We start from the raw sequence: 144,179 nt of genomic DNA, 5'->3' as shown, positions 1-144,179 counted from the left end.
GAGCATGGTGTAGCAATGTTAGGGGCAAGGTCTGTGGGTGGCAGAAGGAGGTGCCTGAGGGGGGAGTGCTCCCCCCATAGGCTGCATGTGTGGAGAGTGCAAGGGAAGGTGGTGGTAGGCAGGGGGGTTGGCGGTGTTTCTGCTGCACCAAATAGCCCCAATTATCTGGGAGTTGGTTGGCATGATGGATAATCTGTTGCATCTGCTCTAGTGGCTAGATAGGTTAATGGGGGGCTGCCATACTATCAGTGCACTTAAAGGAAGCTTGAGTTCAAGGGGAATCAAGCCTGTGGCTACAATGAGATTCAAAGCAATGGCTACCCTCAGAATGCAACTGGATTTAACACGCTGGCAATTTACAAAGCGTTCTAGTGGTGGTAAAGTTCAATCACAGCTGAAAGTTGCTGCATAAAGAATATAAACAATATCCTGCTGATTGGATTGAGGATGGCAAGGCGTCAAAAGAAGGATAACTGCAATTTAACATTTTTGTCTGCTCGGATAGACATTAAGGAAAAGACATATGTCTCCAGACTCCAGGTGAGTAGTGTACTATGACTGCATTTGACCTCATTTAGGGGACCAAACATAGAGTACTATAGTGCTTGTCCATAATAGATAATGTGACTCTGGTTTATTTTCTTATTAACTAGATCTCACAAGTTACAATGGGACGAATATTATTATCCTTTCCTATCTAGTCCCCAGTTGAGTACAGAAGTCAGTCAAACTCCCACAAAGTCTAATACGGTAGCAGTTTCACAGTAGAACAGAGTCTAAGGGTACAGTTGGGAAATATTGTTCACTACTTTATAGCTCGGTTACTCAAGAATAGATGTCCGAAATATATTACAAATATATTAGTTGGCTAGCAATTGAAGTAGCAAGTCAACAGAGACCTTGGAAGGAGTGAGACTTCTGCTTAAAGCAGAGCAGCCAGAGGCACGGAAACTGCTCTACTGAACACCCGTGATGACCTGCTCTCAAACCTCGACTCCAACACTCCTTCTGCCCTTATCCTTCTCGATCTGTCCTCTGCCGTTGACACTGTCAACCATTTAATCCTCATAAATCGGATCTGTAATTCCCTATGCATCACGGACCAGCAATGGACTGGCTGATCTCTTTCCTCTCAAATCGGCCATCCCAAGTACAACTGGGCCCTTTTCTCTCCTCTACCTCACTCACAACCTACAGCATCCCTCAGAGCTCTCTCCTCTCACTGTGGCTTTTCAATATCTACCTTCCCCCTCTAGCACACATACTCTCCACCCTCTAACATCATTTCCAGTGTTATGCTGATGAAACACAGCTCTCCTTTAAGCTTTCCTCCTCTGCTTCCTCTCCTTTCACTGTCATTCCCGACTGTCTGACTGCTAATGTTCTCTGCCTTAAGGCTAGTAAGATTGAGATCCTTCTCATTGGGACTCCTACCCCCTCCTTGCCTCCAACAATCTGGCTGCATGCCCTGGGCCCCGTCCCCTCACTTTCTTCTGAGGCTAAAAGACTGGGTGTCATCTTCGACTCCTCTCTCTCCTTCTCTCCTCACATTGCGGACCTTGCCAAGAAGGGCCATTATCAGCTTCACCTCCTTAGAGGGATTCTCAATTTCCTCCAGAAACAAAATGTCTCCAGAGATCTGGTACTTTCAAGGCTGGATTATTTTAACAGCCTCTTCCTTAATCTGCCTCTCTCCTCCCTTCGCCTCCTTCAACTATCCTTGGCTTCAAGCCGAGGGACTGCATGTCTCCACCTCTAAAATTGTAAGAATCAAATTCAAGACCCTTTGCATCCTCCACAAGGCATTCTGGAGCCTGGGACCTCGCTACATCCAATTCTCTCTCCCTAAATACCTCCCGGCTAGAGTCCTTCAGCCCTCTAGCTCCAACTCTCTGCAGGTCAGACGTTTCTCCAAGCAGAGAGTGGGGGTAAATCTCTCTCTTCAGAAGGAGCCTCCCTCTGGAATGGCCTCCCTGCCCCTCTCTGGCTTGAGCCAGATCTCCTTAAATTCTGGAAGCTTCTCAAGATATTCATTTTATCCTCATCCTTCTCTCTCCCCCTCCCCTGCTAATATCCTGCAACTGGTTGCTTGTGCTCCCTTATGAGTCGAACTAGGTAGGGCCAGGCCTCCCCCGACCAGTCTCCCCTCACTCCTTCCTACCAGCACCTGCCCTGGGGCACCCTTCCCTGGCTATCCACCTGAGGCCGGTCCACCCCCCTTTTTTCTCCCCCCCTTGAAACTACCCCCTGGGCACCGTTTAGCACTTGCCCATCACTGGGCCCCCTCCCAACAGCACTTCTCCCTTGAAACCTTCTCCCCACCCCTTCCCCCTGTCCTGATCTCCCCATCCCCCTGCATGTCTTGACACTTCGCTTACACAATCTGAATGTCACAATGCCTCGAAGGACCGTTACCATTGTTTCTTCTCCTCTGCCCCCTCATCCCCCACCTCCGTTGTCTTGTGGCATGAGGAAACACTTGTTGCTGTATAGGTGCCATACAAATGTTCCATACATAAATAAATAACAATTCTCCCTTGTGTCTGCATGTATATACTTGAGTTCCATGGTAGTGCTCTTCATAGCAAAAGCATAAAGTCCCATCCAAGGTGGCAGACAGTCCTAATATAGACTTGGTAAATGGCACCATGCAGAGCAGCAGATGACAAATGGACATTCTGGAAATTCATGGGTAACTACACCTGCACCAGTCCCTGCAGTAAGCTAATGATAAGAATCAGTTGAGTGCAGTTGCGCAGTTTATGGCTCCATACGAGAGGCAAATTCACAATAAAGACTTCTGGAATTCAGAACTGGGTGTGTGTTTCAGGAGGAGGCAGACAGATAGTGCAGATAGCTACTGGCACAGAGAAGAGGAAGGTGGGCACATTTCAGGTCGAGGATATTGAAGAAGCTTGAAAGGAGAGTAAGGATTACATTCAGAATAGTTTGGAAGGCTGTTTGAAGGAGTGCAAGTATCAAGGCTGGAGGAGATTACAAGGAGCTTTGGAGCAGAGTATGTAGGAAGGTGGGAGGAACTGGGCAGGAGGTTGGAAGCACAGTACAGATGATGGCTGGAGTAATCTAAAGGGAGGACAGATGGAGACTAAAGGTGAGGGTTAGAGGAGACCAGAAGAGAGGGAACATGAGGCTGGTTAGCGATTAACAGGTAGTAGGAGGAGGATAAAAGGAAAGAGATAGAGGGAGAAATAGGCTAGCTGGGACAATAAGGAGAGAGGAGAATTACACATAAACAAGCATGACAGAGTTGAAGGAGGAGAAGGATCGTAGAGTGAGAAGGAAGGAGAAAAGAAAAAACATCAGTCTTAGTAATTAAATAGTTGTGGAACATAGAGTAGGATGCAGAGGAAGACATGGAGGAAGAGGAGGCAGAGGCATGGGATGAATGGAAGGGAGCAATGGAAAAGTAATAGGCAGTGCTAACCAACCTTTCAGAATGATAGATTTATGTAATGTTAAGGAGAAGGAAGAAGAAGGAAAGAGGCAGTAGAAGAACAGGAGAAAGGAAGAGGAACAAAAGAGGTAAAGGAAATTGACCCAACATCTCATTGGGAATGAAAAGATTGTGATCCCTTAAGGAGGTAGACAGAGAGGAAGAGCTGAGAGAAACTGCCAGTATTCTATGAGAGCAAAGTTTTGAGAGAGCTCAAACTATTTGAGATCTATGTTAATTTGGTGAGAAGTCTGAATCTCAATATCCTTTCCCAGACCAGGCAAATTGCTGCTGAGGTGAAGCCCAGAACCAGGTGCTGAAATCAATTGCTTGATGTCATGATATGTCAATTTCTGACTCTTAATGGAGAGTGTCCAACAACTTGAGGACGAAAAGCAGACATGAGGAGTTTGATAATGAAGTGTCAAGAAGGATGTGTGGGAATACTTAAAAGCCTAGACTGAAAGTAACACTTTGTGCATTCCGGAAGGAGGGAGGAGTCACAGGGCACTACGGATGGATTTATGACTACATGCCCTTAGAGGAGGAGCTATCCTGAAATTTGAGTTGTGTTTTTCATTTGCTTTATCTTACAAATTTCACCAACCTTGCAAATAGCCCCCCAAAAACGGTTTTACTTTTGCAATGCAATTTAGCTCCAACAGTCTTCCTGGCAGTACATAGTCCCAATTCTTTTGGTGACATTCGCAGGTAACTAATCCGATTGTTTGTACTGTTGCTTAGATTGATATTCCAAAGGGAAACAAATCTGAGAGAGTCCACCATGTAAAGGCACAAATAATAGTTGACTGAAAATAATCCATTGGCAACACAAGGGATACCAAACAAAAGTGCACACAAGGGTTCTAAGCACAACTTGAAAGGTTGTGAAATCTGACCAATAGCCAAGCAAAATGGAACTAAGGGGCAACAAAACGGCCACAATCATGATTAGATTCCAGTTTTGGGACCAACTAGCACTACCTCCATGTGGATCTTGCAAACCTAGTCATTACACATCACTGACCTTGTTTTAAATTACATTTTAGATGTTATTTGTCAGATCGGTGGCCCCAGAGAAAGTATAATCATTGTGCAAACAGGACAACAATTTAGCTCAGCATAGACAATGCTCCCAAAGTACAACAAATAAACCATACACAGTATAATTCAGTTCACTATAATACACTGCATGGCTCCAAATAGCATTGTGCCAGATTGTCTACAGACAACACAATGTTAATGGAAATGGAAAACTAAAAACCACCACATCACTTGTGAAGTAGTGAGAATATCAATGCCGATAGCTCAGGGGCAATGTGTTCACCTCAGCAACAAGACAAAGCCTTGCATCATTGAGTTTTAACAAATGGGAAAATGTATTCTTATACAAATTCTCCACTTCAGTTGAGATTGTATTCTGCTGTTCAGTTTCCAATTCAATGGAGAGAGTTTGTTCTGCTATGGAGTCTCCGATTCGAAGAGGAGATTTTATTCTGCTACAGAGCTTCACCGTCAAGGGGGAGAGAGTATTCTGATATAGAGTCTCTAGCTTCAAGGGAGTGAGTATATTCTGCTAGAGTCTACCCCATTAAGGCGGAGAGTTTATTCTGATACACAGTCTCCCATTCGAAGGGGAGAGTTTATTCTGTTACAGAGCTTTGCCATCAAATGGGATAGCTTATTCTGTTACAAAGTCTCCTCCTCAAGAGGCAGAGTTTATTCTGATACATGTCTCCTCTTCAAGAAGGAGAGCTTATTCTGATACAGTGTCTCCCCCATCAAGGGAGAGGTTTTATTCTGCTACAGAGTTTACCTTTCAAGAGGGAGAGTTTATTCTGATACAGAGTCTCCTCCTTCAAGGGGGAGGGATTATTTTGATACAGCATCTACCCCATCAACAGAGAGGTTTTATTCTGCTACAGAGTTTAACTTTCAAGGGGCAGAGTTTGTTCCAATACAGAGTCACCCCTTTCAACGGGGAGAGTTTATTCTGATACAGTCTCCCCATTCAAAGGGGAGAGTTTATTCTGTTGCAGATTCTCCTCTTCAAGGGCGAGAGCTTATTCTGATAAGTGTCTCATCCATCAATGGAGAGGTTTTATTCTGCTATGGACTTTACCTTTCAAGGGGGAGAGTTTATTCTGATACAGTCTCCCCCTTCAAGGGGAGAGTTTATTCTGTTACAGAATCTCCTCTTCAAGAGGCAGAGTTTATTCTGATACAGTGTCTCCTCTTCAAGGGGGGAAAGCCTATTCTGATACAGTGGGCCTCATCACAAGTTGGGCAGTATCCCAGCAGTAAATCCGCAGGGATACCACCCAACGCAAATTGCATTACCGCAACTCGGTCTGGCGCTATTAATAAACTCTCCCCCGTCCAGGGGGAGAGTTTATTCTGCTGCAGTATCTCCCCTTCAAAGGGGATACTTTATTCTGATATATAGTCTCCCCCATCAAGGGACAAGTTTATTCTTTGACAGAGTATCCCATTCAAGGGGGAGAGTGTATTCTGTTAATGAGTCTCTGCCATCAAGGGGGGGAGTTTATTCTGCTAAAGCCTTCCCTTAAAGGGTAGAGCTGATTCTAGTACAGAGTCTCACCCTTCAAGGGTGATAGTTTATTCTGAGGCAGAGTCCACCCATGAAGGTGGAGAGTTTATTCTCATACTGCGTCTCCCCTTCAAGTGGAGAGCTTATTTTGATACAATATTTACCCTATCAACAGAGGTTTTATTCTGCTACGGAGTTGAACTTTGATGGGAGAGAGTTAATTCTGATACAGCATCTCCCCTTTCAAGGGGGGGGGTTATTCTGATACAGAGTCTCCCCTTTCAAGGGAGAGAGCTTATTCTGATACAGTGCCTCCCCCATCAAGGGAGGGGGTTTATTCTGCTACAAAGTCTCCCCCTCCTGGGGGGGGCTTATTCTGATTCAGTGTTTCCCCCATCAAGGCAGAGGTTTTATTCTGCAACAGAGTTTTTCTATAAAGGGAGAGAGCTAGGGGGAGAGTTTATTCGGCTATAGATTCTCCCCTACAAGGGGGAGCATTTATTCTGATACAATGTCTCCCCCATCAAGGGGAGAGTTTATTCTGATATAGAGTCTCCCCACCAAGGGGGATAGTTTATTCTACTACAGAGCCTCCCCTATCAAGAGGATCAAGAGGGAGAGTTGATTCGGATACAGAGTCTCCCCTTCAAGTAGGAGAGTTTATTCTGATATAGACCCCCCCCTTCAAGAGGGAGAGTTTATTCTGCTACGGAGTCTACCATTCAAGGGGGAGAGTTTATTCTGCTACAGAGTTTCCCCTTCAAGGGGGAGAGTTTATTCTGCTACAGAATCTCCTCTTAAAGGGTTAGAGTTGATTCTGATACAGAGTCTCCCCCTTCAATGGGGAGAGTTTATTCTGATACAGAGTCTCCTCCTTTAAGGGGAGAGTTTTTTCTCATACACCGTCTCCCTGTCAAGTTTGAGAGTTTATTCTGACACATAATGTCCCCCATCAAGGGGGAGAGTTTATTCTTCTACAGTCTCCCCTTAAAGATGTAGAGGTGCACGCATCCATGGAAGTGCACCGGAAAGTGCCAGGAAGGTGCCCCTTTGCTGCCAGGAACACTGCTTGTGATTTTCAATGTGGTATGCTGACCGCTGTATGTGAAAACATTTAGAAGTAACCCTCTACCTATGGACTTGGATAGCATATAACAACCCTTTTTTCCACTTTTATTGCAGATTACCAAATATTTTCACCAATATACTGCTTTAACTGTGAAGCCCTGCCCCCCTGTTCAACTTCCTATAACACCGTCACGCGTGCGCGCATCCGTGGAAGTGCACCGGAAAGTGCCAGGAAGGTGCTGCTTTGCTGCTTCTCTGCTGAGCATTGAGCAAAGAGCTAAACAACTGCAGCACCCTCCTTGACGTAATCCAAAGGTATTTAAAACCCCTTGAGAATTCACGATTTGTGTTAGTAGCCCGTCCCTCACTCTCGTTTACTCCTTTAAAAAAAATGTTCTTATCCTTGACACAACACTTGGATATAATCGTAACATACACACTCTCCTGGGATTACGATGCCACCGGGGATGTATCCCCTAAAAACAGGCATGCCTCAACCAAGAGATTCACCCTCCAGTTCAACTCAGATAAACGAACCCCAAAGAGAAACACCTTGAGCGAAGCCACTGTATAAACACGCTGCTCAAAATCTCAAACTTCCCTGCTAATGAGGAGCACACACATTCAAACCTTTTGTGTCAGCGAGCCTGCTCTCATGGCAGCACAGATACAATTAGCTGATACTCAAGCATCATCCTTACCTTCGTATGTTCCAACAAAATCTCTGTTAACAACGCTGCTTGTAACTGACTAGCAACACGTAACATATTCAGCCATGGAAGCTGTCTTCTAGCAAACGGGTGAGCACATTCCACCTCTCGAGACCGTAATTTTGGCCGTATCTGTGCCCACCTCAGATAATAGAGTGTCGGACACTTTAGACACCAGAGTGCCGGATTCCTTGGTACTTGCCCAGCGGGAACTCCGTCCACTCTCAAGGGTAGCCACGGCTATTATTCATGCAGAGCCCGCTACACCTTTCCATTCAAACATCTCAGTGCAAGATCCTGCTGAAAATGACGAAGTAGTATTTATACACTCTAATTCTGGGGAGACAGTCGATTCAAGAACATATGAAACAGATGTCCCATCTTTACATGATTCAGTAGATCTCAGCGCTCGTAGACAGGTTTTCAACCTCCATCTATATCTAACAAAAACAATCTATCTCAATCTCCCATTATGATTGCACAGTGAACACACTATTCATTTGCCCTATCATTATCCTTTGTCAATTCTATACCCAGAAGACCTAATGTTACTGTCACACAACAACAATCACAACACTCCCCATCACTTCCTATGCCTTTTGTAGATATTACACTCACAGCAGTGAACACAGCCTTAATATCCCTGTAAATCAACAAACTGCTATTATGCTACAACTTACATCTGACAAAGCAGTCTCTTCACAGACCTATACATCTATATCCAAAATTGATGAGTACCCCTCCTACCAAATAAAAACAGTTTTTGTCTAATTCTACGAGCATGCAAACGATGCGGAAAAGCACACACAACCCTCAGGCCTCATGCAGTTTTACGAATCACCAGACAACTTCAATGTACCAATTAGTATCCAGAGGCACACAGGTTGCCATCAGCGAGAGAATCCTAGCTCCCTACCTAGCATAATACATCCTATGCAGGTTTCAAATATAGTTCCAATACAACCATCACTAGATGGATCTGTCGTCGCAAAACCAACATTCACATTTTTTTTGAGCGCATCCAAAAGAGCATTGCCGATATCACTGGCTACGAAAAAATCTAAAAATCTATTAGAGACCTCCACGCAATCACACTCAAGCTCCAAGCGATTTATTTGTGCCCTAACAAACTCCGAATAGACAACTTAACAAGGCAAAATCTGCGGTTGTATTGAAGTAAGCAGCTTTAGCTGCAAGCAAAAAGATTAACACCAGCTCATGTAATTTAGACAAGTTACACTATCAGCCGCTGGATGATTTGGTAGGAATCTCTGCTCTCCCCGACTCACCTGAGTTGATTACTGCTTCTTCTCAAGAAGCCTACACTCATAACGTAACAGTTGCTCTCCAGTTTCTTTCTGCAGGAAGTCCGAGACCCTTCTATGTTCCTTAACTAGGAGCAAAAGCATGACGAAATTCAAAAATCACTCGCCTTACACATGTCCCTTAAGGGAAACAATGCATCGAACTCCAATACATCACCAGTTGCAACATATAACCCCACCTTGCGAGGCCCTCAAAATTGTGCTCTGAATCAGGCTGTGGCAAATACTCAATGGCCAAGCGAACCGAAGTGTAACTCAATTCAGCTTGAAGATGAGAAATTAGCAATGTTGCGTTGTCCTAACAAAATAAAAAACATCCAGACATCCCAGGGACAAAGACCGATGCAATACTAAAGTCTCAATCATCTACTCACATGTTGTCGAGGATCACCATATCCAACAAATTATTTAAACAGAACTAGCATCTTAAATATAATCATGGATGTGCCCAGTCTGGAAGATGTAAGTTCTTCAGACATCAAAACAGTAGAATTTGTTCATGATTCTGACCTCACGAGTCCGAGGCTATGGATCCGCTCTGGAGTAGAAATCAATCACACTATGGAGAGCTAGAGCCTCTATTTATGATCTGGGTTTCCTACTATTGAAAGATAATGTGATCCCTTCTCTAACTGCATGACCCTTGCTCACAGATATACCATCTAAGATCATGTGCATTGATGATTGCAGTGTTGCTAACCATTCTACTAGACCAACATGAAATATTGTCTCCAGAGGACATGTAAATTGGACCTGGGAATAACAATCCATTGAATTTGAATTCTTTGATATGCTCACTAGGAACGCTAGAGGTTTCAGACATATAATCAATTCTCCCACCAGCAATTTACACACGTTTGATATTATCGTACTGCAGGAGACTTGCCTCTCATCCACTCCCATCTGGGATGGCTTTGACCTCGAGATTATTACAGCAAGGATACAGCCAAGAGGTTGCCCAATGGCTGGCCTATTGGTTGCCAAGAGAAAATCAAGAAATGTCATACTCGTATCATGGTATTCTCCTAGTCCGTACATTCAATTAGTCAGAATTAGAAAATATATGTACACAATTGCCCTAATTAACATCTATTGGGGACGAGCAGATACAAGCCACTCTGGATCTCCTTACTCTAGATCCTATGCTAAAGCACACAGTACTCTTAGGGGACCTAAATCTCCAGTTTTTCTGAGACAATAGGTGTGGAGCAAACTATAAAACAAAGATGGATGCAACTCATGGGGGGGAGGCAATTGATAATGTTGAACGGTGCACCCCCAGGTGACGTTCCCACACAAACCACCTGGAGGAGAGATTCTCATCAAGCCATAATCGATTATATATACAGTGATACAACCTCCATGAGCCTGGCAATTTCCTTAGATGTAACACCCAATGAACAAAGTGACAATAAGCAACGTTTTTAACCTGGCTCTTGCCTACTACATCCATTGCTACACTTGCACACCAACACCATTGCACATTGTGACTTAACAATGGAAGAAATCGATTAAAGTGGACGGACAACTCTCTTAAAGAAATTGAAAATGTCATCGCACTTCTTGATCTAACCAATACGCCAGGTGTAGAAGGCAACAATGTGACAGACCTTCAAAAATTCACACAAGAGACATAGGCAGGCAGACTTGTCACAAGCACTTGCATGTCTTTGATATGAACAAAAGTCTCGAAAGACAGCATTAAGACAAGCCATTAGGAGAGCCTCAATCTTACCCAATTCAGTAAGACACTCAGGTTAGACACCTTCATTCTGTCTACAAAGATTGGCTAAGAGCAGGTGTATGGGAGGAAAGGTCTTTAGGATCCCCTCCCCCTACATCTCTCCCCTACTTGGGGCTTATGACTCGCCGGCAGCCATCTATGCACCTGGGCCCGGGATGTGGGATGGCTGCGGGCCGATGCATGAGTCTGCACGGCTCACTCTGAGGCATGATACAGACTCCATTTTGTGGTACACGTAGACTCCATTTTGAGTACAACAATCTAGGCCTCAGTGGCACAAGCGGCCTGCAGGGCTGCAGCTCTCCCCCACCCGACCGCGCACAGCGAGCCAGCACTCCCTTCACCCTCCTCCCTATGGCGGCTCCGCTGAAGGCCTGTTCTCACGAGCAACTAGGCGCGAACAAGTAACAGTACAAACACTGTATCTTTCACCTTCCGCAGTACATCATTGACCTGACGGTGACCGGACCTTAAACTGGGGTCTGAGAAAAACAAAACTGCCTCTATAAAACATGTCCCGTCTCCTCGCAGACCCCTGCATCTATAATATATGTTGTGAATAACCCTCAACTCTGTTCCCCATTTGAAGTATCAGACATGAATGTTAAGCCTGTGTGCCGCCCAGTTTTATCCATGTTGCTATACCCTTTGCAATGAGGATGAAAAAGCCTCAAGTCCATAAGGTTGATTGTTCGTATTAAAATGGGACGACCTCTGGCCATCCCAGAACACCCACATGTAAAGTTCCCAAACATATGTATATTCAAATTCATCATTACTAATCAAGGGTCATTGTTGCTGCGCAATATTTAAAAAGCAATGTGTAAAATCCCTATGCAAAATATGATTTCCCATAAAACACGCAAGTCTACAAGTAGATAATTAAGTGTGCAATATATATGAGCCTTTTAAAGCAACAAGCACCGCCTTTCTATCAATGAAATGTCGTTTGAAGTAATTGTTTAACCCTTGAGCATGTACACAAGTTTGATCATATGTAGAATGTTGTAAACTTTCATTGATACTGATGTATACACCAACCTGGTTCTACCTCATGTTCTATGCTAGCTTTCCTCATGTGTCCCCGCCCAAATGCAAAACTATGAATGATGTGATGTTAACAAAACCTTTCATTGATTCTGCAAAGACAGCACCTATGAAATACAAAAAAGTGTAATACAAATAGTGTTCATAAACTCACATGATCGTTGATATATGCAATTGTACTGGGCTACCTCAGTTTTTCATTTTCTAATGATGTGCATGCAACCCTGTAACATAGACGCGTGAGAAGTTATAAGACCATCTCACCCTTTCCCTGGAAAGGCACGTACTTATCCCCCCTCCACCTCCCTCCAAGGCCCAGCTGGGGATTGAAGGTCTCTGGTTTATTGATGTTAGAATAACGCAGCTACACCTCCTTGCTTTCTTCCATGCTGAACCCACACAAGGTATTTACACCCAACGCCACCATATAATCACTGTGTACCCCCCGTTCTGGTTAGAAGAATTATGATTAACAAGGCCCGACATGCCGCCACCTTTTGATATGCCAGCTATGTGCCCCCTGACCCAATGGTATTTTAGTTCACCCCAACCTCAACTGGCCATGGTGGCAGTTATTCACTCTGGTACTAACACACTATAAAATGTCTCTTACTACATCTAACAAAGTAGAATGATAAAGGTACCCCAGACTCATGCCCTCTGATAAGACACCTTGGCTCATGAACCTGCCCCTCTCTGTTAACAATGATTTTATGATGATGTATTGAGAAGACCCAGAGTTACATGCTATTTCCTTTGTGATGTTAGATTAACAGCTTGTAGGATTCATATGACAGATTGAAGTAGACTTTAGTAATGAATGAGTACGTGTGGCTACAAGGGCAAAATGTTAGTGCAGCTGCGATGTATCAACTCGAACAGCTTGTGATCTGATACTCCACCCCGATGAGCCCAGCTGACCCGAGCACCCCAGCGGTGCCACCACGTGGATCTCCGCCAATCATGGAGCGCCGCACCTATATCATACATAGTAGCTAGTCTTCACCACCCAATCCCCACAACTATGTGCCCCTTATAGCTTACCTCACCAATGACGTGTTTTTGTTCTAAATATGAATGTCTTTCTATTATCTGGCAGAGCGCTCTCAGAGTTTGCAGAGTCCTCTGCATGCCCTATATTGATTTAGATAAAGCCTTTTATGCTTCACCCGCACTTGGTCTTGGTCTCATTCCCTGCTGGGGTGTGTCCATTATTGACTCCCATTGTAGAGTTTAAATGCCTTTTTGGGGGACGCTCACATTCAAGTGGTGGTCCCTTAGACGTGATTTGTCTTTTTGTCCCTTTTGGCACGAGACGTCCCCGGTTCACAGCAGAGACGCACAGCGCTCCCCCTCAAGAGAGCTGCCCGCCTATGGCAACCGGTACACTTAGACATGCGCACGCAGTAGGGCGAGAGGGTACGGGTCCAACTTCACAAAACCCATAGTACCGCTCGCCGGAGGCGGCCATTGAGCGTGGGGTAGCGCCGCCTGGACGGTCCGGGTCCGGAGGGTCTAGAATCAAGACAGGCACGTGAGTATCAAGTGCGAGCGATATTAAAAGGAGTTGGATATAGATAATAGTATATGAGGTCAAGTTAAGTTAAAGGGGCTCTTTCGAGGATAAAATAGTTGGTGCTATCATTCTTCTTCTTTCTTTTGCATATGGCCATTAGGATGAGTTAAGGAGATTACAAGATGAAAAAGGAAAGACAGGAACCTAGCTCTGTAAGGGGGTAGAAGGCGGCGCTGCATAGTGCTATCTTGACTAGTACTGGGAATAAGTGAAACAGAGAAAATATTAGTAAGAGTCTCAGTTGAGGAGAAGACTCAGAGTATAAATTTGAAAACGCTTTTTCTTTTCGTTTCTAAAAATCTATGAGGGGTTATTCTGACAATTTAAGGGTTAAAATAGTGTGAAGGATTAAAATAAACAGGATCCTTCGGATGAAGAATAGTGTAGGGAAGAGAGGGAGGTATATGTTACATGTTGTATGTAAAACGTTTGTCAAATAAATGTAGTGTATAATGAATGTCATGTATTGAATATGTTATGTTTTGTGATTATAATGTTTTGGTGAAATGATAAAATGATTGTGTAAGGTTTTGACGAGAACTGGTCATTGTAAGTGTGACCTTCAGCGATTTGGTACGTAAGATATATAAAAGTGGTACGTCAGTGTTAGAATACTACCATCATTAGAAGGGTGTACATAAAGTGTACCAATTAAAACAGAGTGTTAGAGGAGGGCGACAGGCAGGGGAGCAGGAAGGGGGCAGAAACACCCCTGGCTCATATTTGTCAAAACTTACCAGGTTATGCGGAACGTATAACAAAATATATCGATCAATGGGTCACGGAATTAAAAGGGGAAGGGCTGCCAAAGGTATGGCCCCAAGGAGGATCGTTTGGCAAAACCATGCTGGACATGGTGGCCACATGCTTGTTCGTGAAAAACAAAGGCAAGCAATTGCAGAATAGAAGGGAGATATTAGATTTATGGAGGCTGTTTGAAGAAGTACCTCAATTAAAAGAAAAGAACCAGCACAGGAACAGATTACCTCTCCCCTGGCAACAGAAGCAAGTGAAAAAAAGGGTGAAGGGAAGGAAGGGCCAGTAGAAGTAACACAACTATATCCCCTTTTAAATAAACCAGTGCCCACTGAGGGATACAGTGACCCAGTGTATGTGTCAAAACCCACCACCCGAATTGCACCACAACCCACTGCACCTCCACTATATGAATGCTCAAGAACAAGTGGACAGTGGAGTACTCCGATAATATATATTGAACAATTCACAGAAGATTTAGATTCCAGACTATCAAAGGCCCGAAATGAACTGTCTAGGATAAGACATATATGTGAACAGAGCGGATCAGACCGTCCCAGAATCGAACAAACACAGAGGGTGCAAACACCTGACCGGTCTATAGAAGAAGGGTGGAAAAAGGGAGAGATACTATTCCGAATACAGGATGAGCCGACCAGAATATTAGAGCTAGAGCAACACACACCTGAGGGAAAGTGAGGGGAAGAAGGAATAGCCACAGGAGGGGCGGAGGAGTTGTGGTGTGACATAGAGGAAGATGAGTTAGAAGGAAGAAAAATAGGGTCCGCGGCAGGAGGGGCACCAGTGAGGTTAGATGAAACACCTATGGGGAGGGCAATGGAGGAAGAATGGAATGGAAGACTAAGGAGTAGAGTGGGAAAGATGGCAGTAGTGGGAAGGAAAGGGTCGAAGGTAAGTATTGGGAAAGGAACAAAAAGTGGGTTACAGCTGCCCTTGATACACAGAGGAGGAGGGTGGCCAAATTATAAACCCTGGGCACAGATGGATAAGGCCAACTTGTTGAAATTATTGCCCCCACTGTCAGGAGGCACAAGTAAATAGATATACGCATTTGAGAAACACACAGCAGGGGTTCCATTAGCAGTAGGTGATGTTAAATGTTTGCTAGTATTGGCAGTGGGTGATCAAGCTGACCTAGTTTGGGCGAAGGCTGTATTCCCAGCAATAACATTAGATTGTGACAGGCATGACGGTGCTTCTTTCAACACAGTGAGAGCAAGAATTTGGGATGCATTAAGAGACACCTTCCTAGACATCCCCGATTTACAGTCAGTGATGCAGTGTACGATGAATGATGGGGAAGATGCAATGGCTTTCATTTTATGGGTGCAGGAGATATGGAGAGCGGAAACGGGTATGGCCTCGGACCAGTCAACCTACTTGTTTTACTTTATAATAAAGAGGGGGCTCCCAAAAGAAGTCCAGAAAGCGCTCGACAAAATAGCAGGGATTGATGCAAAAGGCTGGCCCGAGCTACAAAGCATCATAGTACACCACTGCAAAAGGATCAAAGAAAGGGAGAAGGAGATAACGCAGAGAAGGTTGGCAGACGAGGCAAAATTAATACATATGAAACTGGTGAAGGTCACAGCAGCTGTAGCTGCACTCCCCACAGATAGAGAACAAGAGGAGGAGGAGGGGTCAGTAGCAATACAAGGGAAAATGGCAGCTAATTGGGCAGGAAATGGGCAGGAGCAGTGGAACGGACTTGAGCAGTACGGAAGGCCGCAGTGGCAAGTGTGGAGCACCCGGGGAGGAAGAGGTGGATACAGGGGGCAAAGAGGTGATGGTCCAGGCCACGGGGGGACAAGGAAATAGTTGGAATTGTGGGAGGTGGGGACATTTCTCACGGGAGTGCAGAAGTAGACCCATGAATACTTATCAAAATGGACAGCAGTACTGCCACCCACACCCAGGAAGCCCATATGGGCTGCCAATGGGCGGTGGAGGGGGAGGAGGACAGCAAGATCAGAGGTGCCCAGACGAGCATAGGGTACAGCAGCGTAATGTTCAGCAACACCCGCAATGCCGCAAGCACATGACACACACACACAGGGCAACCCTTTCGCCACAATGGCAAATGGTGCACCTACACCCTTTGGTGGGGTGGCTGTGGTATTGGGAAATGTTTTTGACAATGGGGGTACAACAAGGCATCCAGCATAGGTCAGCCCACAGAGAGCACTTGCGTGTCCAGTACTATCAATGACCCTCGATGCAGCAGAGGAACCATTGGTGGGGGCGGAGATAGGGGACAAACAATTAATATTTATGGTAGATTTGGGAGCTGAAAAATCATGCCTACGAGAAGGCAAGTTTACGCTATCTAATTGTAAATTGGAGACGCAGGGGTTCTCTGGGGCGGTGGTTGAAGTTCCTTACACAGAAGACTTGGATGTAACAGTAGGGAGAAAAACAGTGCGGGCTCCCCTGCTGTACTATGAAGAATCTCTGATCAACTTGCTGGGGAGAGACCTCCTCAGCAAGCTCAATATGACCATTTTATTTACAAAGAGGGGGATAGTTTGCTCGATCCCGCGGATCTGCCCATTGCGAGTCATGTTGGTAGTACACACATGAGCAACAGCACCAGAAATACGCGGCATACCGGTGGACCCAGACATGTTCATTCAGGGGTTGAAAACACTAGCACGAGTGGTTCCAGAGTTAAAACGCCAAGAATGGAGGGTGCCCGCAAAGTTTGCTTTTCGTCCTGTAGCACGCCCAGAAATAGGGCCAGGAAGTGATGTCCTTAGACTTACATGCAGTACAGGTATAATCACAAGGAATAGCAGTTATTGGAATGGACATACATGGCTGCCAGTGGCGCACAGTATTGTGCATTAATGCTAATATCCCACTGCGAGATTTGTCAGACGAAGACCTCTTCACAGATTCAGACAGCGATGGGGAAATAATAATGGAAATAGCGATCCCCTGTGATATCATGATAAAGACAAGACAGGTACCAGTGCAGCTAATGGCAGTAGTAGGAGCGCCACCTTCCTTTTACGACAACGACATGCAACTAGTGCCAAGTGACCTATGGACCACAGGCCAACGTGATGTAGGGCTATTGCATGAGGTGACACCAGTTAAGATAAAACTCAAACCTGAAGCATTACTGCCCAGAGTAAAACAGTACCCCCTGTCCCGGGAAGCAGAAGAAGGGATAAAAGAAACGATTAACGCACTGTTAGCACAGGGAATAAATGTGCCCTCAAATTTGCCATGCAATACTTGCATTTACCCCATCAATAAAGCAAAGGGCGGAGCATGGAGGATGATCCAGGACCTACGCCCCTTAATGACGTCATACATAAAGAATTCCCATTACTTCCTAACCCTGCATCAATTCTGTGCAGCATACCAAAAGAAGCATCTTGTTTCACAGTAGTGGATTTGAAGAACGTATTCTTCTCAGTACCACTAGACCCAGAATCACGATACTTGACAGCATTCACATTGGGAGGAAAGAGATACGAACATTGCAGGCTACCCCAAGGATACTGTGAAAACCCAAGTATATTCAACAGAATCTTACATGAAGATCTAGGAAATGTTGTCACAGAAAGCACAATTATTCAATACGTGGATGATCTACTGATTTGTGGAAAAGATGAGGATGAGTGTAGAAAGGATTCTATTACACTTTGACATTGTTGGCTCACAAAGGTTACAAAGTAGACAAAGAGAAATTACAATATTGTCAGAAAGAAGTATTGTACCTGGGACAACTGATAACAAAAGATGGTAAAAGAATCATACCAGACAGGGCAGCTGCCTTCAGGGAGTAAGTGAACCAAAAACAGTGAAAGAAATGCAGAAATTCCTCGGCATGTGTAACTACTGCTGAACCTGGATATCAAAGTATGCAGGGTATACTAAACCATTACTGCAGGGACTCGAAGCGCAAAAAGAAGGCGTAGAGATACAATGGACAGCAGAAATGCATGAAGCATTCACCACACTTAAAAGTTTAATTTCAACAGCACCAGTACTCGAAAACCCAGATTACAAACTTGAGTTTTATTTATTTTCACATTGCAATGGGACACTTGTGACAGCAGTTTTGACACAAAAAACATCTCTGGGGCACAAACCCTTGGCCTATTACAGTGGGACACTAGATGCAGTGATGCAAGGACACTTCGCTTGTGAGCAGTCTCTCACAGCCGCAGTGTTCGCAATAGAGAAGAGTGCAACAATTGTAATGGGATGTTCTGTAACACTGTTTGTGGAACATTCACTATTCGCAATATTAGAAAGATCAAAGAGCACATTGACAACACAACGAGCCACAGTTTATGAAGTAATTTTATCAAGTGCCAACATACGCATAGTGAGGTGCAAAACAGTTAACCCTGCAACATTCATCACAGAAGCCTGCACAGTGGAGGATATGCAAATATACGATTGTGCAACATACAGAGGAGAAGATGCGGACACACCCACAGTTTGTGAAAATGCACTGTCAGAAGGAGAAATATACTTCATAGATGGGTCAGCATCAATACATTCAGAAACAGGAGAAAACCATTTGGGGACAGCTGTTGTGAGACTAGGGGAAAGTGAATATGAAGTACTCATCCAACAGAGACTACCAGCCCATTACTCAGCACAAGCAGCAGAGTTAGTAGCACTCATTGAAGCTCTACACGCAGCCAAGGGGTGCGCAGTAACAATCTATATGGACTCAGCATACATGACTACAACAGTACACAGGGGTTGGCTAGATGGGGGAGAAGAGGATTCCACAGAGCAGATGGATCCCCTGTGCAACACGCGGAGTTACTTAAAGAATTGATAGAGGCGCTAAAAGAATCTACAATTGTGGCCATAGTGAAATGCCAGGCCCATGCAAACAACAATGACGTCATCTCTTTGGGAAAGAAGCGTCATACTTAACAAAAGGGAGAACAGGTGAGTACTTGTTGCAGAAACATGTGGAAGAGGATCGCCCAGATGGGTATAATTCAATGCCCATATCACAAATATTAGAGCTGCAAGAAGGGGTGTCAGATGAGGAAAAGGAGTTATGGGAGAAACGAGGGTGGAGCCAGTCATCCACGGATCTCCTTTGGCATCAGAACAATACAGGTGAAGTAGTGATGCACCGCAACCTATTAGATATAGCGTTCCAACAGCTTCACTTCCCAGCTCACGATGCAAAACATCACATTGCCGCAGAGATACAAGAAAATTGGTTTGTCCCAGTGCTACAGGAGCAGCTTTCAAAACTAACAATGGAGTGTACAATGTGTCAGATATATAAAACAGGAATGACATTAAGATCATTGGGAGGGACATTGCCCAAACTAACAGGCCCCTTTAGAGAGCTGCATATTGATTATGCAGATATGGGAGAAAGGTGCAATGGATCACTCTACATGATAGTAGTGGTCTGTCCTTTTTCAAGATGGGTAGAAGCAGGACCGTGCGCCCACCCGGATGCGAAGTGCGCTGCAAAGTTCTTAGTGCGGGAAGTGTTTACGCACTGGGAAATTTGTGACATAATCGGCTCTGACATTTCGTAAATGATTTATTCAAAAAAGTAACAGCACTATTAGGAATTACACAAACTATGCACAATTTATCACCCGCAATCAAACGGCGTGGTTGAGAAAATCAACGGCCTACTGAAAGGAAGGTTGTCAAAATTGTGCTTCACACTCAAGGAAAATTGGGTGTAATGTCTACCCATGGCCTTGTTTGAACTGAGAAATCAACCCAGCAAGGACCACCACCCGTCCCCACATGAAATTGTAACAGGAAGACACATGCATACTGTACATTCCCCGCTCCGCAGACATTCAGATGCTCACAGAAGTGCTACACCACCAGGAGAAAAATTCAATGAATATTTGACAAAGCTCACAAGAGCAGCTCTTATGATAGCAAGGCACCTAGCACCCCCATTTACCCATGAAGAATCCAGTGACACAATAACACCTGCAGTAGACAGTCCAAAAGGTCAGCTAATATCAGGGGAGATGGTGTACGTGAGGAGTTTCGTACGTCAGTGGAATGATCCAAGATTTCATGGCCCGTACGAGGTGGTGTATTTCACCCCAACTGAGGTCAAAGTGAAGGGCCTGAGGTATTGGATACATTTAATAGACGTACGAAAGGCTTATGAAAGTGTAACACAGGAAAGAGAAGGGGGTATGAATGAAGGAGAAACACAGACTTAATAATGAAAAGTGTGGACATTTAATGGTATCCATGTGACAAATGAGAAGAAAAACAAAAATGAATATATATCCTGATGTACATAATAATAGTAATTAAATGAACAAATGTTGTTTTATTCTCTCTCTCTCTCCCTCTGTCACTCTTTTTTCTCTCTTTCTCTTCTCCTTCCCTCTCTCAGTTTAAAAAATGAACATGCTAATAATGACATAATTATGAGTGGTAAAAAAAATGGATGTTATGGATGCTTAATGCACTTTTATGTCTCACTATATAGGAGAAACCTTGGCAACTGAGGGGGCCCCCGCCGCAAACAGCGTTAGAATAGATAGAAATGGAAATACTAATTTTGACTTGCGTAGATATTCGTATGAGTGTGGCTTGTTTGTGTGTGCTGTAATATTTTTTACAATGAGGTTTGGCCTATTAATATACTGGGCGGTTGCATTTATATCTATCGATATAAATGAGGGGGGAGGAAATGAAACAAGTATGATAAAACAAGGGACCTACCTCATATGGGACGGCTTTCAGCTCATATGGGGGCATGATACCCACCATGATGGCACACAGCACTCAAATGATACAGACAAAGAGCAGATAACTCTACGTCCTATTTCCCTGTACAATGCTTCTGAATATAACGTTTATGAACTGAAAGATCCAAATCCTTCTGTTTTGCCTTGGTAATATGATGACACCACCACCGCTGTAACACCAACATTTAAAACACCTGTAGGGTATAATTCCCCCAGAAGTATAAAAGAAGAAAATGCACAAATAGCCGAGAGGTTTCTTGCCCTGTATGACGAATGGGAAAAGGGGGAGAAGGGGGATGCCTTTAATACGGCATGAAGTAGAAAAAGAGAGAGTAAACGCCAGAAGCAATAGGAGAAGGAGGGAGGTAGGGAGGAGGAAGTATGATGAATACTGCAGGTTGGGGTTAGACACAATAGAAGATCCCAGACACCCGCACCAGTCCAACAAGTGGTATGCAGATATGAGTTCCACTGCCAAACAAACAACAAACGAGAGCTGCTATGTGTGCTCTCTAATACCCCACACCTCAGGTACCGCCAAGGTGCTCCTGCCACAAGAACTACCTCTTGCAGACGCCCAGTCACTCCTTCTTCTCACCCTATGTAGAATAAATAACACCTTTCAGGCACACACAGTTTCTTTTGAAATGCTGCAGAACGAAAAAACGTGCTACTCGAGACCTAAAGGAGTGATATGCCTGAAGGAACCGTTTCTAGTGATTAAAGGGACCTTGTATTTACACAACAAATGGAAAGAGGAACAAGTGACATGCAAAGCAGAAGCACTACGAGAGTTGGCAGCAGAAACATTGCAATGGGTTGAGAAAACGTGAGCTCCGGTATGGGCCGAACATATCACAAAGCTCACCTGGGTCACAGCCCTGGAAAAACCCTTCAAACAGCAAAAAGAAATTACATATGAACTGTGCTTCCTCGGTGAAGGGAAAACTAACTTGGACACAAACAAGAACTGTATCAAAACGTTCATCATTCCAGATATGAAGAAAGGGACAGCTGCCCTGATGGACACTTACTGGGTTTGTGGTAAACAGGCATACTTGCACCTCCCACAATCCTGGAGGGGCACGTGTTCTCTGGCAACTCTGTACTCCACCCTGATGGTAGTTCAAACCCTCCAGGATTTTGCAGCATGAAATGGCAAATTTTGTGGCATGAAATGGCAAATTTTTCGGCACAAACCATTATTTATGGTGGCATTTTTGCAGCACAATTTTTATTGAGTGGAGGGTGCAAGATTGGTACATTGCAGGAAAGAGGCTGTGTGCAAGGCTACAAGAGAGCCAGGGTGTCAATATATGTATCTTTTATATCAAATAGGAAAAGTCCTAGATGTCTCTGGCTTGGCAGAACAGTGTTTGTTTTGGCTATGTTTTTGGTTCAATGTGCATGCCTATTTAATATTATTAACGTTATTGATCATTATCAGTTGTAATGCTGTAGATGTTCCCCTTCTATGTTCCCCAATCCCGCAAACACCCACACAACTCTCTCACCCAACACACCTCACATGTCTCACCAATTCCCCATCACAACTTGTATTTCTGAACCCCACGCTCAGTCATACACATACTCACATGCTCTGTCACATTGCCAAGTCACAATTTGCACTCTCTAGTCCCTGACAAACTCCAAATCATACTCCCAACTCACACCGTACGCTCCCCAATTCCTCCCGCAGTATACAGTCCTTCATTCTTGAATGCTACTTCAGTATCTTTAATCCTTTCTCCCATTCTATCACACACTTCCCTCATCCTTTCTCCACCTCTGCAACACACTACTACCCCTGAGCCCATGTTCCTTCCACTTTCTGTACCTCCACTCTCTCTGATATCCGGCCGACAGCTCCATTGCATCCGCTCTGCTCTCTTGCCCACTACTTCCCCCTCTGACCCACTGCTCTCCCTCTGATCTCCCTTCGGTTTCTTGCCTACCACGCCACAGCTCACCCATCACTCCCCTCTCACTCCTTTCTCAATTTTTGAAGAAAACTCAGTATTTTGTCCTCAAAAGATGGGGCATCTAAAAATAGAGCAGAAGATGTGCTGTTTTTAGATAAGCAATTTTTGGAAATGAGCAGGCCACCTTAATCTCAAAGGTGACCTGCGCATTTCCATGGGGCAGAGCTGTAGCGCAAATGATGCGCTTGCCAGCCACCTTGAATACGTTTGTGTTAGAAACGCTCTCCCTACAATGGTCTACAGGCTCTCCGTGTATTTCACCGTGACTGGCCCTTAAGGGTCCTGCCACTGTAAAATGTAACCAAAAAAAACACATTTTCATCCCATTTGGGGAACAGAAATGCAAGTGAGACAGCAGCTGTCACACTTAAAGTTTTTTTTTTTTGTAAGTATTGCATGAGTCAGCAGAGTCAGTAAAGACCCTCTAAAGCAGTGGCACCCTTCGTGCACGTATTTAAAGCGGGCGCATAGAGTGGCCTACAATTTCTGCACATTTAAACGCACATCTTCCTTGTCAATTTGGGATGCGCTTTTAAATGCGCAGAAAGGCCCCTGATTTGCACCAAGGGGTGAAAAAGGACATCTGAATGGGCACATATAAGAAGTGTCCATTCAGATGTCTTTTGTAGATCAGACAGCTCTTTTTTTTTTTGCTCAAGTGATGAAATGTGCTTGCGCATTTCATTTCTTGAGTCCAAAAAATAAGAGTTGAGCCCCTTGGCCCCTTGAGTTTTCAAAAACTGACATTTCTTTGGGTATTTTTGGAAAAACAGCTGTTTTTGCAAAAACAGCCATTTTTCACTGCATTTTGCGGGATCGCAAAATCGTCATAAGTTGGAGGGTCTGGTAGTTCCAGAGAGTCATATCGAAGGGGGAAGGGAGCTGCAAGCCATCCAAGTTTCAGAACACACACAACCAACGGATGAGACGCCAATGTATGCACTATCCGCGGACAACCTGCAAAGCCTGATATCCAGAAAATGGAGGTCGTCCAACTACATATCAAAACTATCCACAGAACTTTTGGCGCAAATTCCAGACAGGTTCTGGCTGCTCAATTTGGCTGAAACATTCTTCGCCTCCCGTATTCCCAGTATCCAACCGCGAGCCAAATCAAAATGGCTTCAAATAACGCGCTGGGAACTGATCCAACTGGCCAACGATACTGAAGAGGGGTTCAACGTGATCAAGGTGGAGCTAAGGGCCCTGCGGCTAATGACAATGCAGAACAGTTATGTCCTAGACCTGTTGACGGCGATGGATGGAGGTGTTTGCGGAAAAAACGGGAGCGTATGCTGCACGTTCGTACCTTCTGCAGACGCGGACAATTGACACTGTCCCACGTTTTCACAGCCGTGCACAACCTGTGTGAGCAGATGCAGAACGAAGGAGGTGTGGAGCCAAGCTCATGGGTCGATGAGATTTTTTCATGGGTACCTTCCTGGCTCGGGATGACTGTTAAACTGCTGATACCCATCATCGTGTTTTTGCTCCTGAGTTTTTTGTGTGTGCCAGCTGGGTCTTTGGTGCTGCGAAAACACAGTTCCTAATGGTGCAATGATGATGGTGACAATGGGCAATGCTAGCGGAGTGGTGCAGATGACACAAGAGGCATAAGTACAAACAGGTGAGGACCCTGGGCCCAAATATAGAATGGTATGGTAGCACTGTACTATGACGGGGTCATAGTGTCATGATGCCTACCCCCAGGCATCCGGACCAAGCCCATCAGCCCCGGGAGCAGGCATCTAGACATGTAGTAAAACCTCAGCAGCCCCGGCTAGGGGCTATCTGGGTTCTGTCCTGGCGCCCTAGGCGCCAGGCTCATAGTAGAAATCAGTCCTGGCGCCTAAGGCGCCAGGCTCATAGTCATTACTTACCTCAGGCAGACCATGCTGCAAATGACTCCAATCCAACATGAAGCCTGGAAGGGACTATTTTTCTACAGGGACTATTTTTTACTCAGGTGTGGTTCTAGGGACTTCTTACCTGGGACTACTTTTGAAGCTATTTAAACCACGCCCGACCAGCAACACATGCTTCGCGTTATTCTGCATCCAGCAGCGTAACGCTCACCGTGCCTGCAGCCTGCATCCAGTCTTCTGCCACGCCCGCCTCGAATCCGTAGCTCCTAAAACAAAGAGGAAAGAAAGGGACAAGGTTAGAAAACGAACTTATTTCTATTCCACACCTGATTCTGGATCCATCTCGTCTCAGGATCTGTAAAGAACATCATTTCTACACGTGCCGCACCTCCAGTTGAAGCTCTGCGCCATACTCACCAGTCTTCACAGCATCCTTCGGGTCGGCGCTGCCTCCATCATTTCTTCGCCGAACTTCGGCACCTAGGAGACAAAAAAAAACCACAAGGTGAGCCGAGGGAACCAACAAATATAATTCTTACCACCATAGACTTACCTGATTTACCACCGGAGGCATCCTTTTGTGACTCTCCATATTTTCACGTGCCGCATCTGTAAAGAGAGACAAAACAACATGTTTTCCACGTGCAACATTTACCGGACAGCGCCGGGTAATACAGACTCTTACCTGAACGGCACCAGCTACCACACAAGCATCTTTTCACGAGCCAGCTGCAAGACAAGAAAGGAAGGGGGGAACAAGCGTGAACATCGGACATATTGAACTCTATGAACTTAATACTTACTGGTCCTCACCAGGAACCTCAGAGTCAATACTCTCCAGAACTCTCCCGAGCCTTCAAACCAGTGAAGTAACTGGAATCGACGCGCCCCTGCAAATCCACACAGGATGGAGAGCTCATCTTTCAAGAATATAAGGTGAGATTGCTGTGAGGGCATTTCGGAGGTGATTAGTTGGGGAGGACTGTGGGGGTGCCATCACTTGAATCCACAAGTGGCTAAATCCATCTCTCCACTTGCAGGAGAATATTTCTACGGGTTAAGCAGACAAGATTAGGAGGGCAGATCCAGTCAGTCATTGCTGCACTACGCATCACGTGGGTGGAGACCGCAGCTTTCCGGGTCCGACCTTCGCCCCTGTGGGAGCCAGGTGAACGTAACAGAACGCGAAGCCTATCTACAAATCCCCACCCGGGCGTTATGGAAACCTCAGAAACCGACCAACTAGCCCTATTGTTAGGGGAACTTAGGGCAGAAGTGCACTCCGCACGCCAAGACACTAATGCCCTAAGGAGAGAACTGATTGTGTCGAAGGAGCGCACTGATGATCTTGCTAGACAATTACTGCAAAACCAAGCTGGGCAAACACCATTACCTGGATTCGGGGGGAATCCAACTCCTGTTTCATCGAGCAATCCTGTGCAAGTGGTTCTACCAGGGAGCATTCCTTTAGCTCCACCCAAACGTTTTGCTGGGGACCCAAAAAAGTAAGTTCGCCGTGTTTATGAACCAATGCCGCTTGCACTTTTTATGCAGACCTGGAGCTTTTCCGAACGACCAAACCAAAGTAGCCTTTGTACTATCATATCTTAGTGGCAGTGCAGCGGATTGGTCAATTCCATTAGTTAACCAGGATGACCCTCTTCTTCGGGATTTTCAAGGTTTTCAATTGAGCATGGAAAGACTATTTGCCAGACATTCACAGGGACAGGCCCTGGATAACGAACTTTTATCATTACGACAAGGTAACCAGGATCTACTAACCTGTATCGCCACTTTCAATAGGTTAGTGGTGGAAACCGGATGGCCAGAGGTAAAACGAATTACATTATTTCATCGTGGACTTCGGGGTGAACTCAAAGACGTTTTGGCCCAAGTTGTGAACCCACCTCAGGATTGTGCAGAATATATAGATTTAGTGGTCCAGTTAGACCCCCGACTTCAGAATAGACAGGCTGATCGAGCTAAGTTCGAGAATCGGGTATTGGTTAAACCCAATGTTACCCTCAAAGGAACAGATGTATCAGAACTGATGCAGATCGGGGGGGACAAGGGACCCTTAACTCAAAAGGAAAGAGAAAGAAGACGGCAGATGCAATTGTGTCTGTACTGTGGGGCCTCAGGACAATTTCTACGGGATTGCCCTATAAAAACATCTAAAAGAGTAGTCGGAGTCGCTGATAAAAATCAGAGCTTGATTCGGGAAACGACCACGCCCGACAAGAGTAGAGGTACGCTTGCCGAGCTTGAAGAAGGATACTCAGACCTCGCACTTCATCATACCAATGGTCCTTATAGATCCAAGGCAGCCATCACGTATGCACGCAGTGAGGGCATACATTGATAGTGGGGCCATAGGAAACTATGTGGACCACGAGTTGGCTTCTAGGATGAATCTATCTCTCTGCAAAAAGACCACTTCGGATGTCATCACCACAGTTGATGGAACTGAAATTGCCTCTGGGCCTGTAACTCATTCCACCGCAGAAATGACACTATTGTGTCAGAATGGGCATCGAGAGACTATTGTGTTTGATTTAACCAAAGCCCCGCAGTTCCAAATAATACTCGGGATACCTTGGTTGGAAACACATAATCCTTGTATTGATTGGTGAGAGAAGAGAATAACCTTCCCGGATTGTGCACATACTTGTTACCCGAAAAAACCCTTGAACCAAGGCCTGGCCACAGTCGCTACTCTTGTCGTGCAGTTACCTCAGGAATATCAAGAATTCCAGGATGTTTTCCAAAAGGAACAGGCGAACACCCTACCACCTCACAGATCATACGATTGTCAAATCGATCTCATACCCGGTGCACAACCTCCATGTAGTAGAATCTACGCCCTTACGGAACCCGAAAAAAACCTTCACCTACGACAATACTTGGACCAATACCTTGCTAATGGCTTCATTCGTCCATCCAAGTCCCCTGCATCTTCAGCTTTGTTCTTCGTGCCTAAAAAGGAAGGTGACCTCAGAACGTGCATAGACTACCGCGCATTAAATCAGATCACGGTTAAGAACCGATACCCATTGCCTCTGATCCCCGAATTACTAGACCAAGTAAAGGACGCTTGCATCTACACTAAATTAGATCTCCGAGGGGCATATCATCTGGTACGTGTAAAGAAAGGTGATGAATGGAAGACTGCTTTTCGCACTAAGTACGGGTCATTCAATTACTAGGTGATGCCCTTCGGGTTGTGCAATGCACCAGCAGCCTTCCAGTATTTTATGAACGATGTCCTTCGTGAACTCATTGACGTCTTTGTTGTTGTATACATAGATGATATTCTAGTGTACTCCTCTTCAGAATCAGACCATGTGAAGCACGTTCGTGCAGTCCTTGAGAAACTACGCCAGCACAAGTTATGTGCAAAATTGGAAAAATGCATTTTTCATGCTACGGAAGTTGAATTCCTTGGATTTATCCTGACTCCAAAAGGAGTCCGAATGGACTCTCGAAAGGTGGATGCAATCCTCAAGTGGCCATCACCCAGTTCAGTTAAAGGGGTACAAAGCATGCTCGGATTTGCTAATTTCTACCGCAGATTCATTCCGGATTTCTCACATGGTGTACACCCTATCACAGCACTTTTGCGAAAAAACAAAAGCTTCTTGTGGACCGAAGAAGCTGAAAAGGCATTCGAAGAGCTGAAAGCGAAATTCACATCTGTACCTGTCTTAAAGCATCCACGCCCCGAACTTCCGTACATAGTTGAAACTGATGCATCCAGTTTAGCCATGGGAGCTGTCCTGTCCCAGAAGGATCCTGAAACCGGTCAACTTCACCCAATAGCATTTTCACCCAGAAAGTTCTCGGCACCCGAGTTAAACTATGCGGTTACCGATAAAGAATTATTAGCCATCAAATCCGCCTTCAAGGCTTGGCGGCATTATCTTCTCGGTGCCAGGCATACCATTACGGTAATCACCAATCACAGGAACTTGCAGTATTTAAAAACAGCCAAGCCCAATCGTCGCGTCAACTTCGATGGGCATTGTTCTTTGCCCAGTTCGATTTCGTGATCACTTATCGAGCAGGTTGTAAAAATGGCAAGGCAGATGCCTTATCCCGAATAGGGATGGGAGAAGCATATGCGAACCCCGGAACCGGTGCCTATAATTTCAGAACAAAGAATTCTTGGCATAACCACTCTACAGACACTAGAGTATATTCAAGTAAAGATCCAACAACTCTTCGATCCAACAGCCCTGCAGGACTGGGTGAAAAAAGGCTCGGACTACTCAGTCATCAATGACCTACCTTATTATCAAGGGCGACTATTTCTACCACACAAGGAACTACAAGAACTAGTCATCTCCAATTATCATGACACCCTGATGGAAGGACACCCAGGTATCGCAAAAACTGAAGCTAAAATTAAGAGACAATTCCGGTGGCCCACCTGGCAAAAAGACGTAAAGTCATTTGTAATGTCTTGTGGCATTTTTGCCCAAAACAAAAGTCAGAAGAAAAAAACAGCTGGCCTCTTACAACCTTTGGATATTCCACCTACACCATGGCACACCTTATTGTTAGACTTTCTTACAGATCTACCTCCATGTAATGGATTTAACACCATTCTAGTTATTGTGGATCTTTTTTCCAAGATGGCCCACTTTATTCCTCTAAAGGGATTACCTTCTGCTTCAATTCTGGCCAAGGAGTTCCTCGAAAACATTGTTCGAATACACGGATTTCCTTCCGTATTGGTCTCTGACCGAGGTAGTCAATTCATTTCACATTTTTGGAAGAAATGTTGTCAACTGGCGCAAATCGACGTGAGGTTATCAACCAGTCACCATCCCCAGACCGATGGTCAGACAGAGAGGACCAACCAGACCCTTGAACAGTACCTACGTTGCATGCTACACCAGACCGAAAGTAATTGGAAAGATATTTTATGGATTTCCGAGTATGCATACAATAACTCTGTACATTCAGGAACCGGACAAAGCCCCTTTTATACCATATATGGACATCACCCTCAAACCTCAGAACTAGATTCGCCTCAGCATTTAGAAATGCCTGCAGTTAGTCATTTGCATTCTACTATTACACACGCCTTTAAAGAGGCAACAGAACATTTGAAACAAGCAAAAGAGAAATATAAGAAAAATGCTGATCAACATAGAAGTGAAACTCCACAATACCAGATTGGGGATCAAGTTTGGCTGGCTACAAAACACATACCTCTGAAGGGAACTCAGACTTTTAACCCTAGATATTTGGGACCTTACACTATTAAGGCCATTATCAACCCGGTAGCCGTCAAATTGGAATTACCCTCTAGTATGCGCATTCATCCTGTCTTTCATGTTTCGCTTTTAAAACCAGTTCAACCAGGAACAAGATTAACCAAACCACCAGACCCCATCTTGATAGATGGAGAACCTGAATTCAAGGTAAAAAAATATCCTGGACTCCAAGATGGTTAAATCGAAACTTTTTTATTTAATCAATTGGAAGGGCTACGGACCACAAGAAAGGTCATGGGAACCTAGTGACCACATCCATGCACCTCGGTTGGTGAAAAGATTCCATCGGAACTTCCCAGGGCCCAGGGGAAGAACAACTTTAGGAGGGGCCATAGGGGGGAGTGCTGTCATGATGCCTACCCACAGGCATCGGGACCAAGCCCATCAGCCCCGGGAGCAGGCATCTAGACATGTAGTAAAACCTCAGCAGCCCCGGCTAGGGGCTATCTGGGTTCTGTCCTGGCGCCCTAGGCGCCAGGCTCATAGTAGAAATCAGTCCTGGCGCCTAAGGCGCCAGGCTCATAGTCATTACTTACCTCAGGCAGACCATGCTGCAAATGACTCCAATCCAACATGAAGCCTGAAAGGGACTATTTTTCTACAAGGACTATTTTTTACTCCGGTGTGGTTCTAGGGACTTCTTACCTGGGACTACTTTTGAGGCTATTTAAACCATGTCCGACCAGCAACACATGCTTCGCGTTATTCTGCATCCAGCAGCGTAACGCTCACCGTGCCTGCAGCCTGCATCCAGTCTTCTGCCACGCCCGCCTCGAATCCAGAGCTCCTAAAACAAAGAGGAAAGAAAGGGACAAGGTTAGAAAACAAACTTATTTCTATTCCACACCTGATTCTGGATCCATCTCATCTCCGGACCTGTAAAGAACATAATTTCTGCACGCGCCGCACCTCCAGTTGCAGCGCTGCGCCATACTCACTAGTCTTCACAGCATCCTTCGGGTCGGCGCTGCCTCCATCATTTCTTCGCAGAACTTCGGCACCTAGGAGACAAAAGAAAACCACAAGGTGAGCCGAGGGAACCAACAAATATAATTCTTACCACCATAGACTTACCTGATTTATCACCGGAGGCATCCTTTTGTGACTCTCCATATTTTCACTTGCCGCATCTGTAAAGAGAGACAAAACAACACGTTTTCCACGTGCAACATTTACCGGACAGCGCCGGGTAATACAGACTCTCACCTGAACGCCACCAGCTGCCACAAGAGCATCTTTTCACAAGCCAGCTGCAAGACAAGAAAGGAAGGGGGGAACAAGAGTGAACATCGGACATATTGAACTCTATGAACTTAATACTTACTGGTCCTCACCAGGAACCTCAGAGTCAATACTCTCCAGAACTCTCCCGAGCCTTCAAACCAGTGAAGTAACTGGAATCGACGCGCCCCTGCAAATCCACACAGGATGGAGAGCTCATCTTTCAAGAATATAAGGTGAGATTGCTGTGAGGGCATTTCGGAGGTGATTAGTTGGGGAGGACTGTGGGGGTGCCATCACTTGAATCCACAAGTGGCTAAATCCATCTCTCCACTTGCAGGAGAATATTTCTACGGGTTAAACAGACAAGATTAGGAGGGCAGATCCAGTCAGTCATCGCTGCACTACGCATCACGTGGGTGGAAACCGCAGCTGTCCGGGTCCGACCGACGCCCTTGTGGGAGCCAGGTGAGCGTAACACATAGTGGATAGATTGTATCACACTACAATAAGGGAGCCCCGTACACTAGAGTGGTATAAAGAGGTATGGGTGGATTTCGAGGGAGATGGGGGATGTATATACATGACCTGCACCCCTGATGAATATGCTAGAGCAGGACAGTCTCCAGGGAGTAAGTAGAGCCTGGATGCCAATAGAGGGAACGCCAGCTTGGGAAGAAGCCGTAGCTGATGAAAAGGAACGAAGTAGGTTGGGTGAGTTACAATATTCGTTACTTAAGTAACAAAAGGGGGGAATGTATCAGAGGAAATGTCTTTAGGACTCCCCTCCCCCTACATTTCTCCCCTACGTGGGGCTTATGACTCACCGGCAGCCATCTATGTACCTGAGCCCGGGATGTGGGATATCTGCGGGCCGACGCATAAATCTGCATGGCTTAACCTGTAGCATGATACAGACTCCATTTTGTGATACAGGTAGACTCCATTTTGAGTACAACAATCTAGGCCTCAGTGGCACAAGCGGCCTGCAGGGCTGCAGCTCTCCCCCACCCAACCGCGCACAGCGAGCCAGCACTCCCCTCACCCTCCTCCCTATGGCGACTCCGCTGAAGTCCTGTTCTCACGAGAAACTAGGCACGAACAAGTACCAGTACAAACACTGTATCTTTCACCTTCCGCAGTACATCATTGACCTGACGGTGACCGGACCTTAAGCTGGGGTCTGAGAAAAACAAAGCTGCCTCTATAAAACATGTCCCGTCTCCTCGCAGACCCATACATCTATAATATATGTTGTGAATAACCCCCAACCCTGTTCCCCATTTGAAGTATCAGACATGAATATTAATCATGTGTGCCACCCAGTTTTATCCATGCTGCTAAGCCATTTGCAATGAGGATGAAATAGCCCCAAGTCCATAAGATTGATTGTTCACAATAAAATGGGTCGACCTCTGCCCATCCCAGAACACCCACATGTAAAGTTACCAAACATATGTATATTCGAATTTATCATTACTAATGAAGGGTCATTGTTGCTGAGCAATATTTAAAAAGCAATGTGTAAAATCCCTATGCACAATATGATTTCCCATAAAACACGCAAGTCTACAAGTAGATAATTAAGTGTGCAATAGATATGAGCCTTTTAAAGCAACAAGCACTGCCTTTCTATCAATGAAATGTCGTTTGAATTGTTTAACCCTTGAGCATGTACACAAGTTTGATCATTAAGTAGAATGTTGTAAATTTTCACTGATGCTGATGTACACGCCAACCTGGTTCTACCTCATGTTCTATGCTAGCTTTCCCCATGTGTCCCCACCCAAATGCAAAACTATGAATGATGTGATGTTAACAAAACCTTTCATTGATTCTGCAAATACAGCACCTATGAAATACAAAAAAGTGTAATACAAATAGTGTTCATAACCTCACATGATCATTGATATATGCAATTGAACTGGCCTAACTCCGTTTTCAATTTTCTAATGATGTCCATGCAACCCTGTAACGTAGACGTGTGAGAAGTTATAAGGCCATCTCCCTCTTTCCCTGGAAAGCCACATACTTAGCCCCCCTCCACCTCCTTCCAAGGCCCGGCTGGGGATTGAAGGTCTCTGGTTTATTGATGTTAGAATAACACAGCTACACCTCCTTGCTTTCTTCCCTGATGAACCCGCACAAGGTATTTACACCCGACGCCACCATAAAATCACTGTGTACCTCCACGTTCTGGTTAGAAGAATTATGAGTAACAAGTCCCCACATGCCGCCACCTTTTGATGTACCAGCTATGTGCCCCCCTGACCTAATGGTATTTTAGTTCACCCCAACCTCAACTGGCCATGGTGGCAGTTATTCACTCTGGTACTAACACTATAAAAATGTCTCTTACTATATCTAACAAAGTAGAATGATAAAGGTACCCCGACTCATGCCCCCTGATAAGACACCTGGGTTCATGAACCTACCCCTCTCTGTTAACAATGATTTTATGAAGATGTATTGAGAAGACCCATAGTTACATGCTATTTCTTTTGTAATGTTAGATTAACAACTTGTAGGATTCATATGACGGATTGAAGTAGACGTTAGTAATGAATGAGTGCATGTGGCCACAAGGGCAAAATGTTATTGCAGCCGCGATGTATCAACTCGAACAGCTCGTGACCTGACCTCCGCGCTGCCACCACGTGGATCTCCGCCAATCATGGAGCGCAGCACCTACATCGTACATAGTAGCTAGTCTTCACCACCCAATCCCCACAACTATGTGCCCCCATAGCTTACCTCACTAATGACGTTTTTGTGTAATAAAAATGTATGTCTTTCTATTATCTGGCAGAGCGCTCTCAGAGTTTGCAGAGTCCTTTGCATGCCCTATATTGATTTAGATAAAGCCTTTTATACTCCACCCGCACTTGGTCTTGGTCTCATTCCCTGCTGGGGTGTGTCCATTATTGACTCCCATTGTAGAGTTTAAATGCCTTTTTGGGGGAAGCTCACATTCACAAGGAAGGCCCTCCAGCTGCAAAGAGATGGGGAATCCATGCTGAAAGCAATAGCCTCTAAAACATCTGCTGGAATATGATCCCTACTCAATGGGGCTCTCCACCGAACACAGCAATCGGTTCAAATAAATGCAATCTCTGAGCACCAGTGGAATCAGTTCTATCCTAATCTTTATTGAACTCCTTTACCTCACTTAGCAATAAACACAAACAATTTAATATCTACCCAGCAACTGCAATTTGACAGAGAAGATATTTTGATATGCATTGCTAAATTAAGTTCCTCCAGGGCCTGTGGCCCAGACGGTCTCGATAATTCTATGCTAAAGCAGCATCCTGCAGCGTGGACCAACATCCTGGAGTTCATAATCAAACGATTCTTAGCCACAGGGTGTATTCCATCCTCTTGGTTGCTATCTGCGATCTTCAAAAAAGGAGATAAAACCAACCTTGCAAACTATAGGCCAATCGCCCTTGCCCTTCTTGACACAAACAGGCAAGATATTTGCACGCCTCCTTCTAAGAAATTTTAATTTCTGGTTAACTAAATCAAAATTGCAAGATCCTTATCAGACAGCTTTCATTCTGGGATTAGGTACCACCATTAACCTACGTACTATCAATGCCATTAAGGCACAAGAACAATAAAAGAAACAACCATTGTACATGGCATTCGTAGATTTTCAAACAGCATTTGACTCTGTTCCCAGAGAGCTGCTGTTCAAAAAACTGTTTGACTGTCAATGTCCACCTTACATCTTTAAATTAATACATCAATTCAACACAGGCACTTCAATTCAGGTCCGCCTCACTATGGGCGGGCTTCTATCATCACCAATTCCAGGGCCGGTCTCACAACAGATTTCACCCCAGGTAGGAAGCATCGTTGGCGCCCCCCCTCCCCGACCTGTGATCTCATGCATGTGTCATGGGCTGAGCAGAGGGATTGGGGACTATGAGTTAACAAAATTGTCAATGCTGGCATCTGCTGAATTTCATGAACCTCAGAAAACAGCAATAAGAGGGTCAAACCCGAACAGCCCTGGTTATGTTAGTCTGCTTTTGCTCTTAATTTTTAGTAACAATGACCAGTTTGCTGCTGTGACTCAGGTCAGAGAATCGACAATTTCAGATCTACACTAATGACATTGTGTAATCTGCTGCACAGACCTGAAACGCTGCCTCTCCTCCCATAAACTGTGCCTGGTACTCTCGTGTGCGGACCCTGCCGCCAGGCCACGCCCACCCCGGAAGTGCGGCATTTAAAAGCAGCCGCCGGCACCCTTGCGGCGTTAAGCCCGCTGCGGGGACAAGGACGCTGCTATTTGGGCTATTTGGCTGGTTGACTGAACGGCTGGGCGTGAAAACATTTGGAAAACACTACGCTGATGCAACGTGCAACCAACTCGAACCCTCTTTGGCGTCTGCAGACCTTCCTAAAACTAAACAAGACATATGACCAAAGGTTTACAAGTCTACACGCCCAGTCCTGATAAACAAGCCAACCTTACTCGTCATTCTGTTTCCCTCTTCTCATACGTTGGGGTAGGGAGACTGTTGGGGCTTGACCCCTTTGATCCCGCCCAGCGAAACTCCCAAAAATCTTGAATTTGTGATTTAACGAAAGGGAGACTCTCAGGGCTTGACCCCTTTGATCCCGCCTACTGTTATTACCGACAAAAGAAAAAATAAAAAATAAAAAATCATATAAAGACCAACTAAAATCGCGCACATGTGACGCAAGCGCTCGAAACAACTGGAGCGCTTTGAGCGACTTTGACAACCACAAATAAGAACGTCTGGAAAATGACAAGCTCACTGGAAGGTTTGATACCAGTGTGCAAAGCCAACGAACACATGACCTCCCAACACCCAATGGCAGAGTCAGTGCCGGCGACTAGACAGGGGGACCACCCACAAACAAAAGACCACATAGAAGACACAATACTACTCTATGACAATGACAACGACAACCAGATGGCTCAAATTAAGAAAAGTAGGAACCTGAGTCCTGGAATGAAAGATTCTAATCAGGGGAGAGTTCCCAGCCTTTTACGATAGAGGTAAAGATCGGCAATCAAACTGGGTGGAGCCAGCCAGAGGAAGATACACATCTAAACCTAGATAGCGATGGGGCAAATTCGAACAGAAATAATCACATACCCCATCAAATAGACAATGCGAACAAGACGGACCAATTATCTCAGTCTCAGGAAAGTATCGCTGATGCAAAGGCAAATGAAACACCCGACAAAAACGAACAGGAGTTAGAAGTAACAAGGAAAATTGAACATTCAAAGGAAGAGGTGCCAGAGAATCCATCACTTGCAGTAGAGACAAGACTAAACATATCAAAAGAAAATATTCCTAAGGTAAATGATCTAATTCAATTAGCTGAGGAAATTCCAAGGTTCGAACTCAACACTATGGTTGAAGACTTAGACAGAACAGCGAAAGGAACCCATATAGTAACAAAAGGATGGGTTTAGCTCCTGCTCATCTAATCCTAATTTGAAGTCTCAGGAAGACCCATATATCCTTGTGTAACTTCTCTGTTTTCATTGCAGCAGCATTGCTCCATTTAACCTTGACTAACTGTTCTGTTTTCATTGCAGCAGCATTGCTCCAAGCGTCAGTCTATCTATCAACCAAACCATCTGTGTTCCGGCAAGAAAAACCCAGTGAAGCACTTGCCCCAGTCATGCAGGTAAGGATTTATTTTCCCTGTGTGCCATTGGATGAGTAAATATGCTGATGTTTTATATCCAACCTGTGCAAGGTTGCACCTGCAACCTAGTCCGGGGCCAGACTGCAAATAGAAATTAGAGCTAGGCCTGCATGATCTGAATAGTAATTCTTCTGAGGTTTGTACCAATGTATTTTAATCCAACCAGTGTTTCTGACCCATTTTTTTGTGGGGCTTCCCTCCCCCACTCCCAAGCTTTTCAGACAATTTTTTGCTGAATTTCTGCTTTTAAAAAATCTCCTGTCCTTTTTTCCCCACCCCATATTTCTGACCCTTTTTTGCATGGGGTGTTTCCCACCAACGCCAACCTTTTCACATGGCTCAGTTTAACTCTTTGCATGTGGTGTTTGCCATGTTTATGCTTTTTTTGGGGTGCATTTTTACTTTTTTACAACCCTTTGCAATGTTTCGACAAGTTCAGGCTCCTTTTCTCGATGGATCGTTTTCTAGTGCCCAAAGATGGTAGGGATCTGAAACGTAAAGCGGAAGGAGAGGAGGGAACAGACAAAAGAAATGCTAAAACACGGAAATATGATCACTCTTATTTGGACTTTTGGTTCACATGCATCACAGTCGCTGGGGAAGTGAAGCCGCAATGTGTGATTTGTGGTGCTACATTAGCAAATGACAGCCTGAAGCCAACAAAATTAAGGCGGCATTTGGAAACCAAACATGCCGATCTAGCAAAAAAGACCAGGGATTTCTTGCACTTGCAGCCATAAACACAAAATATCGGTCAAAGCTGAAGGTGGAAGAAAGCCTGCGGTTGGCTATTGGAAAAATTTAACCCAATATTGACAGGCTGGCTGGTGAAAGGCAGGCCCACCCTTCAAACTAGTTCTCCAGTATGCCACTGCCCAACTTGCAAGTGACAGCATTGACAGTACATTGTTGTACTTGAGAAACAAATTGTTACAGCACTTGCGTAGCAGATGTTACTACAGGACAGCAATATTGGGTGTTTCGTTTTTGGGAAAAAAATATCCAACACTATTTTTAGTCGAGTCCTCTGTATTGTAGCAAAATCGGAATGCTTTGTTCATAAATATTTGTCCTCTAATCTGATTTGAATCATTGCAAGCAATGATTGTGAAACAACGTGGTGTTTGGCATTCACTCCTTCGTTAGGGGCACCATTCTACTCCAGCGCGCAACAACCGTTCGCAACTGAGTACAATTTTGGAGTCCATGTTTAGGGGGGGGGGGCCTGGGCCGGAGACATTTTTCTTAGAGGGGCTCAGGGTCAAAAAGTTTGAAGACCACTGCCCTAAACCAATCAGAATGGACTTTATAATAAGATGTACGGTCCTAGAAAAAAAAATATGGAAACCTCGGACCTTGTCCTCAGGTGATGCTCAAGACAGAAACAATCATTTCTTTGGGAAACAATCTCTACTAAACTGGGGGACAGCTATTTCTGCTAATACACCCAAAAGGAAATCAACCTATAAAAACATCATGCTAAACGAAATCCCTGATGCTGGGATGCTGGAAAACTCAATTTCAATTGACAAAGAGCCCCAGACCACAGAGACGGCTATACAAATCATGAAAGGGGAAACCAAAAATCAGTCAAATCAAACAGACAATGACCAGGACTTATATTTGATTACGCTACCACCAACAACAGAACTACCCCCGAAACAGGGGGAGATGAGCAATAAACCTGGGACAGTGGAAGAAAAGTACGAAAAGGATGATTTCCTGATGATCACAAGAATGGCAGCGATATTGGCCCCTTACATGAAATTACATTAGGATGCTACGGATACTTTGAAGGACCATACTACATTGTTAGCAATGGTTCATTCAAAGATAATCTTCATTGAAGGATTCATAACGGCCATTCAAAAGAACATGCAAAATGTCGAGCAAAGAATCTCTGACATGCTACACACCATCCTAGAACCAATTATGAAAGAGAAGGAAAACCGATGGAAAAACCCTAGGAGAGATTCACTAGGTGGTCCGGATTTCTCCGTTCTCCAATCGACAACTACAAACAGAGGAAAGCTCCAAGGAAGAGCGATTGAAAGAGCGTACCCAAAACGTCACTGAAGAAGGGACTCCAGAAGAACCAAAAAATCTGATCGAATCCCCAATTACTACTCCGATGAAAGGAGGAATAAACGAAGATACGAAGGAGATAGTAACAGGAGGCGAACAAAATAAGGAAAACAGTGAATCAACGCCAAATACCTCTAAAAACTCGCTAACGAAACCCAAAGAGGATTCACATTAAACAATGATCAGAAAGTAAAACAAAACACAAAAACAGGACAACAAACACTTCAAATAACATTGGATATCTCGCAGCCTGGAAAAGATATTGAAGTAACAAAAATTGTCAACCAGAACTCAAAATTGTGTGAAATCTTTATAAAAAAGAACGCAAAACAGAAGGGTTGTAACACCATGACACGATCAAAGGAGCAATCTACTACGAACGAACAGAAAGTGAGAAGTACTCAATCATTACAGATACCCGAAAAAACAAAAAAGCAACCTCCACGGAGGGCATGTAAATCAAACAAAAGTAAATAATTTTTTAAATGCTTGACTATACCAAAGGAAGCAGCGACAATTGTAGTTAATCAAAACACTTGTAGCCAGAAAGAGGTTAATATGCAGATAAATATGAGTCAAAAGAACAAAGAAGCAGCAGAAACGGATGATTCTGAACAGGAGATAATGGACATGTCCACTTATTCCATCTCGGACAAAAATGACTCAACCTCTACTGACTCAGATGAAGAGGAAATCGAACAAGTAAACGAGGAACAAGCACAGACGGAACGACAAATACAAGTGAAATCAAAAACATCGCTGGATGAAAACGGGACGATTGGGGAAAATTCAAATAAACCAGAAACAACAAAATAGGAAAGTAATACAATCAAGCCTGAAATTGCAAATAATAAAAAATTAAAGACTACGACGTCTGAAGACTGAAATACACCAGTTAAAATTCCAACAATGAACCTGGAAAGTCAAAATATCAACAGCCCCATACCTACTTTGGAGAGCAAGGAATATACCACAGAAGAAAGTGAGTACAGTACGGGAAATTATAACTTCTGGATTAACCCCTTGAGACTACCGAAACGTAGGCTAAATCTGGAAATAAAGGGCAGAGATCTCCTTTTGGAAAGACTAGTACACACAAATGATGGTCTTATCCTAAACCGGGCAAATGTCTTAAGGTTGATCCACCATATACCAACATTGAGATTGATCAGTTCTAGTGACATAAGCCTGATAGAATTTCCTGATAAAACGCATATGGATAGAATTCGGGTTTCAACTTGCTCTCAGGTGATTCATCATCTATTACTATCTGAGGAGAGGACCATATGGAAGATGGGGTTCAAGATAACTGATAAAAAGCAATAAAGAAGTGGAACCGGATGTACTCAAGAAACTATTTCAAAGAAAGCCCGATTTCAAGAGACATATGATACGCATAAAAAAGCCATGAAACTATCTCAGGTAACCCAACATCAGGACGGAGAACAGGAGAGATGGATATGGTTGGCTAACTTAGCAGCAGGAAAAATGAAGACCCTATAGTGCCGGAAAGAAATACAAAAGGAAATCTGGACCCTTATTTCTTGGAATTCAAGGGGATTCAACCACCTTCTAACAAAAAATGAATTTGAAAAAGACATGCTAGACATACTATGCCTGCAGGAAACGTGGTTGAGTGAAATTCCCCTGATCGAAGGCTATTCAGTAAATATAAACCCAGCAAAGAAAGGTGAAAAAGGAAGACCAATGGCGGGTTTGCTGATAGCGATAAAAAAGGACCTAAACTGGAACGTGATCCATTCTTTGAACTTGTCTCCATATATTCAAGTCCTAGTCCTGGAAACACTGGCGCCCCTTGACGATCAATACTATCAGCCCGTTGTGCTGATGAATATATATTGGGTGCCAGGCGTAAAAGCAAATAAATCACTTCCAAGGGACGTAGCAGATGCAATCGACGATCTGAAAGCTAAATGGCACGACCCATGGATAATATTGGTGGGTGATCTTAACTGCACCTGTCTTGATGAAAATAGCAAGGTACTCGAAGATGTACCGAAAAGGCCACAACGAAACACAAAAGAGGCGTCAACTGGAGGTCCACTCTACAATCCAGAGACTGCACAATTCTAAACGGAGTCACGCCCGGGGATATCCCGGGGAAACCGACGTGGCGAGGGCAGAAATCAAAAGCCATTCTAGATTATGTGACAATTTCTTCTAACATGTCAGCGTTTGTTCAAAAACTCGAGGTGAAACCCACTAAGGCAAGTGATCACAACGCACTCAAACTTACATGTTTAAGTTTTTCCCGAAAAAGGAAAAGGATATATATCCATTCAAGATAGAAATCAACTCAGGGAGAACTCGAATGAAAATGAATCCATCGAAACTACCAACGCTGAACGGTAACTTGACAACCACGATAAACAAACTATATTTGCAGCTACCCCTGCAAGCCATCGACTATATTCCACTGCTAAAAATGTTCCATACTACTATCTAGCCTTGAACTACAAAACCAATAATGTCACATCGACATATATACGATCAAGCTGTGGCTGATAAGAAAAAAATTATGAGGAAACAGCTAAAACAACTGAAACATTGGAAGGAGGCAAACAAAATTGATAAAATACGAGAAATAAAACCAACTTTCACTAACTGGATAAAGATGCATAAAAAATCAATGTTAAACCACGACTCCCAGGCTATGTTAAGAACGATATGCAAGAGAAACACCGCAGAGACGTGGGCCTTGATAAATAATAAGGAGACCCTCCAAGACGCCTTAATAACAAATCCAGTCACAGAGAAACAATGGCAAGCATATTATAAACAAAGACAGCCAACTTCAAAACCTCCTACAAATGAACGGATCCCAGTAAAAATGGATGAAAGTTTGTTGAACATAGACAGTGAGACACTAGAAGATATGATCAAAAAGCTAAAGAATTCAAGAGCACCGGGGCCAGACGGTCTGACGAATGAAAGTTTGAAAAAGGATCCTGCGGAATGGGCTAAAATCCTACACCAACTGTTTAAATACAACTTGGCTTCTGGGAAATTACCGAATTCATGGAAAACGAGCATTGTGGTGCCAATTTTCAAAAAGGGCTTAAGAACAGTCCCAGAAAACTATAGGCCAATTGCCCTTTTGGATGTGGCAGAAAAATCTTTGCCTCTATCCTATTAAAATCATTGACCAAATGGGCAACGCAAACAGGCCATAAGGACGAATGGCAATCAGGGTTCGTAAAGGGACAAGGTACCCCATTAAACATCTTCATTCTAAATCTATTAAAAGTTTGTACCCTGATTAACAAAGAGGCAAAATTCTATATAGCTTTTGTTGACCTATCAAAGGCTTTCGATGTAGTTGATAGAGAGAGGAGGTGGAGGAAATTAAAAAAATGGAATTGTCCGGAAATCCTACTCTATAACATAAAGGAATTACACTCTAACACTTCAATCAAAGTGAAACTAAATAAAGCTGGCCACCTATCTGATACAATTCCCACGACCATTGGGCTCAAGCAAGGCTGCCCCTTGGCTTCAGAACTATACAATCTACATTCCTCAGATATGGAAGAAGCCTTTGCAGACGTAAGAACTTTTCCAGCTAAACTTGCTAACATAGCAATTGGACGACTAATCTATGCGGACGACATAGTTTTAATCGATCAGACCCCAATAGGTCTACAACATCAACTAAAAGCTTTAGAGACATATGTAGTCAAAAATAAAATGACCATCAATCCGGAAAAATCCATGATTTTGACTTTCGCCAACACAAAAAAGAAGAAAAAGACAACCCCGCCTCAATGGTACTTAACCAACAAAAATATAATGGAAGTGACAGCCATTACGTACCTGGGGGTCTGTATTAAAACAGACAGAAATGAAGCCCCGAGATGTCAAGATCTAAGAAATAAACTTAGAAACCTAATAGGACAAGCTAAGATTCTATTGGCGCGATTCTGTCGATTTTCCATGAAACCTATGATAGACTTTTATCGAGCAAAGGTAGTGGCAATCCTTACCTATGGATCACAAACCTCGTTCCTCTTGGACATCAAAATATGGTCACGTCTAGAAGGCAAATTCTGGAGAACTATCCTGGGATTGACAAAATCCTTCCCAATTCAATTAATTCGAAGAGAGCTGGCACTATCTTCTCTGAAAGTCATCGTAGAGTGGAAGATAATGGCTTTCTTCAGAAAATGCCTAGAACCAGCAACAAAGGGGGGCTTTGCGGCCATTAAAAAAGCAATGGCAGAGAGGTCGGAACCGATATTGTCTGAATGGGCCAAAACATGCCAGATGATTCTTTTTAAGCTGAATGAGACAGAAGAGTCCCTACTAAACAACCCAGACCAAGTGAAAAAAATAATCTATACCAGAGACTGGATTGACACACTGGATTAGCTTAATAAATATCAAGGCTACAAAGAATTCTGGGCAGTCCTGCGAAAACTGAATATGCTACCAAAATATCTAACTCTTTTTCCTAATTGGTTCTTGAGACAAGGTTTCTTAAAGTTACGCCTGAACCTCTGGCCAAGTAGAACCAATCACTACAGAAAGAGAGAGAGAGAAAACTCAAAGGACTGTCGATTGTGCAAAACGTAATGACAGTGGAATCACTGAAATATTTGTTGCTGGAATGCCCATCTGTGAGAAGTGAACAACAGAGATACTTAGGCCACATATGGCAAGAATATAGATTCAAGGATATTGATCTCTGGTGGTCTTACTTGCTGGAAAGAGATAAGATTTCAAATAATCTTGCAGTCATAAAATGTATCTTGCTCATCTTTGAGAAAATTGAGGGACAGCATTGAATTCTTGGAACAGCGAAAAGGATTTGAAAGCTAGCAGAATTTCACAGTGTTAAGCACCAAGCAACGTAAAAGAACAGAAAGAGAAAATAAATAAGGCTGGCATTTATACAAAGTTTCATTAACATTTTAGCATATTTGCAGAATTGTAATTTCCAAACATGTTATTCTTTTTGTTTTTTATGGGTATTTTTTATTGTTCTTTATATTTTTGATTTCTTTCTTGCTTTTATGTTGTTTTCTGCTTTTTGTTTTGTAAAAATAGCTAAAGGTTTTCTTCGTGTAAACCAACGAGCTAATAAAATAAAAAAATAAAAAATAAAAAAAATGTCATTCGTATGACCTCAAACATTTAGCCACTCTTAAAAATTGATGAACTGGTCTTGAACAGTGTTACTCAAACCTCCAAGAACAAGCACCAGCAACATACCCACCGATAGCTGTACAAGCACGTCTATCTCAGCATTAAAATACACGCATTTATGCAATATGTATTGCATCAAATATTTCACGGGAAGTTAAATATATTTAGGAGGGACACACGTAAACAATATCACTACTCCATGTGAGTGGTGGCGTTTAAGATTATGACATTACAATGCAGACTTTACATTGAAACATACTGCAGTGCATTACCGCGGCAGAGAAATGGCAGTTCGAGTATTGGGGTTTGTTTCGCTCAGCTTGTGAACTCTCAAAATTCTTAAATATTTCCTTTGTGATCACTCATTTAAGCTCCCGACAGCACCATGAAACTGTAAGATCGCAAAGAAAAACAATGTCTACCATCCCAACATAAAAACAATCACATTTTTAAAGGTTGGAAGATGACCTTTTCTTGGGACTCATTAAGTTTACTTTTTGCAAATTACTAGTCGCGTGCTGCTTGAATAACAGCGGCCCTTGCACATTGTGCAGTGTATAGACAAATTTCATTTCAAGGGGCTTGGAGTACTGCAGGTATCAGGGGAAGCATCTCCAGTGTACCCCAAGTGTAATGCGCTTTGCCCTCCACCCTCACCCCCCAGCCTTGCAGCCCTGCGCTTTTTCACATTCTCCATTATGGTAAAGAACATTGTCCCGAGCTTGGGAGAGAAATGGACTATGCAGAAGGAACTGCCTCCCCAAGGTGTGTTTAGCTGCTGGTGTATCAAATGCAGAAATGGGTGGCATCAAGAGCCCTGCGCTCTGAAACATCTTTTGCACACTGGTTGGTCACACGACAGAAAGTGTGAGCAGGTGATTCCCCAACACTTGAACCATTCTTTAGAGACCTGGCTTTGATTAATGTGGCGTTAGCTAGTCATGGCCATTTCCCAGCTTTTGTGTTAAAGGAGATCGAAGCTGCACCGTTCAGGGTATTTTAAAGGCCATGAATTGATGCTACAGCATGTCGCCCCCAATGGAACAAAGAAAGTGAAGCATGCATCCTACAAGTCTGGGGATTTGCACTATACGGAAGACGGGCCAACCGTCCACGAAGAAGGTTTCCACTGGAGTCGCTGAGTCGCTTTCCCAAACCAGCTGCTGTGCAGACTTCGCTCAGCTTTTGGTCCAGCGCCTGCATCCATCCTTCACACCATCATTCACAGGCGCATTCGTGTAGGTGTTTGTTTATCTCGTTAGACTAGCGTGCTTGCTATTCCAAACAAAAGAAGCACAACGACAAAGAAGAGTATAAGACAAGTCTGAGCGAACAGTGAAATATATGAAACTCTTGCACTTAAATAAAGTCAGCAGTGCATGCCCAGGAAAGAGGGAACAACGAACAATATGTTCGGGAGCGGGAACTTGGGGGGCGTAGTAACCCCCAAACCGGCGCAAGCGTGGTACCGGCCCCCAGGGCCTCACCCTCAAAGTGATTTTGGCCCGGTCAATGGACCGACCAATACAACCCCGCTGGAACGTGCAACTGTCTAAGATCTGCTGACGGTGACACTATGCCCAGGTCTTCCAAGAACCAGCCTTTTGATCTCCTGAGGAGAGTCCACCAGCAGTGCTCGCTTCCTTTTTCATGACTACTTGAGCCTTGACAAAAGTGTCTAGCTTTGTGGCCTCCAGAGGCTGTTCTTGGATGGCCCAGTCATCTCCGCAATACCATTTTAAAATAAATAAAACGCCTATGCAGCAATAGGCCTCACCTGCGAGGACGGGAGCAGGAGGAAAGAAGTGTGCTTGCCTCGGCAGGCTGTAGTTACTGCCGGGTTTCCTGAAACAAGGCGAATCAGCGAGGGCAGGATTCAGCAACTCTTTGTATTTGCTGATTCTGCTGCTGCTGCTTGGCAGTGTGCGCTTGTGATGGGAACAACTTCAGGATTTAGTGACCCACTCGCTCCTCTTTTCTGTAATGGCCGGGACAGACAACACCAGCCAGCCCCAATCGATCCACACTTCAGTGTCAGTGCGTGCCCATAGCCTGGAGGAGGGCACACCACACGTGCGCCCATGGGCCTGGCTGGCGCCAGCAGCGCCGGCGCCACCCGGGGCCAGGGAAAGGTAACAAAGCAACAAATGTTGCTAATTTATTTGCCAATTGCCCTGCCCTGCCTGAGGGCCGAGGCCAGGCCTGTTTCTTGGCCCGGACGAGGCGGGCAACTGCCAGGGGCACAATAGCCCCGGGGGAAGCAACTGCCCCGGTCCCTGGAGCCTCTGGAGGGGATGGAATTCCCTAGTTTGTGGGGCGGCACATTGACGTGGGGAAAGTTCCGCAGGTCAGGTGCTGCCGCTGCCCCTTCCGACTGTAATGTCACGTAGTACAAAAGTACTACGTGACATTACAGAAGTCAGAGGCTCCCTCTGACCACTTTTGCACCACTTGGGGTAGGGGCATAAGCACACCAATAAAAACACTATAGGCCCCCCTGCAGCTAAGACCAGCCCCTTCCATCACAATGCCGGCAGGAAACTGCTAATGGTGGCCCATTAGTCACTAAATGGTTTCGTGCTGGCATTGGGATGGGAGGGGAGGTGCAGTGGGCTGTGGGGAGTGTGCGTGCCTTGCAGGGATGCACTGTGGGCCCCGACACGGTACAAGCATCCCTGCAAGCCCAGAAAATGGCCAAAATAATAATTTAAAGCAGAGCTATTTCTTTCATGCCGCTTCTTTTTAAAACTATATATCAATTACACTTTAAACCACTTCCATGGCACTGGTGATGAGTTACTTCACTATGCGGACAATAGTTTTGACCAGTGTTGCTGAGTAAATATTCTTTAAGGTACGAACCGGTTTATTAATTTATTTATGCAATGTTTTTGGGTACATGGAGACGGATAATTTATTTATTCATGCAATGTGTGTCGGATACCTGTATCCGACACACATTGCATAAATAAATAAATATGCAGGTACCCGACAAACATTGCATGAATAAATAAATAATCCTGGTCCATGTATCCTTACAACAGTCAAGACTTTACTGTATCAAAGCATAACCCTTGATTCCCATTCAAATAATGTTAAAGTGATTGTTTATTGGGTTCAGGTGTCTCCTTGCCATTGCCCTTTTGGTTTAGGTTGACTCCAAACCCCCTTCAGCATCTTGTGTTCTTTGTTGGTTGTATATACTGCATCCAATGCCATATTCATGGTCTCTTGGTTGGTGTGCCCAGTCCTCCTTATCTGTAGCCTAAGTGGGACTGGGGCATAAAATTGTCTTGGGCACCAGTGAAAAAGTGGCCCACCGTTGCAAATGGCAATGAATTCCTTGTGTGACGGACTGTTTGACTTTGGGTAGGAGTTCCTTAACGGTGTAGTTTGGGAATGGCGCGCAGGGTGCAGTGGGAGTGGGGCACGGGGTGCGGCGGGAGTGGAGCACGGGGTGCGGCGGGAGTGGAGCACAGGGTGCAGTGGGAGTGGCGCATGGGATGGGGCGCAGGGGAGCGCATTCCTACTGTTTCGCCCTGGGCACCAAATGGACTAGAAACTGCCGAGGTCACAGCCTGCAGCAGTGCCAGTGGTAGAATACACGTGTAACACGTTTGTTTCCTAACATTATAAAAATGAACAGGCACATTCACTTTTATAATGTTAGGAAATGAACGTGTTACACGTGTATTCTAGCACTGTCCTGCCTGAGGGCCGAGGCTGCAGCCTGCAGATTTTTATAATGTTAGGAAACTAACGTGTTACATGTGTATTCTAGCACTGTGGACTGATGGTGCAGCGCCCCCTAGAGGCTGACTGACGTCAGGCAGCTGTCTGGGCTGCCTGACGCAAAGACCGGCCCCGACCAATTCACACTCATTGTGGGCTAAAGCAGGGCTGCATCCTGACCCCAGCCCTTTTTAATTTCTTCATTGCAGATCTAAGCCAGAAATGTAGGGGGCGGCACTACTGATTCACCTAAGTTAGGTTGTCATTCAGTTAAATGTTTACTATATGCCAGGGTTGGATTGGCCCCTCGGCCCTTCGGCTCGTGGCCGGGTCGAATTCGTTCCCCGGGAGTGGGGTCCGGTTTCTGGCCACACATAGGCTGGTTTGGAAAAAGAAATTGGAAAAAAAAGCCTTTCATCCTTCTTAGATCGATAAATGAGTACCAAAACAGGTTGGGTGATATTATATGCATATTTCTTTCTATAAAACAAGAGCTTAAGCGTAAGTGCTATACAATAACATATTATTGTTTGGCCTTGGATTCACAGAAATTTGACAATATGGATCTATACACATAGATATTAATGATACCTATGGTGATCCATTCTTGTATGAAATGTATATCACATTAGTGAAATCATAACCATATTTTTTGTAGTGTACTTAGGAACAATGCCATTTGCTGCCATTTCCTGTTTTGTCAAGGGGTGAATGGTTGTGTTTCATCGCTTCCCGGGATGTCACTTTGGGGTGGGGTCAAATGACATCACTTCTGGTGATGTCATCAGAGGTCAAGGGTCGTGAGGCGAGGGGTGGGCCACTTTTTTGAGACAATGGGCGGGCCACTTTTTTTTGGGTGACCAGGCCTATTTCATGTCCCAGTCCGACCCTGTTATATGCAGACGATTTGGTCCTGGTATCCAAAACACTAAAAGGTCTGCAGACCCTGTTTAAAGCCCTTGATGAATATGCTCAAGAGAATCACCTGACCATTAATACAATGAAGTCTCAGATTATCCAATTTGGAATCAGGCAAAATGGGAGAAGAGCCTATAAATGGGAATTGCAGAAGGCTGAAATTCAGGTGGTTCATGAATATATTTACCTGGGCCTCAATATAAATGACCATCATGCTGATCTACCTCATTTTGAAGTTCCCAAAGCTTAAATGTCTACAGCCATATCACAAGCAAAAATAATCAACACTAAATATGGCAAACTTTCCGTTATTCCAACACTGACATACTATATGCAGAAGGTCATCCCCATTTTATTATATGGGGTGGAAACAAAGTCAGGGAAACCCTAAATCATCTGGCTCAACTTTGAAGGCAAGTACTGGAAGAATGTACTGAGTCTCCCCCTATCCAAACCGATGCCCATTATTAGGCACGAATTAGGCCTGCTCTCGCTATATAGCATGTACATTTGAAAGCTTTGTTCTTTATACCAAAAATGTCTGCTTGCAATTGATACGATCCAATTATTGCCCATGTTATCTTTGTACATTAAGACGTCAAATCACCAATTTATTGTTAAATGGAGAACTATCATACAATGGTTTATTAGAGGTAGATATCTCGATTGATCTACTAATGACAAAGCCTACCCGAGCCAAAGCCAAATTATGGCAATGGAATTGGATTAACACAAAAGCAAAATATTTGTCATATAAGGATTTTAAGCACAATTCATTCATGTTGAAGAAATGTGGTACTTTGACTTTGTACATGGTTATATCTCCTGATCCAATCCATAGATCTGCATTCATGCGATTCAGATTTCATTTATGGCCTACAAAAGAAGTTTTAGCAAAGTTGCAATTAATTCCTCATTCTGATACCATGCGTCGATTTTGCTTTCGTGAATGTGAAACGCTAAGGCATCTTATTGTTGATTGCTCCACATTGTTACAGCAAGAATATTTTATTTCAAGATCCATTTCAAAGATTTTGTGACAATGACAGCAAATGTGTTCTGGCTGAAATTGTTTTCGACTGAAAGACAGCCGGTTAGAATTGCAATTGTCAATTTTCTCTTGACTTTAAATATTGGTCAGACAGATAGATTCAAATGAATAGTATCTGAGAAAACTGAAGATGTCTGAGATGACATTCAAGCACTGTATGAACAAATGAATTCTAGAGCACATTAATAAAGTTTATTATTATACCTTGGTCGTTTTTATCTAGTTCCTCATATTTTTATTCTAATTCTTTTATTGTATCTTTTTTAAACGTATCTGCTGTTTTCTGTTCAATTGCTGAAATTGTATTCATGTTTAATGTACAAATGTATAGATGTACTATTATTGAAAGGTTGATAGTGTCAAAATCAGCCATATAAATATAAAAAAGAGGTAGAGTTGATTCTGATAGAGTCTTTTCCTTCAAGACCGAGAGTTTATTCTAATACAGAGTCTCCTCTACCAAAGGGGAACGTTTATTCTGATACAGATTCTCCCCCATAAACAGGGAGAATGTATTCTGGTTCATAATCTCCCCCATCAACGGGGACAGTTTATCCCTCTACAGAGTCATCTCTTCAAGGGGAGAGTTGATTCTGATACAGCGTCTCCCCTTCAAGTGAGAGAGCTTATTCTGACACAGAATCTCCCCCATCAAGGGGGAGAGTTTATTCTTCTACAGAATCTCCCCTATTAAGAGAATCAAGAGGGAGAGTTGATTCGGATACAGAGTCTACCCTTCAAGTAGGAGAGTTTATTCTGATATAGATTCTCCACTTCAAGGAGGAGACTTTCTGCTACAGAGTCTGTTTATTCTGCTTCCTCATGTGACCAAGCTTTACACGTGCCAAGTTTTCTTTTTTAAACAATTTTATTGGTTTTTACAACAAACAATAAACCATCAACCATAAACTGAACAATCCCAACAGTTTTCATCTTGTCATTACTTTATTATGGACATGTGGTTTGTGTCAACTGTTTTCTCTTATCCCACCCTCCAACAAGCCTACCCTGCTCCGCCACCTTGCTCTCTATTCGTGACAGGTATTTCTTCATCTGTGTACTCAGAGGACTTGTCATTTAGGCTCCCCTGGGTGGGACCCCATAGTGTGGACACCAAGTGTTTTCAGGCCGTCAGGGTTTCAGCTTCTCCCCCCCCCAGTTGGCCGCCTCACGCCATACAACTGTTTCGGTCTCGGTCCATTTACGGAGGTCGGACCACCAGACCTCAATCTTGGGTCTGTTGGGTGTTTTCCACCCCATGGCAATCCTACATTCGGCTAGTATATATGCCAAGTCTTTGAGCTTGCTGACATGTTTCATTTGGCGTGGCCTAGAGAACCCCCCCACCATGCATGCCCATACTGAGTCTACATTCAGGTTGATCTCCTTTTCGTGCAGTTGTTGGGCCACTTCCTCCCAGTATCTTCTTATTTCGGGGCATGCCCAAAGCATGTGTATCAGCCCAGCATTTTCTTCTCCACATTTGGGGCAAGTTTGTGGTTCTGCACCCTTAAATCGAGAGATTCTCTGGGGGGTCATGTATGCTCTGTGGGTGATGTATAATTGTATTTGTTGTAACCAGGCGTTTCTCGATACTTTTTTGTGATACCTTTGTGCTTGTTCCCATAGTCCGTCTTACAATTGGTTCCTCAGCGTCCACCTCCCAATCTTGCCTCAGCTTCCTTTCCCAATTTAGTCATCAATAGGTCAGAAATTCCAGAGGCCTTGTGCCCCCCTTCCGCAATGTCATACAGTGTTTCGATGGTCGTGTCTGGCTGTTCGTCTAGCGTTATCTCAGACCACGTCTCCTTTACTTTTTGAACTAATCTATTATAGGTTAAGTACTGCCCCTGATGGAAGCCCGTTTCGTCTATCAGCGCGTCAAATCCCTTTATTTCCCCCTCCTACCATATGTCTCCCATCATTACAATCCCCTCCTGTTCCCAGTGTTTGTGAATCATCTTCCTTAATTGTGCGTCTCCTCCGGTTAGTGTCACCAGTGGCACCTACGGGGAACATGGGGTTGGATTCTTTATAGTCTGGCACACTTTATGCCACATTTGCCATCCTAGTTTTAGCAACCCTGATCTCCCTTTCAACTCCAGTTTGGGAAGCCAGATCCATTCTTTTAAGAAGTATGGGGCACAGTCCAATCCCAATAGTCTGGACTCTGATGTAGAGTCTTCTGCCAGCCAGTCATGTAGCGTAGCCGGCAGGCCAGGTAGTAAATCTCGAAATTGCGCAGTTTAATGCCCCCTTTGTCATAGGTGTTTTGTAGTTTCCGTAGGGCTACGCTGTTCCTTGTCTTGGCCCATAGAAAGCCTCTGCACATGCTTTGGAGTTTGACGAAGAAGCGCCTAGGTATTATATGTGGTATGCTCCCGAAGAAGTGTAAGAGTCTGGGTAGTACCACCATCTTCATCAATGCCCCTCTCCCCATCATGGCCAGTGTGGGAGTTTGGTCCAAAACTTCATACTATTCTCAACGCCTGTCAGTGCCTTAACGGTGTTATGTGTATATTCTACTTCTACTGTGTGATAGATGTCAATTCCCAGATATCGCTGTCGGTCACCCAGGGGATGGGTAGTATTGGTAATTTTGCGTGCGGGACTTCTCTCTACCAACCAAGGGGGAATATACAGGACTTTTTAGGATTAACTGCAATACCAGAGAGTGTTGTGAACCGCTCCATCACCTCTAGGATATATTGTATGTTTTCTTCCAGGTACTTCAGATATAGTAGTATATCGTCTGTGTATAATGATATTAGGTGTGGCCCCCTTTTTGTGTGAATCCCCACTTCCTCATATTGTTGTTTTAGATATATCACTAATGGTTCCAATGCCAGAATGTACAACATCGGGGACCAGGGACATCCCTGTCTGGTGCCCCTGCTAAGCTGCCATCTCTCCGAGATAACAGCTCCAGTTTTGACTATGGCCAATGGTGAGCTGTATAATAATTTAACACATTTCAGATACCCCGGTCCCATGCCATATTCTTTTAGGGCTGTCAGCAGCCACGGCCACTTGACTGAGTCAACGTCCTTCACTGCGTCTAGTGACACGATAGCCAGCTTACCTGAGGCGCCTTCTGTTTGTTCAATAACATGGTGGAGCCTTCTGAGATTATTGGATATGTTTCTCTGTGGAACATATCCGGACTGGTCGGGATGTATTAATCTCCCTATGACTTGCTTCATCCTGTTTGCCAACACAGCTGTAACAATTTTGCTGTCTTGATTCAACATGGATAATGGTCTGTACGACCCACAGTCCTGCTCTGTTTGTTGGGTTTGAGGAGGTGAATAATAGTCGCCTCTTTAAGAGATTCTGGCAGTGTCCCAATTTCGAATGCTTCATTCAACATTGTCAGCAGTGGGGGAAGCACTTTGTTTTTATACATTGTAAAATTCACTGGGTAGTCCATCTGTTCCCGGGGTCGTACTGGTGGGTTGCTGCTCTACCACCTCCTCCAGTTCTTCTAGTGTGATTGGGGTCTCGAGGTTCTCACGTTCATCAGTGCTTCTTTTCGGTAAGCCTATATCCTCCAAGGTTTCTGCTATTACACTCTCTTCCTCACTTTGTACATCACTGTATAATTGTTTGTATAACTTGAGGAAGCTCTCATGCAGGCCTTCTTGCGTGTCTAATATTAAGCCTCCTTCTCCCCGTACTTCTCTGATTGTTTGTGTAGGGGTCTCACTTTTATACAGCCTCGCTAATAATCTCCCTGGTTTGTCTCCTTCTGCGTGCTGCCTTTCTACGTACTTTTTATAGTTTAGGTTGCATAGTCTTTCCCAGTGTAGCCTACATTCTTGTTGTAGTTGGGTGATGTTCCCAGCTTCCTCTAAGGAGTGGCCTCCGCTGCTTAGCATGATCTCTAGTTTCACTTCTGTATTCTGTAATTGTAGTAATATTTCCCCCTGCAATCCCTTGGATTTGGCTATAGCTGCGCCTCTCACCACCACCTTGAATGCTTCCCACAGGGTTCCAGCTGATTCTACACTCCCTGTGTTATTCTCAAAGTATTCTACTATTTCGTCTCTGAGGTCCTCTCTGAATGCCAAATCTTTCAGTGCCTCTGCTCTAAGTCTCCAAGTAGGGATCTTGGCTCTCGGGGCTATGTATTGCCATGTTAGGGTCAGTGGTGAATGGTCCGAGAGGACCCTCGCTTTGTATTCTGAGCGCATCATTTCCCCAGTGATTTCCTGTGAGGTAAACACGTAATCTAACCTTCTGACTAGGTTTTGTGGGGCTGAATAATGTGAGTATTGTCTAGCGCATGGGTGGTGTAGCCTCCATAATTCTTGCAGCTGAAGGACTCTCAATAGAGTCTTTAGGGCTCTAGCAGCAGGGGTGGGCTTATCGAATTTCGCGTCTGACCTATCAACTTTTGGGTGTAGCATGCAATTGAAATCACTGTCCCAGATGACCGCGCACCACAGGTACAGGCTCATTTTGTTGTATAGGTTCCTGAAGTATGTCACTGTGTCTTGATTCTGGGGGTATGTATTAACTATGCACACTTCTCTGTTTTCTATCAGTCCCCTTAATATTACCATCCTCCTGTCTGCTTCGGCCATGGACCGAAGCAGTTGGAATGGAATGTGTGGAGGCACCCAAGTCTCCACCCACCTGGCATAGGCCGAGTACGTTGCACCTATAAGAGTGCCCTTCCATTTTCTCTTTAGAACATCTAGTTTCTCTTTCGTGAGGTGTGTTTCTTGCATTAGGGTGATATCAATTTTCTGTCTTTTGAGGTACATCATGATTTTGTTTCTCTTGAGGTAACTATTGAGTCCCTTGACATTCCAGGTTATTATCTTAAGGTCCGCCATGCTTGGCCATACCCCATCCCTCCTCTGACTCCTCTCTTTATCCTCTTCCAATGTGGGTGCACTCATGCGTAGGCTTGTTCTCTAACTATTAACTCCCCAAACACCCCAACATCCCCCTCCCTCCACCCTTCCCTTTCCCAACATTTGCCCAGCTCCATCCTTGGATCTCAGGCGATCCTGCATCTAGTCCTATCCTGACGAGTCGGTGTTAGGAACTCAGCAGGAGGTTACCGCACTATCGGTGACCTGTCTAAACTAGCTGTGGGGTTATAGGTTCCAGTCGTTATACCTCCTGTTTATGCCACAGTGTGTTATGCACTCCCTTACATTCTTGTAGCACCAGACTTGTGTGTATCTGGTGTTGTTCTAGACTATATTCAAGTCCCAACATCTGAAATTATACGGCACCTCATTCGTAGGATCCGCCGCCACACTTCTATGTTCGATCTTCTGTTTGTTTGTCGCCCTCGGACAGGCAACCCTGTGCATCTAACCATTCCGTCGCATTTTCCGGAGTCTCGAAGAATAGTGCTCTCTTCCTGTGGAGCACTTTAAGTTTTGCAGGGTACATCAGCATGTACCAAAGGCCCGCTTCTCTCAGCCTTCTCTTCACTGTTCCGTAGTTCAGTTGCCGTTTTTGTACCAGGAGTGTGTAGTCCGGGTACGCCGTGATGGTTGCGGATGCTCTCTGTATCGTTCCCCCTTACCGAAAAAATTCCAGGATCTTCTCCCTATCTCGATAGTTCAACATTTTGGCCATTATTGGTCTCGGGGAAGCTCCCGGCAGGGGTTTCCTTGTGTGGGCTCTGTGTGCTCTTTCCACTGCGAACCCTTGTGTGAGCGTCCCGCCTCCAATTTCCTGAGCAGAATGGTTTCGATGCAGTCCGTTGGGTTCTGTCCTTCTTCTCCTTCCGGGAGCCCCATGATCAGAATGTTGTTTCTTCGGGCCTGCCCTTCCGCTTCCTCCGCTCTATTTTCCAGGTTGGACACTTGCTGTTTGAGTACGTGGATCTCCGTGGCGTGTGTTGTACATGCTGCCTCGTTTGAAACCACTGTTTTTTCCAGATTACCTGTGCGTTCCGATAATGTCTTGACATCCTGTCTCAGTAGGATGACATCTTCTTGCACTGCTCCGATTTTTAGATCCAGTGATGTCTTGAGTTCTGCCACAGCTGCCTCTAATTTGGATTCCCACGTGGCTTTCAGGTCTGTGATGGTGTTACTCACCACTCCGAAATAGGCCGAAGATGTGGAGGAGTGACCTTGGAGATGATGGTGGTACAAGAATCGATATTCAGCCTTTCATCCCAGCTCCCCTGAGTACAAGACTCAGGCTTCCTCAAAGAGGGGCTGTTTTCTACAATGTACCTCTCTGCTGTTTCAGTTGGGACAGACAGAGGTGTCAATTGAATAAAAGAGCGGGGAGAACACACACCGCCAATACCAATGCTGCAAAAGAATACAAAGATATTAGACAGTGTTGAAATTAAAGCCAGTGATCAGAACAGTTGTATTTTACAGGAAACTACCTAGGTAAGTATTGGAGTGGAGCTTGTTAGGAAAGATTTCGTAATTGTAGGTAATTTTCCTTCCATGTGGCAACCCCTAAACTTTTTGCTGTTGTTTTTCACCTTGTTCTTGACTTTGCCAGAGAAGTGCAGCCTTCTGCCGCACTCCTCTGGGCTTTCGCTCCTTTCTTACGGGGAAACTGACATACCCTTAAGACAGTCAGTACCGGGGAACACTGTTTCCCGTAGTTTCTTTTATCATGTTGCGGCTTTAGTGCAACATGACACAAGAGGGCACTGTAAGCTAAGTTACAGCTCTCTTGGGTCTCTAGCCTTCTACAGGCCCTAGATACTCGTTTAGGATTGTATTTGATCGGTGCAAGTGATTCAGGGACGGGAATGGTGGCAGCGATCGTTTATTTGTATTTTGAGCTCCTTTTGGCGTTCTAAGCGCGTTTTCTGCGCTTAACCCAAAATGGTGGCCTGGCTCCCAAAATGGCCAGACCACGAGGCTCCTTTGTCCTGTCCGCTGACCGTCTTGCTCCCTTCACCTTCCCCAGGTTGAGCCGACCCGGGGCCTTCCTTATTTGGGCATGTACTTTCCCGCGAAACACGGGTGCTTTCGCGGGCTTCTACATGTCTTGTGTGTGCCTCCAGGATGTGGGCTGGGATGTCTGGTCCCAATACACATCCTGGGTGCCAGAGAGTCTAGGGTGGTGTGAATGCCTGGGAGCTCCGTGGTCCGTGATTGGTCCACGAATGGTGTGAGTGTTGATGAGCGGATCTCCCATCGGGTCCCCTCCGTTTTGGCGCGAAGGGAACCGTGGATAAGAGGGGGCTGGAAACACCACTACCATGTCGATCTCCTGAGTTCTCACGAACGAAGGAATACAGGAGCCAAGTATCCTGCAACCAAGAGGCTGGACCGAGGAATCGCTGGTGACCCGCTGAAGGACTTCTCCTCTGCACTGCTGTCGCCTTGTGAAACCCTTTTCACCTTTGATCGAACCAGAAGGCCTGTACTGGTACTTCGACCCTTTGGAATAGCGGGAACAGCTATTCTCGGCATCTTCACCGTCTCCTGCCAGTAAGCCTTCGGAAGCGTCTCTGGGCCATCCAGCTGACTGACCAGCTTACACGGGAGTCTTGCTCTGTAACCGCCGCCAGGTTGTGTAGTATTTCGAGTCCTTGGCACTCTCACACGCTTCGTACACTTGGCGTTCCCAAGTCTGAAGTGAGTAGTGTACATTTGGCTCAGATACCCACGGCCGCTCCGTTGCCCTGCTGTGGTGACAAAACTGTGCGGGTTTCTTCGATTGGGACGTCTTTTTACTCAACACGACGACGAGGCGTTCCCTGCTCTTCTGAACCTGCCAGCTGCTGAAACTGACGCGGAGAAGCCTGGGTCTGCTTGCATCGGGGACCGGTGAGTAGCATAGCTAGGATCTGGTCGCCCTCCTGCAGGAGCCCATTGCTTTTCCCCGCTGTGTAAAACAGCACCCTTGTCCGTGCTCGCGCTCTGCTTCTGCCCACTGTGGAGGCTGCGCTTGAGTCGCGGAACTTGTTCTTCTTCTTTTGTGCACAAAACTGAACTGCCTGACTTCCTTCGAAGAGCTTCTCCTTTTGCCCGTTGGCACCAGCGCGTGCAGGTACTTTGAGCACAAGGCTCCACTCTTCGCAGGGTTCGGACTTCCATCTAGTTAGGTGCCGCTGAAGGCGAACTGGGTCTAAGCATTATTTCGCACTGCCTGTTTTCCTTCCCTTTTAGGTGGACTACACATTTCGTGCATATAACGCTTGCGACTGTCGTATTTGTATATATATTGTGTTGATATGGTATGTGTTGGTTTACTTTTGTGATATTGTGATTTTCTCGCTACGGTCATTGTTTTAAAGGCCTTAAATGTGTATATATTTTTGATATAACAACTGTTTGGAGTAGTTTGTAAGTGATCTTGCTTTGTGTGCTCATTGCGGGCTTTCAGTCACCCTCACCCCTCTTGAGACCTAGGGCCTCATTACACGGAAGGCGGTGATCCAGGGTGCTATTAGCACCCTGGACCATGCCGGTAAATTACCAGCACCGCCTTGGCGGTAAGGGGATTTACCGCCCCATTCCAAGGTCGGTGGGGCGGTAAATCCCCCTTCCGCCATTGCCCTTCCCCATTCCCATTTCTGCCCCATAGGGCTCTATGGGAATGGGGAAGGCGCTAATTACGGCACCGCAATTTTGCGGTGCCGTAATTAGCTCCGAGGTCCCTTAGCGGGTTGGTTTTTAACGCCTGCAAAAAGCAGGCGTTAAAGCACCAACCCGCTAAGGGACCTCGTAGTACGGCGGTAAGGGTTAACGGTCACCGTTGCCATTAACGGTGACCGTTAACCCTTACCGCCGTCCGTGTAATGAGGCCCCTAGTCTTGACCGCCGCGATCGCTACCTTCATTGGTCTGGCTCGTCCAGAGGTTACCCTGTTCCAAGTAATTAGGTTGGCCTTCTGAACTTCTGCGCCACCAGGACAGAGTTCAGAAATCCGTCTTAACAGAGCTTACCCGGGGTGGATCTACAAAAAATATAACACAATGAATAGGATAATTCTAAAGAGCCTTCTAAAGTATCAATCCCAGCTAATATATATCGAACTGATAACAACTAACCTGAATAAGGATATTTTGAGGAAAGTAATCCAGGAAACAGAAGACAATGAAAGGAGAAAATAACAAACAGGAATGTTAGTATAGGGAAGTTGCCCCGAACGGCACGAGGGTCGCACTAGTGCCGGGTTGGCGCAGTTTCAGCAGAGCGTTTATATGCACTTGATGATAAGTTCACAATATAGTCACTCAATGTCCCAGAATCCAACAGAAGACAAATATCCAAACAAGTCGTGCAGAGAAAATAGCAGAGACGGGATTTGTCAATTATAAGTATGTACCTGAGCACACACGCATCCAGAGTAGGTGTAGAAAAGTTCCAGATTGTTGACAGCAAGTCCTCTGCGAGGAAGGCTTTGGTTCTGTGTCCAGAAGCGGCAACCTGGAAAGAAGTACCGCAAGAGACAGCAGGAGCCGGATCCAATAACGTTCCGAGTCAAAAGCCAGATGAGCACGACAGGAATAAAGGAGGAGGCAAGCCAATCCAGTAGTCAGGCAAAGGTCAAAACCAGGAAAGCAGATAAGGAATCGTGTGGAAAAGACATGAAGAAGTAACGGACGAAACCGCTTGTAGCTTGTAACGCTAATTAGCAGCAACAAGCCCCTTGAAAGACAGTGGTTTTATAGCCGTATCGGGGCGTGTCTTGCCATACGTCTTCCACGTACAGGACGTGTCAGCTGACCCGGAGTCCGTCGTAGTTTGTACAGGCGCCGTGGCAACCTGTATCTGGTCCACAGAGGAGCTTGTAAAGAAGTCGTAGTCTGCAAGGAGGCCCGCAGGGAAGCCCGAAGTGTAACAGCTGGCGTCTAGGATCTGCTGATCGTTATGCCCTGGTGTGGGGTCTGCTGGCAGGTTCTTCTCCTTGTTCTTGGAATTATCAGCCTGTATTGGTGTTTTCGTATACTCTTCCATTGTAGGCTGCTTCCCCTTGGATGTGTGTGGCTTGGACGCCATTGTAGTGTCACCCGGAGTGCCGGGTCCTCTTGTTTGGGGCTTGACCTGTGGGTCTATCCATTTATGTGGTGAGTCTGGTGTTGGGCGTCGCCTCGAGGTTGTCTGCTGCTCCCCTCAAGTCCTAGAGGGTCACAGGGTCGGCAGAGGAGTGTGGTTGGTTTTTGCGTCTTGGAAGTGGGCTTATTGTTCTCCCCCTGCACTTCGTGGTTCTAGGTGAGTTTTTTCCGAGTTGACACTTTACTAATCTTGTAGTCTGGGGCCTAGTGTTGGCGTTGGGTCATGGTCACGATCTCTGGGTTTCCTTGTTGTGCTGTGTTCGCGCTGCGTCCTGGTGCCCTGTTGCCTTGCCCTTCTACAGGTGAGTTTATATTGTTTGCTTCTCCTCTAGCCGCTGGCTCAAGTCCGCATGGGTTCCCACTTGGCATGCCCACATATCTATCAGTTCCTAGCGTGTTGATATTTTCAAGCAGGTTGATCTTGGGCACGCTGGTGGTGTATGCCTTTAGGTGGTGGCACGGGTATCTCAGCGTGTAGGTTGGTTTCCATGCAGTTGACTTCAGCGCTTTATAGGGCTGTTCCTATTTTGTTAGGTGTCTATGGGCACTTCCGGGATTGAGCTATATGTTCTGTCCTTGGGTTGGCATAATCTCCAAAGCTTTTTCAACTTCCTTGGTATGTGCCACTGGCTGCTTCCATCATGTGTGTGTACGTTGGTTGAGCTTATCGGCCGGTGTAATAGTGTGGGCCTTACTCATTCTGTTGTGAGGGCACTCCTGGCAGGTCAGGTGTTTTGTTTTCTCTCTTATCGTCATACGTAAGATTCATTCATTCACCTGATCTTGTTTTTTCACCGTAGTGTTCTAGGGGAGACAGTGTTTCGTTGCGTGCACATTAATCTTCCTCGGCGAGTGACCGCCGGTATAGATTATCGCTCTGACGGGAAGAAGGGCGTGTTTCCTTAGATGGGACCGGAGAGGCAGCATTGCTTCCTAGAAGCGGGTTGTGTCTACCCCACTGTCAGCGCGATCGAGGCACACGGATGCTTGTCTCCGGGTCTCTCGTGTCGTTCAGCTGCGCTGGAGGCTTACGTGGGTCCTCAGTGCCACGCTGTGGGTGGGCGCACTGCCCCCCTGCACAGCACGTCCGAGCCAGTTTATGGGCCCCACTTGTCTTTGTTCCTGGCTGCACGGCCGCGTGGCCCTCCGCCCTGTCGCTTGCAATTAATCTATTTCGCTGCTCCTTCTCACTCCGCAAAGGCGGGGGCTGCGTGGTTCGTGCCCCCACAGTGCTACAGCGTCAGCAGCCAAGCCACTGCGGTTCATCAGACAGGCAGCGAAGCTTCACTTTGGTGGATCGCAGTGTGCTACAATGCTAGGTCCTGATACAGTGTAGCCACCGTCAGTCCTTTGTTCCTGCTCGCCGCCATTTTCCGGTCTTAATATCCTCGGGCTCCGCCAGCGAATTCAGCAGTATTATTGTTTCAGGCTGCACAGGGTCGCCAAGAACCGAGGCATGATATGCACTGAATGTTTCCTCAAGGATATGTTTGTTTCTGGTGCAATGTATGCCGTCTATTGTGGTGCAATTGCGAGGATGTTCGACGGATCCACTGGAGCTTCTCCGGAAAGCTTCCTATCTCATGGATGCTAAGCCACGCCCCCCACGTGCCAAGTTAACCACTAAGCACTCACGTGCCAAATAAATCAAGACTACATACACATCCAAGTGTTCTGACCTTTTTAATTTATTAACACCGACAAGATGTGAATGAATTTTGTCATTGATCCAGTGCCAATGCAAACAGGGTTTTCAACCAACTCTCACCTGTCAAAGATGGCAGCTTCTTACTGCTGTTGGTTATTTTGGAAGCTGTTATCACACATTACACAGCCGTAAGATTATGTCCTAGTTTGGAGGGGGAATTTTAGTTTTAATAATTCAGTGAATTAAAATCATTCTGTCGTTTAATCCTATACTGAGATTATTAGTAGCTTTTCCTTTTTTTGGTTAAAAAAAATGAGATCTTGAAGTAATCGTACATTTTTGTTTTTAAACTAACTCATGTTTTCAGGTTCTAGCTTTAAAGGCATTTTCATTTATTTCACTTTGTTGTTTTATAAGGCACCAGCCTTGGAGTCCTGCATAGGCCTTCAATACACGGTTTGCACTGCCCCATTGTGTGATTATTTTATGTTTCATGTGGCTTGCCACCACAGCGCTCACCACCCCTAGCAGGTTGCACAGGAAGACCCACCATCCTAAGTACCACTCTCATACAAGGGGCCTCGTACACAGGAAGATGGCATTAATATTTCCGATGAATAGTGACTCTTAGAGTCCATAGTCAGCCTTAGTGTCCTGCATAGGCCATCAATGAATCGTTTGCATTGACCCACTTTGTGATCTCACCTTTCATGTGGCTCATGACCACTCTACTCAGCCCTAGGAGGTTGACCCACTATCCTACATGCCACTCTGGTTCAAGAACGCTCGGATCCAGTAAGATGGCATTTATGTTTCTGATGAACAGTCCTTTGTGGACAACGCTTTGGACAACGCTTTGAGGGCTCCTATCCTCACACATCTTCATTAAAAGCTTCTTTGGGATCTTTGGTGCAAATCTATTGTTGAATATCTCAGAATAACTGTAGCACCCATACTGTGCACACCCTGCCATCATCTGAGTTTAGAGAAATTGTTCATCTGAATGTGATGGCAGTCAGACTGTGAAAAACATGATCCTGTCAGGAACAACCCATCTCGATGACCATCATTTTGATTTGCTTAGGGCATTCTTCCCCCAATGCCACGAATCTAGCTTCTCTCATGAAAAGTAACCCACACAAGCGCCCATTGGCAATTCACCCACAAACACACATATACAAACAACATTGCCAGTCTCACACACAGATACTCACTCACACATACAAACACAACTTTGAAAACATTCTACGCTGCATGTATAAACATACACTTTTTTATTTTACTTCCAACACGCATGCATACAAACACGTTTGTTTGTTTTTTTTACTTACAATCACGTGCTGCTGCTTCGAAGTCTTCTAGCAGTCCGGGGGTTGAATAGCAAACCCCTTTCACCATTGTTGTGAGTTATCACATGTTTTTGGTCTCTTTCTAAGGGAAGCTTATTCCTATTTTTATGAAAGCAAGCCCGTATTCTCTTAGGAAATAGGCCCAAACATATATGATAAAAACGATGTTGACGCCCGGACTGTAAACATTATGGGGCTACTTTGGTGTCACGTGCCCGTTAGTTCCGGGTCAAGTGACACAAGTAAAATAAAGGAATCACCGGAACTGGCGTCAGAGCCCCAGTCCGGGTTTATGCACCCAACAGAGTGGTCGTGTTTTTATTGCCTGCGACCCTCGCAAGCGCTGCGCGCCATCGCAGGCCCATCCAGGCCTGCAGCTATATGTCGGATCTGCATACAGCACGACAGACCGACATCACACTGGCGACGAGGCAGAGAGAGAGCCACGCTACGACCGCACCTCCTCTCATCAGAAACCGTTAAGTCTGCAGAGCTACGCAGCCCAACGCGCACCGGCGGGCCCGTACTGCCCGCAGCTGGAAACCGGGACATCTTGCAGGGCCGCGTGTCGGCCAGACCAACATCATGACACGTGGGGAGCACGAACAGCGCCAACACTCCCTCGATCAAGGGAACGAAGCCGCGTATTGTACGCACCATAAAGAAACCGCGTGTCATACGCGCCCCTCCAACGGCCACCCAGCAACACAAACCAAGCGTACCGCGCGCGGCAACAGTGCCCCATCCCAGGAAAGCCGCGTGTCAGCCGACACATCAACGCAGGCCCAGCATAATACGCGCTCCGTCAATCAACTATAACGAGTCAGAAAACGCTCTCCAACGTTCTGCAAGGCCGCGTATTGACACGCGGTTCGGCATAGCCCCTGAAGCCTCCCCCAATGTTAGAAAACCATCACCAACTCTAACCAAGGGACAAGACATTCGCATGCCTGAACCTTTGTGCATTTCTGAAAGGACTGCAGCAGTTTTGATAACATATCCTCACACCACGTGGAAGGTCCCAGGACAACCTGTGCTGTCACCAGGAACTGCTAGCACCGGTGAGTGTACCTCCATAGTCTCATACCCTCATGAAAGTAGGACCCAGTTAGAAAACCCCCAGCAAAATGTCAAGCTCATAAACCAGCCCCGTGAGAGCCAGCACATGCTCAGCCATCAGAAAGAGCCTCACCACAGACCACCCTGACCCAGCACTAACCATGCTCATGCCGCCATTTGACCCATTCACTACGGGGGCAGCCATCAGATGGGAAATCTGGCTACAACAATTTGAAATGCACCTTGATGCCAGGGACATCACTATAGCAAAAAAGAAGCGCACTTTCCTTCTACTCAACGTCGGATCTGGCACCCTGCGCCTATTCAACGCTACGCCAGACCACAGAGATCACAACAACTACCACGCGGTCAAGGCGGTACTCACAAACATGTTCAAACCAGATCTTAACCCTGACTACGAACGCTTCCACTTCTGCATGGCCAGGCAACGCGAGAAGGAAACCGTGGACACATTTCATGCTCGCCTCCGCGAAATGGCAGTAGGCTGTGAGTTCCCAGATTAAGAGTTCTCAATCCGCCTCCAAATAATCAACAGCATATCCTCAGAAAAACTGAGAAGGGCGATACTCTCAGAAAAGAACATGCGCCTGTCTCGCATCCTAGAAATGGCGTGCCTTCGTGAGCAGACTGAAGACCAAGTAGCGGTGATCGAAGCAGCGATCCAAAGACTCCCGCTTGACAACCCCAAGCCAACAGAAGACGTCGCAGCCATATCCAAACACCAGAACACTCGCATGAAATATAGCCAGAAAACACACATGACACAAGAGCGAAGCAAAGCCTGCAAATGGTGCGGCGGCCCATGGCACAAAGGGGTATTCTGCCCAGCATGGGGATCCGCGTGCAGGAAATGCAACCGCCTCAATCATTATGCGGCGGTCTGCCTGAACCCGCCAAATCGAAACGACAAAGAAACCACATCACGACCGACACAGGAGCGCAGGAAGAAGTTCGCACCGAGAGAGTCTTCATACCAACCTGACCGGAAAGGAAAAGCCAGAGCCGTCGACCACTCTTAAAGATCCCCAAACACGAGTGAGAGCGACGAAAGCGATGACAGCGTGTCCCCCGAGAGAAAAGAGAGACAGAAGAAAGGAAACAAACGGATACACTGAATACACCTCATATCACCCGTCGAACCACACCGGTCACGACAAAGGAAGAGACCATCGTGTACTGTTATCTCAAATGGTGAACCGCTGAAGGTAGTCATTGACACGGGGGCAACAGTGAACGTAATGCCAGCGGAAGCATTCAGCAAGCTTCGCCCGAAGCCCATGCTCCACAAGAAGAATTTCCGACTATATGCATATGGATGTAAGAAACCCCTACCCGTACAAGGGTCCTTCAAGTCAGACTTCGCCCACAAGAACACTAATTGCAGGGCACGAGTCTACGTGGTAGATGCAGGCTGTGAGACACTGCTCAGCTAGAGGACAGCGGAAAAACTCAAACTAATCCACTTTGCGTTTGACCTCCAACACAACGAACTCGATGATCTACTACAACAACACAAGAAACTGTTTCAAGGCATAGGGTGTCTCAAAGGCCGAACCATCAAGCTTCACATAGACCCTACTATAGAGCCGAAAGCCGTACGGCACCGACGGATACCATTTCACCTGAGAGAAGCAGTGGAGAAGGAACTGGCCAAGCTCGAAGAAGCAGCAATAATTGAAAGAACATCAGGACCAACCCTGTGGGTATCGCCAATGGTAGTAGCCCAAAAACCCAAGCAGTCCAATGCCGTAAGAATTTGTATAGATATGAGACTTCCCAATGCGGCGATTGGAAGAGAACGCCACATAACCCCAACGATAGATGAACTCATTGCAGATCTCACAGGAGCAACAATTTTTAGCAAACTTGACCTAAGATCCGGTTACCACCAGCTCAAATTGGCCAGAGACTCAAGATATATCACCACATTCTCCTCTCACCTTGGTCTAATGAGGTACAAACAGCTACATTTTGGAATATCGTCCGCTGCTGAGGTATTCCAACACGAAATCTGCAGGGTCATCACTGGCCTAGATGGCAAGACAAACATCAGCGATGATATTCTTGTGTACGCGTCAAACGAGAGAGAACACCACAAACGCCTGGCAGCAGTCCTGAGCAGACTAGAAGCAGCAGGCCTAACGCTAAACGCAGCGAAATGTGAATTTCAAAAGGAAGAACTATGCTTCTTTGGATATATTTTCAGTGCCAAAGGTGTGTCCCCTGACCCTTCCAAGGTAAATGACATAAAGAACACAAAAGCACCTCAATCTGCCACAGAAGTAAGAAGTTTTATGGGGATGGCGACATACTGTGCGCGTTTTATTCCAGACCTCGCCAACATCGCAAGCCCACTCATAGAACTGACCAAGAAGGACCAGAAGTGGGAATGGACATCGACCCACCAACAGGCATTTCAGCAAATTAAGGACACACTGTAAGCATCCACAACCATGGCGTTTTTCAACGTGGAAAGACATACTGAACTCCTTGTGGATGCCAGCCCGGTTGGCCTGGGAGCAGTACTGACCCAAACAGACAATGAAGGAAACGTATTCCCCATTGCATTTGCCAGTCGGGCACTCACCAAACCAGAACAGAACTATGCAAACATAGAGAAAGAAGCCCTTGCCATCCTGTGGGGATGCCACCATTTGAAAGTATACCTGCTAGGCAAGAAAGCAAAGGGCTTTTCGGATCACAAGCCCCTGATCCCAATATTCAGAGGCTCCGCTCCACACCCAACAGCACGCATCGAGAAATGGATGCTACAACTGCAGCCCTATAACATAGAAGTCGACTATCGTCCAGGGACAGACAACCCAGCGGACTACTTGTCCCGCCACCCGAGACCTGCCACTGAGGGGGAGCAACGCCATTCAAAAGAAACCGATGAGCACGTGTGCCACGTGGTCGCCTGTGCCTGACCACGAGCCCTGACCCTACGGGAGGTAGCATGCGAGACAGAAGCAGATACCATCCTACAACACACCACTGCTGCCATCCATTCAGGTAACTGGAAGGCCTACCTCACGTCCATAGCCCAACGCACCACATCAGCTCAAACCAAGCTCTGCGCGCTGTTTGGGATAAGGCACAAACTCTCTGTTGCTCCCGAAGGAGTGCTCCTGAAGGGCCACCGCATCGTGCTACCTGCGTCACTGGAGGAGCGAGCCCTCCGACTAGCACACAGCGGACACCAGGGCATCATCAAGACAACGGCATACGTAAAGTCCAGAATGTGGATGCCCAACATACAACAAAGGGTAGTGGAGCTAGTGGAATCCTGCGCTGCTTGCCAAGCCTCCAGGAGACCTGAGAACCCAGAGCCCATCAACAGCGCTCCGAGGAGCAGCAAGCGGTGGGACGCAGTTAGCATGGATAACTGCACAATTGCCGGCGAAGGATACCTACTCGTAGTGATCGACGAGTTCAGCAGATATCCTGAAGTAGAACACGTAGCATCCACGAATGCAGAGACCACGATCCTCACACTGGAGAAGATCTTCGCGACACATGGAATCCCGAGAAAAGTGAAGAGCGACATCGTTCACCAACCAAGAATTGCGTGAGTTCTTCAAAGACATAAACGTTAAACACCAGCGAATCACCCCAAGATGGCCCCAAGCGAATGGTGACGCAGAAAGATTCATGGGGTCGCTCAATAAAGTTATCCGCATCGTCAAATAAAATGGACATCCCTGGCTGAGGGCCGTATATCGATTCCTAAGAACGCACAGGCAAACCCCACACTCATCCACAGGCATCAGCCCTGCTGCCCTCATGCTCGGGGTACCCATACAGGCAGAATTCCCCATACACCCTCAGTGGGTAGCCCCCGAACCTGACATCCCAGCCATAGACGCCATGCGGCTGAGGCGGAACGAACAAGAAAGCATTGCCAGGCGAGCCCGCCACAGAGAACTGACACCAGGTGATACTGTGATTGTCAGAAACCGAGCAACACCCAAGAAAATGTCCCTCAACTTTGAGCTCCAACCATGGACGGTCAGCGCGACAAACCACAGCATGGTCACCGCCACCAGAGGGAGCGAGACCGTGACAAGAAATGTGTCACATTTCAGGAGAGTACCAGCCGAACTATGGGAAGAACACCCCGTGTCTCCGAGAAGCGAGGTGATGACCCCACACACACCCCGGGACCAAGCTTCACCCAGGGCCCGTGCCACACCAACAACCGCCGAGGCACCACACCTACAGGGTGACTCGACTGAACTAGTGACCCCAAGAGTGGCCACACCAGAGAGAAGCAGCACCCGGTACCTTTTGAGAGAAAGGCCCAGACCATCATCCCGTCTCCAAGGATACGTAGTCGATGGAATCTACTGACAGAAAACCTCGCCAAGATGAGCCCAGCAACATCTGAATATGCAATACCCTGTTATGAATGTTATGTTGAACAGTTGTGTAAACACCTCCAAGTTGGGGAGGAATGTGGTGTCACGTGCCCGTTAGTTCCGGGTCACGTGACACAAGTAAAATAAAGGAATCACCGAAACTGGTGTCAGAGCGCCAGTCCGGGTTTATGCACCCAACAGAGTGGTCGTGTTTTTATTGCCTGCGACCCTCGCGCGCTGCGCGCCATCACAGGCCCATCCACGCCTGCAGCTATATGTCGGGTCTGCATACAGCACGACAGACCGACATCACAGCTACCAGCTGAAGCAGGGGACCCTGCCGTCCCGGCTGCGCTCTTAGGCTCCCCAGCAATGTGGGGCCTGCAGGGGCCCCTGTTACACCAGTGGATGAGCAAGCAAAGGCAGGATCACTTTGCCAGTACAGAATGAACACATGTGCTTTCAAACAAGACTCCTGAATGGGAGAAGCACCTACCCATGCATTGGTTTAAATAGCTCAAGTACACACAAAATAACATATTCTTATTCAGCAAATCCTACCATTTCTAGTTACCATGTTAACCAGATTCTTCTTTTCAACGCCCAGGCATCTTTCTCTTGTTAGCAATTCTTTGACATGTTAGTGGTGCTAGTGTCACCAAATGGGCCTAAACGAAACATTGGGTTTTTACCATTTTTCTTTTGTGCAATGTATAGAGGAAACATGGAATAGCTTCCTAATGCACACTATACAAACCAAATCACCCACGCTTTACTGTGCTCCACGTCTGAAGCCTGCATGTGTGACCAGCCTGCAGAATATGCACCTGGACCTTTCAATGCCCAAGTTCCATTGTCTATCCCTACATTTGTCTGCCTCAACATCATAGCGCCTAGAGGCTCCAGAATCTCTGAGCTTGTTACTTGAGTGAACCTAGTATGAGCTTGCCTGGGTTTCTTTTCTAAGTTGGTTACTATGCCTTTTAAATGTCTCCTGTTGAAGATGTGTGCTAGAAGAAGAATAGATTTGATGTTTTACCATACCAGCACAGTGTTCAAAAATACTGGTGAGGATGCATGCCAATTAAAAGAGTGACACATTTAATGCTCAAGTTCAATTTATCTCACCATGAATGCCTTTTCCATTTAACATGGGAATCATCCTATGTGTGAATTAATGGGCAACGAATTGAGCCATGCAAATGGAGGTAGGTGCAATACCATTAAGATACATAGATTAATCATGGTTAATCATGGCATAAAGATGCAGCTATGCACTACTGAGTAAGTGTGTGTACAAGGAATTCCAGATGTGGACTGTCCACATCTGGAATTAGGGGAGGGTAATTGTTGTTGACACCAGCATACATGAGAAGCCCTATTCATGCACACAGTGCTGCTACCGCTGGATTGAGGGGAGATTCGGCGAGCTTTCCTTTTCACTTGAAGTGTATCTCATCTCTCACTGCTCCATTCATGCAATCTGTGACCCTGCAGGTTACAAGCTCACCTGTGATCTGCTAGGGGCTCATGACCCCGCCTGTGCTATCCCTTCTACTTCTCTGCATACATTTTCTTTACATCGCAATTTCAATCACCAAGAATCTCCTCTTTGCAAGACCCTCAGCATGTGCCTAAGTGTTACCAGACCACACATTTTACAAATTTCAATGAAACGCCTTTTGGCATGTGTTTTACATGCAGCCTTTTTTGTAAGAGTTATTGATTTTGCCAAGGAGACTAGTATTCTTTATTATACGCTTTCATTCAAATTCACTTCTCAACTTCTGCCTCAACCTCAGGGCACCTAGATGACCCAGCATTTACTGGAATGTTCACGCCACCCGCACCCCTCCTTCCACTTACACTAAATAGGGGTATTTTAAACTTTTACTTAAAGCACATATGTAAAACGCTACCCCATCACAATTAAGTATGCACTCCTTCACTCATATGCAGGACTAGAACATCACATGTATCATTTCACAAACAAATTGAATAGTAAAGTTACAGTTCCACAGTGCATCAAAATAAGACACAGAGAAACACTTGTTCGCTAATGACAGGAAACCCTGACATCCAGACCTCATCACGCGCTCATATCCCAGCCAAGCACTAAATAGACTTTGAACGTTTGCAATATTAAAACACACCGAACCATCCCAAACATATTACAAGATAGGGAATCCTTATAGCCACCCCAGCACTCACTCCCACCTCCCACAAATACAGCACTGCATAATGACACTTGCTTTTCTAACGTGCCATTTATAAGCAGGTGTCCTTTAAATATAACACAGTGCACTTGACTACATATATGTCACAGCCCCATACTTCACCAGTAAATGATCAGAAACATTACATCACTGATGCATGACACCACATGTGTACCTCCTAAAAAAATAGCACATGGAGGAAAATGTATTTTCACCGCCACTTACTTGAGCATGTTTCCACACAGACTCCTCCCAAAAATCATGCACATCAATATTTAATTTGTGATGCATACCAATACAAAATACAATGGGTTCACAACTAGGTACATTTCATGGGTCCACACCAGTAAGTGATCCGCAAATGTACAGCACTGATGCATTAACACCATACAGACACAACTACAAAAAAACACAGACAATAAACGTAGATTTTCAAATTCACTGGTTGATGACACCATGCAAGGCCTCCAAAAATACCTCTAAAAGAGCATACATGTTAATGTTTAATTCGCTACATTTGTGGATGTTTAACAAGGCAAACACAATCCTTGAAACATTCAGCATATCACCCAAACATATCCATTTCACAGCTTTAAACTTCTTCACCAAGACTACTGTAAGAAGGCCATTAATTGGACCTGCACAAAGGGAGTCCAGAACCCATCTCAGACGTTGGTAGGAGGCCTCCTATGGTTGTTGCCAGAGCCGGTCCTACCTATGAGGTGGATGGTGGCATTGGAGGGGGGCCAAACTCCTGTCCACCCACTGTGCTCACTTGCCTCTGTGCAGAACCATGTCTCCAGCTTTACCGCTGAATAGATATACTCACCAGTCTTCCCTTTCCGTTTCAGAGGCAGAATCCACAGAAAGAGATGGGCAGTCGGTGAACATAGAGATGAAGAGAAAAGGCAAGAAAATCAGAAGCGGATACCTGCAACAAGGAAGCTCTAGTGCTGAGAGACTCGATCACCATGGTGGATCAGCGATAGAGAGACAGATGCTGGCTCCAACCTCACACAGACACAGTGCAGCCGAATTGCAGCTAAGGGCACCTGAAAAAAACATGGGACTGGCCGAGCTCGCTGGTTGTCCTGATCGACTAGCCACCATGAACATGAAACAGGAAATGTCTCTGGACATTCCCTCAGGGGCACAGAGAATATGACCTGGAAACTGAACGTTGAGCTCCATCTTCCAGCACCGCCAGATCTCCCAGGTGGCATCCCCGGAGATGGGGCCTCATTCATTTTCTCTGTGCAGGCTTGCCACCATGGAGATCTGGCGGTACTGGAAGATGGAGTTCAACATTCAGTTTCTGAGTCATATTCTCTGTGACCCTTTCATGTCCATGGCGGCTATTGGATTTGAAGCCTTTTCTCACACATACATGCCCGGGAAGGGGAAGCAAGCAAGCAGATTGGGTAGGGACAGTTGACCAGCAACAGCATGGGAGTGCTATATAAGTACGGGACAGGAACCAGGAAGTGTGGGTGAAACGGGTGAGGTCAGAGGAAGAGGTGGATAGTAACCCAGAGACCAACAGAACGAAGGAGGGAGCGAAGCATTGTGGAGAAGTTTTTTGGAGCAGTTGAGGCATTGGCTTAGGGGTGTTAGTGGTTCTGTAGTATCAGTGTGCATGTGTGTGAGACGTGTGGGTAGAAAGGCAGCGTAAGGTGTGAATGTGAGAAAACCTGTACTTAGTGAAAGGAGGGTGACTGAACAGTAGAATAGGAGAAGTGTTAGTATTGGGAGAAGGAGTGGTAATAGTGGGAGGATTCGTGTTGGAAGAAAAGGGAGGCAGAGCAATAGTTGCAGAAGGAAGGAGGCAACATCAAAGGGTGGAGGTAGGAGATAGGAGTAGTGAAACAAACATAGGGATAGGAAGTTGATGGGGAAGAGATAGGGAAGGAGGAGGCAGAGTAGACGGGAGGGGTAAGAGTGGATGTTAGTGGAGTCAGCTGAATCCTGAAGAGCAGCTGTAAGGCACACTCCTACTTTCACATTAGGACACTAACATCTGGTGAGATTAGGGAAAGTTAGAATGTTCCAGAGGGATCTAGAGCACCTGTATTTAGGGAAAACATCAATAGATCAAGACAGATATTGAGCAGTAGAGGTCAACAATCTTTAGCACCAACCTGGGGCTACGTAGGAGGTTCATGGGTAGGTGAGAGAGGGATGGACAGCCATATGCCACACATATCTTAAAATCCTTGAACCATCTTTCGATCGAACCGAGACTCAGATTGTTTTCTGTGCCATCTGTGACACTACCCAAAACATACCATGCAAAAACAATTAATTTACAACACATGTTTATTTACCAACATACATGTGCTTACAGAAGCACCATAATGAACACTTCAGTGAAATCAGAACTTAATAACTTCAGTACAACTAAAGAGTTTAGTAAAGTCAGATGAAGAAAAATAACCTAAGTAACAGCATGAACTAAATTCATTAGTAACCCAGTTTTAGATAATTATTAACATAAGCAAGGATTGGAATTAGTATATGTAACAAGGAATAAGAAATAACTAACGACCATCACTACACATTTGTTAGCAGCTTCCAGTCATCGGAGTTTCCATGAATAAACTCTGGCTACAGGAAGAGAACAGCAGAAATCACTGCAACTGCAAAAAACCACCTCACGCACAGAAATATGAAAGAAGCAAAAGAGATGCCGGGTACACCCGCAGAACAAAAATAATAAGAGCGCCAAATAACCAGTAGTCAGGGTAACTGTCACATACATACATGCTGCAAGAATTAGGCAGTGAAGCAATTGAGAATGTATAAAACAACTGAGAATGTGGCAAAAGACACTCTGATTTGCCAAACTAAGACTAACTAAAGCAAAGGCAAACATGTAAAAAGAGTGAAACATGCAATATGGCAGTGTTAGTTTGGCAATCTAATTGTGAGAGTAGAACAAGCTTAACTGTGTTAGTAAAAAAAAATATTAGTATGAACATTATTCAAAACAAAATTTAAAAAACATTAACTTCTTTCAGTGTACGTATTCAAAACATTTTCTTTATAAAGGAAGTAGTCAACAATGACAACTGCGACAAATCTGAGGATGTCGTCCCTTTATCCCTAGGGGGAGACCTTTCCCATGGGGTCAGGGGGTCCACAGTAGAATAGCCCCCTGGGGGTGGTGCACCAAGAGAGGACTACATGGGGAAGGAAACCTTTGTGAGATTTTGGATTAATTACCATACCCAGATAACGTAGTATGCCCCCGCTTCAATACACCCAACCCCTTTTCCAGTGCCAAATCCTCCTTCCCCCTCTTAAGATAGAGCCAATATGTTCTATTGTCAAGTTAGTCACCATAATATACTTGACATCACTAAAACACTAGAAAATACCAAGTATACTACCGATGGCTCTATTTCAAGTACTGTCAAGAAGATGATGACCGGAGGTCTTAGGATCACTCTACAGAACCAGAGTGAACACTCTAGCTTCTCACGGTATGTGATTGGGCCAACGCGATTCAAGAACCCAGTGTGGGAGTTCAAAGGCAGCTCAGCTGAAATGCTAAGAGAGGGCTGTCCTCGAGGAGGAACTGCAGTAGCCATGCACCAGGCAATCAGATGAGATCCAAAAGGGATGCTGTGAATGGAGGAGAAGGAGAACCCGAATGTGGTCCAAGACGGAAGGACTACTTCAGCAGATGAACTCTGGGCAACACAGGCCCAGCAAAGCGCCCGAGAGGGAAGACGTGGAGAATGGAAGACTCAAACATCTGCAGAGCCACTGCAGACCCCGCTGGTTACCTGAACACTACCAGAGCCTACAGGAGCAATGCAGCCACTCTGGAAATGGCAATGCATGCACAGAAGAGGCAAACAGGTTTTCAGAGAGTTCTAGAGGTCCAGCGAAGCAGGGGTATAAAAGTAGAAGATGAAATAAGCGGGACTGGGACCCTGAGAGAAGATTGTGAGTCTGTTACCCACGCCCATATCGAAGTCAAAGAATAAGAGGATCTGGGACCCCTAGAATAACCAAGATAAAGGAGTCATATGTTTAGCCGGAGAGTGAACCAAGCAGATACAATTATACATTACAGGTCTGGGGCCCGCACCCATATGAGAAGCCGAGTATAAGAGGGTCTAGGACCCTGATGATAAAAGGAACAAACAAGGAAGAGTTGTATGCTTGGCAGGGGAGTTAGCTAAGCAGATACAATGAACATTACGAGGTTGAGACCTGCACCCATGTGAAAGCTCAAAACCTAAAATAACGAAGAACAAGAGGTTCTGGGACCTGTGAGAGAAAGAGAGACAGTGCATGAGAGGACAGTTGTTTGGCAGGAGAGTAAACCAAGCCATTCAGAATATTGTGAAACTGGGACCCACACCCCAAATGCGAGTTTGAGAATAAAGGGGTCTAGAACTCTGAAACTGAAAATGACTAATTAAAAAGGAATCCTACGCTTGGTAGAGGAGAGTGCCCAGTTGATGGGGTAAAGCAATTGTTTGTAAATCAGTGGAATATATTCTTGTGAATTACTCAGTGACATTTGCCTAAGGAAATACAGGGCTCAGGAGCCCAAAAGCAAGGACAGTAGAAAAAGAAAGCGTCTAGGAGAAAGGAGCCTAACAATAGCATTGGAGTGTTACATTGTTTTCCTTCTGAAGTTTTGATTACCTGAGAAAATGGGAACTTTTCTATTGGTTGGAACTACCATGAACATTGTTTACTTTCTGCAGTTTTGATTACCTGAGAGACTGGGAACTTTTCTGTTTGTTGGAGTCATCATGAACACTTTACTTTGGGAAGAGATCATCCTTGCACAGTTGACTTAGGTTATTAGTGTCACGGACAGAGGTAGACTTTTGCGACACAACAGCGGCAGACCTTTTAGTTTTGGACATCCTGAAAATGTAACTAGTTTTCATTGAGCTATGGAAACCCCTCTCAGTTTTAGGGATAGAAGAGCATTGTTCATCCCTTTTTTGATCAATAACAGTTTCTGCCTAAAAATATGCCACCATTGTTTCCAAGCCTTAGTTCTGCACTCTTACACAACACATACACGTTTCAGTCTCTGTTTTTCTTCGAGTAAAACAGACCTTTTGGTTACACTGGTAAATGAAGAGTTGTCTAAAATATAGAATGCCCATCATACATAAAAGTTGATGCTGTAAGGCCACAGTCCTTCTTTAAGCATTTAAACTTATCAAAGAAGCAGTATAAGCAATGTTGTAATTTGAAGCATGTACTCAAACAAATGCAAAATTAGATGCAGTGTTTTATACCTGTCAACAAAAATAACATTAAGTAAAATAATCATCTGTCTACACACATGCCATCCGTGTACCTACTGAAAAACAATTTCTGGTCATAAAATAACCTGCTAAAAATGACAGACTAATAAAACAAGGAAAGGAGTCTGCATAAATGTAAAGCACAGCAAGAGTCAACAAAGTGCAATCTTCTTTTGCCAAACCTTGCAAAATCATCATGTTGCTTTTAAAACATATACCAAATTATAAATAAAAGTAAATCGCCCAATTCTGGCAAGAACTGCACGACCATGTTCTAAAGGGAGTACACAATGCTTCATAGCCACAATCAAAATGGCGTCATCAATTTGGAACTCATTCTTGTAAACCATACCATAATAACATTAAAGACATAGAAACATTCACATTTCAAAATGGACTTTAAAAAGACAATACTTTCAAATGTTCGAACAGTCCCTAACTATAAAAAAACATAATAGTGAAAAAAAAAGGTTACACAAACAAACACCAAAAATGTCACATAGAACAAAACATATAGGCTGATTTAACAATCCAATTGAGCAAAATACACTATTGTACGCTCCGAAAAACATCATGGATACTGCCAAAAGCACACTATAAATAAGCAAAAATAAGGATGCAATTATCCCAAAGCAAATACGCACACAAAAGGGTCACACATTAACAAAATGATGGGTTCCATCAATCATCATATTACCAAAAATCAATAGCTTTAACTATTACTCAGGTAATCTAAAGAGCTCCCGATAAACCAACATAACCCTTCAAAAATGCTGTTCTACCCACACAACACACAAAAAATACTCGAACAACCATTTTCATACCATATTGCATACAAAACTACAACTGACAGTCAAATGATATGATATGATATGGCATTTATAACGCGCCTATACACAAGTGTTTCAAGGCACGATGAGGCAAGGGAGGGGGAAGAGTGGGAAGACAGACAATGATCTTACTGCAAGTGCAAGGTAGGGGGGAAAGGAAAGTGCGGGGGTGAGTGCAGTACATGGGATAATAAAATAACAAGATAAATAAAAGAATGGCCAGCTGGTGGCAAGTGCAGGGTGAGTGCAGTCATAAGTGATGGTGGGGGGACTGTAGGGATACAGTAAACAGTCCCCATGTGCAGGGGTTGCCGGGGAGGCAGTGCAGGCATGCAACTGGCAGGGCTAGGGCCCAAGGTCAGATGGGTGGCCAGGTAAACAGTGCAGTATCAGTATCAGTCGGGACTTCAGCAGGGGAGAGGGGGAGAGAAAGCAGAAGCAAAGAGGAAGGTTTTAAGGTGCTTCCAGAATCGAAGATGGTTCTCCTCAAGTTTCAGGGAGGCAGGGAGGCTGTTCCAGAGGAAGGCCCCAGCAGAAGAGAGAGATCTACGACCAACTCGCTGCTTGTAGAAATGGCTCACCCTGAGGGAGTTGGAGGCGTATGAGCAGAGAGCTCGAGAGGGAAGATATTTATGAAGAGAGAGTTGAAGGTATTGAGGCCCCAGACCCCAGAAGGCCTTGTGGACGATGCAGAGGGTTTGTAATTTAATCCTCACAGCCACTGGGAGACAGTGCAGGGATTTCAGTCCTGGAGACATACGATCCCTGAGCTTGAGGCCGAGGACAAGTCTTGCAGTCCTGTTCTGGATGAGTTGCAGAGGGCGTAGAGTAGAAGCAGGAAGATTTAGAAAGAGACTGTTGCAATAGTCCAGCCTAGAGAGAACAAGAGCTCCGGAGACAGTGAGCTTCTGGGGGAAGGAGAGGAAGGGAAGAATACCTTTGAGGCAGTGCAGCTGGTAGTGTGACTTCTTAGAGACATCAGAGATGTGCAGAGAGAAAGAGAGTGTGGAGTCGAAGATGACTCCCAGGTTTTTGACCTTGCAGGTGGGAGCAGGAAGAGGGCCAAGAGAGGCCAGCCAGAGCGCTACAGGAAAGGAGGGAGTGGGTGTGCTGATGAGGAGAATCTCAGTCTTACTGGCATTAAGGCAGAGGTCATTTGCGGCACACCACTCCTGGATAGCAGACAGACAGTCAGAGAGGAGGGACGGAGAAGAGGCAGACGAAGGTAGCTTGAAAATGAGCCGAGTGTCATCCGCATAGCACTGAAAGTTAGGGGAGAGAGCAGCAATGCGGTGGGCAAGGAGTGCCAGGTATTGGCTGAACAGCCAGGGAGAAATGGTATACCCCTGGGGGACACCACAGGTAGAGAAAAAGATAGCAGAGGAAGGAGCCAAGTTGGACCTGGGAGGGTCGGTTAGAGAGGAAGGAAGTCAGCCACACCAGGGCCTGACCAGTGATACCTAGGTTATCAAGGAGACAGTTAAGCAAGATGGCATGGTTGACAGTGTCAAAGGCTGAAGAGAGATCAAGCAAGATGAGGACACAGGGGGTGTTGGAGTCAAGGTTGGAGAGCAGGTCTTCACGGATGTCCAGGAGAGCAGTTTCTGTGCTTCTGGTAGCTCTGAAGTCAGACTGATGGTCATGAAGACAACCAACAGATTCTGTGTGGAGATTAAGCTGGGAGATGGCCAGTTTCTCCAGGAGCGTGCCCAGGAATGGAGTGATGATGATTGGGCAATAGTTAGCCGGGCAGGAGGGATCTGCAGAGGGTTTCTTAAGAAGAGGGTGCACAAGGGAGTGCTTCAGGGGGAATGGGAAGACTCCAGTGGCAAAGGAGTGGTTGCAGAAGTCAGCCAGGGCAGGAGCCAGGGTGTCAATGTGGTGCTTGATGGTTTTGGAGGAACAGGGGTGAACCTGTTATGACGAGACTTTCATAGATCGGACTGGTCTAGAAACCTCATCACCAGAGAACAGGGGAAAGGCAGAGAAGGAGGGAGGAGAGGTGGCTGCAGAAGGGCCAGAGGAGGAGCAGGGAGGATAGGGAGGGAGGGGAGATGAGGAGAGTGAGGACAGGATGTCCTGAGTTTTAGAGATGAAGTGAGAAGCCAGTGCCGTGCAGAGGGCCTGGGAAGGGACTGGAGAGGTAGAGACTGCAGCACGATTGGCCAGTTCCTTGCAGATTTTAAAGAGTTTGGCCGAGTTGTTAGATGCCACCGAGACGCAGGCTTGGATATGAGCTCTCTTCTCGGTGTGGACAAAGAGCTGATATTGCCTTTGTAGCAGGCGGCAGGCCAGTTTGTCAGAGGTTGTACAAGAAGCACGCCATTTCCTCTCGGCCACCCTGCACTTGTGTTTTAGGGTGACAAGGTCTGAGTCGTACCATGAGTTGCACTTGGTTTTGGGCTTCAAGCGGATCCTCATGACAGGGGCAAGGATATCAAGGGTATCAGATATAGCAGAGTGGAGCATGAAGAGGGATGTGTCAGGGTGAGAGTCAGCCAGAGGGGAAGAGGGGGGGAGAAAGTGGCAGAAAAAGCCTCGACTGATACACGCTTCATGGGTCGGATGACCAAGGAGGTGGGTGGCAGTGATGGAAGTGGCTTGGCCTGAGGGGTAGAGAGGGTGAGCTGGGAGGAAAGGAGAAAGTGAGCAAAGAACCCATACAACATCAGCATTCAAACAAAATACAATACTACTAACACATATCAACAAATGTACACAACAACAAATGAAAAACAATCGAAGACAAAAGGTAAGTTACTGTAAGGTTTCAGCAATGGTGTTATACGTCATCAAAAAATTGTCCATAGACACCCCTCTGCGAGAACGAACACGGCCCATTGACCTGTTCTTTGGGAATATACCCACTCGAGAGTCCGCAGCCACACTTTAGCTCACTGTACCTTTCACAGATGTGAAATATTCATTTGCTTATCAGTCTTTGTCCCGCCCACATGGGCAGTCTAGCACCGAAATGCTATGGCAATTCCCTTCTAAACAAGAGTACTAACAGAAACCCATACACGTGTTTCAGCCTTGTTGGGCCTCATCAGTGAGGTGGAGCTGTGCCTCTCTGAGCCAGTGAGCAAGAGGCCCACATCTGGATGACCCTGGAAAGCTTAGGGTGACTAAGTTATACATTATATTTAGTGTTTAGTCACATCTTAAATCTTAATGTTGGGATTCCCAATGTTTATAGATTTGAACCTTTATAGATAAATCCATCTTTTGTTTTAGCTGTGTATATTATAACGTCCTGCAGTGACATGATAGTTAAGGTCATATGACAAGACACATATGTAAACGAAAAGAAAATTCCTTTGTAGAGTTAGACCACATTTGTAAAAGATTACCAGGCAACTGCTCTGGCTGTTTGCAAACGTTGATGTGATCTGGCCATGTCCAAACATTCATGTCAAATTTGGCGAGATTTTATGGACATTTAATTTCATTTACAATTAGAAAGTTGTAAAATATGTGTTTTGCACTGGGCTTTCTACAAACCCAAATAACATTCTTTCGGGACACACATTTTCGAAATGTTCTGAATCTGTTTTTGAGAGTTTTGCCATATGCCTAGCAGTAAACTGGAACTGGTGCTCGCCATGATAATTTCAAAATTCTTTTAGCCAAACGCAAGATATGCACTTGAAACGCAGATCAAGAGGACCTAAAAAAACACATTTGTGATGATGAATGCACATAAAAGCAAACATCTGGAGCACCAACAACACACTCAGAATAAACATATGCACAGACAACAGACGTAAGAATGCAAGTGAGTATAATAGGCAAAAACAACATAGCGATGACAAACACATAGACAATGTATGCTGACAATATGCAAAGAATGTGTATGCACAGACAACATGCACAAAGAACAGAGACAGAGAACGTGCTTGGACACCCTCCCTCTCATGTGAACACACTGAACTAATAAAAAGCACACACACATACAAACAGCCTCACAAAAACACAAACACGCACAAACTCACACTCCAAGCCACCTCTGCTACACATCCTCGCACACACACACATACATAGTACCCCACATATGCATCCCCAAATTATCCCTCAGAATATGTATATTTATATTCCATACACTCAGAATATACTTAAGCACATGACTCATAGACAATACACGTCACATGTTTCAATATACAAGCAGACATAGATGTTTGGAATGCACACCGGAGACACAGCTCATGTGCATGTAATATACATACACCAAGAGAACATACATGACTGGAAAACACACAGGAGAAACCAAAAACATGCACATAATATACATATGCCACATAAATCATACAATATGCACAACCATTATATTCAGGATGTACAAAAGCACGGATTAAATACACTGAATAGGTTTCAAATGTGGGTTCCAGAGATGTATGAACAATACACTTAGAATAAGCAAATGCAGATGCCAACACACTAACTCTCTCAACACACACGCACATCCACACACACACACACACCCACACACAAACTCGTAAATCAGTAAACTATTTTAAAGAATGATTGCTAATGTTCGAAAACCTCTTGCATGCCCTTTGATTATCTCTATGTGTCTATCATGTCTGTTATGACCTTTTCCCATTACTAAACTTTTTGCAATTAGCTTTGGCATTTATCTAATGATTAATGTACGTGTTAAGATAACACTATTTTATAAATGTTCATGCTAAGTATAACAATTCAAGACATTTGTTTTTTATTGTGAATTAGTTTTAAACAATAAACTTTTTTCACATTTCAAGGTCAAAAAAGAATTGTGCCCTTAGTCATTCATATCTCAATTAAAACTTATTTTTGGGCAAATTTAAACCTTGTGCTAAATCCGACACGTTATTATTTGTCAGCTTCACTTATTGTCCTTTATGACGAGTCTTTCTTTAGTCGTATATTTCTAGAAATTATTCCTGGTCATTCATTAGTTTGTCCAGAAAATGTATTCCAGCACATGTGAATTGCTGTCTCCTTCCTTGTATAAAATCTCCCCACCATTATTCCATTGTTTTAACTTTCTAAGGTTCCATATAGCTGTGGAGACGTCATGTTCTTTCATATGAAACAGCTGCGCATTCCAGTAGTAGATGCCTTGGTGATTCCATACAATCATGTTTTAAGCAAAATTTGCAGTTCCCTTCATTTGTACGTCGTTTTGCTGTGTTATGTTTATATTCATTCGTAGGGTAAACACTGAGTCTGATTTTCATCAACCTCTCTTGGAGGTGTTTTGAGGGGAATTTCGTCAGGTAATTTAGGCAGTGTTCCTTTTTCGATGTTCTTTTGCCATGCTAATATGAGACTTGAATGAAAGTTTTGCTTGCCTTGTATGTATCCAATCTTGTCTCTTCAATTTTTCCTTTACACGGTCTGGATTCGTTGTTAATTCTTCTACTGTTGAGTCAAGCTCATACAACTGTTTAGTCCACTCATCTTTCCAAATGTTGAGTATGACTGCGCTCTTTCCGCATTCATGCATTGCTAGAATTTTATACCAAACCATCAGTTTTTCTAGACAGGGGCCTCATTACGAGTCCGGCGGTAACCGAGGTGGTAAAACCGCCTGGTTACCGCCGGACTCGTATTACCATTCCGCCTCTGTGATTCCCAGAATTACCGGGGCATTACAACCCCGGTGACCCAGGAATTCCGGAGCAGGAATGTTGTAAATTCCCATTCCCATTGAGTCCCATAGGACTCAATGGGAATGCGGATCATGGAAACACTGGCACCATCTTGTGATGGTGCCGGTATTTCCTCGTCTGCCTGCAGGCGGGCGGTGTTAAACCCGCCAGGTCAGACCTGGCGGGATTGACGCCTCCGTCTGCAGGAGTCGTGATCACCCGGTATGGAAACAACAGTGGGGCCGGGTTTACTGCCACCGTTGTTTCCATACCGGGTAGGTTGTAATGAGGCCCAGAGTTTTCTTAAAAGGGCTAATGATTTCCATTTCATTTTTGAGCAAAGGGATTGTAACCCTAGTTCTACTCTTATTACATCAATCAGAGTACATTTAGGAAGTTTCAAAATTGGTTTCCAGAAAAGACTTTCAGTTTTTGCCCAAATTCTCCACGACAGATTCAACTGTGCCTCTCCTCCATAGGATAATGTGGGAATCACTTTTTGCAAATAGAACAGTCGTACTGGGATCAACAAGAATTTCCCGTATCGTTTGTTCAAGATAGATCATTGGGAGCATAACATTCTCGCTTTTGAAAAAAGCTCAGCCTTCCACTTTTTTTTCGTCAATTTATTGGTTGAATCTTACTCCCAGATATCATATCTCTGATACTTTCTCTAGAGTCTCTCCGCCAATTTTCCAAGTACATTTTTTGTCAATAGGTATTTTGGTTCCTCCTATGGAGATAATTGTAGATTTGTTAATGTTGATCTCCAAGTTGTTAAAGTTCATGTAGGTTTGCAGCTTCTTTAGCAAATGTTGGAGGCCAATTTGGGTTTCGTCTATGATGACAATGTCGTTTGCATAGCAGATCATCGAGATCTCGTGCTCGTAAATTTTTGGGGGAAAGTGTCTTGTGTCTCTCAAAGCCTTTTTTTAAGATTGAAGTTCCCAGTTTTTTGACTTACCAGCATCAAAAGTCCTGCAAAAGGTCTTCAGTTTTTGCCTTGTTGTGCTGGATTCATGTGAATCTCATAATTTTCACAAGTTGGTAGCTCCTTGATCTAGGTTTCTTGTAAGCATATGTGGTATTGGGGTTCAGGTAACAGGCACACGTACCAGAGATGTCGCTGGAGGCAAGTATGTATAAAAGCAAGTTGCTTTATTTAGTTTCAGGGCTAGTTGGGAAAAGGGAGGCAGGAGCTAGATAATATGCAACCTCTCTATTCAGATCTCCCATCCTGAATCCCTAACTGTCATCCTTGGAACTTTGATGTACGGTGAGGTTCCAAGGTACAGGGCTACATTCTACTGCCTGCATTGGTGCACACAATACAAGACACATACTACAGCATATTATTGATGCTTTCCTAAAGTGTGGATTCCCTTTGTTCAACAAATGTTTGAAACCCCTCGTGCTCCAGGAGATTACACAATCCTGTTCGAGTTCGTCAATCTTTTTTTGCTAAGCATTTCTTTGGGGTGTTCGTGATTTGGCAATCCAAGACCAGTCTTCACTTGTATTTGTTCTTGCCTCTGAAATTACCTTATTTGTGTTTGGTTCCTTATGTAGGGCACAATTGTCAAGCATTATCTTAATGGACTCTCTTCCATAGGCCTTTCTGTCACTTCCAACAAGGCTTAGATCTTTTCTTTCGTTGGGTTTTGTCACTGGTCTTTTGGTTTTGTTTACATCAGGTTCCAAGGTACTTGGCTTATGTTCATGTAGTTCATAGCCTAGTTATGTTAATTTTGACCCTTCTTTCAACATGATGTTTTTTGCTTTAAATGAGTTCAGATGTAAGATCACTCTGTCCCTTTAGGGAAGTTACGCAATGTAAGAGGTGAATCACGTTTTTCCGATTCAAGTTTGTTTCATTGTTTTCAATCCTTAATTTTGGTTTGTTTTTGGCACTGAATAGTTCGGTTGGCTCTCTAATCTTTCTTGCTTCATGCATCTGAAAGTTTCCAGCCGGCTTTTTTGTGTTCCAATATTTGTTAACTAGTTTCTCTTTTATTTTATTTGTCTGAACTTTCTTTGCGTAACTTACTTCCTCTTCTTTGCCTTCGGTTTTGGAGTTATCGTCATTTTCTTCAATAAAGTAGGACGCATCGTCTATTAAGTCGTGAGAAGCGTCCACTTCTTCTGTGTCCGTGTTGTTGTCGCTGTCATCCTCAGATAGGATTTGTACAATTACAATCTGCCTTTTTTTTACTGAGATTTCAGGCTTTCCTTCACTTTTATGTTGAATTTCTCATAAAGGAGAATTATTTTGTTTTAGCGTTTGATTATTTCTCAAAAAAGCCCTGGATCCAGTTCCTCGTTTGTGTAAGCCAATTTCAATGTTCTTCGTTTTTTTCATTTCTCTTTGTTATTCTCCTTTGTGGTTTTATCAATCGGTTGTCTGTTATCCAAATCCTCTTTTCCTTTCTTTTCTTTGTTCTGTCCTTGAAGAGATGCAAAAACGGGGTACAGACAGTCATTCCCATCAACAACAGACTTTGTATGCTGTTTCATATTCGTATTCAATTTTGATCGTGTTTCCACTTCTCCTGGTGTCGCTTCATGTGGTGGATTCTTTAAATTTTCTATTTCCATTTCATTTGTTCTAGCTCGCCCTTTGTTTATGTTTACTAGTCTTATTGGGCAGATTATTGACTCTGTTTCATCCACCATATCAATCGTCAAGTCCTCTTTGTTTTTCCTTTTAATAGGTTGGGAGGCTCTTGTTATTTCACCCACATTGGTGAATCTTCCTCCTGAGGTTGTTTGTGTTTTAAGTGTCTTTACCATTCTCAAGGAGGAGTTTGAACCCACTTGGGCATGAACACTCTTCCCTCGTCTTTCTAAATGCCTCTCATTCTCAGGTTCGTAAGTCATTTGGAGGTCACGTTCTTTAGACTCTGCCATTTTCCTCATCTATTTTATTGAGTCTAATAAGGCCTGTGTAAACATTTATTTTTGACCTTGGTCCCCACTTGCTAAGTCATAGAGCCTCCTTTGCCATGCAGCTGATGTTTCGGCCTCATGGTTTAAACGCTCCTCTAATTTTGTGGAAAATGCTTCCAGGGCAGTTAATTTAGAATGAATCAGCGCTAGCAAAGTGGTCTTCTCTTTTAAGTTGTTGTTTATCGTTTCATATAGCTTAGTGTAGGGAGGTAGGGAAATTGTTAATGCTGCCATAACATTGTTATGTATCTGAATACCTGCAGTGATTGACAGGTGATATTTTTCTAATGGATGAGTAGATCATTCTTCCTCCCTATTTTCTTTTTCTCCATTAAGGAGCTATTTTTAAGCACCAATTTCTTTAGTCCCTCGTGTCATGGGAATATTAGTTCTTCTTTGTTTCTAGCATGGACGTGGTTGTTTGAGTGGCCACTATTTATTTGTAGGAATTCTCAGTTCTTTCCTGACCAGGAGCACTTGTTTTTATGTGAGATATGTTGTCCCTAGTTACATTCAGATGGATCTCGGCCATTTTAGATAATCGTCTATTGGACGTAACGTCTCCATCAATGGTGTAGTGAGGTTTTTCTTTCGGAGACACGGTTCCATCCTTGTAGTCAGAAATTTGCTTCACGTTATGTGTCCACCTCTTGTTTCCGTTTGGTGAAACTCATTTGCTGATTGTTTCTTGTTCAAAAGGTTATGGGTTACTATGAATGGGTTGGTTCTTTCATCTTGCTTATGAAGCTTTCACACCATTCTAGTTCCCTGATTTCATCAGCAATTGAAGTTTCTTTTTCTTACCTTTATGCAGGGACGTCATTTCACCAAAATGCCAGGGGTAGCGGAAGTGACATCACACGACCCTTGACCCCCTGGTGACATCACAGGACGTGATGTCATTTGATCCCACCCCAAAGTGATATCACGGGATGGGATGGAACGCGACCTTTCACCCGTTGACCAAACAGGAAGTGCTATCGCATAGCATTGTACACTACAAAAAATATGGTTACGCTATCACTATAATGTGATGTACATTTCATACAAGAATGGATCGCCATATGTATCGTTAAGATCAGTGTGTATAGGTCCATATTACCAAATTACTGTGAATGCAAGCACCATGACCAAATGATGATGTGTTGTTATATAGCACTTACGCTTAAGCGCTTTATATAGAAAAAATATACACCCAATATCACCCAACCTGTGTTGGTACTCATGTATCGACCTCAGAAGGATGAAAGGCTGATTTGAGGCATTTAAGAACAGACTAAATCAGTGACTCACCCCCTGAAGTGTGCCTGAAATAAACCTTTAATAAGTATCAATTATTGTATAGAATTCCAGAAAGACACTTTATTTGGTATTCCTAATCTTTCTTATTTAGGGTCAGTGCTGAAAGTGTTAGACTTGTGTCACTCCTTTTCTTCTTTTTCTTCTTTTTTTAAGGGGCTTTAACAAGAAAGCCAGCCACTCCAGAATTACAGTGCCACATGGTGTTGGCCACAGCCCATGAGCTTGCATTACAACAAAAAAAAATTCAAAAAAAAAAATTCAAAAAAATCTTTTTTTTTCCATTTTTTTTCTAGAGGTCGCAAGGGTGACCACAGAGGTCGCAAGGGAGACCTCAGAGGTCGCAGTTGCGACCTCTGGCGACCCCCAAATGACGTCCCTGCCTTTATGCTGATTAGCGGGGTGGACATTTGATTCTTTGGATAGTGTGTAGGGTGTTTTGCCAACTTAGTTCCTCCTATTTGCCGCTGGTTTCCTTTCACCGGGATTGTTGGTAGCTTGTTATTACGTTGAATGTCGTTGCTTTTTCCTGCCAAATGACTTTGTCACCCTTTAAGATATCTTAATTTGTCTTGTTTATCTCATTTATCTCATTTATCTCATTTATCTCGTAATCATCGATTATTTCTGATATGTTTTCAGTGTTCCCAGAGTCTGAGAGTTTTTGTTTTAAGTTTTTTTTTGCAGATAAAACATTTAAACCTTCCATTCCAGTTTCCATATTTTCAGTCTGAGCATTTAACTCTGGTTCCTTTCCATCCTCAGTTCGAGTTATCGAAGATATTAATGGCTGGTCTGTGTAGTCAGTAGGTGCCACTGGCTTGATTCGATGCTCGGTCATTTGTTTGCTCTGGTCTGTACATTTGTTTTGTGTTTTGTGTTTGTCTAGTTGGTGGTAAAGACTTTGCATTTCTCATTGATGATATTCCTCAGAATGCTCAGAATGCGCAGAATCGTCAAAAATCGTCAGAATCGTCAAAATCATCACACCTTTCCTTTGTATCATTTGTTGATGTGCCCTCACCATCATTTCTGTCTGCATATTTATTACTGACAGGAGGCAGAGTGTCATTGTCTATTTTTAATTCTATTTCTGGTCCATCAATGTCTTCTGTTTCCCCTCGTGTGGACACCTGGCAGTTACCGGGTCGTTGAACAAGAAGAATGCAGCCTTCGTTGTCATCCAGAAAAGCATTTGTTATATTGGTTTTTGTTGTCAAGAAATCCCCCGATGTCGAGGAAATATTTGTTAAACATTTTTTAACATTTTATTTGCATTTTTAAAGCGCACAACTGCCCTCGGGCATCGCAGCACTGTTACAGAAAGCTCACTTGACATAGGTACAATATAAGGACCCAGTAAAAGATTGGTACAGACATTGCTCATGTTCCAAGGTTACATGGGAACAGTGACATAGGTACAATATGAGGACACAGTAAAAGATTGGTTACAGACATGATTGTGTACCAAAGGTTTCCCATATGCCTCTCGAAGCTTGTAGTGGGAAGTTAGTGTGGTTCACTAAATGTGTATCGACGATCTCTGGGAAGTTCAAGCAGGTGTCTTGTGTAGTTTTGCACTCAAGAAGTGCTGGGGTGCCGTCAGCTAGAGTGATCATGTCTGCTACTGGCACGTTCCGATGTGGATCAAGGAGGAGTCTGAACTCATTTAGTTTGGCGTCGGTTACATCGAGAGAAACATTATCAATCTTGGTCATTTCTTCAACTCTAAAGAACTCGCGGCTAATCTCCTTTGAGTGATAATTAAGGTTTGCCACGTTGTTAACAACATTTGCGTTAGCATCAGTTATTACATTTCCGTTTGCAACTCAAACGCGCCCTTGACTGGGTTTCATTTCGGCAGCCGTATCGCTTACAGAACACAACCGCAACCCTGGCTTACCTCTATGCTTCAATGCCGGAGCTGAAGCAGGGAGCTGGGATTCTTGCATAGTCAGAGGGGGCAGCTTTGCTCTGGTGTTGGGCCGTGCAGAGTGATCATGCGAGTCACCAGTCTCACCAGCCTCCATGACTCCTCCTGGAATTTGACTGGGATTCGACTGGACTCGCACCGTGGCACTATGCGCCAGAAAAGAGTTCTTATAGGCAGTCCTTTCAAATTAAAGACACAGTGGGCCTCATTCCGAGGTTGGAGGTAGTCATGGCGTTATTAGCACCATGACTACCTCCAATACCGGTACCGAGTCCGCCCTCGTTCAAAGGGGACTTACCGGTCTATTCCGACCTTTGCGGGACCAGTAAGTCCCCATTGAAAAAGCCATTCCCCATTCCCATTTCAGCCCCCATAGGGCTCAATGGGAAGGGGGAAGGCGCTAATAATGGTACCGCAAATTCGGGTACCACTATTAGCTCTGAAGTCCCTTAACAGGCCCCGTCCATAACGCCTGGTAAAACCAGGCATTAAGGAAGGGACCCACTAAGGGACCTCGGAATAGGGCGCCAAGGGATTACCGGCACCGATGTCTGTAGCGGTGACCAGTATCCCTTTGTGCCCACCTCGTAATGAGGCCCAGTGTAGCTTTCTAAATCCAGATGGAAAACACTGGTACACTGGTACAACGTTCCTCTCTGGTAACTGGGATTAGACTGGACTCACACCACGGACTCACGTGCGAGAAGATGATGTGAATACAAGCAATTCATCGACCCAACCAGGGTGACAGGACCATATGTCAACCAGTACCATACATTTATAGAGCCACAAGACTATTGGAAGATAAGACTACTTAACAATTCTATAAATAAGCCTTCCAAGTTAACTGTAAGAGTGAGCAAGAAGTATCATAAGGAAAAAAAAAAACCCTGATGAACCGTCTGAATAGGCAGGACGGGGAAACACATGTCGAGGGACATCAAGAAGAGCGAAGGATAACTCATGCATACAAGTAAAAGAAATGAGTGAATCCTTAAAGCATAATTAAGGGACATTAAGATGAGTGAATCAAAACTCATGCATACAAGCAAAATAAATAAGTGAATCTATAACTCATTATTACCGTTACAGGGACATCAAGACGAGTGAACTACAACTCATAAAGACAAGCAAAAGAAATAAGTGAAAGTATAACTCGAAATCATTATTATAAAACAAAACAAGAGGGGAGAAACAACTCGTCCAAAATTGTTCGAGAAATTGTACCATTTCAAATTTCAAACACAAACATTTGGAATTCAATAAAAAGACAATTAGCACAACAAATTCAGATTCGACCTTTTCCTTTTTGCCAGAAAATAGTTCTTATAGGCAGTCCTTTCAAATTAAAGACAGAGTGTAGCTTTCTCAATCCAGAGGGAAAACATTGGTACAATGTTTCTCTCGTTACTGTGATTCGACTGTACTTGCACTAAGGGCTCACACGCGGCGCTACATGCCAGAAAAGAGTTCTTATAGGCAGTCCTTTCAAATTAAAGACTCAGTGTAGCTTTCTCAATCAGGAGGGAAAACACTGGTACACTGGTACAACGTTCCTCTCTGGTGACTGTTATTCGACTGGACTCGCACCACGGACTCACGCGCGGCTCTACACGCCAGAAAAGAATTCTCATAGGCAGTCCTTTCAAATTAAAGACACAGTGTAGATTTCTCAATCTGGGGGGAAAACACTGGTACAAAGTTCCTCTCTGGTAACTGGGATTCGACTGGACTCGCACCACGGACTCACGCGCGGCTCTACATGCCAAAAAAACGAGTTCTCCTAGGCAGTCCTTTCAAATTAAAGACACAGTGTAGCTTTCTCAATCCGGAGGGAAAACACTGGTAAACTTGTACAACGTTCCTCTCTGGTGACTGTGATTTGACTGTACTTGCACCACGGACTAACACACAGCGCTACGTGCCAGAAAAGAGTTCTTATAGGCAGTCCTTTCAAATTAAAGACACAGTGTAGCTTTCTCAATCCGGAGGGAAAACACTGGTACACTGGTACAACGCTCCTCTCTGGTAACTGGGATTCGACTGGACTCGCACCATTTATTTTATTTATTTTATTGCATTTATTACTCGCCCAAACCCTTGGGTACCACGGCGATGTTACAGACAGCTTGGTTAAAACATTTCTTGGACTTTGCCAATCGGGCGCAGTGCATGTGAACACAAAATAATCATACACGAAGACATTAAATGCAGGGTTTCAGTACAATGATATTTCCTGAAGCATGGAGGGGGATTTTTTAGTCTTGGTTAAATAGCCACGTCTTCAGGGATTTCTTGAAACCTGAGAACGTTTGCTCATTTTTGATGGGGAGGGGAAGAGTGTTCCAATATGTGGGTGCGAGGTATTGGAAACTACTGCCTCCTGCCTTGGTTGTCTTGTAGCGGGGGATGGCTAGGAGTAATTGACTGTTAGATCTGAGGGGCCTCTTAGATACTTTTTTGGTGATGGCGTGGTTGAGGTAGATGGGGACACATGAGTGGATGCATTTGAATGTGACGCACAGGGCTTTGAATGTGACCCTGGCTTTGATGGGGAGCCAGTGATGGTTTCTTCTAATATTTGAGATATGATCTGACTTCCTTATTCCAAGGGCCGCCCGAAGGGCTTTATTTTGGATGAGCTGTAGTTTGTTTAGATTGGCTTTTGAGGTACCCAGGTAGAGTACGTTGCAGTAGTCGAGCCTGGATAAGATTAAAGCTCTTGCCAGCGTGATACAATTGGTGGGTGTCAAGAATTGGCGACTGAGAGCAATAAGTTTTGCGGTGTAGGATGTAGAGGAAGAGAGGGCGTTGATGTGCTTGGTCATGGTGAGGTTGGCATCAAGGTAGACACCTAGTGTTTTCACTTGTTTGAGTACTGATATGTTTGTGCCATCAATGTTGATGGATGAGTAATCAGGATGTAATGCTTCTATTTTGGATTGGGAGCCCACAATGAGAACCTCAGTCTTCTCATCATTGAGACAGAGGCTATTTAGAGCCATCCAATTTTGGATTATGGCATATATTTTGTTGATAGTGTCAGTGTCTTGAGTGTAGTCTCCCGATAAAGGGATGAGGATCTGGGTGTCATCTGCAAAGTTGGTGTAGATGACACCCATGTCGTCTAGCGCTGAGAAGAGGAGTTTAGTGTATGCATTGTATAATGTTGGTGAGAGACAGGAACCTTGGGGGACACCAATGGGTACTATGATGGGGTTGGCGGCTTGTTTACCTATGGCGACCCTGGAGGTGCGGTCAGCAAGAAAGGATTTGATCCAGGTAGTAGCTTCGGTGGAGAAGTTGAAGTCTTTCGCTAGTGTGGCGCACAGTTTATTATGGTCTACTAAATCAAACGCTGCGGAGAGATCGAGTAGGAGGAGGATGCAGAGTTTCCCTGAGTCTCTGATGGTATCCATCTGGATTTTTAAGTCAAGGAGCGCCGTTTCTGTGCTATGGTTGGGGCGGAAGCCTGATTGCCTCGTGCCAAGGAGGTGGTTTTGTTCGAGGTGAGTTTGGACTTGGTTGTATGCTAATTTATCCAATATTTTGAGGAGAAATGGGACAGTTGTTATTGGCCTGTAATTAGTGGGCACAGTGGGGTCTAGGGTAGGTTTTTTCAGGAGAGGGGTGACCCAGGCTTCTTTAATGCTAGCTGGTACTAGGTTAGTATTGAAGGAAGCGTTGACGAAGTTGGTGATAATGGGGGTGAGGGTGTGAGCGCAGGATTTGACTACTGATGCGGGGACAGAATCGCCTTTGCAGTTGGAGGCTTTAAGTTTGGCGATGGTGTCAAACACTACATTTTGGGATACTGGTGTGAAATGGAATGGGGCGCTGGTGAATTCCTGATGTGGTCGATTTAGATTAAGGAGGGCAGGTTTGTTGGCTAGTGATTGTTTTTTGGATGTGATTTTTATTTGGAGTAGTTCAATTTTGGCTGTTAGTGCGTCTTGTATAGTGGTGCACCATTCCTTGCTGGGGATGGTTGGGTTTATGGCTGGAGTGGGGTTTTCCAATTCTTTTAGAATGGCAAATAATTCCTTGGTATCTGAAGTAGCATTGCTGATCCTATTATTATACGCATTAGATTTGTAGGTAATAGTAGCTGTTTTATAGGTTTTGTTTATTTCTTGGAAGGCTTTTTCTGCCTCTGCAGTAGGATGCTTTCTGTAGGCTTGTTCACACGCGCGTTTGGTTCTTCTGAGGGCGATAAGATCATCATTGAACCAGAAGCTAGATCGCTTGTCTGAGCGTTTTGCCTTGGTGGTGAGCGGTGCTATAGCATTAATGGTTGCCGTGAGGCAGTTGTGATATATGTCTGCTAGGAGACAGGGGTTGTCACTGGTGATCGAGGTAGAAGCTAGGATTTTTGAAAGAGGAGGCGTGAAGTTTTCTGGCGTGAGTTTGCGGGCGTTTCTAGTTTCATAGGTAATCATAGTTTTAGGTTTCTTTTGTGTGGGTTCGGAGGGATTGATTGTAAATACAATGTTATGGTGATCGGTCCAAGTAAGAGGGGAGATGACCTCAATGGTTACGGGGGTATTAAGGGAGAGGATCCAATCAAGAGTCCTGCCTTTGATATGTGTGGGTGCATTAACTAGTTGGCTGAAACCCATGTCCTTCAGGGCGGAGTGCAGTGATTCTGCTTTGGCATCTTGGCTGTCATTGAAACCTAGGTTAAGGTCACCCAGGATGATGTATTTCGAGCTAGGTTTTATTAGTGGAGCTAATAGCAATGGAATTTCAGTCTCTGGGTGGTTGTTGGGGCTAGGTGCTCTATAAATTACTATTAAATTAATAGTAGTTTTGGCATTTATGGGAAATTTTACGAGTAATGTTTCATACCCTTCAATACTTTCAATGGGACAAGATCTAAGCTGTAATTTAGTCTTGGCTATAATAGCAACACCGCCTCCTTGTGAGTGGGTCCTATCTGTTCTGAATATGGTGTAGTCGGATGGGATTGCCAGAGTTAGTAGTGGACCTGATGCTTGATGGAGCCAGGACTCTGTGACTACTAGTATGTCGAGCTGTGATTCCATAATGAGGTCGTGAACTTCTATAGCATGCGCCCCTAAGGAGCGGGCATTGATAAGCGCTCCTTTAAAGGTGGATAGTAATTTATTGGGGGTGTCCGGAGCTGGTTTGGAAGTAGTGTTGGGTTTCTGGCTAGGAGTATGGTTTTGATGAGGGGGAGGTACTCAGGGCCTAATTTGTTTGGGAGGTGTGTGTTCATATTTGACTGGGTTGGGGTGGTTGAAGGTACGAGACCTTAATCGGAAGTGTCTTGCTACACCTGTCACGGGGTTAGAAGATTTTTCGGTATGGCTGTGGTGAGGTGACTCTGCTGTGGGCAATACATGTGAGATTGGATCAGGGCTGATAGCATGATACTTGATGGTATTCAGATAGGTCCTAGGAGTAAGACTTGCGCTGTTTGGGAATGGGGGAGTAGAGGGAAGGAACGGTGTAGGACATGGGATAGGGTGATGCCGGGGGCATGCCGGCTTGCTGAGACCGTTATTATGGGGCCAGTAGTAGTGGGCCAAGCAGGGTGTGTGGTTGGGGAGAATGCAGAATGGGAACATGATGAGGGGCAACCAAGTTTGCATATTGGATTAGTGTCAGGGCGAGCTGCGATGGAATCAGGACGGCTCTACACGCCAGAAAAGAGTTCTCATACGCAGTCCTTTCAAATTAAAGACACAGTGTAGCTTTCTCAATCAGGAGGGAAAACACTGGTAAACTTGTACAACTTTCCTCTCTGGTAACTGGGATCCCACTGGACTCGCACCATGGACTCACGCGTTCGATTTTTACCAATCAATCAAATATTTGAAAATAAAAAAATATTACTCAATATAAAGTTTTAGTCTACGAACACAGGAAAAGCCAAGTACAGACACACATTTCAAAGATAACAAAGTGTTGAAGCTACATATGTTGGGAATGACAATGTTATTGTAAACACAATCAGTCTGAATGAACAATGACCCTACTACAAAACAAAGTCCATCACATTGCAAATCTAACCTAACTTAAACTATGCCATTATTTCAAAATGTTTGCTTTAAATCTATGAGGGACCACAGGCACATTTTATAGTTACAGTGAGTCTGGTGAAGTAGTGATGCATTGTGAGTTAAGGTTACAGTTGCAGTCTGAGTTTCTCTTTTTATTTCAGGGTGAACCCTAAAACATCAAAGCATTATCTCACAAGCAGTGCATGGTAAGGAACAAGTCATGGCTGCTTTGCAACCTATACATAGCACATTTCTGTGGTGTGTTTGTTTTCTCCACTCTAACCCAAAAACCGTTTTCCATTACATTATTTATTTTTTTGTAAAAGAAGATCAATAATAATATCCCTTCAACTAAAGGTTTAGGAGGGAATTTGAAAGGTTTTTTTAATTACAGAAGATACATCGTAACTTTACTTAATACAGTTTTTCAGTGATTTGAACTAGTTTTGTGCAGGCTGAGCCTTAATGTGTGAGAATACAGTTAAGGAATTGGTAGCAGTAAATTATCCCAGTAAAATGAACTCCCAGTAGGATTCATAAACACTTATTTGTAGTTACCCAATGAAGGGTGTTCTAAAAGAACAAATAAACATGACCATGATGACAATGAAACATTCTTATAGGTATACCATCAGGAAAAACCATGGGCTTGCTTACAAACTATGCTAGGAATAGCAGATTATGCATGGTAATCATAATTACACCAAGTTCACCTGACTTTTCACAGTTATTACTATCGGAAGACAATCTGCCTATTCAGACAGACAAACCATTAACATTGTGCTAATTTTAACCTACTCCCTGAGAGAGATGTATGATCCACCCTACTCTCTGCCATCCTTTGTTTTTCCTTCTTTATACAAAGATAGCCGATGAATCCAGGGAGGTAAAGATGGGCATAAGACTGTGATAAGCATAATGTTTATTGAATTATCAAAGGTCACAAGAAACTGGCTTGCACGATTCTAGATCCAAATTCTGCTGTTATAAAGCCTGTAACACCAGCCTGTAGTGTTGTATGAAGGTGCTAGCTAAACCCTACTATGACACATTGCAGATATCTTTGACATACCATGTCCCTCGTTCCAGAAAGCTGCCATGCTTATTGTAGAACAACCTTAAATTATGCCTTTAAGTGGAACATTCACTATATCAGAAGGTGATGAATTCTACAGATTTCACCAGATCAAGACAGTATGTTAGTTGCCTTCGGTGTCATGGCCAAAGGACATAAATAAGGATTTTGACTGTGGCATACTTGCCATTTTGTCTCTGTAGAGACCTAGTGAACAGTATATGCCTAGTGTATGCAGATTCTGATTCTTAGGGCGTCCAGTATCTGGTAGAAATACTAATAGAACCACCTGTGATTCGAACTGGAACTGTGAACAAATCTCTGGGATAAACTCTGGACCAGTTCAAAAGAACATCAATTGAGTTGTAAAAGAAGTATTGTGACAAAATCTAACTTTGGAGAATAGCAGGAGGGTGGTGGAATTGCCCAAATATCCTTCCAGGTGGATACCAAGACCACATTCAGTGAGTCACTGCTCGAATGCAGGGTCACACACAGTGAAAACCCCCTCCACATTAACCAGAGGTCTACTAGAAAACCCTTGGAGAGTTAATGTAACCAAAAGACAGTCACAAACTCACAAGCATAGAAGCAGATCAATTTCCTTTTAAAATAAATAATTTCCAGAGAAAGGCACATACTCTTGTCCAGAATTCCACCCGAGAGAAGGGAGACTGCATTATTTATGCTGAGTAGTTCAATCTGGCACAAGAGCTGCTGGAGAAAGGGCCAATAGAGAAGGAGTGTGTTAGAGGGGGTGCTGGAGGTAAGACCCCGGAAATGGAAGGAGACCCCAGTGGCCAGCCAAAGGTAGGACTGGAGGAGGATGGGGAGGAGATTTATTACAGAGGTTGCAGGGGCCACCCACTACTTTACAGGAGGGGTTGCAGGAGCCACCAAGACCATTGATGTTTGGGGTACAAGGGTGATCCAGACATTTAGAAGCTGTGGTGTAGCCATGCTAACTAGTTCACTCTGGCAGAGGAGCTGCTGGAGAGAGCATCAATAGAGAAGGAGTGTGCTGGAGGAGGCGCTGGAGATAAGACCCCAGACATGGAAGGAGACCCCTGTGGCCAGGCAAAGGTAAGACTGCAGGAGGATGGGGAGATTTATTAGATAGGTTGCAGGGGTCCCCCAGTACTCTACAAGAGAGGTTTCAGGGGCCACTAAGACCATTGAAGTTTGGGGTGCAAGGGTGATCCAGATATTTAGAAGCTGTGGTGCAGGTATCACCCAGAGACTGAGATGTTGGTGTGCAGGAGCAGTCGGGGAGGAGGGGTCATTCAGAGATTTTAGAAGTTGGGTATATAGGTTACCCAGCGATTTGGAGGAAGGGGTACAGGGGTCATCCAGAAAGTATGAAAAGGGCTAGGGGGCACCATGAGATCCATTATGTATACGCAGTTCTACCAAAGGGATGGTCAAGAAAAAGATCTAGGGAGTGGACATAGTACTGCCCATAGGGGAATAGAAGGTAAAGATTATTGCACCCAAGGGGATGAGGAAGGTAAAGAATGTTGTGGCCAAGGTGGCGAAAAAGGAGGTAGAGAGAAGGATTCAGGGAGTGGAGTTAGCAATGCCTATGTGGGCAATGAAGGTAGGATTGTAGCACCCAAACAGATGAAGATGATGATAGAGAGGGGGGTCTTAGAGAGAGAAACTGTTGTACTCAAAAGGGTGAAGAAAAAGATTGAATCTAAGATCTCATAAATGTAGTTGTTCCCAAAGAGATGAAGAATGTGATAGAGAAATAAATGTTGTGTTCCCAAAGGGGTGAAGGAGATAGCAAAAGGGACATTAGTAACAGGGATAGTTTCTACTGCAAGGATGAAGAAGCAGTTACAGTGAAATATTTGAGGAGCAAAGACAGTTGTGTGAGAAAACTGAAGGTGTCGCACCCACTAGTCCCTGGGGATGTGTCATCCAGGCGGTCAGGACACAGCCATCGCTTTTGGATCCAGTTCCTGGGGGTGGACCAGTGTGAGAGGATCACCTGGGTGATGGGTCTTTGGGGAGTGGAAGTGGGACACTGGATGGTGAGACGTGGTATCCCCTTCCCTTTAACACCTTTACCCCATCCTACCATGGAGGATACTTAGGAACTCAACCCCCCACACTTTCCCAACATGAACACTTTCTCATAGACATCTCACTGTGAGAGAAAATTGACTAACACCCGAACTGTTTACCTGACATGTATCAATACAATGGTCAGGCAGGGTCAGGCAATTACTGATCATTACATACACATGACTTCCATCAAACTTCCCCACATGGATAAAAGGGTCAGCACGAAAGCACACTCTGTGCAAGGTAAAGCACACGAGGAAGCAGCAGTTCCAAGATGCAGTTTAATACAAAGAGAAAGACGGCAATACCGAAGAGGGTTGCAAGAAGGGAAGTGCCCTTGACCTTTTTTAGAGAAAGACCGTTACTTTCATAAGCCTTTGAGAATAAGAAATGCAAGACCTGGAATCAAAGCTGAAGAAACCTCCATTTTTTGTCGGATGTACCCAGGGCTCTCCCCCATCGATAGTCAAGGCGGGGAGGATAGTTTGCTGCAGTGGTATGGTCCTTGGCTCCTACAACAAAGCAGCGCCAGTGAAGTCAGCACAGCTGGTGAGTTGGGGAGACTGATACCAGACCAGTCTGTGTTATAGCCAAGGTTGCAAGCGACAACATTGTATAGTGAAAACTGAAGAGAACAGTGTATGAAGCGTATGTGACAAGTGACGCGAACATGATTAAAACACCGATGAGTGTTTGAACTTTAAAGCCAAAATACGATACAGTAGACAAAGTGGTCCAGCACCACGTGGGCGCTCATTCGAAAAAGTCTCTGTTAGGTATCCGATTGAGAAGTGGCAAATGTTACAAGAAAAGGAATTGTGAAATCGAAGTGGTCCTGCAACGGGTCAAGGAAAACCCCAGGCACATTCGAAAGTCTTCGATAGTAAGAATATAAAGAAAGTAAATGATGTTGGTCCAAGCCCGGCAAAGGGATATCAGCTAAGAGCTTTTTGGTAAAGCAAGTTTGTGTTTACATGTGAAATTGAAATTGGTCCGAACCCGGCTGAGGGAGACTAATTGGATTAAAAAAGAATCTGAGCCTGGCTGAGGGGGATTTGGGGTGAACTGTGAGTCACCTGAGAAAGAATATCGTACAAACATTGATCCAAGGTGAAGAACATTTGTGTTAAGAGGATCTGAGCCTGGCTGAGGGGGATCTGGGGTGAATGGTAAATCACCTAGGAAAGTGAATACTTTTGAAATCTGAAAGAGGAAAGGAACCTCCTTTTCTTTTTTTATTGCATCTGCCCTCTGAAGGAAGAGACAGACAAAGACACAGAGACTTGGGCAAAGAAGGCCCTGATGCTAATGATTGAACTGTATTCTTGTGGTAGAGAAGCCAGCGACTGTGCTATGCTCGAGTGAACTCCCTTATCCCTCGCTGAAAAAGTGGGGAAGGGAGGCCAATGGCCTGAAAATCCTGACATATAATTTTTTGAAAACTTCTTTCTTTTCATAATATTGCTCCCAGACTATTTGTATTTACAGGTAAGATTTGGCAATAGGTTTATTAGTATAGGCCCTTTTATTTTGATAAGACACGAGTAGGACTGAGTTATTATTATTTGATGGTCGCAGCTTGATCCCATCTTTAGATTTAGTATTAGATAGGCATTTTCCAACCCTTCTTTGAAGCTCAATGAACACCCTTGAACCTTGGTCAGTTGTGTCAGTCTTGCTGTTAATACCATGCCTTCCTAACAATTGTGATTAACGAGAGAAAAGGCATGCTAGAGAGAGAGATCTGGGAAACACTGAACAAAAAGGGGAGTTGGAGGAGGTGAAGAAACATTGGATATTTGAATGTGAATGTCAGATGGGGAGAAGGTGATAGAGAGGGAGGAGGAGAGTGAACCCCATGAGAGAGGGAAGGATATACTATAAGAGCAAAAGGGCAGCAGACATCTATCTACCCAGTCTAGACATTTTCCAGTGAATCAGCATGATCCAAGGCAAGCCCGAAAGATAGGAAGGGCTATGACATGGTACTGCTATAATATGGGTTAGGAAGATCATAAGAGATGTAGAGGTGGGTGAGGGATGCCGAGCTCTGAGACCCCAGAAAGAGGACACATGGTATGAACGGGCACACTACTCCATCCACCTTACAGGGCCTCCAATAGCATGTACCAAGCATACAAGACCAGGACCCGTCTGTAGGATTCATCTATACTATGCTGTCATTGGCTTCAGGTGTGTCACAGTACCTCAGAAATCCTGCAGCTAGAAGTTGGGAGAAACAGATTGGACTATTTGAATTATTTAAACTGCTCTGTGTCACCCAGAAAAGGAGCTCTAAGAACTGGAAGCTGTTTTTATTCTTTCATTGAGGGGAAGTGTTCCCCGGAGTCCAACCGATGCACCCGCTAATTACTCCCTTGTTTTATATGTACTATCACATGAAGGATTCACGGTTCATGTGTAGGTGAGAGACGGCCATAGGCTCAACATATATTTTAATTAAAACCCTTGAACCATGCTCAAATTGAACCGAGACTCAGATTGTTTTCTGTGCCATCTGTGACACTACCCAAAACATAACATGCAAAAACAATTAAGTTACAACACGTTTATTTACTAACATACGTGTGTTTACAGAAACACCATAATTAATGCTTCAGCAAAATCAGAACTAAATAACTTCAGTACCACTAAAGTCTAGTAAAATCAAATAAACCAACATATCCTAAGTAACAGCATGAACTAAATTCATCAGTTTAACAACTTTAGATGATTATGAATATAAGCAAAGATTGGAATTCGTACATGTAACAAGACATAAGAAATAACTAAATATAGTATCACTACATATTTGTTAACAGCTTCCAGTCATCAGAGTTTCCATGAAGAGACTCTGGCTACAGGAAGAGAATTGGAGAAATCACTGCAACCTCAAATCACCACCTCAAGCACAGAAATCTGAAGAAGCAAAAAAGATGTCGGGTACACCTGAAGAACAAAGAAAATAAGAGTGCCATATCACCAGTAGTCAGGGAAAATGTCACAAACATACATGTTACAATAGCTAGGCAGTGAAGCAATTGAGAATGTATAAAACAAGTGAGAGTGTAGCAAAATACACACTCTGATGTGCCACTAACTTAGAGATTGATTACAGAGCCGCAACCACAGCAAAGACAAAAATGCGAAAAGAGTCAAATATGCAGTATGGCAGTGTTAGACAATTTATTGTGAAAGAAGGAAAGGATTAACTGTGTTAGTAAAAAACTATTAGTATGAACATAAGTCAAAACAAAATGTACAAAACATTAACAGGAAAACAGTGTATATATGTAATACATACATATAAATATTTCATTACAGATCTACATTTATGTGCGTGTCAGAGTGCATGCAACTTTGAAAAACCACACACCCTTAAGATTGCTACATGACAGGATGCTGCAGTGCAGGCCTCATTCTTGATACATTCTGAATCTGGTAAGTCGAATAAAGTAGAATGCAAACACAACTAAAAACAACATGTACAAACTAAAACAAATCACTCAATCATTTTTTATGTAGACACCTTTTCACAAGTGACCTTAGCAAAAGGGACCCTCACCAACACAACCACCACCCACTGCTATCCATGGCAAACACAGACATCATGCCACAGACAGCACACACACATATCATCCCAACAACAAGATCCAACACAAGGACTATCACCCACTATTAGGTGTACAAAAAAGTAACAATGAAATGATGCCCAAACTGGCTCCCAATCCTAAATCAGAAAACATCTCTACATCCAGAGACATCACTAGATTAATGCATACAAGAGTACATAGTTTTGTACCTACAGGGAATCTGCACGCTTGGGTGTGGTAATATTTTGAGCTACCACAATGCCGAAATGTAAAACGGCCACAGAAGTCATTTGCTCCTTATAACTGACTCTTTTACAAAGAAGAAACAACCAAAGGTACAAAAAGAGGCATCTTGTATTCTCATCCACATCTGCAAAATACTGCAGATGTAATGCCAGACAAACACATACACCAAAACACTCAAAAGCATACATGACTACACTAACCACTTCATATCCCCATGTCATACTACCATTACTATCTTGGCCTTAAAAACACATAAAACAAAACATCTCTGATCACACATTCAACAGACAATTTCAAACCAATAAAAGCCTACTTGGATGTAGACATATATTGGCTGAATTGCATGAATTGCATTGCTATGGTTTAAGAAAAGATGGTGAAGCAACAGGAAAAAAGCAGCTACACAGGTTGCAAAATCATGGAACAGGTAACAAGATATGAATCACGAAAGAGTGTTTTTTCCACACACACTTGTTGCGCCACAGAAAGTTAAGTTGTGAATAATTTTAGTTCAGTTGACAGATAAGTCAAGACTCAATTCAAATTGTTCTGCAGTTCTTTAATGGTAATTTTACAGGTGTTTCGGCACTTATCTGTGCCCTTTTCAAATCAGGACATGTCTAATATGTCAATCGTGCATAAAGGAATGTATATGACATACTGTGTGACATTAGGTACATGTCACCCAAAGATGTTACACAGAAAATACCCAATTGGACATAATGTAAAACAATTCCACAGTGGAAAAAGTAAAAGTACAAGAACAACATTTTTATAACAAGAAGGAATACAAACAGACCAATTATTGGGTTGTAAATCAAATGTGCACATTGATGCAAACAAAATGAAAACATAAAGTCACTGAGATTCAGGTATTGGGCTCAGGGAGGATTGGTAAGGGTTTTGTTGAAAAGCAAAACATCATCATGAAAAATAAAAAGACAATAAAACTAAGCACATTGTCACATGATGTTGGCGCATGTACTTTACATTGAAAATTGTTGATTTTAATTATAATGAATGCACCTTCAGATCCATTTGTAGGGACCTTAGTTACTAATACATAACGGTTTAAGTCAGATGCGAGTTAGATTAATCTAATTATATTTATTTCGAAATTTAAGTTGTGTAATTTATTACAAATCTATATTTCTAGGAATTGCCCAAAACATGACTGTTATTGTTCTGTTTACAAAGTCTAGTTCACATATGTTTGTAAAACTGCTGTTAAGCCATAATGTTGATAGATCTACCGAAAGAAGGACAACAATTCTGGGGTTGGTTGGCCCCCTCTTACCCTTATTCTTCACAAAGTTAGTCTCTCTCCGGGCTTCCAAAAGAAATAGATTGCCATGGGTTTTAATCCCACCTGTGTTGTGATAAACATCCATATAAGTGTTCTTTTGCATAGTCTGTCACGAAATAAATAGTACAATATTTAAAAGGCTATGGCTATTCCAGTTCTCTTATTTTGGAACCCTTCTTAAACGGTAAATATTTTGATTTCAACGTATACATGTATTATATGCATGGCACAGTGCCATGATCCTAATTGACTTTAAAAATTGCCGTAGAGATTCAATTGTATCTTAATTTCGAATGTTAACTTTGGTCATTGTGCACGCGCACTCTAATGTCTCCTGTTAGATTCATATTAGTAACTGACCGTGAAAAAGTATTAGTGATCAAAACTCTGTCACTTATATCGCGGCTGGTGCTGCAGTGTTCATTAAATGAGCGTATTAACATACTGATTCCTCCCTCACGCATTCGATTCTCATTGGTTACCATTGAATGTGGGTCGTAAAAGACCCCAGGGCTTACCTGAAGGCTCTATAATCTTGCGTGTCTCGTGTCAGTTGCCAGGGAGGTACCGACTGCTCTGGTTCCTGTTTATAATCATTGCCAGGGAAACTGGGTAGTCTTATCTCAGTTTCCATGGCTCTCTTCAACTCAGCGGCCATGTTTTGGGAAATTGCACTGTGTAGTGAATGGACAATATGTAAACGGAAGTAACTTACTCCCATAGTGTCCAAAGCAATTGCAATTCGGACTGGTGTTGTAATTTGAAATTATGTTAAATAACTCCAATCATGTAATTCTGAATTACATTGTCTCCCATAAACTTACTAGGGCATGGTGAAAGGGATGTTGAAAAAATGGATGGGGCGAACGTGTATAAGTGATTAAATATTATTACGGCTGGGGCCAAACTGGATAAACTGCCAAAGCAATAAATTGTGCAACTGAACTAGAATTATTCACAACTGAACTTTCTGTGGCGCAGCAGGGGTGTGTGGAAGAAACACTCTCTCTTTTTTCTTCACACAGAGTGGAGGATGTCTCTGTAGTTTCTCACACCTTTCTAATTTGCATATGAATCAGGTCGCAGAGGTCTCGAAGTTGATATCCCAAAAAAGTTCCTTAATCTGAGACTAAGATATGAATCATACCCTACATATGTTAACTTTATTTAGTAATTTGAAAGGAAATAAGATAAAATGTATATCCAATTTGTAATAAATGATCGTAAATAAGCCTGGTGAAAATTGTGTATAATGAAAAATACATTTTTGCTAACATTAAAAATATATTTCACATGAGAAATACTTTCAGTGCACGTATTCAACACATTGGGCCTCATTACGAGTCAGCCGGTCCGGAAATAACGGTGGCGTTAAACCCGCTGCCACACGTTGTTTCCGGACCAGCTGATCTCAAATTCTGCAGGCGGGAGATGTCACTCCCGCCAGGTCTGACCTGGCGGGAATAACGCCACCCGCCTGCAGACAGACATGGAAACACAGGCACCATTACAGCATGGTGCCGGTGTTTCCACGTCCCCATTCCCATGGAGTCCTGAAGGACTCCATGGGAATGGGGACTTACAGAATTCCGCCTCTGGAATTCCCCGAGTCACCGGGGTCATAATGCCCCGGTGATTCTGGGAATCACGGAGGCGGAATGGTAATACGAGTCCGGCGGTAACCTGCCGGTTTTTCCGGCACGGTTACCACCGGACTCGTAATGAGGCCATTTTCTTTATGAAGGAATAGGTCAACAATGACAACTGTGACAAATCTGAGGATATCCTCCCTTCTTGCCTAGGGGGACACTTTTCCCATTGGGCCAGGGTCGTTGCATCCACAGTACAATAGTACCTCTGGGGGTGGTGCACCGAGGGAGGATCACACGGTGAAGGAAACCCTTGTGGGATTGGGGATGACCATACACAGAGAATGCGGTATGCCCCCACTTCAATACACCCAACCCCTTTTCCAGTGCCAAAACCTCCTTGCGCCTTTTTAGATAGAGCAATGTGTTCTATTGTCAAGTTAGTCAATCTAATATACTTGACAGGACTAAAGCACAAGAAAATACAAGAAAATACCAGGTATGCTACCTATCGCTCTATTTCAAGTACTTCACTGTATGTGATTGGGCAAAAGAGATTCAACAATCCAGAGTGAAAGTTCAAAAAAAGACTCGGGAGGATAGCTCAGGGCCACGTGCTGCCTTGGAAGCAAGACGATACGCAGCACCACAGGTTCAATCCGCGGGTCCACGCTTAGAAACCTGTCGGTATTTAGCGCATTATATAAACAACCTATCATATCATATCATATCAAAGGCAGCTCATTTGAGACACTAAGTAAGAGCTGTCTGAGGAGTAGGAACTGCAGGAGGCGGAAACCAGATGAGCAGACAAGAGCCCAAAGGGAATCCGTGAACAGAGGAGATGAAGAACACAAATGTTTTCCGGGATAGTAGGATTACTCGGGCTGCTGCCGAGATGAACATCTGGGCACCCTAGGCCCAGGCAAAGCACCCGAGAGGGAAGACATGCAGCTGATGAGATTGAAACATCTGCTGTGATGCTGCAGACCCCACTGGTTGCCCGAATGCTGCCGGAGCCTTGAGGAGCAACACAGCTGCTCAGGAAATGCTGGTACCTGCACCGAAGAGATAAACAGGTACAAAGGTTATTGGAGAGGGGCTAGAGGTTCTGGAAGCAAGGGGATTAAAATAGAAGCTGTAATAAGAGGGTCTGGGACCCTGAGAGAACATTGTGAGTCTAGGACCCGCACCAGTATCGAAGTCAAAGTAGAAGAGGTTCAGGGACCCCAAGAATAACCAAGATAAAGGAACTGTATGTTTGGCAGGAGAGTGAAACAAACAGATACGATAATACATTGGGACCCACACCCATGTGAAAAACGAAAACCTAAAATAACGAAGAACAAGAGGGTCTGGGATCCTGCGAGAGAAAGAGAGACAGTCCATGAGAGGACAGCTGCTTGGCAAGAGAGTAAACCAAACCATTCAGAATACTGTGAGTCTCAGACCTGCACCCTAAATGAAAGTTTGAGAATAAAGGGGGCAAGAACACTGGAACTGAAAAAGACTAATTAAATAGGAATCCTAAGCTTTTAGAGGAGTGTGCCAAGTTGGTGAGATAAAAGAATTATAAATCTGTGGAATATATTCTAGTGAGTTTAGCCTGAAACAATACAGGGCTCAGGAGCCCAAAAGGAAGGAAAGTAGAAGAAGGAAGACTCCAGGGGAAAGTAGCATAACCCTATCCATGGAGTGTACATTTTTGAACATTTATTACTTTCTGCAGTTTTGATTTTGGGAACTTTTCTGTTGGATGAAGTTACCATGAACACTTTACTTTGAGAAGAGATCATCCTTGCACAGTTAATTTATTAGTGTTAGGGACAGAGGAAGCTTTTGAGACAGGGCAGTAACAGAATTTGTAGTTTTGGACATCCTGACAATTTCACTAGTTTTCTTTGAGGTAGGGAAACCCATCTTAGTTTTAAGGATAGCAAGACATTTTTCAACCCTTTCTTGATTAACAAAATTATCTGTTCAAAAATATGCCACCATTGTTTCCGAGACTTACTTCTGCACCCTTACACAACATAAACACGTTTCAGTCTCTATATATTTTTCTCGAGTAAGAAATTCTTTTTGGTTGCACTCGTGAAGAACTGTCTCAAATATAGAATAACAATCATACATTAAAGTTACTGCTGCAAGGCCACAGTCCTTCTTTAATTAATTACACTTATCAAAAGAAGCTGTATAAGCAATGTTCTAATTTGAAACATGGACTCAAACAGATGCAAAAATAGATGCAGTGTTATATACCTGTCAACAAAAAATAACATTAAGTAAAATAATCATCTGTCTACACACATCATCATGTCATCCATTTACCTACTGAAAAACAATTACTGGTCATAAAATAACATGCTAAAATGATAGACTGAAAAGACAAGGGCCCTCATTAGGACCCTGGCGCTAAGGGGTTTGCGCCAGCGTTAGCTGCGCCGACCCCTTACCGCCAACTACGAGTTCCCATAGCGCCATGGTCATTTTTCCGCCCGCTTTTTGCGGGCGTAAAAATCCATGGCGCTATGGGACCTCGGTGTTAATTACGCCACCGTAGTGTACGGTGGCGTAATTAACACCTTCCCCACTCCCATTGAGCCCTATGGGGCCGAAATGGGAATGGGGAAGGGTAAATGGGTCAATGGGGACTTACCGCCCCGCCGACCTCGGAATGGGGCGGTAAGTCCGCCATCCGCCATGGCGTAAAGGGACTTTGCGCCATGGCGGAAAAGTCCGCCGATGGCGGAAAAAATCCGCCAGGGTCCTAATGAGGGCCAAGGAAAGGAGTCTGCATACATGTAAACCACACTGTGAGTCAATAAAGTTCAACCTTCCTTTGCCAAACCTTGCAAAATCCTCAAGTTGCTTTTAAAACATATACCAAATTATAAATAAAAGTAACTCATCCAATTCTTGTCAGAACTGTGGGACCATGTTCCAATGGAAGTAAACAATGCTTCACAGCCAGAATTTGCAACTCATACTTGTAAACCTCTCCAGAACAACATCTAACACATAGGAAAACTCACATTTCAAAATGGAGTTAAAAAAAGACAATACTTTACAAATGTTGAAACAGTCCCTGCCTACAAAAGAACATAATAGATAAAAAAAAGTTCCACAGACAAACACAAAAACAAGTCACATAGAACAAAACATATAGCCTCATTTAAAAATCCAATGGAGTAAAACATATAGGGGGTCATTACAACCCAGGCGCTAATTGCGCCAACTTTACCACCATGGTGTAAACTACATTTACACCATGGTGGATGGCGGATTTACCGCCCCATTCCAAGGTGAGTGGGGCGGTAAATCCCCATTTCCCATTTTCCCTTCCCCATTCCCATTTTTGCCCCATAGGGCATAATGGGAGTGGGGAAGGCGCTAATTACGCCACCGTAAACTACGGTGGCGTAATTAGCATCATGGCAGGTTAGCGCCATGGATTTTAACGGCTGCTAAAAGCAGCCGTTAAAATCAGAATAGGCGTTAAGGGTTAACGACGGCGTTAACCCTTAACGCCTGGGTCGTAATGAGGCCCATACTATTATTAACTCCTAAAAACATAATGAATACTGCCAAATGCACACTATAAACAACAAAAATAAGGATGCAATTATCCCAAAGCAAATACCCACACAATATGTCTACAAATGCCTATGGATTCCATCAATCATTGTACAAACAAAAATCAACAGCATTAACTATTACTCAAGTAATCTGAACAGCTCCCGCTAAACAAATATAACCCTTCAAAAATGCTGTTCTACCCATACAACACACAACATATACTCTTACAACCATTTCCATGCCACATTTTATACAAAACTACAACTTAAAGTTGCATGCAAAGAGCACATACAAAATCAGCATTCAAATAAAATACAATACTACTAACACATCAGCAAGTTTACACAGCAAAACATGCAAACAATCTAAGACAAAAGGGTGAGCTACTGTAAGGTTTCAGCAATGGTGTTTTATGTCATATTTAGTGTTTTGTCATATTATAAATCTTAATGTTGGTATTTTATTGATATATCCTTCATTTTTTTTAGCTGTGTTTGTTATAATGTCCTGTAGCGACATGATAGTTTTGGTGGCATATAGGTAAACGAAAAATAATTTTCCTTTCTAGAATTTGACCACATATGACGACATATGTAAAAGATCACCAGGCAACTGCTCTAACTGTTTCCAAACATTCATGTGATCTGGCTATATCCAAATATTCATGTCAAATTTGGTGAGGTTTTATGGACATTTAATTTCATTTACAAAGTGTTGAAAAATAGGTGTTTTGCATTGGGCTTTCTATAAATCCAAATAATATTCTTTCGGGACACACATTTTTGAAATGTTCTGATTCTGATTCTGTTTTTGGGACTTTTGGCACATGCCTAGCAATAGACTGGAACTGGTGCTCTCCATGATAATTTCAGAAATTGTTTCAGCCAAGCTCCAGGTATGCACCTGCAAAGCAGATCAAGAGTAACAAACAATAAGACATTTGTGATGATGAATGCACATACTACCACACATCTGGACCGCCAACAAGAAACTCAGGATAAACATATGCACAGACAACACGTGGAAAACAAGTGAGTACAATAGGCAAAAACAACATGGAAATGAAATACACACGGAAAATGTACGCTACAATACATGAAGAATGTGCATGCACAGACAAAATGCACACAAACACGCACAGAGAATGTGCACAGACAATTCGCATGGACTCAATATTGCAAAATGACAATGCTTACATACCTTTCTCTCATGTTCACAACTGATTTGATAAAAATCACACATACATACAAGCAGCCACACAAAAACACACACCCAAACACACATTCCAAACCACCTGGGCTACACACACACACACGCATATCACCAATCAAATATATCCCCCAAATTATCCCTCAGACTATGTACATTTATATTCCACATGCTCAAAATATACTTAAGCACATCACTCATAGACAATGCAGGTCAAATGATTTCAATATACCTTCAGGTATAGATGTTTGGAATGCACAGAGGAGACACAGTACACATACACTCAGTGAACATACATCATTGGAAGATACTCAGGAGAAACACAAACCATATGCAGATAATGTACATATGTCACATAAATCATACAATATGCACAAACATTATATTCAGGATGTATATAACCATGGATTAAATACACTGAATAGGTTCCAAATGTAGAGGTGTACTTGGAATAAGCAAATGCAGATGCGCACATTAATATAATTACAGATTCCATCAGTCATTGTATGACCAGAAATCAATACTTTAACCATTACTCAAGTAATCTTAACAGCTTCTGCTAAACCAATATAACCATTCAAAAATGTTTTTCTAACCATACAATACACAACAACATATACTCTTGCAACCATTTCCATACCACATTGCATACAAAACTACACCCTACAGACAAATGCAAAGAACACATACAACATCAGCATTTAAACAAAATACAATACTACTAACACATATCAAACATTTAAAAAGCAACACATACAAAACAATCCAAGACAAAACAGTGAGTTACTGCAAGGTTTCTTCAATGATGTTATATGTTATATTTAGTGTTTAGTCAGCTCTTAAATCTTAATGTTGGGATTCCCAATGTTTATAGGTTTGAACTTTGTATAGCAATATCCATCATTTATTTAGCTGTGCATATTATAATGCCCTGTAGCGACACAATAGTTATGATCACATGACAAGTCACATAGATAAACGAAAAAACCTTTTCCTTTTTAGAGTTGGACCACATTTGTAAAATATCACCAGGCAGCAGCTCTGGCTGTTTCCAAACAAGCATGTGATCTGGCTATGTCCAAATATTAATTTCAAATTTGGTTAGGTTTTGTGGACATTTAATTTCATGGACAGATATTTAAAACATCAGTGTTTTTTGCTGGGTTCTCTATGTACCCAAATAATATCCTTTTTGGGACACACATTTTCAAAATGTTTTGATTCTGTTTTTGGGCATTTTGTCTAGCACTAACCTGTAACTGTTGCTCACCATAATAATTTCAGAAATCGTTTTAGCCAAACGCCAGGTATGCACCTGAAACACAAATCAAGAGAAACAAAAAATAAGCACATTTGTGATGATGAATGCACATAAAAGGACACATGTGGACCACCAACAACAAACTCATAATAAACATATGCACAGACAACACACATAGAATGCAATTGAGTACAATTAGCAAAAACAACATGGAGATAAAAAACACATAGACAATGTATGCTGACAATATATGAAGAATGTGTATGCACAAGACAATATGCACAAAGAACACACACAAAGAACGCGTTCAGGCAATTTGCTTGGAATGAATATTCGCAAAATGACAATGCAAACACACCCTGCCTCTCATGCACACACAGAACTAATAAAAGAAATGCACACATACAAACAGCCCCACAAAACCATACACATGCACAAACACACACTCGAAACAACCTCTGCTACACACACGTGCAGGCACATACATAGTACCCCACACGTGCATCCCCAAATTATCTCTCAGACTATGTACATTTATGTTCCAGATGCTCAAAATGTACTTACATACATGACTCATAGACAATACATGTCACATGCTTTCAATATACATGCCATAGGTGTTTGGAATGCACACAGGGGACACAGCTCATGTGCATGGAATATACATACACCCAGAGAACATACATGACTGGAAAACACAAAGGAGAAACAAAAATCATATGCACATAATATGCACATAATATGCACATGCCACATAAATCATACAATATGCACAACCATTATATTCAGGATGTACATCAGCACATATTAAATAAACTGAATAGGTTTCAAACGTGGGTTCCAGAGGTGCATATGCAATACACTTAGAATAAGCAAATGCAGATGCCAACACACTAACTCAACACACACACACACACACTTACACAGACACACACAAACTTGTAAACCAGTAAACCATTTTAAAGAATAATTGCTAATATTCCTAAACCTCTTGCATACACTTTCATTATAGGTATGTGTCTGTCATGCCTGTAATGTATTTTTTTTCATTATTAATCTTTTTGCAATTAGTTTTGGCATTTATCTAATGATTAATGTACTTGTTAAAGGTAATCCAAACTTAAAAATGTTCATACTAATTTTAACAATTCAAGAAATTAATTGTTCAATATTTACTAATGCATAAAACATTTTTAGCTAAAAAAGATTACTTAAGATACATTTTAAGTCAACAAACACAGCAAATGGCAAAATTAAGGTACAGACACACAGTTCAACGATAACATAATGTTAAAGCTACATATGCTAGGAATAGCAATGCTATTGTAAACACAATCACTCTGAATGAACAATGACCCTACTACAAAACAAAGTCAATCACATTGCAAATCTAACCTAACCCAAAATATGCCATTATTTCACAAAGCATGCTTTTAGTATATGAGGGAGCGCAGGCACATGTTATAGTTACAGTGAGTCTTGTGAAGTAGTGAGGCATTGTGCGTAAAGGTTACAGTTGCAGTGTGAGTTTCTCCTTTTATTTCAGGGTCAACCCAAAAGACATCAAAGCATGATCTCACAAGCAGTGCATGTTAAGGAACAAGCCATGGCTGCTATGCAACCTATAAATGGTGAATCTACATGGTCTGGGGTTTTTCTTTTGCATTGCAACCATGACACCTTTTTCCTTTGCATTATTTATTGTTATAAAAGTAGGTAAATGATAATATCCCTTCAACTTAAATGTTTGCACGGAATTTCAAAGGTGTTTTAATTACAGAAGATAAATCGTATCTTTACTTAATAAAGTTTTTCAGTGATTTGAACTGGTTTTATGTCGGCTGGGCCCATGTCAATGGCAGGTCTTAATGTGCTAGACGCCAGTTAGGAAATTGGTAGCAGTAGATTATCCCAATAGGATGAACTCCCAGCAGGATTTTATTAAGTTTGTTGCATTTAAATGATCGCCCTGCTAAAATAATTGTTTGCAGTTGCCTAATAAAGGGTGTTCTTAAAGAACAAATAAACATGACCATAATGACAATGAAACATTTTTATAGGTATACCGTCAGGAAAAGCCATTTGATTGCTTACAAACGCTATGTGGCAGGCAAGGGCGGACTGGCCCAACAGGCATTTTTGCCTCCGGCCGAATGCATTTCTGAATTGGGGTGGCCTGGGGCCAGTTTTACAAGCCACCCTGGGGCCAGTTTTGCGACATACACATTATTTTTGTGTGTAAGTAACTTAAATTACGTAACTTTACTACTTGCTCTGAACTGCTCACCGCGCAGCAAATGGGATGATGCATGCATTCATCAAAGAAAGTTAACACTTAGTTACTAATTAACACAATAGCTGAGGCTGTGCTGGGCAGTGTCCCAGGCTCTGCCGCACTTTGATTAAAAAACACAATAAATTGGAACAAATTGTCGTGGGGGTGGGAAGGAGGGAGGGGCAGTTGTGTCTATGAGCTGAGACCTTGCCTCCTGTGGGCGGCTTCTGTAGTATACGTTTGTTTTGGTGGGTATGGTGGCTGGCCTGGGGCTGCCTGCCTAACTAGAGTCCTCGCTCTGAGCCTCAGGGGCCTGCCCACGGCCAGGGGGCTGCTGTTGCTATGTGTTAGGCAACAGCTGTGGGTTGGCAGCCAATCATGTACGTGAGCGGGTGTGGTGCGGTCAGTCAGTCGGATACACCCCAGCACATTTGGGAAGAAAGTGCCTCTGGCAGTGGCAAAGCATGTACAGTGCAAGTGCAATGACGGATGAGGAGGCCTCTATATGGAGCTGCAGCAGTCAAATAGCAGTCTGTCTGGCCCAGCCCTGCAGCTAGCCCAGCCAAGGATGACAGAAGACATTATGTGTGCAGGCACGTGGCCCGGCATGCTTACACAAAGTAAGTAAACATAAAAACATAAAATGAAGGGGCCGGTGCCTGGGTTTTCTACCAGTTTATAGCATTGTTTGTGTGATTCGACCCACCAAAGCATTAACTCCTTGATTTTCCGTAACCCTACTATGTTGCCATGTGGAATTGCCAAGTGTTGGTCTCTTTGTGCTATACCAGACCATATTCTGGTGCAGGGAATACCTGACCAAAGCTGGCTGGATCCAAGAAATCTTTATATCTGGGCCCTTTTTGCAGATTGCGGTGCCAATGAAAAACAATTCTTTGTGATAACGTTCTGCTCGCGTTCCGGTTTGGACAGAGCTACAGTGGTGATTTTATTATTAGACTATGAGAGTGTTGCTGCCCAGTTGTTAATAGTTTCTAAACTCATGCGTTGCAAACTGATCAGGGAATCCCAGCCTCTTAATGTTTCATGAATTGAAGAACCTGAGGGGTGAAGCCTCATTTTATTTCATGATAACAGGGAAAGACAGTGGCTGTGGCTGAGGGGAGGTGTGCGTTGCAGTATGAGGTCAGAGCTCCTCCGCCATGTGGAACTAAAAAAGCCATGCGAGAGTGTAGATGACTGCTGAAAAGCGTGTCGACTACAAAGTATAGTCTGTATTACATGAATGCATAATTAGAAATTAGAAATAACTTAGACCTGCACTGTAGGATAATGTGTAAATACTACAAAGACCCCACAGCTCAACACCCCGAAAATAAGTGCAGGTCACTTACATCGTGCTACTTACCTGGTGACGGTGACCCGAGACAGCACTGCATGGCCTCATTAGCAGGCCCCTTTCCCGATGGACCTGCGTGCCGCTGTGCACATTCTTGTCTGTGCTCTGTTGCTGCAGATTCCTTTCCCTTGCGTTGTGTGTTTTCTTCATTGTGCTCCCAGGGGTACCCTAAGGTATATGTGGTATTAATGTGGCCCATTGTTTACACCGGTTGCTGTGAGAAGAAGCATGTTCTTCCCTGCTGTTCCCTTAGCACATCCAGAAAAGTGCACTAGCTTTGATACCGTAGAAGTGACCGAATGCAATGTTTTTGAGGAAGAAGTGACCAAATTGCTTTTATTTTTAACCGAAAAAAATAGTTTAAAATAAAATATATGTGGGGTGGGCTAAGGGATATTAATAAAGGTAGGGGAAAGGAGGGGGGCTGTGGTGGATCTCCCCCCACAATAACAAAAACATTATTTGGTTACTTCACTCTTTCAAAAACATGGATTTGGTCAAATCACCTACAACCCACTAGCTTATGGAAACACAGGTGGCAGTTATATCCCCGTTCCCCACTTGACCCCCTCCACCCACCTAAAGGGTCCATACATGGACTTCATCATCACAGAGCATTGAGTGTATGTATGGGACACTGACACTGCATACAGCGCAGATGAAGGAAACATGTGGTCTCAGTGCTGTGCAGGCTGGTATGTGGGGGGCATCTGGCAAGTGGCAAGCAGCATTATAGTGTAAATAATAAGTACAAGCATGTGTGCACTGGCTGGACCTTGCCTGGACAGTGAACTGGAAAATGAGGTACACCAATGGAGCATGACAATTAGTTGTAGAAGAGCGCACAAAGATATAGATGTTGTTCTTTAGACTGAGGGTAAAGTGCTGAGTAAGTGTACAGGTGAGAGTTGTGAGGTGCTGGGAATTGGGGAATGGGAAGAGAAGGACTGGGGTGCAGGAGAGTGTGGCACTGCAAAGTGAAAAAGTGTAGAAACGGCGCACAGGACAAACTCACAGAGAGGAGCAAGGGAGTGGAGAGATGGCAACAAGAAAGTGTTGCAGAGGAAAGATAGGGATGGTTTGCAGCACGGGGTAACCAGTGTGAGCAGGGGACAGAGGGGTGCAGGAAAGACCAGAACACAGGGAGAGTGGTATAGGCAGGAAGCGCATAGGAGGGGCTTATGGTTTTGCAAATGAGAGAGAAGTACAGACAAGGGAGAAAGTGCAGAGGACAGTGTCAGAGGAGTGACTTGGTGTGGGTGCAGGGAAGGGACTTGGGAGAAAAGGGTGTACAGGAGACGAGAATGTGGAGTAGAGAAGAATGAAGAGGGGAGATATGTACAATGAAGAACGGGGGTGCAAGGGAAAAGGTGCAAGAGAAAGGGAAGTGATGACAAGAGAATGGTGCAGGGGAGAAACGGTTGCAGCAGATCAGTGCCCACAGGAGGGAGCTAGGTGGAGGATGGAGACAGGGTCAGGGAAAGTGAAAAAGTGTAAAGAGAGAGGTAAGGAAAGAGTGGTGCTCAGGTGGGTGCAAGGACTAAGTGGAGCTCTTGGAGATAAATGGGCCATCACAGTGGGCAGAGAGGAAAGAGACGGGTAATGCAGGAAGAATAAAACAAACGGTACTATGTACATTGCATATATTTTTAATTACCCACCACAAATCTTCCCACAGTAAACAGACATAATACCCAGAAGGCATGCCCCACATTACTAGAATGGTTTAGGACATAGACTGAAGTGCTGAAATGCTGGTTATTGGGGACACATAAGGTGCATATGACCACCTTCCCCAGGTCACGCCACATTGACCCCTGCTTTTGCAACTGCAGTAGTATAATGGCGATCGGTTGTTGTGGCTGAAGGGGTTTCTAGCGAAGACATTGTTGATACAGAGTAGGTTCCCTTCTCATCCTCAACTCCAAGTAGCACTTGCACCCCACAGTGGGTCTTGAACGCACGTAAGTGGGGTTGGGGATTGTTTCTCACTTCTACTGGTGGACCTCTGTTACCCCAATTATTTTAGGCTAGGCCAGCACATACAAGTCACTATGACAACTGTGTATTTTGGGGACTCGAGGTGCAATGGAGCTATAAGAAGGTTATAGCTAAACCACCAGATTTAAAATACTGCAGTCCCTGCTCAAATGGTGGGTGATGACATTTACCTTTCAGGGCCTCCTCTTTAGTATAATAGAAGTGGCTAAAATACTACTTCTTTAATACCGAATCTGCACCTGCATGTGCTGAGGGCAAGCGCTGGATTTGCATATTTGTTCTGAAGTGCCCTCATGTAAATGAGGTAAGCAAGTCAACTGGGCCCTTTAAATAGCAGCACCAGCCACGTGCTCAATCTGTCCTGCAACTATACCACGAGATTGTTGTCTCCTTGGATAAGGCCTGCCTGCAAGAGGCATCCTATCGGCGTAGATCAGCCCACCTCTACACAGAGTGACGGGACGAATGTATTTCCAAATATTCATCACGTGATAGCCCTGGCAACACTGTACCAAGCAGGTATGCACAAAGAAATGAGCACACCACCTGTGAGTGAAGCGGCACACTGACAATGTGGAGAATAGCTCCCCCCCCCCAACCTGCAACCACCCTTTGGGGGAAGGCAATCCCTCAATAATCATTGACCCTCCCCACCTCCATGAAGCTGGACGCACAGCAGAAAGCAATCCCTTCTCCCACTAGTGGTGAATCTGCTCATCCACTCCAGGTTATTTCGTCCCTGTGGTATTTAAAGGCACCACTCATATCTTTGCACTGTCTTTCTTCAGCCTAAACATTGAAGACCGGGCACCATTTCAGTAGCTCCCCTCAGTGACTCCCCTCAGTGCTCTATCTAATCTGTCTAAAGTTGTCTGTGTGTATAATGGTATTAATGAAGAACAATATGTACGGGCAAAGCGATGTGGGAGGTGGCAGACATTAGCAGAGGTATAGTTAGACAGTGCAAGAGCAGACCCAGGGGCAGACGTTGGCCCCCACTGTGGGGTGAAATGGCTTGTGAGGAGGGACACAAACCTTGCAGGTGCTTTTTGGGTATTTACCTGCCCAGACTGCCCGTGGCCATGCTAATCCTTACGACCAATCCCACCCACTTCCTGACCCTCCCCACATCCTCCTGGGATCTCATTGAGCTAGCTTTATCAAGGCTTACCATCAAGGTTTATGTTCAAAGTGCCTCCCAGTTCTTTTCAAAGCAGTATTCTTGAGAGTTAATTACTTAATTGGAGTTGCTACTGGTGTAATAAGAAATGTCTTCACCAGGTCTGCCTTCAGCCACTCGATTTATAAGCACTATGAGTGCATTACACTAAAGTCCTGTTAAAAACAAGCATTGCAAAGCCAGCGATTTTGGCTTGTGAATACGTATTAGAGCAAAGGGAATATTTTCACTTTCCCAATGGTTTACACAAAACATTACATGCAGCAAACATCATTAACCCTCCATAAGTAGTATTATTTGTAAAGTCGTAAATTGACGCTATTCACGGATGAAGGTTTGAGGGCTTTTTTTTAGGCAAGGGCGGGCCACTTTTCTTTTAGGTGCAGGGCCTATCTATTGTGCCGGTCCGACCCTGGTGGCAGGCATGGAAGATTATGCATGATAATCATAATTACACCAAGTTCACCCGACTTGCCACAGTTATTACTATAGAATCTGCCTACCCAGACAGACAAACCGTTAACATTGTGCTAATTCTACACAAACAAGATGTGTGGTACTTTATTAATTGCGCCAAGCAGGTTTTATTGAAATTTGTCGTTCGGTTAACACGTGTTTCGGCCTCTGGCCTTCATCAAAACCAGACATACATTAGATAATTCCTTTACAAACAATAAGTGTGTATGTAGTGGACAGAGAGAAAGGGGGTTGGCAAAAGGTACGATTCACAGGTAAGGAAAAGCAAGAAACATACATCAAATGTTTTGTTTGTCAGTGTTTCTCAATGTTCAGATATTATTTCAATAATTATTTCGTTCAACACATACATCAATTAATGAAGTACCACACAACTTGTTTGTATTCATATTCAAGAAGGAGAGGGTATATCCGTACAGGTAACTTCAATAGCGACAGGCTTTTTAGAATTTAGCAATCCAAGGCACTGAGTGACTCTCCATAATACCCCATTTCTCTTATTGTGCTAATTCTAACCTAATCCCTGAGAGAGATGTATGATCTACCCTACTCTCCGCCATCCAGTGTTTTTCCTCATGTATGCTAAGATAGTCGATGAATCCAGACAGGGAAAGATGAGCATAAGACTGTGATGAGCAGAATGTTTATTAAATTATCAAAGTTCACAAGGAGATGGTTTGAAGGATTCTGGATCCAAATTCTGCCGTTAAGGAGCCTGTAACACAAGCTTGTAGTGAAGGGACTGACAAGGGCAGTCTGCAGTATCTATATGGAGCGTTGCTACAGTGCTACAGTGCAGCAGTAACTCTTCATTCTCTATTGTTTGAGGCATGTGCTTGGAGGCATGTGGACCCGAGCCCTCCTGTTACATATTTCCAGTCCTCCGCAAAGCGGACCGCGAAGGGACTGACAAGCGCAGTTTGCAGTATCTGCACGGAGCGTTGCTACAGTGCTACAGTGCAGCAGTAACTCTTCATTCTCTATTGTTGGAGGCGTGTGCTTGGAGGCGGGTGGACCGAGCCCTCCTGCTACATATTTCCAGTCCTCTGCGAAGCGGACCGCCAAGGGACTGACAAGGGCAGTCTGCAGTCCGCTGGCCCGCGGGACTGTGAGACTGCAACCCTCTTTGGATTTATTCGTTCCTGCTCTTGCACCTTTCCCACCTTTTCCACCCGGTGCCGCCGGGATCTCTCTCGTGACTTAGAATCCTGGTAGAGTGGCTGGGGGCGTACGAGAGGCAAGGCGCACCGCAGTTTATGGCGGCGCAGGTGGAGACTACAAAAAGGAAACTTTGCACAGGCGATCTCGAACAACGAACGCTAACAAGCTCAAAACTGCGCCTCCCAGGCCTCTCTAAGAACCTCCCCCGAAGGATCCGAGATGCCGGAGAATCAGAGATCCTTGTAAAAACTACGGCGAAAACATCATCCGGAATCTTTTAGAGCAAGAGCGACGAGAGCAGCAGAGCCCAAAACAGTAAGTGACTTCCAGTTTCCCCCAATTGAATCAGTGGGTATGAACTCTGTGCCATCTCTAACAGAGGATAATGTGGTGCTTGATTCCAGCGCACCCTCCAATCCTCCCCCCCTCCCCTTACATCTCTGTCCAAACCAAAGGAAGCTGACCAGGCCCCCTCATTACCTTTGGTGTCGTCCCCATCAGGCGTCCTCTGCAGCTCGGAACATGCGCCGGATTCGGATTTGGTGAAGTGCCCCTCACGGACCCTTGAGTCGGCAGGACGCCTGATGCCACTTCTCCCGCTTGATCCTGAACTGTTCGAATGCGACCTCGAAATTCAACGGGACATCCCTGCGGCGGGCACGGCACACTCAGGGGATAAGGTGGTGATAATGATCCCCAACACTGGGGGAGAAGAAGATTTGAGGACTCCTACGGGAATCGAGGAACACCAACTTTCTTTCCATTCTCTTGGCTCCACACTGGAGGAGCGGCCTCTAGCAGAGGTGGGAGGGGATTCCACCGTGGGTGCAGGGTTATCCTTTGAAGCCTGTTCTGTATTAAGCCCATTGAAACTTCAATCGGCCGAAATTCAGAACCAGAGTCCCTGCACCTCGGAAACTCTGAAAATTTCCACCAACGTCCCCACTACTGATCCTCCCCGCTTGGATGAACTGCCAGCAAGTGGTAGTCTGGACCAACCCCTTAAGCCGAGAACACTGGGTAGCGGCCACAAAATGTTCTCTCGGAGGACAGTGCGGGCAAAGGCACCTTATAAAAGAGGGCTAGTGGGTGGTAAAAGGCCTTTGAACTCTCATACCCTGATGTCTATGACCACATTTAAAGAGTTTTCTGGTAAAAAAAACACGTCTCGAAGGTGCAGGCCTTCAAGATTTATCAGATGCTGAGTTGTTGGCCATCGTGGAAGACACCACCACACACCTTTCTAATTTAACTCTACCACTCAAGACGCCCCTTCCTTCGGAAAGAAGTGTCAACAAGACATCGCAACCAACCTCCCAAGCTGGGACGGCAAACCAGCAAATTGAAATATCTCAGCCGATACTGGACGTCCCGAAGGGGAGGAGAGAAGTGGTGGTAAATGGCCCACATGAAACAAGCGGCTTGCAGAACACGAGGTCTATCCCTGATGTTCAGCTGGGCCTGGGTGTGGCTCTTCTCAGGGAGGGTGTCCAGGCAAAAGCCCCTTTTGATGCTGAGAAGCGTAATGGAGGACCTTCACCACCTTGCGATTTAAGGGGGTCGGTTTTGCCACCGTCCGCTCTTGCAAATGGTATCGTGCCCCCTCATAAAGTGGACTCTCTTCTCCTCCCACGGCCTCCCAATCCTTTTTTGGAATTGCCATCAATGCCATAATGGGGGTGGTAATTTAAATGACAAAAGCATCAAACATAATCAAAGTACTGGTTCTCCTTTGTCTCCAAGATGCTTCAGTGAAATTGCATCTAGGACACTGAATGACACCCCGTCTAAAACACTGGACCCTGTGACCATCTTGTCCACAGTCACTATTGCTCTGGCCCCTTTTGGGAAGCTCTATGAAGCAATTAATGATACCTTTAAGGACCAAAACACCCTGATTGAATATATGCATACCAAACTCAACTTTCTAGAGGGGTTTGTGTCTGCCCAGCAACATTATTGGTGTGATGGTAAAGGGCACACTGGTAACGAAAGATCTGACTACTCTGTAGAGGGGGTAGTCTGCCCTCAAGCTCGCTCGGTAGCGAGCCCTCCACTCTCGCAAGGTACTCAAACTCCTGAGTGCTACCTACCGAAGGAAGACAATAACTCAGACTGTGCGAGAATATTTCCACTGAGGATGAGCTAACCCGACACTCATCGAGAGGGCACCTTCCACCTATAAAGGCTACTCCGCAGACGAAGATGCAAGCAAAGGATGGGCAACCCCCTCAAGGGAAGGCCACCAACGCACCTAAGAAAAACGGTTCGATGGCCTTTAACCTTCTGGAGAGTGCTTCTATTCAATCAGCTTCAAAAGCAATTGACTTTACCACAGTCAAGATTCCATCTACTTTTCAAATTTTTCAACACAAAGGATCTATTGAACCAGTACAGAGATGAAAGAAGGTCTTGAAAGCCAAAATTCCCGCTCCACGAGTGGAAGCGACCATGGCTTCGCCAAACAAGACCAACACAAGAGTCCAACGGGACTCTGAAAAGGACTCCTGTCTGGTTCAAAATAGAAGAGTGTTTAAACTGAAGCCAACGGAAAAGCCTCTGACTGATTCTTCGAACCCAGACAGGTCGCGAGATGTTTCCTGCAGTTCGATTGACCTAATGTATATGAGCATCTATTTTTAAAAAAAATGTGTTATTGGTTCAGTTACAAAAAGTAGAACCTTTACAAAATTTATCAAAATGCATTTTAACATCCTTTTATCCTAATTTACAATTCAATTAAAACTTCATAAAACACACATTAAATTTCTTTACATTTAATTTCATTGGCCCTCATTAGGACCCTGGCGGTAAGGGGTTTGCGCCAGCATTAGCTGCGCCGACCCCTTACCGCCAACTACGAGTTCCCATAGCGCCATGGTCATTTTTCCGCCCGCTTTTTGCGGGCGTAAAAATCCATGGCGCTATGGGACCTTGGTGTTAATTACGCCACCGTAATTTACGGTGGCGTAATTAACGCCTTCCCCACTCCCATTGAGCCCTATGGGGCCGAAATGGGAATGGGGAAGGGTAAATGGGTCAATGGGGACTTACCGCCCCGCCGACCTCGGAATGGGGCGGTAAGTCCGCCATCCGCCATGGCGTAAAGGGACTTTACGCCATGGCGGAAAAGTCCGCCGACGGCGGAAAAAATCCGCCAGGGTCCTAATGAGGGCCATTGTGTTTAAATAAAATTCAGCAAGGCTGACCCTAGTACGAGATCCTCAATTGCCCTAGGAATCAGATACTTCCACCTTATCTCTTGCTTGGGTACAAAATTAAGTACGGACTACATGTTTCAATGTTCACACAATTAAAATCAAATTACAAATAATTTTTAAAAAAGATTACAAAATTCCTAAAACCACACGTCTTTGGACATAATCTCATCAACACATTTTTAGTCATTATTGTGGATATCGATAAATTTGCACAGACTTACCAATGCATATATTAGTGGTTTGTGAGATCCTTGCATCATTCTTGTCCACCAAAATTTTAGACAAAATTCATATTGGATATTCACAAATTGCATCAGTAATTTTGTTCTAATAGCTTTAAAATGCGGACAATATAGAATCAAATGTTTCATCGTTTCATTTGTTTCAGTGCATGAAGGAAAACGGCAATTACTTCTGATACATTTGTTCTCTTTTTCTTTCCAATTTTCAGTCCTTTCTTTTGTGTAGTATAAGTTAAATTTATACCATAGGAATGCTGTTCTCGTGCGATTATAGGGGAATAGAGTAATATGGTCATATCTAGGAATGTGTTTCTTAGTATATGCATAGTACTCCTTGTACATTTTATATTTTGCAATTTGTTCTATGGTGATATACCAATCCATTTCAAATAATTTTTTCTTCGCATAGCCTGCTCAATAACACACATCCTCATCTGTGATGTGTAATTTGTTCAATATTGACCGCATTCTGGAGTGGTAAAGAACAATTGAAACAGAATTGGCCAATTCTAAAGTTTTTTTCATGTCAATATACAAGGAATTCTTTTGAGGAAAGTATATTTTTTTGCATAATTTGTGACCAACCTCCATTTCCAATGACTGGATAGGGCCACAAATCCTAGTTTGTGGCGTAGTATGGCATTAGGCAGAGACTTTGGCAGATTTCAACAGAGTGCCTTGTAATTGATCTAGGATCACACTCATATTGCATAGGCATATGTCCAATGAGTACAAAATTACACTTTCAATTTTGAGTGTTAAGAAATCGATAAGTGGAATTAATGAAAATGTGCAATATTTTGCATATATCATTTCAATTGTGATTGTAGTGGTCTACTCTTGGATTTTATTAGGTTAGTCCATGCCTTGAATGAGTTCGGTTCGGACAGATTGTATCCCAAGTAAATCCCAAATAAATCCCAAATAAATCGTACTTGTGACACAGGGTATTGTGGTTTCCAAGATCTTCCACTGGTATCTTCCCTGTTTTTGGGTTGGGCCGAATTTCATTATGGCCATTTTTGCAGGATTGGAAATTAAATTATGTTCCATAGCAAATACTTCTAAAAGCTGTAATTTTAATTGGAGACCTGCTGGAGTTGGGTCGAAGATTATGATGTCATCAGCGAATGCAATCCATTTTAATTGGATGGCACCCACCTTCACAGAAAATAAGTTTTCCTCGTGCCATTTCTTGTCAAGATCCGAGAGATATAAGTTCCAAGGCCAAAAATGTGTTGATTGGCTTGGTGATTCTTGATTCTGCCGTTATTTTTATTTTATAAGAGGTATTAGAATGCAATTTGATAAACCAGTACAATAGCACCTTTGGGATGCCCATATCAGACAATTTCTTCCAAAGCAGGTTCCGCACTACAGTATCAAATGCCGATGTCATGTCGATCAGGGCGATGTAGACGGGGTTCGAGGTTTTCTTTTTTACTCCCGCGATCATATGCGCCATGATTGTGGCATTTAGTGTGGTGCTCATTAGTTTCCGGAAGCCAGTTTGATATTTAGAATATAAAGCATTATTTTCAATGTACTTGTCAAGGTCATATAGTAGCAAGATTGCAAAGATCTTCGCCTCTGTGTCTACCACGGAGATAGGGTGATAATTTTGTGGAAGAGCAGGATCTCCTTTTTTAAATATAGGTACGATGTTCGAAGTTAACCAGGATGGCGGAATAGTTCCTGAATTAATGATGTTTTGAAATTTCATTTTTAAAAGGACGCCCCACAGATCTAGGTCTGCTTTATACAAGCATGGTGGATAGCCATCCGGGCCTGCCACTTTAGACTAGGTAAGTCTTGAAATGGCCCACTTGAAGTCGTCTGTTGACCAATCCAACCGGCCAATGTCGTTATAGTGGAGTGTTATTCGTGGGACATTTATACATTTATGTGGAAGCTGAAATTTCACTGTAATATATTCTTGCCATGCCTGTTCTGATATACAGTTCGGCATGGTTAATGTAGCTTGTTTTCTATTACTTTTTAATGCACGCCATATCGTTCGCGTGTCATGTGCCGTTATAGCTCTTATTAATGCGCAATTTTCTTCATTATACCTTGAAATCCGTGCATGTTTAAGGTCATGTTTGTATGCACTCAATATTCGGTTTCGTAGTATCTGATGGTTTTCTGCAGTTACCATTTTATTTCTCAACTGCCTTAGGGCTTTATTTTTTTCACGCTTCAGTGCTTTGCAAGTGGGATCGTATGGATACAAGTGTTGTTTGTCTGATTGGTTTTTGCTAAAATGCACTAAGGCAGCTTTTATTAATTCCGAATATATGTCCGCCATATCTGTTATCAGTTTTCCATTTGCCTGATTTACTTTTTCCATTTGCCCTGCTACATGATTGACAAATCGTTTACATAAGCCCTGGCTCCACCTAATAGATAATAGAGGATGATCTATTTCAGCCAATGCGACAGAGGGATCAATGTCCAACACCGGACATCTCAATTTCAAGTTGGTGAAAATTTGAACATGGTCACCATGTACTATTTGGTTGATTATTAATGGTGTAGTTATTACTAGGAGATTGTGTGTCCATGGACTCATTGGATTACTAGGTTCGGTCTCAACCATATCCATGTCCCAGTCATTTAGGAATTCTCTCCATTTTGTTTCCTCTGCTCCTAGACGATGCATTGGCAATTCTTGCTTCCACGCCTTGAGCTTCCTACAGTCCGAATTAAAGTCCCTGCTTAATATTATTTCTGCAGCTTGGTATTCTTTAGTTATAGTTTTTAGGCAGTTGTCTACCTCATCTAATACAGCTTCAATTGTTAAAGTTGCTGGGTTCCAATATATAGTGATTATAATTACCAAGGGATACTTAGGTATATTTGTATTCAACAGTATTCTCATAAGGCTGCCAGATTCCCATATGATCTTTGAGTTGAACTTTAAATAGTTATCCACTGCTATTGCAAGGCCTCCAGAAGGGCAACATTGGTTGATTCTGCCGGCAGCAGAGCAATGTGTGGTGTATCCTGGCAGAGTAAATTTGTCAATTTTCATGGATTCCTGCAACAGTATAATGGCCGGTCGATCATTATTTAATAATGTTGCATGTCATTTCGTGAGATTTAGATATCTGCATGAATTCCATGAAAGAACTTCTAGTTGGTCATCTCTGTGTGGCTATGTTTTGGTCGACATATCTCTGCTTTTGAATATTGAGTTCAGCATTGGTTCCAGCCAGGGAACATTTTTTGTGTTGGGCGCTATGTTTAATAATTCCTGAATTTGCATGGTCAGCACCACCTTGTGGATTCAGTGCTAGTCCTAGGGTCTCTCTGGTCTCTACAACAGAGGGAATTGCATATGAGATATATTCTTTTGCATCATCCTCAGTTTCAAAGGAACTTAAGGTTAGACCTTCGTCTTTTATTGTATTTCTGCTGAACCACAGGAATTTCATTACTGCTTCGGAGCTAAGGTAGCATATAGCCCTACAGTTATTTTATATTTCTAATGAGACTCTTAGAATATCCTCCGATTTGAGCATCCTTAATTGCGGTATTCGCGTAAGTAATGCAAGGAGAAATGTTCGATTAATATGATTGTTTCCCAAAGACGATTGGCTACCTTCCAGACCAAGATGTATAATTTTTTATTTTCAACTTGTTTCTCATTTGCTGAGACCGAATCCACAACAGGTCCTTCAGATGGTAATACTTTTGTAGAATCAATCCCTTCTGTGGTATCCAATCTAGATGAAAGAACCTTTGATATAATTTCTGTGTTAATAGAGCCATCGTATATTGCTTTTTGCAGTATTTCGAGTGTTTCATGATGTTTAGTCGGAGAGTCCATTTTAGTTCGAGCCACTGGGATAGACATTCTCAGTGCAGGACCATGTATTGATATCCGATTGTTCTCTAGTAAGGTTTGCGAAGTTTGAGCTTCTGGAATGGACTTGCTCAGTGCTGGGCCATGTATTGGTATGCGCTTATTGTCAGAGACAGCTTGAGAGGGTATGGTGTTATTTTTCGTTGTTGCCACCTCCTTATCGTTATGAAGCAGCGAAGGAACATTAGCTATGTTTCTTATTTTCCCTCCACCATTCACTACAATTGACCTTGTTTGGTCCAGGGACTCGTCCTCTTTCTGATTCGCAGTTTTTCCCTTTGGTTCGTTGAAACATGCTTTGCTGTATGATTTCCTAATAGGCGTCTTTATTATGGTGCTTTCCTCGGAAACATTGACGATCGTTTCTGTTCTAAAGGTACAGCTTCTGCCACATATAGGAAAATAGTTGTCCAAATTAATTTGTCTGTTCTGTAGGATTATTTCTTGGATGTTAGGTATCCTACTTTTTTGAAGGTCTTTTTGTATCTCCGTTCTTTTTTCAGAAATTTTTAGAGATGTATTGTCATTGCGCTTTACTTTGTTAGTTGTTCCAGAGTCCATATTTATGATAATATTTTTTTTTTGGCAACTTTTCTTTTGGTTTGATGTTTGGTGGTGGTATTAATGCCTCCTGACTTTTCTTTGTCAATTGATGTAGATCTATGTGATCCTCGTCCATAATTTCTATTACTGAATCTCCTTTTGCTGCTCCTAGAGACGCTTTTTGCAATTTATTGGAGTCAGCCTTACTGTTGATTCCTTTTAGGAGGGCATCTTTTCGCCTTTTGGCATATCTTTTTACTGCTCTTAAATGTAACTTTTTGGCATGGCGTGACATGAAGAAAGAATTATCTTTGTTCGGTGGTGCTTCTTTTTCCTTTTCCTCTTGCTTCATCTGATCTAATGCTTTCAGCAAGATTGTTGGACTATCCGGACGATCATTAGACTGAGCTAATTTCACGAATTGGTAGGAAATAATTGTATTAATCACCTTTATTGATGCTTCAAGTTCTTTCAATTCCTTTTTGCAGTCACATGTCTTGGATGAAGGTGAAATAGGTAATAGAGCGGGTTTAGATGAGTGCAATTCCTACCTACAGCATTGTATATTTTTATCTTTGTGATCCGGGAGTACGGATAGCTTCTGATTCAACAAGGATTCCTCCTTGAGGGTTCTTAAAGTATCAGCAGCCATAATGAAACCTTCTATTCTGTCCATCTTGGAACATATGTGGTGTAGTGTTGCTTTTATTTCTTTTAGTTCCAGGTGAGTCAAGTCATGTCCTTTATCAAGGAGATCATTTTAATTATCACTGGGAACGTTCCGGGGGATCGTTGATCGTTGTCTTCCATTAGACTAGATTCCCCCAAAGAGTTTGGGCTGGGAAGCCTTGATATGAGCATCGACCGATTCTAGGAGAATAAGTTAGATGCGGTGGTGGAAGTTCTTCGTTTATGTTTTCCACTGGTTATTTGTTTGTTTCCATGCCCCTGTGCGGATTTCTCGGAGACTGCGGTGATAATGACATTTGCCTTTTCATGGAGCCAAATACCAAAGGTGTTAGCATTCCTATGGAACGGCTCACTTGTTCGTCCAGAACAGCCATTTCCTTCATTGTGATGTCATAGTGTTGTTTGTCATGGATATAATCCGCTGCTGATTCAGAGCAGCTGCAAATGTTCCACTGCTCTTCGAGCTTCAGGGCTGTTCGTATTTCCATGTGAAAAAGACTCTGATAACGCGGAAATTGAGGTTCTGGGCAGATCGCAGGCATGTATTATACCGATATCATATGATCTGTGATTTCGTTGTAAGTGTTCGGCACTGATACCGCCAGCACTCCAGGCTCAATGTACGTTGTGTGCCCGTGGCAGATCAACGAGTCAATGCTTGTCGATGATAGTGGAACAGTTATGGTCTCATTGCACCGCCCGCTGCGCAGGCCGCTTGCCATCTCCTTTGTATAGAGGACCATTACAAAAGAGATGGGTGTGGAATTTGTCAAATAAACAGTTATTGGTTACTATTTTTGCAAAGTGTGTGTCATTTAATTGCAACCTTAAAGTTGCAGCCTTATAATAGCAACCTGAAATGAGAGCAATAGCGGCAAATGGGAAAAGAGGATAGTTATTTGCCTTGCAGAATAGTTATTTACCTTACAGGATTAGCTCCCCGTTCTTCAATAAACAACTCCCGGATAGGATAGAGAGAGCATAGCAGGGAAAATAATACAATTTGTTAGGTTAATTTACGGCCACAGCCAACAAGCCAACAAACAGCCAACAGCGCTACTTAGAGCGTGTACTTGATGCTGATAAGGGCTTCTGGGAGAGGGGGGCGGGGCCACCCTTAGAGTCCAAGAAAGTCTGAGTGTAGAAATAAAGTGATTGTCCCACGGCATCCTCATGTAGGGGAAGAGTCTGTTGCTAGCAGACAGCGCTACTTAGAGCACGTACTTGATGAGCATCTATACAGTGGAGGAATCAGAATCTGAAATCCCGTCTATTAACCAGCAAAAAAGAAAAAAAACAGAAACCTGGGAAAACAGAGCAGTGGAAGAGCCTAAAACAAAGGCCCTGCTTCCAAACTCCTCTTCGTCTACGCCTGTGACCCTGAATAAGAAGAAAGCTCCTCAGAGAAGAGAAAGTGCCAATGAGGGGCTGCTGTGCGAAAAGGAGCAACACGAGAGAAAGTATGGCGGTGGTTTCCGTGATCAATCACATCAAGGTCCACGACCCACTGCCTCTAATACAGTTTGTGAACAGCAAGACAGAATAAAGGATCTGAGGTCCTCTCCTGATGACACAAGAGTTCTCTATAGATCCAGGGTGCATGACCTTAGGGGCGTTAAATCCAACCTCTCAGTGAGAGAAAATCTTCACAATCAATCCCCTTCGTATAGGCAAAAGGAAACCTCGTCAAGAACATTCAAACTTTAAAGGTCACATGAAAAGCAAGATAAATGGACACTGAATCGAAGGGCTCTAGCAAAACTGTTTCATGAGATCCTTCTTTCTCAAATTGACATCACAAAAGACATTAATATCCTCGGACCTAATCCTAATGGAAGAAAAGATAGTCTTACCTTCACATAGGCTCCAACCATACTCAACAACAAATATGGAGAGCAAGAGGAAAACTGTATAACATGGGCTTTGACCTGACCAACGTAGCAGAAGGAAAACCATCTCCATCATATGAGAAGACCAGCAGGTGACGCTCTATACACTAATATCGAAAATCTGGACTCAGGATCTCTACATAAATCCAACACTCGACAGGATCCATACAGGAAAGCGAGCCCTGATAAGCGTCAGACGCACAATGATCATCCAACCAACCTATCTTCACATAGAATCTTCCAGCCAGTGGACCAATTGGGTGAAGCGAACCCACATGGTAGGAAAATCGAAATCTAACAGCCCTCAGTGATGACAGAAGAAGAGATAGTTTGGATTTCCTAAAGGCACAATCAAGAAAGAAATAGCCATCAGAAGGACTTCATCGAGACACTTTGAACAAGGAGCCGTCTGTATCAGATCCTCTAGATGTTAATTTGAAGCTGGGCTCCTGGAATACCAGGGGCTTTTCACACCTGACCATCAAGACTGATGTAAATTTCACAAACTTTGATGCCTTGTGACTGCAAGAAACTTGGTTGGTTGAGAAACCCGTTTTGGATGGCTTCCAACTGGCGCACTCCCCAGTCCATAAAGGAGAGAAGGGCAGACCAAGATCCGGCCTAATCACCGCCATTAGATCGGGCAGTGGTTTGTCTCTGTTAAAGGTGCTAATAGCATCGGAATTCATCTTGGCCACAACGTTGGCGTGGGTAACACCCGCAAGCCCTTTTGGAATAGACCATCGGGCTGAGATCTTGCTGATCAATACCTACTGGAATTCCAAGCGAGTAACTAATGATAATTTTATTGCTCAAATGGAGAATCTAATAGATGGATTTTTGATCACGTCCAAGTAAAGTCACGTCATTATTGCTGGAGATTTGAATATCGACCTAACCGATCGACTCAATTCTCCCCAAGGAAGATCTAGCCTATGGACTAATTTTCTAAATTCTAGAGAGATGCACAATCTACAGCAGTGGAATGATCCCATGAATGAATTTATCCCCACCTGGGAGAGAATGCATCAAATGGCCACGATTTACTATATCCAGGTTTCCCGCAGCTTACTGCCCTTAATGGAATCATTCACAGTCACTAGGACTAAACATAGTGACCATAACATTCTAACTTTCGCCTGGCGATCACGAAGGAGAGAGGTTTGTTTTACTAATCTGAACCTAGATATCAATTAGAGTGGCACTAGGCTAAGATTGTCAGAAGCTGCAATCACTAAACTCACTCAGCTATATGTGGAACTAAAAACTGGCGAATCCACCATTTCAGCAAACTCGGTCGACTGCACATCTCTTTTAACAGTATTCAAACGCAAAAAAGGAAAGAGTGCAACAGAAAACAACGTATTTCAACATACATTCAACGAACAACTTGTAGACCGAAGAAAGTGGGTAAGAAAACTAAAACAGGATGCAGCAAATTCAATCTCTACAAAAAAAAAGGAAGAAGCCTCCATGGCAGTCAGAAATTACAAATCCTGGCTGAAGTCATCTAAATTTCAACGTCTCCAAGATGACGTAGAAAGTATGCTTCGCGCTATTTCTGGAGATTCTGGTCACTAATAAAGAGCAATTCTAAAGCTATCAATCAGGCACTGCAGAATTCAATTGGAGAGCAAAGATGGTTATCCCATTTTGAGGATCTCTATGGTGTCTTGGATACTGTGAATGACCTTCATTTAGCTAGTCCGAAGGGGGAATGGTCAATTCCGCTGGACTTGTAAACGATCAAATAGAAAATAAAACATCTCAATGGGTCCAGGGCGGCCAGCCCCGATGGCATAACAAACTTTGATATAAAGAATAATATTGAACCTTGGTCTGTGTTCATAAAGGAGGTCTTCACAAATTGTGTCCAGTCTTCTGCGATCCCATTGTCTTGGAAAAAGGCGATAATGCGATAATGGTGCCAATTTTCAAAAAGGGCTCAAAAGAGAATCCGTTGCACTATCGCCCGATAGCTTTTTATTGGACTCTATAGGAAAACTCTTTGATGCATTCATTCTGGACAACTTTCAAACCTGGATCTCCACTACTGGACTGTCTGATCCATTGCAGGCTGGTTTGTGAAACACGTTGGGACCACAGTAAACACTCTGGCTGTGAGCACATTAAAAGCAAAAGTTTTAGAGGGCTGGCCAAAAATCTATATGGCATTTATTGATTTGGTTCAGGCCTTTGACTGGGTAGATAGGCCACTACTATGGTCTAAACTACACCAACACGCCTGCCCTTCGGGGATCCTGGACCCCATAAAGGCCCTTGATTCCGAAACCACAATGTGTCTCTGTCTGAACAACCAAGGCCTCTTGTCTGCATGGATTAAGACGCGAAGAAGGGTGACAAGGCTGCCCCTTGGCTCCTGCGCTATACAATGCTTATATGGCGGACTACAAAGTCTGCGAGGATAGAGTCCGTCTATTCCCCCCGACATTGAGAAAGAGCAAAATATCAAGATTGTTATATGCAGACAACATTATCCTCATGGACCTAACTCCAATTGGCCTCCAGAGGCAGATCAATAATCTAGATGTCTACCTTAAAGAGAATCATCTTTTGATGAATCTTGATAAAACTAAAATCATGACACTTGGAGGCAACACCAGGAACGTGGAGAAATGTTCATTGTCAGTGGACAATACCCAAATTGAAATTGTGAACAACTTCAAATATCTGGGTGTCATTCTAAACAAAAGCAGCAAAGAAATACTGATGCAGGAGAGCATCATGACAAAAGCCCGGCTTCTCATTTCACAGTCTCGAGCTGTAGCAAACAAGTTTGGGCGTTTCACAATGTCACCAACGTTGATTTTCTACAAGACGAAAGTCATCCCAAGCTTGATTTACGGGGTAGAAGCACTACCTAACCTTCCAGCAAATTTTTGGCCAAGACTAGGAGGGTTTTACTGGAGAAAGGTCCTCAAACTTCCACAATCGCTTCCAATTGCCCTTATAAGGAGGGAACTTTCACTGAAATCGTTGGGATCAATAGTGGCCCGAAATGAGACTATGCTATATCGAAAGACCTTGCTTCCTTCAACTCCATTGATCCTGAAAGTAATCCACCAGGAAATCCAATCAGGGTCTAGCAAAATGCTTTTGGAATGGGCAGCAAGGATACAATCTCTCCTACAATGGGCTGGCAGTTACCAAGAGGAACTTATCCATAACCCAGTAAAGGTTAAACAACACATTATGGAGAGAGACTGGATAGAGACATTGGAAAAATCATCAGCCACTAAACTGACGCAAGACTTACCGCCTTATACGTCTAAAGTGAACGTCTTAAAACCGTATCTGACAAAATGCCCGGACAAAAATCTCCAGGAGAATTTCTTAAGAATTTCTCTAAACATCTTACATAGAAGGGAAATCCTGGCAAGAAGAAACCTGTCAGAAGAAAAATCATGCAGATTTTATAAGCTGCCGGAGAAGACGGAAACAATTAAACATCTATTGTTAAATTGTTCAGGGGTAATAGGCTCTCGCTCACTGCACTTAGGGCATTTGTTTAGAAATCTGCACTTTTATGATGAGGATGAATGGTGGTGCCGGTTTATGAGTGGGGAGAAGATATCATGGGTCATTGCAGTGGTGGGCTTCTTTCGAAGTATCGGCCTACTTACTTGATGGCCTAGTCCGAAATGAAAACCCTTTCTCCCTTTCTCATGCTGGACACTTTTGATGCAGGACCTTATTGGAATATGATGGAAATCCAAAAGGACTTATCTTAACTAATGTGGGAATTTTGTCTTGTAAAAATTGTTTTATACAATTAAATCGAGTAAAATAAAAAAATAAAAAAATAAAAAGTGTTGTATGAAGGTTCTAGCTAAACCCTAGTATGGCACGTTGCAGATATCTTTGGATTATATACTTTGTCCCTCTTCCCAGAACGTTGCCATTCTTATTGTGCACCAACCTTAAGTGATCCCTTCAAGATGAACATTGACTATCTCAGGAGGTGATGGATTCTACAGATTTTACCAGATCAAGACAGTTTGTTAGTTGCCTTTGGTGTCATGACCAAAGGGCATGAATAAGGATTTTAACTATAGCATGTTCGCCGTTTTGTCTTTGTAGAAACTTAGTGCAAAGTGTAGGTCTAGTATTTCAAAAAAGGTAGCAGGCGCTCCTCCCCAGAAAGAACATGGCATGATAACCTGTTCTGAGATGAGAGTTTGCAGCACACGCTTTTTGCTCACCGTACCTTTCACAGATGGGAAATAACCATTTGCATATCAGTCTTTGTCCTGCCCATATGGGCAGTCCAGCACCAAAATGCTATGGCAATTGCTCTCTGAACAAGAGTACCAACAGCAACCCCATACACGTGTTTCAGCCTTGTTGGGCCTCATCAGTAAGGTGAAGCTGTGGCTCTCTGAGCACAGTGAGCATGGAGTCCACATCTGGTTGCCCCCAGGTAACTTAGGGTGACCAACCCCAAGTTCCTTGCAAATGTAGGTCTAGTGTATGCAGATTCTGATTCTAAGGAGGTCCAGTATCTTGTAGAAATACTGAGTGAACCACCTCTTGATTCAACTGGATTTGAACACATTTATTTATTTATTTGTACATTTATAGCAGCATACAAAGCCTGTGGACATCTAGGCGCTAGTTACAGGCAAACAGACAAAAGTGGAGAAATGGTGGGGAAGTAGGGAGGGAGGTTAGTTGAAAAGCAGAGTTTTGATATACTTTCAGAAGACAATGTAGGAGGATTTGCCTCTCAAGTGAAGGGGAAGCTTGTTCCAAAATGACGGTGCCCAGACTGGGGCCTGGATCCCTCAGCTTTTGAGCACTTGAACCTTGGTATGACCAAGCAGTGCCTGTAGGTGGATCTTGTACGTTTTTCTGAGATGTGATTTTTGTGTTTGTCTGCAAGGTATCTCGGTGTGTCATTTGAAAGACATTGATGGGTAAGAGAGAGAATTTTGAAGTTGATTCTGTTCTTGACTGGGAGTGTGGGCTGCTTTTCTAGCATCAGATATTTGGTCCTATTTGCTAATGTCAAGGACAGCTCTGAGCACATTATTTTGTGTTATTTGTAGTTTTTGGAGGTTCTTCTCAGAGGTGTCGCAGATTAAGGAGTTGCAGTAGTCAAGTTCCGAGCCTATCAGTGCCCGAGCAACTTCCAGGCGATTAGTGGTAGAGAGGAAGGGTTTGATCAGTTTTATAGCATATCCCGATGCTGATGCAATGTGGTTGACCTGGCGAGTCATAGTTAGAGGAGAATAGCGGTAGATCTCAAGGGACTTGACAGAGGGAGCAACAGCTATCGTGGGGCCATCAATGATAAATGATTGATTTGTACTCTTGGTGTAGGTACTTCAAGCAGGCAGCAGGCCCAATTAGTAAAAGTTCAGTTTGTTCATCATTGCGGCAGAGGCTTCATGTACCTATCCCACATTGGATGGTTTCGTAGATTTCATTGATTTTTAGTGTGTCTGTCCTGTGGTCGCCAGAGTGGGGGATAAGATTTTGGGTGTCGTCAGCGTACATTGTGTACAATATTCCCAGGGTGTCAAGGTAGTCAAACAGCGACTTGGTGTATACATTGTACAAGGTGGGGGACAAGCATGAGCCTTTGGATACTCTGCAGGAGTTGGGTGTGGGGGCGGCAGTGATTCGCCACTCTGTCCCTGATTTTGAGGAGGAAGGGGACTGTGGTAATGGGGTTGTAGTAATTGGGGCAGCCTGGTCAAGGTTGGGTTTTTTCAGGAGCAGTGAGATCCAGGATTCCTTCAGTGCAGGTGAGGAGGCAAGGGCCTTAACATGTTTGGGCATAGTTAGTTCTGCATCTAAGTAGACTCTCAGGGGTTTCACACACCTGAAACAACTGGTAGGGTTACCATCATTGGAAAATTAAACAAAATAAACAAACGCTGGGTCCAGGCGTTTGAGTCAGTGTGGGGATCCTACGATGATGAACTCTGTTTTGTCATCATTCAGGCAGAGATGGTGTTCAGCCATCCAGGCCTGAATGATGCAGTACATGTGGTTAATGTTAGCGGAATTAGTGGTGTGGTTCCCAGTGAGTTTGAGCAAGATTTGGGTGTCATCTGCAAAGTTTGTCTAAGGGATACCAAGATTGGTGAGGTGGTTGAAAAGAGGTTTTGTGTACATATTACACAGGGTGGGTGAGATGCAGAACTCTTGAGGAACACCATAAGGCACGAGAATGGGGTCAGCGGCTTCCGTGCAGGCGAAGACCCTGGAGGAGCACTCGCTGAGAATACAGTCTTCCGTTTCTCTGAGTAAAATTCTGGACAAGGGTCTGTGCCTTTCTCTGGAAATTATTTCTTTTAAAGGGAAATGTATCTCTTTCTATGCTGATGAGTTTGTGACTGTCTTTTGGTTCCATTAGCTCTCCTATGGGTTTTCTAGCAAACCTCTGGTTAATATGAGTTTTTTTTCGCTGTGTATGACCCTGCATTCGAGCAGTGACACACTGTTGGTGGTCTTGGTATTCACCTGCAAGGACTTTTGGGCAATTCCACCACCCTCCTGATATTCTCCAAAGTTAGGCTTTGTCACAATACTTGTTTTACAACTCAATTGTTGTTCCATTGAACTGGTCGAGAGTTTATCCCAGAGATGCGTAGGTGGTGGCTGGGGGGTCCTCATAATCTATGGGAGAATGCGTGGGCTCCCAGCGCGATTCCGCTGGCAGCATGACCTTAAACTCCAAGGGGACCGGGTGGTGGGTATCTCCAAGCTGCCGAAGGCATCCCAGCAGTGTGCCCTGAGAAAGGCGACGGGTCGTGTGAATCAGTCTCGCGTACATTGGCCCTCATTAGGACCCTGGCGTTAAGGGGTTAATGGCGCCGTAAAAGGTTGTGGCGCCGTTAACCCCTTAACGCCTTACTACGAGGTCCCTTTGCGGCTCCTGACCTTAACGGCTGGTCAGGACCAGCCGTTAAAGTAGGGACCCGCAAAGGGACCTTGAAGGTAATTACGGTACCGCAATTTGCGGTACCGTACTTACCGCCTTCCCCATTCCCATTGAGCCCTATGGGGCAAAAATGGGAATGGGGAAGGGCCAATGGTGAATGGGGAATTACCGCCCCGCCAACCTTGGAATGGGGTGGTAATTCCCCATTTCACCATGGCGGAGTCGGTAAGTTACCGGCTTTAACCATGGCGCCAATAGTGCCATGGTTAACGCCGGGGTCCTAATGAGGGCAATTGCCTTACCTTGGAGAGATTGGTCATTTTCTTTGCGTCCCCGTGGCCTCAGCTCCCAGGATCTCTGATGGCGGTTGCTGGTGGATGGCGGCAAAGGAGGCGTTCTGTGTGCTAGGACAGCACAGCTCCACCTGTGGCGGAGGAAATGTTCAGTGCGCTGGGAAAGCACAGCCCCATCTGTGGCTCCCCCAGGGGTGAGCGGATCACTCATTGCCTCCATAGTTATCAGCAAGTTCTGCTGTAACCCTCTCTGGGCTGACGAGTGTTGCGGCAATGGTTGGATCCCAGCCTCTAGTGCCGTATTTGCAGTGCTACACGGTGGAGAGGCTTTGCTATGGTGAGACAATTAGACTTACGGCGCAAGCAGCAACACAACTCTGCATTTCGTTTTTCAATGTGGTGTGCTTTGTGTGAGCTGAGAGCCTTGTGAATAGCTGATCATGAGATAGCAGGGACCGGTTTGCTCATAATTGCTTGCTCATAATTGACCCATAATTTACTGTGTGGCGGCTGATCCGCTTTCCTACAACTGCTTTGCTGACCCTGTGGCATAAACAGCCCTTCGAACACTGACCTACTTATTGGAATTTCTGCTGGCTGGTGAGTCGTCTGACACCTGAAGCCCTCTGTTACTGCCCCATGATTGTGTGGGTGCTGCCTCTTATAACAGAGGAGCTCCAGTTGTAGGCGGCCTGTTTCTCACTGGGGCGCTGCTGGCCCTAACTAGTTGGCGTGAGGCGCACCACTAGTTCATTCTACCTGTGTGCTGTCTGTTGCTGCACTTTCACCTGACTTGGGGGTATTTGGATTGGATCACCCCTTTTTATTGTAGACCATCCATAGAGCTGCCATCTTCTCTTTGCTCTTCCGGCCTGGGTTCCTGGTGTTTCTTTGGTCCTTTGGTCAACGGTTTGTGCTCTCCCGAATAGGCCTACATATGTGATCATAAAGTCTACCAAATATAAAGACAAGTCTGCGGCCTCTATTAAAGACTTGCTGCAATCCGGACAATGGTGATTGTCTCTGCCAGTCTCCACCGGTAAAGGGTTGTTGCGTCAAGTCACCCAGAGCCCCTCAAATATCTTCCATTGTCTGCCACCCACTCTGCCTTCACAGGTAAGCCTACTGTGCTGAATGCTGTAGGAGCTCATGATTTGGCTTAATTGGCATCTCCTACTCGCTCCTTCTCCCAACTGCCTCCACCTACCTCCTTCTTACCACCGCTTACTTCAGGTCTCAATAAGCATAAACCTCTGATCACCACAACGGTTAAGCCTGTATGTGTAGGCAATTTTACACTTCCCAACTGCTTCCTCCCTACCCTGTTAGGAATATGGCCTCAGCCTAGATTGGCCACTCAGACTGTCCCCTCACTTAATTCCTTAATCCCACCACACTGCTAGACACCTCCACCCCACCTCTCGCTTCAGCGAACACGCTCAACACGTGCATTCCTATGTTAGGGACGCCCACTCGGGCCATTCTCATTGCCACTGAGACGCCGCCCGCCCAGCTTTACCACCACATGCTTAAACCAATTTCCATGCCCTCATGCCTCTGGACTGCACCGCAACATCATACTCGAGCCAGCTCTGTGGGAGCCCTCTGTCAAAAGTGTCACTCTCCCCCTATCACAGCTAGTGGGAACAAAACACTGGTTTCTTATGTAAAAATAAAGAAGAAAGCACCAGAAACATACACCAAGCCCTCCAAGAAGAGGCACACTACCTACCTCACTTCACATTCAGCACAGCCAACAGCCATACCTTTGCACCCACGCACACTTAGTCATCCTGCTATGCCATACTACAAGTCAATACCTCTCAAAAAATCTACACTCACATCTAGAAAGGCACACCCACCAGATATCATAACAAAAAATGAGTGCCTGTAGTACAGGACATTATGCTATACACCGCCGGACATCAGAGTCTGAAATGCCCGCATTCAGTACAGGACCATGCCGTGTGATATACCCCTACCACACCTGTACTCCTCACTGGGGACTACACCCAATGCACCCAAATCTAATACACTGCCAAAAACCACACCGCTCAACACCCCACAAACCAAGGATACCCCATTCAGCATCCTATCCCCTCATAACTCTGCCCTAGGCTGTGCCCTCTTCAACACTAGGTCAATCACTGCCCACCCCCATGAAATCCTGGTCCTCTTCACTGCTGATGACATCGACATCCTAGCTGTTACCCTGACCTGGCTGTCCTCCAGAGGGGGCCCAACTCTCTCCATTGCTGTCCCTGAAGGCAATGCCATCCTCTGGTGCTATAGGGCAGAAAGAAGAGGAGGAGGAGGAGTTGCCCTTATCTTCAAAGACTTCCTCTCACTGTACACATCTAATTCAACAGAAATCCCTAACTTTGAATCACTCTCAGCCAAGCTCAAATGCTCTCAAAACACCACGCTCATGATACATCTCATATACAGCCTACCAGACCCCATTGCATCCTATGAAGAAGACCTTATCCAATTAATCACCACCAACCTCAAGCCATCCACACACAACTTCTGGTACTAAGCAACATCACCCTGGGATTCAGTGACCCTAACGACACAGACGCCACTGCCATAGCTACCTCCCTGTCGGCCCTTGGCTGCACCCAAATTATTACAGAACCTACACACTCCCATGGCCATACACTTGATTGGCTACTTGATCACACGTGTAATGTCTCCATCCTATCCAACAAACCATGCCCGTTGGTCAGACCGCTATACTATCACTTTCACCATACCGTAACCAGCAAACATACCAAGCCAGCCCCTCCACCGAGCAACATCATGGCCCGCAGTACACGTGACTTGACCAGCGCAAATATTATCTCGCTCATCAACCAACCTCTCCCCCACACAAGACCCAACTGCATAGGAATCTTTTGATTGCTGATGAGTTATGTGAAAATAAGATTGTTAAATTCCACTGAAAGTCCATTGTTTACCGTATTCAGGCAGTAAATCCATTTCTGTTCTATTTTATGCAGCTATGCTGCCAGATTTCAACCCCGTGGGTGTGGTTTCAGAATTTGTAGGATGAATCAATGAAGATCTTCGTCAGTGTGGCCCATCTTAATGTAGTGTTCTACTAGTGGTTTGTCATTTACCTTATTTCGAATGCATGATCTCTGCTAAGATATGCACTGCTTTATAGGGCGGGTAGTCTTCCCTGCATAGATCAGGTTACAGGGGCATCTAATGATGTATATTGCATTCTTGGTCTGGCAATGTGTGTGGTGTCTAAGCTCCCACTTAATATTGCCATGCTCAAACCTATGTTTAGTTTCTGTATATTTACAGGCCACACACTTGCCACATTTGTGGTGACCTGTTATAGATGGTAACCCCCGCTGATTAAGAACTGTCTGTTCACTGGGGATGTCTGTATATGTGTGTACCAGTTTCTGTCTGAGGCTGCAGTTATTCTTAAATGCAAACATCGGTTTTTGAGCCATGGACCCTTGCTGTTTTACCAGATGCCAGTTTTTAGTGATGATCTTTTATATGGCATTGTTTATCGGACTAAAGTTGGTGACAAAGATAAGTCTTTGTGTCCCTGGTTTCGTCCTTGTAGTGAGACACATATCTCGGTTAGTGTTAGCAGCTCTTCTGTATTTGTCCTTGACCATTTTCTTCGGGTACCCTCTGTCTATCAGCGTGGTTTTCATTTAGTCAGCGTTTTTTCCAAAATCAATTTTTTCAGAGCAATTCCGGCGTATTCAGAGAAACTGCCCTTATGGGAGATTACGTTTCAAGCTTGTAGGATGGAAGATAGTGAAGTGAAGGTGGCTGTTACGATCGATTGGATTTCTGTAGAGAGTTGTGAGGTGTTCGTTTGCATCCTTGAAGATTTTTACATCCAAAAAATGGACGTGGTCAAAGCTCCATTCTATGGTAAATTTAATGTTTGGGTCACATACGTTTAGCCATAAGGGATCCAGTTGTTCCTTTTCACACCATGAAAACATCCTCAATATATCTCTTCCATATGGTTATGTAGTTCCCAAACGGATTGGCGGCTTCTGCTATGAATTTTCCTCAAAATTGGCCATTAGCTATATCCGGAGCGAATGTGGCCCTCATGCTCACCCCTTTCTGTTGTTTGTACAGTTGGTTTCTGAATAAGAAGTTGTTATCCGTCATCGCCAACCTAGCGCATTCTAGTATAAACCCTGTGAGCCTCATCAATTAGGTGCATCTTGGTTCCCTGTGGTGCAGTGAGCAAGGGACATACGTCTGGGCATACCCTTTCCCACACAGAGACAAACTATAACCAAAAAAGTGATGGGTGGAAGGTTTTGAATACATTTGAACCACTGGGACTGCTCTGGGAAACCTTCCACACCACTGTTTTTTAGCCCGTCTGCGCCATTACAAAAGAGGTCCAGCCATATGCAAATCAGTCACGTTCTTCCACCAATTGGGAGTATGCCATCCCAAACTGCTAGGCCAGGTCATCTCGACAAGGACACACAAGCAACCCCAGCCATTTTTCTTCCTTCTTGGTCCACCACATTAAGGTGCAGCATTGTTCCCTATGGCACAGCGAGCAAGGGAAACCACGTCTGGGCATACCCTTTCTCACACAGGGAGACAAACTATAACCAAACAAAGTGATGGGTGGAAGGTTCTGAATAGATCTGAACCATTGGCACTGCTCTGGACAACCTTCCACATCACTGTTTTTTAGCCTGTCTGTGCCTTTGCAAAAGGGGTCCAGCCATATAAAAACAAGTCATGTACTGCCACCAATGGGAGCATCCCAGTCCAAACTGCTAGGCCAAGTCACCTCTGCACGGAAACACAAACATCCCCAGCCATGTTTTGGCCTTGTTGGGGCTCATCGGTGAGGTGCAGCTTAGTTCCATATCGGGCAGCCAGCAAGGGATCCACGTCTGGGCCTACCTGTTCTCACACAGGGAGAAAATCTATAACCAAAAAAGGGATAGGAGGAAGGTTTTGAATAAATCTAAACCACTGGCACTGCTCTGGGCAACCTTCCACACCACTGTTTTTTAGCCTGTCTGCGCCATGGCAAAAGTGTTCCTGCCATATGCAAATCAGTCAGGTACTGCCACCAATAGGAGCAGCACAGCCAAACTGCTAGGCCAGGTCACCTCTGCACGGAAGAACAAAGAACCCCAGCCATGTTTCGGCCTTGGTGGGACTAATCAATGAGGAGCAGCTTGGATCCCCATGGCACAGAAAGCAAGTTACCCACGTCTGGGCATACCTTTTCTCACACAGCGAGACAAACTATAACCAAAAAGTGATGAGTGGAAGGTTTGAACGAATCTGAACCACCAGCACTGCTCTGGGCAACCTGCAACACCACCATTGTTTTTCCCTTCCCGTCTACGCATATCAATCAGGTACTACCACCAATGGGAGCATCCCATGCCGAACTGCTAGTCCAGGTCACCTCTGCACGGAAACACAAACAACCCCAGCTATGCTTCGGCCTTGTTGGGCCTCATCAGTTAGATGAAACTTGCTTCTCTATGCCACAGTGAGCAAGGAACCCACGTATCGGCATACCCTTTCTCACACAGGGAGACAAATTATAACCAAAAAGTGATGGGTGGAAGGTTTTGAATAAATCTGAATCACTGGCACAAATTTGTGGCACAAATGGCGGAATATACATAGCATCCTTCCCAAGACAGCGGCCGTTGTGCCGTGTGCAGAAGTAGTCTTTGCCCGTGTTTCTACCTCCTTCCTGTTTCCTGGTTGTTCCAGCCTTGTTATTCTTTGTTTCTGAAAAGTATACTGACTAACTTCATCCATGTATTGTCTTTCATGGTCTAAACCGAATTACTATCCTGGATCGCTATCCAATGCCCCAGATTCCTGATATTCTGGAGGCTGTTAAGGGTGAATTTATCTAGACCAAACTCGATCTCAGAGTAGCTTACCATCTAATTCAGATCAGAACAGGGGCTGAATAGAACACATCCTTTTGTACACCGTTTGGGCTTTTCGAGTACAGGGTTATGCTTTTCGGTTTATCTAATGCTCCGGCCATTTCTCAATGGTTCATGGACCATCTTTTCTCCGATCTTTTACTACATTCCGTCATCGTCTATTCTGTCGATATTATACTGTTTTCTCATGATCTTGTGGCACTCATTCTTCATGTCCAGACAGTACAGTCCAGACTCAGGGAACACCACTTGTTCAGCAAATTGGATAAATGTGAGTTTAACAGGCCAACTGTTACCTACCTTGGCTATGTCCTGTCCGCCAAAGGTACGGCTGTGTATCCAGGGAAAGTGGCAGCAGTACTGGACTGGCCCCCTCCGTCCACACTATAGGAACTGCACATGTTCTTAGGATTCCCCAACTTTATTCCTAACTATTCTTTCAGAATCCTTCCTTTGACGTGTCTTTTAAGAAAAGGGGTGCCCTTTGTCTGGTCTGACAAGACTCAACAAGCTTGTAGTAATCTCAAGACCCTATTCTACTTGGCCCAGATTCTGAAAACACCCGATCAAGGTAAAGGTTTAGTTGTGGAAACAGATGCCTCCCATTATGCCCTAGGGGCAGTTCTAATGCAAATGTCTTAGGACAGTTGTGAACAGGCTGTAGCCTACCTATCCAAGAATGTTTCCCACTCTGAATTGAACTATTCTGTCCTGGAGAAGGATTTTTTTGCTATTTAAGGTGCCTAACAGGAGTGGAGACGACTCCTGTTGGGTGCACGGTTTCCAGTAGTGGTCAGTACAGATCATCAAAATCTGAAGATCAGTATGCTGAGACCAGAAACAGTCGCCAGGACAGGTGGGCTCATTTTTTCTCTCCCATACCGTTACCTTCATATTAATTCTGGGCAGGGTTAACCTTCAGGCTGATGCCTTGTCACAAAAGAATTCCCATTATACCCTGCAATTCCAGTCTGGACATCTTTTTCCTACCACAGTTCTTATCCATGTTGTTACAACCTTCCTTCTCATTGTATCTAGAGAAACTGAGGCAAATTCTGCTCTATGTCAGTCTGTGGCCCTCCAATTTGGTGTGGTTCATGAGGGCGATTATTACTTCCATAGCAATCAGGTGTTTCCTACTCCCACTCTCCACTGAGGTGCTCTGAGAATGTGCCATGATTTCATGATGCCTACCCCTGGGGAACCAGACCAGGTCCAGCAACCCCGGAAGCAGGCATCACGTTATTTTGAGCAAGCCCAAAAACCCCTGCCAGGGGCTGTTTGGGTGCGGTCCTGGCGCCTATGGCGCCAGGCTCATATGGAGAGTCAGTCCTGGCGCCATAGGCGCCAGGTTCATAGAGTGCAACTTACCTGATGCAGACCATGCTGCAAGCTTACCTGATGCAGACCATGCTGCAGAGCTCCAAGCCAAATGAGGCTTGGAAGGGACTATTTTACCTAGGGACTATTTTTTACTTGAGTGGGGCTGGGGAGGAATACTTACCTGGGACTACTTTGGAGGCTATTTAAACCACGCCCGAAGAGCAGCACACGCTTCGCGTTATTCTGCATCCAGCAGCGTAACGCTCACCGTGTCTA

The sequence above is a fragment of the Ambystoma mexicanum genome, chromosome 7p (assembly GCF_040938575.1).
Source record: "Ambystoma mexicanum isolate Mex_15411 chromosome 7p, UKY_AmexF1_1, whole genome shotgun sequence".
NCBI classification, from domain to species: Eukaryota; Metazoa; Chordata; class Amphibia; order Caudata; family Ambystomatidae; genus Ambystoma; species Ambystoma mexicanum.
This window is presented reverse-complemented; position numbering follows the sequence as displayed.